The following is a 106,702-nucleotide window of genomic DNA, read 5'->3' as shown; positions in this document are numbered from 1 at the left end:
GTACTGCAGGTAAGGCCAAAATAGAGGTTAGTTCACCAAATAGATGGTGCTTTGGTTCTACCTAAAAATGGGTGGAATCTGAGCTATAAACACTTCCCAGGTAAGGCACTGGTGGATGGAATATTTTTTGTTCTGCTGTGTTTTCCAGTTAGCTTCTCATGGTGAGCCTCAACCTCAAGAGCAACCGAGTTCCACTCTTGAGCATGTGTATGTGAACTTTGTGTGGACCCAGGTAGGCCATGCCTGGCCAGCCGCTACCTGTCCTTGTGAACTATGTCAGGGAACAAGGGAATGAAGTGTGGAGAGGCCAACATCTCAGATCGCAGGCTTGTCCACAAGCTCCCAAGAGTTACCAATCACCATTTCAAGGTGGATCTGGAGTTGTAATCTTGATAATCCTTTGGCCAATTATATAATCCTTGGTCATGAATTTTGGACTTTGGTTTTAGCCACCTAAGGTAGGATAATTTTTTTTCCAATAAAGAGAGCAAAAGTAGTGGGAATTCTTTATTTTATAGGGGATATACAATGTTCTTGTGAAGATGGAGAGATAGGGAAATTCCTGCAAACCTAAGGGCTTAAGAAGGCAATTCAGAAGGCCAGTGTCTGGAACATTCTGACTTGAAGAAACATCTTTGTTCAAGGGTCAAGAAAGAACTGCTTAAAAACAACAACGACAACATAGGGCTTCGTCTTTCTCCTGGAACAAGAGAGGTGGAAATTGAAGGAAAAATACATGGCTAATTAAGTTGGAAGAAGAAGTAGATTTTCTTGGAAGAAAGGTTTATGGTCCTTGAAGACAGGCTAGACACATATGAAAGAAGCATGAGGTCTTAGAGGCCAGATGGGTATAAAAGGAAAAGGAGGTTTATGTGGGTACCCAAACATACATTGGGTTTGTAGCCAAACCTATGTTGGATACACCTGGGTGCGTGATATACCTGAGTATATCTAGATCTCACTGCTCTGAATACTTTTAAAGCAAAGTGAGCTTTGTCCAGGTATATTTAGATGAGCCCAACTTCGGGATTTACTGCAGCTCACTACACACACAGCTTTCTTCCTTTGTCAAGTTGTCTCCGCCAGTGATGTCAACTGAGGGTGAGAGGAAGATGGGCAATCATAACCAACAAACCCTTCCAATGAACATGTGTGAACACTGTACCTTGATTTGCAATTTCCAGAGCATGGGCACTTCCATTACACTGCGTCTTATGCCATTAAAAAACTAAGAATCAAACCAAATGAGGCATTTCGTACTTTTCTCCTAAGAAAAAGTTACAAAGTAACTCAACACTTACAAAGTAAGGATATTCGTTTACTCAAGGGAAGTTGTGAAAGAAATTAGTTGCACCTAAATGAGACAGTAAAAACTAAGTAAAATTGTAACTTGTGAGTTGTATATCATTATCAGTTGAAGGGCATGGCCTTAGAGAGCCATAGCAATGGAGACAGAACTCATTTCTAAACATGGGCTAGTGGTGACAGAGATGTATGCCTGTAAAAACAAAAATATTTTCTGGTTGGCCCTTTACAGATGAAGTTTGATGACCCTGGTGTAGGTTCAAATCATAGCTTTGCTACTTATTAGTATAAGCTTGGGTGAGTCATTTAACTTCCCTATGCCTCAGTTTCCTCATCTGTAAAATGGGGATGATAATAGTTATTATTGTTATTGTGAGGATCAAATACATCAATATTTGAAAAATGCTTTAGAACCATGCCTGGACCATAGTATACCCAGTACAACAAGTGTTTAAAAATTGGAGGAACTTAATCTTTTAAACTTGAATTTATCAAACAATAATTAAAGACTAAGTAAAATCATATATTAAAGAATAAGTATAAATAATTATTTCCATCTTATAAAAAATATTTATGAATAGAATAAGACTTTAAGGTTGAAACTGGATTAACAAAATCTAAGATTCTAAATTCAGAACTTCAATAAACTAAATATTAAGTAACTCTGTTAGTCCTTTTCCAGCACCAGAGTATGGGCCAGGTTCTGTGAAGAATTCTATGGCCTGGGAGATCAATGCTCTCCAAGGCTTGTAAGCAAAGTTTCTCTAAGACTGGGAGGCAGTGGTATATAATGGATAGGTATTTGGAGTTATGTCTGGATTGAATTTTGACTTCGTAGCTGTGTGATTTTGGTTAAGTCTCATCTGTGAAGTGGGATTAATAGTATCTATTTTATAGGGGTATTTTGAAGATTAAAAGCCCTAATGCACATTAAAACGTTTAGGGCAATGCCTGGATTTTAGTAAGCAGTTATAGCACCAGTTTTTTATCATTGTTACCATTCTCCTACCAGCTGCATACACAGTGAGTTACTGGTAATCAGTAACTAAACTGGCAGAGGGGAAGGTTATGTGTGTGTTATGGTTTGAATGATACTGGGAACTGGTTGCCTTGATTTTCTGACATTCTACTGCATCATATGCTTTCTGTTAAATTGCTCTCTTCAGGGATTCACTTTTCAATTAATTTTATTATTATTATTTTTAAGGACCCTATGCATACTAAGCAAGCATGCTACCACTGAGTTACACACCACCACTGCCGCCCCCATCCTCTTTTTAAAATTACACACTTTCCAGAGGGCATCCCTTCCTCCTATGCATGGTTTAGTTTGTTAGGTGCTAGATATCTGCTTTACAACGGCAGCCTGAGAACAGAGAATAGGCAAGGGCTGGGATCTGTGTCCTCAAGGGGAAAAGGGGTAGCGGGGTCAGGACCTCTGAAAGATGGTGAAAAGGTAACGAAAAAGAAATTTTGCACAATCTCAGGTCTGTCCTGCCATTCTGTTCCCCTGAGGTATCAGGCAGCTTCTCTGCTATCCCACGGGTGAGTTTACACAGCTGTGCCCCTCTGGTCCCCTGGGACCAGAAATCTGCGGGACAGCCAGGAAACAAGCCTGGCTCCGGGCGCCCCCTGCTGACCACTCGCCTCCTCTTCTGCACCCTAGACCAGGATGGTACTTTCGTCCTTTCGGCATGAACCGTCCTTTCTCATCTACCAGCAGCCCTGAGCACCTCCTGCCTCTCGTCATGACATCAGGACACCCTTGGACTTGGAGGCAGGCGAGATTTCAGGGTTCGTTTCCCTGTGACCTTGAGGTTTGACACCAGAGCTAATTCTGTGGCAGATGGTGGGGCCTGAGGCTTATTCCGAGATTAAAAGTCATTTCTTGCATCACGTTTGTGCTTTCTCAGTCTGGAGCAGTGGGAATAAGGCCACCACGGTGACGTTGACCAGCGGTGAGGGAGGAAGGAGAGAGGAGTGACTCACTGCACCTTCCCCATAGGTTAGTTACCAGCTTGAGGTCTCAGGATGCGCTGGGCCCTATTCTAGTCACCGGAATTTGTCATCATCCAGTGCTATTTTCTGCAGCACGCAGAGGTGGCAGAGGGGTTGGGGGCAGGCCTCTGTCACATGGGGGTACTTCGGAAGCAGGCAGGCCCAGAAGGCTGGGGAAGTCGCCGAAGTTGACCCTCTACAACTCCCCTTCTAGGGCCTTTCTCTAAAACCGAGGCCCAGAAAGGGCAGGGAATCCCCTTGGGTCACAACGCGCCCCTTCCTAGGAAGAGGCAGAATGTTCTGATTCCCCCCGAAGATCAGAAAGCCCTTCCTAGATCCATTCGTCTTTGAGTTTTCCATCAAACAAGTCCTAGAGTCCGTGATCCTCTTCAGCGCTCCCAGAGTTGACGCTCCGTGACTTCCCCTTTAAGGCGCTCTTCCCCTTTAAGACGCATGGCTCCTCCCATCACGCTGCGACGCAGACTTAAGGCCCCGCCCCTCCAAACAGCTTCCGCAGGGCCGCGACGGCCGCGCGGTCACGGCCCCTTTAAGCCTGAGCCCCGCCCCTGGCTCTCCGCCCCCTCCTCTCCCGTCTCCCTCTAGCCCGCGCCAGGTGCCCCTGCAGGTCGTGCGGCTCCGCGCGCCGCGGTGAGCGCCGGGCCCCGAGGGGTGTGAGGACAGCTTCCTGGTCTTCCCCCGCCCTTGTGGTGTCCTCGCGGGTTGCGGGGGCGCGGCTGGAGCTGCGACCCGGGCGGGGGAGACGGGGTGCTCCGAGCACGGGAGGGGTTGCCGGACCCGCCGAGCGGGGGAGGGGCCCAGGTGGCATAGGGGCGGGAATGGCCCCCCGCTGTGCTGCCGGACGATTAGGGGTGTGGGGGTCTGGCATTATGGTCCCGCGGCGTTCCCCCTCTCCCTTGCCCAGCTAATGCCCCGGTACAGCCCCGTTGCGGAATTGCCCCCCCTGGTCCCCCGGGGTCCGGGCCTCTCAGGGTGGGTAGCGGCTGCCTCCCGTCACGCCTCCTGGGACCGCAGTCGTGGAGGCTGCTGGAGAGGCCGAGGCGGAGAGCAGTGGCCTTTGAGAGGGGCGGCAGGAGGGCACCCGCCTCCCGACTCTTGGCAGAGGTGGTGGCCACAGCAAAAGGCACAGGGGTGGAGAGTGGCCAGCGGCCAACAACCTGAGACGGACATCTGCCCGCCTTCCCCATGTCCGGCCTGAGTTGTGGGTGGGGAAGGGTTTGGCTCCAGGACCTCAGTCCAAACCTCTGCCCATCAGAGAGCCGGCGGTCACCATGGCAATGCGGGAGCTGGTGGAGGCGGAATGCGGGGGTGCCAACCCGCTCATGAAGCTGGCCGGGCACTTCACCCAGGACAAGGCCCTTCGGCAGGAGGGATTGAGGCCCGGCCCCTGGCCCCCAGGAGCCCCAGCCTCTGAGGCGGTGAGTGTTCTTGAGGTGGAAAGCCCAAGCGGTGGTCTGGGGTGGAGGGTCCCACTGCACACTTTGGGATAACTGCTTTCCCTATTGTGTTGCGACTAATAGTAGTTACCCGCTAAGACTGTTTAGTGTATTAAGCATTGAACATCTTTCTATAGATGAAGGCAACCGTTTTTATAGATGAGGAAACAGGCTCAGAGAAATTTTGTGACTTGCTCAAGGTCACATAAATGGAAGAGCTGGAATTTTAGCCCATGCTTAGCTGAGTTGTGTGTCTGTGGTCTTCATCCCTGTACCATATTGTCTGCCTTTCTTTTGTCTTAGGTCTCTAAGCCTTTGGGTGTAGCTTCTGAAGATGAGGTAAATAAATATACCATTCTGTTTTGTTGTCTTTTTTGTTTGCCCATTGTATTTTTACTGTAAACTTGGCTCACCCGTATTTCGATTTTTTGACTTTCCTGATTGGGTTTCCTGAGATTTGGCTTAGCTCTCTTGCTTGTTTTTAAGTATTCTTTGAGTGTTTCCAATCTGCAGTTTTTGTGTTACCCTTTCCTTGTGTTTGACATGAGTGTCCCTCATCTGATGGGTGCTGTCTCTTGGTGGTTTCATTCCACTATTTCTCTTCTGTCAGTTGGTGGCTGAATTCCTCCAGGATCAGAATGCACCACTTGTATCCCGTGCCCCTCAGACCTTCAAGATGGATGACCTCCTGGCAGAGATGCAGGAGATTGAACAGTCAAACTTCCGCCAAGCACCCCAGAGAGGTGGGTCCAGAGTCTGGTGCTGGGGGAGGATCCCCGTTTTTCTGTGCAGATAGGGCCAAGGGGGTTCTGTATTTCGATGCTACTAGCATTGGGAAACAGATGCAGCAGGAAACAAAAGGAACAGAGGGTTTTCATGTGCACTCAGGGTTCCTTAAGCATGATTGTATGATGTGTATTTTTCTTAGTTTTCTCTCTCTGTCTCTCTCTTAAGCCCCTGGTGTGGCGGACTTGGCCTTGTCTGAGAACTGGGCCCAGGAGTTTCTTGCAGCTGGAGATGCTGTGGATGTAACTCAGGATTATAATGAGACTGACTGGTCCCAAGAATTCATCTCTGAGGTTACAGGTGAGGTTTGTCCTGGGAGAATCTAAAATGGTTCCTACGGTGCAGTCAAAAGTTCTACACTTTTACCCTAATTCATTTTAGGATAAAGAGTGCTTATGACTTTCAGCTGCTTATGACTTTTCTGGACCCTTGACTCTTTTCTGTAGGGCACTGAACCTGATTTCTCTTAGGTGGTAATTGGGATTGAAACTTACATTAAACAGAGAAAGGGATTTAAACTGGATAAGAGATTCTGGGGAGAGAGAGAGATGAAGAGAGAGAGAGAGAGAACATGAGACGTGAGGTTTTCTTCTTTGTTATCTGGAACTTTATTACTATAGTTTGGTGGAGAGGATCCACAGATTGGATGGATGGCAGTGTTGTCCAGGAAGAGAGAAATGGAATTCTGGCAGTAAGTCATCTTGAACAGGGTTGGAATTGTGGCATTCAAAGGCCTAAAGGATAAGGTCTTGATGATAACAGTAAGTTAATAATAATGTTTACTTCCCATGTTCTAGGCTTTGTGTTAGTGCTTTAAATGCATTGTCTGTTTAATCCCCTTGAGAACCCTTGAGGCTAGGAAACCCTATTCCTTTCTTGTAGATAAGAAAACTGAGTCTGAGAGGTTAAGTAATTTGCCCAAGGAGACACAGCCTTGTAAGTGGTGGAGCTGGGATTTGACTCCGGGTTTACAGGATGCCCGACTCTGAGAGCTTGCTTACCTGTTACGCTGTATGGCCAGGCCTGCAGCTTATGCTCTTTAGGGTCCGAGCCTAATTGTCCCTCTCTGAGAGTGTCCATGCTCACTGCATCCCTTGGGATTGTCTGATTATAGGCACAGGGGAAGGGCATTCTCTTCAGGTTTCCTCTCCTGGTTGTTCTGAAAGAGAAGCCCTATTAACCTTTTTCCAATGTAAGAAATTGATAACAATGAGAGGTACAAATGGGGAATGTTGCAGAGATTTTGGCCCCTCAAGGCGCTCACATCATCACAGTTCCTCAATTTTTCTGAAATGATTAATGGGACCTAGTTGGTTCCCCGCTACCCCTCTCACTGTTATTCTCCTAAAGGTAGGGCTTCCTCCGCCCACAAGAGAAAAACCCTAGACTCTAACATCTAAAATTCACCTTTAGTAAAAGCTGTTGGTCTCCTTTATCATGGCTCCCTTTCCCACCTTTAAGTTGGAGTTTCAGTAAGAACAATAGGTGTTTTTGGTTTTATGCATTTTATATTCTTAAACTTGGTTGAGTAACACAAGGTAAGTATTCCTCCCCATGAGATAGATAAGGAAACTGAGATTTGGAAAGTTTCATACTTGGTCCCAAATCATTCAGTAACAGAGACTGATGCTCAAACTCATGTCTGTCTGACTCTAGGCTCCTCCTTAAAGCATTACGCTGTCATTGAGAATCTTCTCTGTGAAATTGTCCCAACTGGAGAATCTGAGTTGTAACAAAGACCTTCCACCAGACCGAAACTCAGTTCTTCATACAAACCTTAGACTTAAGTGCTGTCTGTTATCACAGAGAGACTTTTGCTGTAATGTATGGGCATCAGTCAGTTTTGATAATTCAGAATAAAATCATCATTACTATAAGCATTGAGATTAATGAGATTTTTGTTACAATCACTTGAGTACTTGCAGCCAGTAAAAATTTCCTTAACCTGTAATGAAAAAGTACTTTAGAAAAACATGTTGGACCTGTCTTACCTGTTAAATTATCTTTGGAAGAGCTCTCTCTCCTTTGGTTTTGTACATGCTTTTGGAAAAGTGCCTGCTTCACAGAGGCAGGGATATGGGAAGCTGGAAAGGGGTGTTGAATTGTGTGGGGTCTGCCTTCATAAAAATATCCTATTGCAGTAGAATATTGCTTTGCATGTAGTGGACCTTCAGAATTTATTGAACGAATGAACTGAGATCTGGGAGAAAGAGCTGAATAAAGGAAATTGATTTTCTAGTTTAGTTGGCCCTTGGTATCCACAGGGAATTGGTTCCAGGACCTCCGTGGATACCAAAATCCACGGGTTCTCAAGTCCTTTGTATAAAATGGCGTAATATTTACGTACAACTTTCGCACACCCTCCCGTGCACTTTAAGTTATCTCAGGATTAATTATGATATCTAATACAATGTAAATGCTGTGTGAATAGTTGTAAGTACAGTGTACATGCTGTGTAGCCACCAGCATGTGACAAATTCAAGTTTTGGTTTTTGGAACTTTCTAGAATTCCCCCCCCCCCAAATATTTTTGATCGGTAATTGGTTGAATCTGTGGATGGGGAGCCCCCATGAATACAGAGGGCAGACTAATTCATTTTTTATTATCTTCATAGCATTAATGGCTGATATTATATTAATAATATAGGTTACCTATTGCTTTTTGGATAAGTAGACTTCAAGGTGAGAGAAGGTTATGTTCCTTAAATCTCCTTTATTTTAAAATCCCTGTTGTTGGGATTCTAGAATCTAGTTTAAAAGGAACTTTGAAGCTCAGTTTTTTTTTTTTGTTCTAATGTTGTATTTGGAAATAATTATAGTTTCAGAAGACGTTGCAAGAAATGTACAGAAAGATTCTGTGTATCTTTCCCTCTGTTTTCCCAGTGGTAACATTTTGCATGACTGTTAGTTACGTACAATATCAAAGTCAGGAGATTGCCATTGGTACAGTCCACAGAGCTTATTAGATGTCACCAGTTTTACATGCCCTTATTTGTGTGTTTTATCACACGTGTAGATTTGTGTAACCACCCCTGGAGTCAAGGTGTAGAATTATTCTATCACCACATGAAGCTCGTTTTTCAGTCTGACATATTTCTTGATGGAATTTCACCTCCGCCCCGTCTCCTGGGCCAAATAATTCTCTGTCGTATGATTGCTCAGCTCTAGGGATAAAAAACACGTCTTTAAGGGGTTTAAGTTCAGACCGCTTCAGCTCACACGGTGTGTGAGGTTCATACAATCATGAGGGGTAAACCAGCACTTTCTCAGGAGGAGCAGTGGTCAGTGGTAGCAGGTGACGGTTGGCGTGGATCTCCTCTGGATGGCAGAGGGACAGGCTATGGAATAAAAGGAGTGGCAGTCTCACTGTGATGTTTTCTGCTTTTGCACGGTTTGCCGTGAGCAGACAGCAGTGAGGAGGAGAGCTGCCGTCCGTTACTCTGTGCTCAGCTGCGCAGGCATTGTCTCATTTGGGCTTCACGAGAGTCCCTGTGACGTAGCTGTTACCATCTTTACTTCTCAGATAAGGAAATGGAAGTTACTTAGAGGGGTCGCTAACTTGTCTGACGACGCACAGTGGCTAAGCTGGGGAGCTGGGATCCGGGTGCAGGTGGGCTGACCCTGGAGCGCGCACTCTTGACCACCGCGTGGCTCAGCAGACATGGAAACTTCCAGGGGTAGAGGCAGGAAGTTCTGAGTTTTTGACTCTCGAGCTTAGGGCAGACGTGTGCCTGGATGGCATGAACACGTGGTGAGAAGCCGCGTGCGGTGGCCATTCTGAGTCAGACGCTTGGCTCTAACTCTGCTGGTCTCCGTGGCCGGGGGCAGCCCCTTCCCCCGAGCACGCCTTAGTTGCTTCAGCCTCACAGGTGTCCATGCGAATCGGATTTTCTGCAAGAATTTCTCAGAAACTATTGTGAGGGCCGAGTAGTTTTCTTTTAGTTGTTCTGGCTCCTGTGCTGGAGCAGGGTCCCAACACCAGAGAATCCCGTGTCTGGTGGCCAATATGGCCAAGTACCAAATACAGTTGTTTGCGGATGACTCACGTCTGGGGTATTTGTCCTAAACTACCTCTTGCCTGCTGTCAGGTACCTTTTTAGTTGCTTCTTGCCCTTGAGGGGAGTATTTCGCAGCAGCGCTGGTCTCTGCGATTCGGGGAGCGCTTGCGGCCAGAGTGTGCTTCCGCAGGACGCTCTAGTTGAGAGTAAGGAGTGGCTGGAGACTGAGGAGGGGACTCGTTATGTTTCAGCAGTGTGGGATAAAGGTATCAAGCATCTCCTTATTAGGTCTCGTACTCGAGCCAACAGTCTAGCTGGGGCAAAGGAAAGAGCAATGTTGCCTGTAGGAGCTAGTGAGGGACATCCGGATATAAATGTTGAGAGTCCTTGAAATTAAGTCCATGCTCAAAAAAAAATTGTCAACTGTATATTTTATTATATTAGCAATAAAGCACTTATTATTTATAATTAGGTGAACTCTGAGTCTTGATCCTTTTTTTTTCCCCTTCACATTTTGACATTATTGTCTTAGATGCTCTAGTTTGTTGAAATTATTCAGGCAGAGTCTCAGTTGAATGGAATAGAAAGCTCTGTTGTACATTAATAGTGAGGAGGTAGACCTGCCTTCTCGTGTTAAAAGCAATGACAGATCTTCTCACTGGGCACAAAGACAGGATGGCCATGTTGGTGTCTGGTTTGTAAGGACTGGTGCAGAGCAGAAGGAAGGAACACTGCAGGCCCGTCCTTCTCTACGTGCGCTCACTCCTTAGGGCCCCTTTAAATCCTTTAACTAATCTGTCTCATTGTTTTTTTTTTTTTTTCCTGGCCCAGCATAGTAAAGGGCAAAGTCCAGGAGGTTGGGAACGGTTCAGCACCCTCATTTGATACGTTTATTCTGATGTCTCAGCAGTGCCCTTTGTCACAAGAGTTTCTAAGACAGTTTCTAGAATTAGACTTAGAAACATCGCTCTTGAAACCAATCAAAAGTGACAGAAGTCAGAATTTATCCCTGGGGGGGTGGGGGCCTGTGCGAGTCTGGGAGGGAGGGAGCTGGAAATGCTCCGTACGGTGATCTGGGTGCTGGTGCTTTGAGTGTGCTCCTAGGTGGAAATTCGTGAAGCCGCATGCTTAAGTTTGGTACACTTTAAGTGCTTTCATGTTTGTTCGTGTTTGATGTTGTTACATCTCAATTAAAAAGTGAAAAAAAAATCCAGTGGGAAGAGTGAGCCCATGTATTTTAATTCTAGCCTAGCAACCTGCTTCTCAGTTCTCTTGGCAGGTATGTTGAGATGAAATGTGAGGCTCATGTGTCGGGAGGGTGTGAACTCTGTAGATGGAGACAGACCAGGCTGGTTAAGAACAAGCAGCCCCTGTGCCCCCGGGCTCCTTGCCAGTCTCCGCAGCACCTCGAGGAAGGTGGAGGCCCCGTGCCTGCTCTTTCTTAGCAGGGCTCTTGCATGTCAAATAAAAAGGTTTGGTCCTGACTTCCATCCTGAGCCTCTTTATTTGGTCTCCGGTTCCTGACTCAGTAAACTGCCCCGGGCCTCTTGGGCGTGGGTTATATGTTGAAAATCCAGTAGTAGTTTCTTTTGACCGGGGTCTCTGAGGGATTCCATAGGATTTCATCTGCTTTGACTTGGAAGTTAATGTTCTCCCTTCCCTGATCCTGCACCGATCTCCCCACTTCTTTGCTCCTTGCAGACCCTTTGTCTGTGTCCCCCGCCCGCTGGGCGGAGGAGTATCTGGAGCAGTCGGAGGAGAAGCTGTGGCTGGGAGAGCCCGAGGGAACGGCCGCCGCCGACCGCTGGTGAGTCCGGCACTTGTGGAGGGAGCATCACACAGTTTTCCCGGCCGCCCCAACCTCCTCTGTCCACAGCCTTAAACCAATTTGCAATCTGTTCATTTTCTACTTAAGGTTTCCACTTGTTATTATTACCCTTATTAATTTATATCTCAAATACACTGAGTCAAGAATCCTGACTATCCTACCGAAAGTTTGTAACTGTATCTCATGCACCCTGTTCTCTTTTTGATTTGGAGCTTGCTACTGTCTGTTCCTTCTCTCTGCAAAGATACGTTTGGGAAAGGGAGAGGAGCTAAAATCAAGTAGCTGGCGCGGGTGTAGACAGTCCCAGAGAACATTCCTTTGGAGAGAGTGGGTGTGTTAACCCCAAGGATGATGAGCAGTGTGTTTTGTCATGTTCCTGGATCATCTGCCACACCTGCCCAAATGTCCTTTAACGTCAGTTGCAATTTTTAGGTCCTCAACCAGAGAGCGGAGTAGTATCACCTTCTCTGTTCCCCAATGAGAACAGTAACTGCCCTGGGCCGGGAGTGGGGCGCAGCATGGGGAAGGTGGTGGCAGACTCATGTGTGAAATGCGTGTCCTTCTGTCCAGGTATGACGAATATCACCCCGAGGAGGACCTGCAGCACACAGCCAGTGACTTTGTGGCCAAGGTGGATGACCCCAAATTGGCTAACTCGGAGGTGAGCCGCATCCCGCTGGTGCCTGGCTCAGCAGAGCTGGTCTAGAAGCCAGGAGTCTTGCCTCTCTTACTCCAGTTTAGTTTAAAGAGAAAGAGATGAGCTCCTAGGTCCACTGCTTCCTGGCTGGAGAATAGGGACTTAGGACCCTGCCCCTTCCTTCCAGTATTCTTTCCCTCGTTCCTTGCCTACTGACCCTTTCTCTTTTCTGTTCCTTCACAAATCTTTAGAGCCAGAAATCCCTTTCTTTTTGCTTTCTGCTCTTTTCAGGGCCTTTAGCACATCTTGCCTGCAGCTAGAGATGGTCGGGGGAGGGGTAAGCGCAGGCTCCTCTGGGCATGGTTGAGAGGGCGCACCTGGAAGTCCTCTCCCAAGTGGCCCGTGTGTGTCTCTGTGCCCCAGTTCCTGAAATTCGTGCGGCAGATTGGCGAGGGCCAGGTGTCCCTGGAGTCCGGTGCAGGGTCGGGCCGAGCTCAGGCAGAGCAGTGGGCAGCAGAGTTTATTCAGCAGCAGGTAGGACATTGTCACCTCCCAGTCCCACCTCAGAGCCGGCTGGTGCTCTAGGCCATGGGTTCAGAGTTCAGTGGTCCCAGACGGGGAAGGGATTTTATTGCCAGCTCGTTTTGGTAGCATCCAGATCCTGAGTGGGTGGGAAAGAGACTCTGAGAATGCTCTTCTCAGAAGTGCCCAGGTTGGTGGTGCTGAGTGGGTATTCAGTTGGTGTTTAGTGGGTAGGACGTTGGTGGTGGTGGTATGACCATCCTTCTATGTCACAGGGTACATCAGATGCCTGGGTTGACCAGTTCACAAGACCAGTAAACACATCTGCCCTCGATATGGAATTTGAACGAGCCAAGTCAGCTATAGAGGTGAGAGCAGGTGGCGCGGGTGTAGACAGTCCCAGAGAACATTCCTTTGAAGAGAGTGGGTGTGTTAACCCCAAGGATGATGAGCATTGTATTCCGTAATGTTCCTGGATCATCTGGGTCAGAGTTGCTTGGAATGGGGTGGGTGCCTGTCAGAAATGCAAGCTTCTGGGCATCACAGACTGCTGAATCAGAATGTGGGGTTAGGATTATGAATCTGCATTTTAAAAAGGCTTTTCAGTGTGATCTTGAACACATCGAGATGCAAGAATGCCTTAGGGAATCGGTGTTGGTGGAGCTGAGGGGCAGGGTGGGGTGGTCACCACGGATCTTCTGTCTGGTTTCCCTTTCTTACAGTCTGATGTCGATTTCTGGGACAAGCTGCAGGCGGAGTTGGAGGAGATGGCGAAACGGGATGCTGAGGCCCACCCCTGGCTTTCTGACTATGATGACCTCGTGTCTGCTTCCTATGATAAGGTAGGAACCGGTTTTCAGACTGCAGAATTTCTTGCTTTATTGTCTCTCCTTTAATCCTGAATTTGAAGGGTACCCACTCTTAGGCAATTATTTTCTTGAGTCCCCCTTCCGTGGAAGGGGGGCTGCACCATTCCCTTGCTCCTGCCCTCCTCCGGGCACTGAGGGTGTGCTTCGCTCTTGGGATGTGAAGGTTAATAATAACGGACCACCCTTGTCAAATGACAGCAAAGGTGACATAATACCTAGGATGGAGGTTTGCACGCGATGATTTAAGAGCGCAAAGGAGCCCTGCTCGGAGGCTGGTTGAAGACATTTTAAGAAGCCTGTTAACTCCTCTGGTGGAGAGTGGTGGGCAGTAGACCATCTCTGCCCTCCATGTTAATACCTATTTACTTTTTCAACTCACAAGTTTATTTAAAGTTCTAATCTCTTCCTGTAGGTACTAACCACTTGCCCCAAATTTAGAGTATTTAAAAAGAATTACATTAAATAACTTAAATGTTAGGAAAATTTCCCAGTAGTTGGTGGTGAAAGATGGTTGAATTTTGCATATAATGTGTTCTGTTGACTTTAGAGGTGTATGTTACATTGGGGTACCACTGTGGAAAAAGTCTGCTTGTGGGTTGTAAGGTATTTGGGGATGTGGTTAATAATTGAGCTGCTGAATTGAAGCATGATGGGGGAGGGAGAGAGTTGTTTGGCTTTGAGAAACAGGAACTGGGGAGGTGAGTAGTGGTGTCTTTCTCAGCTCAGACCTGGCTGGGGCTGGAACCAGGGCCTGAGGTGTAGAGCAGGGTGCTGGAGGTAGCTCTTGCGAAGACAGAAGAGTGTAGCATTCAAGGTAACTGACAAAAGGCTAGGATTTGAAGGCCAATGAAAGTCTCAGTACTAGGGAAAATACGGCTTTATTATCCTAGCTTGCTCGCCTGGGAGCTGTCTTGTGATGGAAAAGAAGAGAGCTTACTTTTTGGGACCCTGCCCTCAGTTTTGCCAGAATAAGAGTTTCTTCTATAGAATTCTGATGAGGAAGAACTGAAGGAATTACTTGGAGATAATACTTTAATTTGTAATAAAAATTTGATAACTTGCATAGGCCTCATCAACTTACCACTTACGGCAAGTTACAAAGTTTAGGGAAAAAGTTCCGTGTTTCTGATAAATAGAGACGCAGCAGCGCTTCCACTTAGCATTTTTTACTTCCGTGTTAATGACACGATAAGTGGAATACATTTTTTAATCCCAAACTTAAAAACACAGTTACGTTTTTAGATTCTTGAACCCTATTTTGATAACATTGACACCTTGGGGGACTGCAGAATTAGAATTAGAAACATTTGCATTAATGCACATAATATACTCTGCTTTATTCCTAATAGTGAACATTTCAGATTTTATCTCGCTTCGTACTGTTATTGACTTGTATGTCAGTAGTCCTTGTTTTATTTTCAAATGTGGATCTGACACTGTCAGATGCATTCATGAGTCTCTGAATGTACTGTTTTTTATTGATAGTCCTTAAGTTTTCAAGACAACCTTTAGCTCAAGCAGGTGTTGTATACTGTTAGCATAAAAGAGAAGCTTCTGTGATATAACACACTCTGAGTGATCCTCTTTTTGCAGAAAGATCCTGTAAGATGTTTGAGCAGGCCGCACAGTGGCTCAGACCTCATGCCTGGCTTGGATTAGACTTTTTTGGATGCAACAGTGACCCAAGCTTATCCTGCCTCCTGTGGGTTGTTAAAGGTTCCTCCAGAGGGCTCTTTTTTCCAGTCCATGCAAATATTCTACTTTTGAAAAATTCCTCTCTGATCAGCAATTGATAAAATGTCAAAGAGGACAGGTAACACAGACAAGAGGACGAGCGGAGAACCCTGTGCTTACAGCAGGGTGGCGCTGACCTGTTGCGTTGTCCGTGAGGATAATACCGATCTATGAGCAGTATTTTAAGCTTTCTGTTAGGGTTCAGTCAGTGTTCCCGTTTGATCCTCTCTGCAGCTCTGAGAGGCAGGAATCGCTTTCATTAGGAAGTTGTGTTCCAGGTGGCAAAGATCTGTTTCCCACGGGGTAGCTTAGAATATGGATCGATGATGGATAGTAGTTGAGAGTGAATGCAGAAAGATTTATTTCTAACAGTCTGGGGTCGGGGTCAGCAAACTGCGGCCCACGGGTAAACCTGTTTTTTTATGGCCCATGCGCTGAGAGTGGTTTCAATGGTTGAAAAAAAGTGAAAACTCATAATTTGTGAAATGTGAAAATACGAAGCTCAAGTTTTAGTGTCCACAAATGAAGTTTTATTGGAACACAGCTATTGTTCACACATTGTCTGAGGCTGCTTTCTCACTGCAGTGGAGACACGTGGTTGTGACGAAACTCTTAATCCCTGCCCTTCACAGAAGACGCTTGCTGACCTGGGTCTAGGCCCATTTCTGCCTTCTGCGTTTTCATGCCCCAGGAACACTGCATGCTCTCAACATGAATGTACCTTCTATACGTTTATCCCAAGTCCGTCTCCTATATGTCTCGCTTCTTAAATCTCCATTGTGATGATTTTTTATTTGTCAGAAATAATTTGCACCTGATGACATCTAATGACTTAGAACTTTGCTGGCAAGATTTGAGCATTTCTGGTTCTTGAGCAGTTTCACAACAGTAGCGACAAAGGGCCTCACACGTGTCTTTGTTTCATAGTTTCATTCTGATTTGTCCTGAACCCCATTTGGAAAGGGCCCTGCCTTGTATTTTGCATCTTGTTTTCATTCTGATACATTGTTTTGTGTTGGTAACCATTACTTTCTAAAAAGGAGCATTTTATTTGCCTGTCCCAAGTCACACGCTTATTAGGGACCCATTTTATCTTAACACCTCGGCCTGCGTGGATTCCTGTGGACAGTCCTTTGCACACAGCGTCAGAACTCTTCCCTCAATGAGAAAGCCTCAGCTAGAAGAGAATGTGTCTTTCCCAAGCATTTTCTGACCTCGGAATTTTGGAATCTAGCTTTCATTTACTATCAGATACAGATTAATATTAATAACTTTTAAGAATGAAATTGGGGAATAAATTAAATTTTTCGAGGTGCTTGACCACACCGCTGTCCAGTCAGTGGGCACATGACTCTGAGCCAGGTAAGAGCTGCATTTGAGTGGCAGGGCCTCTGCCTCCAAATTGCATTTCCTTTATATGTTATCACACTATTACGAGATAACAAGAAAAGCCTTTTGAACAGCTAAAGAGAGCTTGTCTCATTACCATAGGCAGATCCTGTGAAGAAATGTGCCCTGTCCAGTGAGGAGAAGTCAAGGATGTGGAAATACAGGCTTATAAAGGCTTCCTAAAATAAGCTTAGTCTCCGCACGGATCAGAGCTCGCAGACTTGCCTGGCCCTCCGGTCACTGTGAACAGAGGGTAGCAGCGCGAGCGGATGCGGGGCAACTGAACTGTGCCGGTAGACGGGCTCCTTCATGACACGGACAATTTGCCAGCGTTTGTCCAGATACCTTTCTGGAGGCTTCGGCCTCTTCTCCACTTCTGTCTGGGTTGTCATCTCCATTCCTGCTGCCCCGCGGTGGCTCCCTCCTCCACGGGGTCTCACCTGGCTTCTCCTCCTTGTAGGGGTACCACTTTGAGGAGGAGAACCCGCTGCGCGACCACCCGCAGCCTTTCGAGGAAGGGCTGCGGCGCCTCCAGGAGGGCGACCTGCCCAACGCCGCGCTGCTGTTCGAGGCGGCTGTGCAGCAGGACCCGAAGCACGTGCAAGTGAGCGAGCGCCTCGTGTGCCGACTGCAGATCAGAGACCGCGCCCTGCGGCTCTGGGGGCCCAAGGGCAGTGCAGATGCATTAGGCCGAGTCACTGCCCGGGGCGGGGGTGTGAGAGTGAGGTGGCGAGTGGGGGGAGCCAGAGGGAGGCACGGTGGAAAGCTGCACCAGGGTGATGGGATCTGTCTCCTTCTCTCCAGGCCTGGCAGTATCTGGGGACCACCCAGGCAGAGAACGAGCAAGAGCTGTTAGCCATCAGCGCGCTGCGGAAGTGAGTGCACTGAAAGGTGGGGCCAGGTGGCCCCAGGGCTCTACTCACAGCCTTTAGAATGACAGAGCCTTGTCTTCTTTTTGGCCACTAACAGAAATGTTTTCTCATGATAAAACTCCAGGGTTTGGAATGAATTTGGAGAAACTGGCTCCATTTCTTCACCAGCTCATGGTTTTATTTGTGGGACCCGGGTTGGTTCGTTGGCTGCTGAAATTTGCCCTTTCTCAGATCTCTAACTTAATTCTTAACCCAGCTGTAGAGGGTCCCTCTACCTCTTAATTGAGGGGTTGGCAGGTGAGGCCCCCTCACTGCATTCTGAAGCTTGGGTTGCGTCCCGGGGTGCCGAGGGGTGTGATGTCACTGCAGAGGCCAGCTCTGCCCATCTCGGTCCAAACAGGTGCCTGGAGCTACAGCCTGATAACCGGACAGCACTGATGGCACTGGCTGTCAGCTTCACCAACGAGTCCCTGCAGCGACAGGCCTGTGAAACCCTGCGGGACTGGCTGCGCTACACGCCGGCCTACGCCCACCTGGTGGCGCCCAGTGCAGAAGGGGCCAGCGGGGCGGGACTGGGCCCCAGCAAGCGCATCCTGGGATCTCTGTTGTCCGAGTGAGTGTGAGGGGTTCCTGGGATGGCGAACGGTAACCTGGGTAGAAGGAGGACCTTCACTGTGGAAGTTTGGATGCACTGAGGCTCAGGGTCTAAAGGGGAGACTCGGGATTGGAAGGAAGGAGGGATGCTGGTAGATTGACGCACCTTGGGGATATGATTGACTAACTGAGTTATTTTGGAGGGCTAGGAATATAGACGTACCCATCCACTTGCTATTTTGCATTCATTCTTCCTCATCCAGCTCCCTGTTTCTCGAAGTGAAGGAGCTCTTCCTGGCAGCTGTGCGCCTGGACCCTTCATCCATTGACCCCGACGTGCAGTGTGGCCTGGGAGTCCTTTTCAACCTGAGTGGGGAGTATGACAAGGCGGTGGACTGCTTCACAGCTGCCCTCAGCGTTCGTCCCAACGTGAGCCCCAGAGGAGGAAGGGAAACGGGACCTGACTCTGTGCCTCCTGGAGGACCTTTGTTGGGACCCAGTGCTCCATGTGCTGACTGCCGTGGAGAACTGGGGAAAGGAGGGAGGGAGCCCAGGGTCACCTGGGCTTAGAGGGGTCTGCAGGGGGCTGGAGGCAGTCGCGTTGCGGCCACACAGTGAGCTGTTGAGGAGACAGGAGCGGGGTAGTAGCTTACACCAGCTACACAGGGGAGCTGGGGGAGATCGCGTGGCATTTGACCTGGGCCTGACTCCTGTTCCTCAGCCTCCTCCACCCTTGTCCTAGGACTACTTGCTGTGGAATAAGCTCGGGGCCACCCTGGCCAACGGAAACCAGAGCGAAGAGGCAGTGGCTGCGTACCGTCGGGCCCTGGAACTGCAGCCTGGCTACATCCGGTCCCGCTACAACCTGGGCATCAGCTGCATCAACCTGGGGGCCCACCGGTGAGAGCGCCTGCTGAGCAGTGAGCGCATGGACCAGTGGCCTCCTTCTCGGCCTGGGCCCCAGCTCCTCGGTCCCTGATCCTGCTGTTTGACTGGCCAGCCCCAACTCTCCCCGCCACCCCACCCCTCCACTCATGTTCTGCTCACCGGCTCTCATTCTCCTTCCTTGCAGGGAGGCTGTAGAGCACTTCTTGGAGGCCCTGAACATGCAGAGGAAAAGCCGGGGCCCTCGGGGCGAGGGGGGCGCCATGTCGGAGAACATCTGGAGCACGCTGCGCCTGGCCTTGTCCATGCTGGGCCAGAGCGACGCCTACGGGGCGGCCGACGCCCGGGACCTGCCCGCCCTCCTGGCCATGTTCGGCCTGGCCCAGTGACAGTGGGACGGGCTGCCCTGCGAGTGTCTGCTAGGAGGGGTCCCCGCTCTGGATGTGATTCCCTCTCCCCAAAAGGGCCTACCAAGGGGGTGGGCTGATGACCACAAGCGGTGCGGCCTCTCGGGCGCTGCCTCGATGTAGGGGCGGGCGGTGTTCTCGGTCCTGCATAATCGCAGGAGGATGCGCGGCGGGTCTCTGAGTCCCTTGGTGATTCGAGGGCTGCGCATCCGGCTACAGATCTCTCTGCTCATCATGCCTTTTCTGGTGCTGCTTTTTGGGTAGGACCCGGAGAGAGAGGGTAACTGTTGCCATCAGCTGCCGTTTCTGGTCGGGCCTGCCACCCGTCACGCCTGTCCTTTCCCCGCGCTTCCTGGGAGTTGGTACCGATGCAGCTGGCTTGGGCAGTGGTGTGCGGCGGGTCCTGTGGAGCGGCTCTGTGACGACTGGATCTGGGTGGGGTGTGTGAGGGGCTGGCTTGTTTGATTTAAATGTTGATTTGCTCAGCAGAGCTGAGTTTTGTAGGGGTGCTCGTAGTTCTGACACTCTCGGACCTCTCCCGGCTGTAGCTCGGATTCCCTGGATACGAGGCTGCACGCAGTGATGCTGGCCTCATTCCCGGGGAGCAGAGGGTCCTCAGGAGCTGAGGGGTCGGTGTGTGGGGTGGAGGGCGGCTCACTGTGGAATGAGTCCAGAGAGGACCAGGCGGGCTCAGGTCCAGGGCTCCGGTCTGGGCCCTGTGGTGGGAGCACAGAGCCCTTGGGCGAGGATGTCGTGAGGGCAGCCACCCCCCTCCCCTTAGAAGGACCTGCGGGTAGGACCTGAGCTCACTCTTCTGGAATGTTGCTTCAGAAATTGCCATCTTGCCAAATTCCTAGCAAAGAGGGGGTTCAGTGTTACCTTGAGCCTTTGCCGTGCTGTTGGGAATGTTTCTAAGGGAGAAGGTGGAAAACCCCTCCCTTCATCACCTCCACAAGGTGAAGACGGAGGGAGATGCGAGGGAGATGCGGGAGCAGTGGGGGTTCTGCTGGGGGGGCGCCCTCACCGCGGAGACGACTGAGGTGGCCGCTGAGCCTCTTGCCTTGTCTTCAGTAGCTAATGATCAGAGAGATTGTTTTTAAACTGCCATGGTCCCAAGGTTCCATCCTGAAATTTATTTTTCTTTGTATGAATATGTGTAAATGATTTAAAAATAAAACTGTAAAATATTTGTATGAAGAATAAATGGAACTGCCATGGGTATGAGTCCTGCTCCTGGGTGGGGAGTCCTGAGGTTGGGGCGGTGGGCGGTGGGCGGTGGGCGGGTGTTTGGAGGTTGGTATTCAACAGTTTTCTCTCTTTATCTTTCACATTCTCATCGGTGTATCGATTACTCATCCATCTGCCCTGTAATTATTCAGCACCTGATACATCGAGGACATGATCAAGATGGTCAAGGCCCCTGTGCTCCTGGGGCTGATGGTTTAGCAGCAGAGACAGGTGTTTAACAATCGTGCACTTCTCACACTGTGTTGCTTCTATGCAGGAAGATACGGGGTGCTGGGTAGTTGCCTGGTACTGTCTTTTTTGTTATGAATTATCCCATGGGAGGATTGTTGTAGTTTTTCAATACTTAGGGCTTCTAAAGGTTTTCATCTGGCTCTACCTGGTTTTATCAGGAACTCTGTCAAGAGCCATAGCACGAGAGGTCTCTCTCCTGGGGAGAATTTTAAAAATATAAACAAACTTTTGTATTTGGAGATGAATGTCCAGGGCCATGTTAGAATTGGGGAAAAAAAAGTATCTAAAAGAGAACTGGCTCAGTAAATTACCCAGACAGTGAAATATATTTTAGCTATTATTTATGGAACACTTTCCAGTGACAGTCAATGTTAGTAATTTAATGAGAAAGAAAAGGTTAGCAAACCTTACAGGTTAGCTCAAGAAGAAAATGCGTTGAGAAGAGACTAAGGAAATTCCCAGTGTGATAACCGTGTCAAGATTATGAGCAGTTCTCTCCGGCTTTAGCACACTTCTCTGTAATTTCCAAGTTTCCTTAGTGTGTGGGATGTTTTTGTAGAAAAGAAAACATCAGGGGAGGGGGCATCTGTTGTCCCCGCCGGGGTGACCTCGGGCTCTGAAGGGCGGGGGTGCAGGGCCCACGGGCCTGGGGATGGACTGGGCAGGCTGAGGCAGTTTCTAGTGTGGAAATGCAAGGAGGAAAAGAGTGGCGGAGTCAATGGCTTGGGATTGAGCTGACTTCTGGTTTAAGCAAAATCCCCAGGTCGATCCGCTTTGCCTGCACTGGGTGGCACGAAGGCTTCCAAGAGGCTGCTTGCACGGTCACTGTCGGGGCCCTCTTGAAGCCACGTCAGATTCAGCCAGTATTGATGGAGAACCTGTCACATGCCAGGTGCTGTCAGGTACCAGGGTTATAACCCACAGGGCAGACAAGGTCCCTGCGCTCATGGCTTATGCACCGGTTGAAGGAGAAACAAGACAAACAAGCAAATAAGAACATCTCAGTTACATGTGCTGTGAAGAAGTAAAATGCACCTTGCATTGAAGGGCAGAGCGGGGGCTTGTGGTGGGGGAGCATGAGACCATGCGGTCAGGAAAGGCCTTTGTTGTGAGGCCAAAGCCAGTGGACACACTTAATTCTGATGTCACTTGACCTAACTGTGGCATTTGATCCTAAGGCAGGTCTTCCATGCCTGGTTGTGCAGACGGTGCACTGCACAATTCTGGGGAGTGCTGTCAACATGGTCCATGTGAATGATGCCCCCCAGTGGTGCGCATGTGTGGTCTGGCTGCGTTCAGTGTCCTTGCATTGATGGCCATTCTCTCCTTTAAATCCTCTCCCCCGCTTCTCTTATTTTTTTCTCTCCTAAGATTTTACTTCTCTGTCTCCTTTAAGTGTCTTTTTGCCTATCTTTCCTTAAACCTGCTGTCCCTGGGTCTCCGTTCTTGTCTTTCTTTCCTTGCTTTGCAGGATTCTTTGGTGGCTTCGTACACACCTGTGGCTGTAACTACCATTTAAATGGTGATAACAGGCCAGATTAGATCTCCGCCCCCGGCCTTGGATGCCTTGCACACTGAACATTCTTTGTCCTCTACTTGGATGTTTCCCAGTCACCTTCAACCAATTCAAAACAGGAATTTCCTTCCAAAAATTGCTCCTCATTTTGCACTCCCTTGGAGATGTATCAGGAGAAAACAGTGGATAGGTCTGGCCGCCTCCTCCTTATTTTCCTGTGATACCCCCTTGTCACCCAGTCCTGCAGGATCTAACCCCTCAGTAAGGCCCACAAGGGTCCTCTGGTTTCTGTACTTCTGCTGTTACTTGCATTCAGGGGTTTGCCGTCTCTCTCGGGTTACCGTGAGAGCTTCTTTTTTTTTTTTTTTTTCTCATTTCATTCATTCTCAACCCCTCATCACTAAAACTGATGTACCTCCTTAGATGTGACATGCTGTCTCTTATCTGTGACTTCACACAGTTCGCACAACATATAAACACTCGGTCAATGCCTGTTGAATGAACTAGATGCAAGCTAGAAATGTGCGCTGAGAATCAGGACACGCCCAGAGAGCTGACCACCACTTGCAGATAAATGTTTTGATTCTTCCCTATTTGGAGAAGATGAATTGAAATCCTCGGTCACTGAGCCTTCTGCCTCCAAGGGAAAGTGCCCTGAGACAAAGCCAGGGGAAGGGTGCTTTCCTAGAAGGCTCTGCTAAAGGAGAGGCACGAGGGTAGCCTCCCCTTCAGTACAAAGCTGTGGAATGAGCCAGTGACCCTATTCAGCTGGTTTTCGTATGGAGCGGAGAACACAGCTCCTGGGAAGAGGGCTCTGCAGGGCTGGGGTGTGTGTCCTGCACAGAGGCTCCTCGGTGCCCAGGGCTCACGTGTCAGCAGTCGTGTGGTGTGACAAGTCTGCAGCGGTGGCTTTGGAGACTGCAGCTTGGCATCAAAGTGATTTGTGAGGGACCCTGGCGCCGGGAATCAGCAGAGCAGCATGACAGAGACAGCGACGGTGCAGGGGACCGTGCGTGCTGGAGCCGTGATTGCCTTGAGGCCACTGACATCCGACGGACTGCTTTCTGGTGCCTGGGGCGCTGCACTTGGTTGGTCCTGCTTTCATTTACACAGGCTGGGAGGAAAGAGGAGAGTATTGGAGCAGAACTCAACCATGGCCAACTGATGAGAGAGTCAGGAGGGAGCTCTGCAAACAGCACGCTGGCATGCGCACACACACGGATCCTCAAGAAAACGCCAGTAGAGCACAGGACTTCTTAGAACCAAGGAATATGATTTTCTAAGTAAAGATGCAATAGAGAAACAAAGTTGGAGCGGAAACCAGGGGACCCTGACCCGAAGGAAACTGGGGTGACTGTTAATAGACATGGCATCCCTAAGAGCGCGTGGTTGGTAGCCAATGAAAGACAGTATTGCAAAGGGCTGATGGCAGCTGTTCAATGGAAAATCACGGTCCCTCTCCCAGGCTCAAGGTCTTAGTTATCGATTGTAAGGGAGACTAGGTCCCTTTGAAAAGGAGCCATGCGATGCTATCACAAATATATTCAATAAATATATCTCCAAATCCTCTGTAAAGGGACCGACGACTATATATCAGTAATTGAATACTAGAGAAAAGAGAATATCCAAATTTTTAAGGGACCTAAAATGCCATCATGACCTTACTTGATCTACTGGGGGCTGAATGGAAGCCAGGATTGTGTGGCGTCCTGGCCCAAGTCCTTCGTGCCGTGGGTCTAGTGTGATGTTTCTTTCACTATTTAGCTTTTCCTGACTAATGCAAATCAGTTATCGTTTCTGAAACCATCGTCCCTGCTGGTTTCCCAGACTCAGACCTTACTTCCCAACTCTCCCTCACCCCCACGTCCCATCAGTGACTAAGCTGTACTAACTGAGCCTCTTATTCATTGTTTAACATGGTTAAGTCTGTAACACTCGCTACAAAGACTACATTTAGCTTAGCATGTAATTTATGAAGCACAATAATGAAATTCTTTCCAGCTTCAGAACGAGAATGTTATCAAGAACACTGAAACCCTGTGCTCCCCTCCGTTTTATCTCCCTGTCTTTTCTGAAGAAGTAACCATTATCCCGCTTTTTACAAAATTCCTCTGCTTCCCTAAACAATAGTGTGCTCATTTTCGAGTTTTCTGAAAATGATGCCATTCTGTTGTAGTTTTCTGGGATTTGCTTGTATTCATTTCACATTGTATTTCTGTTTCTGGCTTTCTATTTGGTTTCATTTATCTTTTGTCTGTCCCTGTGCCAATACCAGCTGCCTTAATAATCTAACTACGTCAGAAGCGTTTGTCTCCTTCTGAGGGAGTCCTCTCCCCCCGTTGATTCATGCTGAGTTAACAAAAATCCTGAGCCTTTGCTCTTACATATATTTATGTATGTACATATATATGAATATTATATATCTATATATGTATATATTTAAAGAATTTATTAAGTTCCGTGAGAAAGCCTATTGAAATATTAATTGGGATTGCATTTAATCTGTGGATGAATTTGGAGAGGAGGTAGCATCTTTATGATGATTATTCTGTTCCATGAAACTTGTATAAATATCTTTCAATTTATTTAAATCCTTATTATTGTTTTAATGGAAAGTTTTATATTGTTAGATTTGCTTCTAGGTACTTGTTTGCTATTATAAATTACATCTTTATTAAATTATACATTAAAATGGTTGTTTTTTGTATATGAAGATGCAATAGATTTTTTTTTGTATAATGATTTTATATCCAATTGCCAAATTCTCTTACAAATTCAGTAGGTTTAGTTAATCTGGTAATAGATTCTGAAGGATTTTCTACAATCGTAGTTAATTATAACATATAAAATCAGTGGTCTTTTTCTTTCTCTCCAATACTTGTAACTTCTATTGTATCTTTTTCTCATGCTGTGCAATCAATAACATCCAACACAATTTTGAATAAAAGAGTTTGTTCTCGCTTGTGTATGCAATGTTTCTAACTTTTTACTGGTAAAAAAATTTTTGCTGTAATTTTTTTGTAAAAACAATTTATCACTTTACAAAAGCTTCTGTTTTCCTTACTTGCTTTCTTTTATAAAAAATGTAATTATATTAAAAAACATGAACGTGTGTTGAATTTTTTAGAAATCTTCAGATAAATATAAATTACAACTAATTATTACAATCTGTTTTATTCCAAAGTTCTAGTCATTTTGAGATTTTAGAAATTATATTGAAGCTAACATCAATGAACAATACAATTACTGTTGATTTTCCAAATGTGTCAGAGAAACGTGGCATTTAAAATTTTACTCAGACTGAGTAAATGGGCTAACTTTGTAGTCTACGTAATTTGTGCTAATGAGGAAGACTAAGAAAACTATTTTATAAAGACATTAATTATTTAAATTACTAAATTTAAGTATTAATTAAAACTATTTAAACACCTGCATGAACACACATCTATATATACTTACATATTCTTAAATAATGGCAAAGGTAATGACTTACTGTATCTCTAAGGCAAGTATGAGTAATTTAGGAAGATTCGTGTAATCTAGGTTATAGGAAAGAAAAATCCGAAGTCTTGCATAAGCTACAATGCTACATTTGCATTTTTATTTTCTAATGTAGGAAAAATCAGGCAGAACGTATATAGAAATATTGTACGTCTAAAATTCATGTATCAATTTACTTTGATCCAAGTGAACTTGGATAAAAATTTTATTCTCACATTTATTTTTACCATCATAACTTCTTTTTTTTTGGTTTTAAGATCTTAGGACAGAAAGTTTTAAAATATCTTTCAATTTGTAATAATATATTTGAAAGGAATTTAGATCTGGATTTTTTTTTTGGAGGGGGTAATTAGGTTTATTTATTTATTTATTTTAAGAGGAGGTACTGGGGATTGAACCCAGGACCTTGTGTATGCTAGGCATGCACACCACTACTGACCTATACCCTCCCCCCAGTACCCCTATCTTGTTCTCTATATCTGTGATTCTATTTCTGTTTTCAATTTATCCATTTTTTTCCCTCTAGAAATATGTAACTGCTGTAGATGCTGCTGCTTTTTTTTTTTAATTGAAGTACCATCAGTTACAATGTGTCACTTTCTGGTGTACAGCACAATGTCCCAGTCATGCATATACATACATATATTCATTTTCAAAATTTTTTTCATTAAAGGTTATTTCAAGATGTTGAGCATAGTTCCCTGTGCTCTACAGCAGAAACTTTAAAAAAATCTATTTTTATATATAGTGGCTAACATTTGTAAATCTCAAACTCCCAAATTTATCCCTTCCCATCCCCTTTCCCCAGTAACCATAAGATTGTTTACTATGTCTGAGTCTGTTTCTGTTTTGTAGATGAGTTCATAGTGTCCTTTTTTAAATTTGTTTTCTTTTTTTCAGATTCCACATATGAGTGATAACATATGGTATTTTTCTTTCTCTTTCTGTCTTACTTCACTTAGAATGACAATCTCTAGGTCCATACATGTTGCTGCAAATGGCATTATTTCATTCTTTTTTGTGGCTGAATAGTATTCCATTGTATAAATATACCACAGCTTCTTTCTCTAGTTCAGATGCTGCTTCTGAATCAAAAGGCTGGAGTTCCCTTGGGGTCCTGAAATCATAGGTTTTCTATTCATTATTTTTCTTTTTTAAAATCTTTATTGTTCAGAGTATTTGCCATTTAAAAAAATTCAGTATCTTTCAGTGTTCTTAGGCATTCACGCAGGAAAACAGACTCTCAGTTGTTCAAACAATAGATGAAAATTATTAAAGTTTGGTCACATTAGCCATTACACGGCAGCCTTGTATTTCAAAGAAAAGAAAAGAAAAGAAATAGTTCAATGAGAGGAAAAAACCCCCATCTACAGTCTCAGGATAAAATCATCAAACAGCTTGTCCTAGGATTTCTAGCAAGTCACGCATTTATTCTACACTTTAAGGCAGTGGGTCCCTTGTCTTAAGGAAAGGCTGCCACCTAGAGCCATGCCTTTTGTTCTCTAAGCTTTATTCTGGTAAAAGGCTCCTAATAATCTGGGGACACATCCTCTGATCCTTGCTGGATGGCTTAATCTCAAATGTCACACGAAAATGAAACTGCCTCCAGCTCAGGCAATTTGTATCTAACTTGACAATGTTTTCAAATAATTTTGAAAATTTTCAAGAGGACAGAGTGTAAATACTCTTCCTTTGAATTTGACTACACAGGCTTCAAAAAATTTATGTGTGAACAACATTTGGCAGGTGCCACTATGCTGAAAAACGATTGCTACCATCACTATCACATATTTGAAGTTCTCTTACTCGCTGAAGGTTCTCAAAGCCAAAGTAATTCTACATTTTTTGGACCACATTAAAGGTAAGCACAAGTCAGACAGGCTCCAAACTCAAAAGATGTAATCACTTGGAGTCATTATCCTCTGACTTTCATCTCTTCTCAGTTGAATCAACCAGCTCAAGGCACTGGAGTTTAGTTTCAGTGAGAACCAATTAATTGCAATCTCTTTGTTTGAATAAATGGTCCGATAGAAGAAGAAAACATCATACGGAGATGATCCAGTAGGAGGAGGAACAGCTCTAGGGAGTCCAAATTATTTGCTCCCGCCAACTCCGGACCAACAGCAGATGGCGCCAAACGACCTTAGTAGCAACAGATCGCTCTGTTACCACCTCCTCGACCATCTTCGGATTCACACTCGTTTATACAGGATTGCTGGGAGTGATGGATGACAGCATAGACTCGGGAGTCAGACAGACTGGCTTTACAATACTGCATCTGTCCCCAGAACCTCCATTATAAACAAACAAACAAATACCGCATTTGCTAGCTGAGTGACCTTGGATGAGTTTTTAACTTGGTTTTTCTCTTTATAGCATAGGGATGTTAGTAAAAACTCTGTCTCATGGGATTGTTGTGAAAATTACATGAATTATCACATATAATCACAGGCAATATTTCCTTGTGCATATTAGCTTCCCAAGTGTTATTTGTTAATGGGTACACAATATAAAAAGAGATAGGTTGAGACATCAAAAGCATCAAATTTAGGAGGGAAATAAAAGTGTAAGTTTTTGTATTTGATTACAATTACATTGTTATCAGAATAAAATTGACCGTTATATATATAAGATGCTTTTTGTAAGCCTCATGGTGATCAAAAAGTAAAAACCCACAGTAGACACACAGAAGTTAAAGGGAAGGGAGTCAAAGCATACCGTTATCCAAAATGATCAGTTCACAAAGGAAGATCACAAAAGAGGAAGAAAGAAACAAGGGAACTAAAAACATAAAGCAAGAAACCAGTAGGATGATATTAGCAAAGCCTTTCCAGCCACTCTGCCTTCTAACCTTTGGAAAGCAGTGCAGGTCCATTGTCAAAAAGAACCCAAACTTCTTACAGTTGATCCTAAGTGTCTGCGAAATCCACAGGACGAAGCAAGCCAGTTATTAACTTTTCTATAAAATTGCATTTGTCTCTGCAGTCTTACTTGGGTGGGTGCCTAGATGTCCCTGTTTTTTTGATCCTCTTCCCTATTTCCTTTTTTTTTTAAACTTTTTTTATTGAGTTATAGTCATTTTACAATGTTGTGTCAAATTCCAGTGTAGAGCACAATTTTTCAGTTATACATGAACATACATACATTCATCGTCACATTCTCTTTTGCTGTGAGCCACCACAGGATCTTGTATATATTTCCGTGTGCTACGCAGTACAATCTTGTTTATTTATTCTACGTTTTGAAATCCCAGTCGCTTCCCACCATCCGTCCCCCTGGCAACCACAAGTTTGTATTCTATGTCTATGAGTCTGTTTCTGTTTTGTGTTTATGTTTTTTTGTTCTTTTTTTAGATTCCACATATGAGCGATCTCATATGGTATTTTTCTTTCTCTTTCTGGCTTACTACACTTAGAATGACATTCTCCAGTAACACCCATGTTGCTGCAAATGGCATTACGTTGTCGGTTTTTATGGCTGAATACTACTCCATTGTATAAATATACCACATCTTCTTTATTCAGTCATCTGTTGATGGACATTTGGGCTGTTTCCATGTCTTGGCTGTTGTAAATAGTGCTGCTATGAACATTGGGGTGCAGGTGTCATTTTGAAGTAGGGTTCCTTCTGGATATATGCCCAGGAGCGGGTCCCCTATTTCCTTTTGATTTCTTTCCTTCCATTCTCACAGTTAAGGCTGCATTCTGCTACTCTACCTGAGCTAATGTAGTTACATGTAGTAACAAGTTTGTTGATGAATATTTAACGTCACTTTTGAATGACTGATTTCTTTCCACTTCGGGACAGCTGCTATGAGTTACAGGTCGGGGAGGACCAGGCTTCCTGGGCCACCGAGCCTCCTGGGAATATAGCTCCCCCAAATCTGTTCGGCACACATGTACCCTGCCTTTGCATCCTGACCTTTCTGCTTCTCTTCTAACTGTTGAGTTGCCCTTAAGCATCCTTCAAGATCGGCTGAAGAGGGCTCTCCTTCGGCAAAGTGAAAGACAAATTAAGCTGTTTCTTTGTTTAAACGCAGAAACTCTTTCCGCACCTCATCTCCTTCCCTACGTCACAAAGCAGTGGCGCAGTTCTTTTTTAACAGCAAATTTTCTTCCTGTTATATTCCTGTGTGGTTTTAAGTGAAAAGCCACCAAATGATGTTCTATATAAAGATCTTGTCTCCTCTGTTGGTTTGATTAAGACTTAATAAGAAGCCACACGGTCTCCACCTGTTCGTATGTTGTGGTTGTTCTTGTGTATCTCCTGAGACAGAGATCTGCGGTGTTTGTGGTCACACGTTTCTTGCTGATAAGCTGCTTGTTTTTGAAAATCAAAATTTCCCTTATTAATTGCTGAAACCTTATTCCTTTGAAACAAAAATACCAGTTACCTAAATAATGTCCTCAAAAATACTATTTCACTTAAGATAATTTCTCTTAAGTGTCTAGCACAGCGCCACCCAGTCATTCAATAGACAGTAGTTGAGCATCTGTTAAGTTGTGGATGTTGTTAATAAAGACACTCTCCTTGAAACCTAGTTTGGGAGATTACGTGGCACATACAGAAATGAGTTAAAAATCTCAGGCACCCTGGTCGCAGTGCCTGGGAGGCAGAGTGGGGGAACAAAGAAGGTATGTAGGCACAGGTCTTACTCCAGTCTTGGGCCCGAGCAGGGTCTCAGCAGATGCCCGCAGCCTGCAGGGCTCTTAGCTGGCATGTCCAGGTGGGGACTCAGCGATAAGGAATAGAGAAGCTGTTCACAGACTTCTTAGCTCTTAGAGGGAAGAACACATTTTGCTGCATTCTCAGTGTTTCTGTCTGCAGGCAGGACTAAGCTGCACCAAAGCTCCACGTGCAACAGAACATCAGCGTGGAGAGTCAGGTACCCTGTACAGGTGCCATTTGGAACACACAGTTTCCAGGCAGGAAAGATTGGGACTAGAGAATCATACTTGGGCTTTTTCCTGCCTCCACTCAGAAGTGACGCGTGACACCCACTGACATTTCATTGGCCAGAACTAGTCTAGGAAAATAAGTAATCGATGAGTGTTACTGTCTATGTCACACCCTTCAATAAAACTTTGACAGTGATGCTGTCAGCTTTTCCTTGCCTTGGGGAAGCTTCTGAATTCAGATCTGTGCAGAAATTGAATGGGATCTGACCCTCCCCAGAGTGGAATTTGAAGACATTTTATATTTGATTCCTGTGGCTCGTGTGTCTCTGACTCCCTTACCTCCACTTCAGTCTGTGCTAAGTGTGGTTAGTCAGGTCTGTGTCTCCCGTGTTCCCCACCTCCCTTGTCCCCCAGTAGTTACTAACTGCAGGGTTATTTTCATCCTTTGTTAGTGCATTCATCTCATTAACTTATGCAGTATTTCTTGAGCTCTGACTATGTGCCTTTAGGGGGCCTAAAAGAGACACTGAAGAATGACACAGTCCTTGTTCTCAGTAAGCTTCCAGGAGACAGTAAGCAAGTTTGTGCAAATTAAATAGACAAAGCAGTAATTTTGAGCCATAGGAATCAGACAGAGCTTCACAGAGGTGACAGCTCTGTGTGTTTATAAACATGGGGGATTTGGGAATTGCCTGTCTGTAGTGGGCTTGCAATCATGTCCTGTAGAATTCAAATATGTAAAAATGTAGTATTCTCTATTTTATAACTGATTTCATCTTGCTCACTAGCAAGGGGTGTTCGTGTGGATTAAAAACTTTCATAAAGTTGACTCAGGCTCTTCCATTTAAAATGTGTTCATTCTTCAACTTAGCTTAGGTTCAGTGTGGTAAGTACTTTGTCAGTTCTAGGTTCAAAATCCCTGTTGTGTTTTGTTTTCCTCTTTCAGGAGGCATCTCTCGGTTTCTCCTCCCAAAGATGGTGTCTGGGTTGAGGGAAATTCTTACCACCCTCATGGCAGTGGGGAAGGGTCCTTGGTCTGTATGATTTCCACTTAATACCTACTTGTCTTTGATTTAGTCGCTTTGCCCTTTTGTGGCTTCTGGGCATCACGTGCTTGACCTGTGGAGAAATAAACCAGGCCAATTCAGTGCCAAGCTCTTTGCTAGATGTTGCCAGTCACAGACTGCAAAGGACCAAAGCGAGATGATGGTCTGGACCTCAGCCAGCTCATGATGTTGCTCTTTCATGCACTTGTGAAGAAGCTGGTCTTTGGTAAAGGAGAATTTACTAACCCCTGTACCCCCCACACAAGGAACTCAGATTGGTGAGGTGGATCTCCAGTGTTTTGGTGAAAGAAGTCAATTAATGATTTCCTTTTACTGTTGTACAGATCTTTTTTAATTCACAAGGGATGTTTCGTATCTTGGTCTCTATGTTTCTGATAGGTCCCGAGGAACTACCCCTCAAGCAAGGATGTTGAATTACTCACTTCCCCAGAAAAGAGATTATGACTTAACCTCTCAAACCTCCACTTTCTCATGGTAAATTGGGAATACTAATGCTACATTACAATATTGCTGTAACACATTGTACAGTGTTACAATCCACAAAGCCAATTGAGCAGTTATCCTCAGTAACAGAACAGAACTCTGTCTGCTGTTTACCCCTGCACTTGTCATTCAACAAAGAAGCTGCTGAACTAAAATTTTGTATGACAAAATTTTCTTCCTGTTACAGTCGTGTGTGGTTTTAATTCAAAAGGTGCCAAGTGATAAATATATAAACATCCTACCCACTTGGCCATATCTGATTAAGATCAGAGTATGAGGCTTCAAGGTCTTCACCTGTCAGTATGTCGTGGTCTGTCTTCTGTATCTTCAGATACACAAAGAAACTTGGAGCCTCTATGAATTTTGAGAACAGGCTGTATCAGCAGTGATCTGGGAATGGGGCTGTTTGCTTCTGGAAATTGGAATCTACTGCGTTCGTTGCAGAAACATGTTGCATTGAACCATTCACAGCTCATATCTTTAGTATTTAGGGCATCTTTCTCCACCCACCCCAGGAATCACAGGAATCTAGAATGTGAGATTAAATTCTGTTATGTCAAGCCTTGACTTGGGCTGGTCTTTTAAAACTAGTAATTTTCTTCTTGGGACCCCAAGATCCTATTTTTCAGGGCTAGAGTTGAATGATGATTCTTTCTCTTTATTTCTTGTAAGAACAATCTTGTTCTCTCTGGAAGCATCATCCAATGACTAGCTGAAAGGGATATTTCACATATAATGAAATGCAATAAAGGGAAAGGGATTAAGCATGTTTAAAAAGCCCTTTATTTAAAGCTATTGTGTCTATTTGTCTATGTACCTGTCTATCATCTGTCACCATCACTGTCAATCCATCATCATGTCTATCTAATCTATTTCTGTAGTGTCTATCTTTTATAGTTCAAACCATGAAACTCATGATGGTCTTCATTGAGAGACCATCTTAAGATGTTTAAATATGAAATAGATATTAATTGCGATCTTTAAAAAACACCAAGCAATTAAATTTTACTTGACTCCAGCATCCAGGAGTTTGTCATTCGCAGCTCTGCCACCTCGTGGCGATCCTATGAATTGCACACTTGCAAAGTGGAACCTCTGATGCCATTAGACAAGCAGCAGCCACATCCCATAGAAGCTGATGTCTTCACGGCTGGACAAGTCCACTGACACAGTGAGTGGAGTACATTTTGACCTTGAACTTCCTCTGGAAAAAGTAATTGTTTAAGTATTTGAAACTCATACGTCTAGAACCCACCAAAGACTATGTAAATGTTCACCTCTGTTTGAGCCGAGGGCCGAGCACACAGTGAGCCCGGAGGTTGGGGAAGTCAGCACACAGGAGTCTGCTTTGCCCGAAACACCCCCACCCTAGCCACGCCGGGACGAGGGAGTGACCGAGACCTGGGATGAAAGATGGGTTTCTTTTTTCTTTTCCTCCTTCAAGAAGGTTGAGTGATTCAGAGAATAGAAAGATTTCTAGACACCACATGTCAATATCGTAAAAAAATAATTTGGTATTTTTGCCATCTGACCAATGAAAAATTCCTTTTCTACAAATACAATAATAATTCCCATTCTGGATATCAATGACAAGTAAGTAATCTGATATGTGGACAAAATATACGGGAAAAGATTTTTAACGTAACATCAATTACATAAAAGCGAGGATGTAAGATTTTCCTTTCCATCTTCCTCCTTATCCTTATTCTTTGCTTTCTTTCCTTCTGATAACGGTTGATAAATTATTACCATTAAGGAAGTTAACTGTTAATATGTTCTTATTTTCAAAAGGATATAGGATATCTACCAACTGCAACTTTTCATAATATAATATAAATTTTAAATCAGAATACCATTTTTATTAATTTACAATGGGAGCTGCAACTGTCAGATGGGCTGGCTCTTACCTAAGTGTGACCAAAGCATCTTCTAACTCTAACTCCCAAGGGTGGAGGAGGGGATGGTATGAAATGATTGAAAACCTACTTAATGAACAGGGGAAGGTGGATATTTAGTTGTAAAGTTTAATGGCTTCAGGCTCTGCAAGCTGACAAACTCATCTTCCCAACAAAGATGCATGTACTTTCCAGTCCAATGGGACAATATCATATGATTTTCAGGAGAACCATCATACTGGCCAGTGAAGGCATTCTCTTTCAATAACGCTGCACAAGCAACTCCACTTTTTGCCTTTGGTAGCCCTGTTATGCGTCTGGAGTGAAATGTTAGAGCTGAGATTCCACTTAGGTGTCAGAGTGTAATAGATATGATGTTCTGAAACCTGACTACTAAACACAGAAATATATTAGACTTGGTTTGTGGCACTTGGCCCCTTTCAGCAGATTATTGCTATAAAAGGATCGTACTGTCAAAAGAGGAGGATTTTTGTGAAGGAGGATTCGGGCACCTTCCTTGCTGAGTGCTGAAGCCAGAGATTTTTCATCACGGTACCCAGTCCAGGGCAGGCAACCTCTGCCCAAAAGGAACTCCAATCCCCAGTCCCCTCAGAGAAACCTGAGGCTGGACGGCGAGGTTAGAAGCTGGCCTTGCAGGGAGAGCCAGCCTGCGGCCTGGCCTCCTCCGTCCCTATTCCCAGGCCTCCCAAAGCCAGGCCCCGGCCTATGAGAGGCTGCTGCAGCCCTGCCTGTGTGTCTCTGTTTCCTATAAACCAGCATCGCTCAAACCTTGACGTGCTTAAGAATAACCCTGAAAGTTTGTGACACAGACTCTGAGTTACTAGGCCTGGGTTTGGCCTGAGAACGTTCATTTCTAACGAGCTCCAGGGCAATGCGGATGCTGTGGGAGGAGCGTACTTCGAGGAGCCCTGGTCTAAGCTGCACCCTGACTGCCGCAGGAAACAGCAGGCCCCCATCACCCCCAGGCCCAGAGTTGCTCACTGGCTGTCCTCTCTGGGGAGGAAGACTTGGGAAGGGGCTGATGCAGGTTTTGAAACAGGCTGGGCTCCATTTGGGCAGGGAATTCCTGGTTCTGAGAAGGCAGGGGTGGTCTAGAAGGGGGAAGGCATGGACTCTGTGTGGGCATGCCGCTCCGCCCTGGACCCCTCTCCCTGCTTAAGGGGCTGGCTGGGCGACCTCTAATGTGCAGGGCCCAGGGCTGGAGCCTCTTGGACTGAGTCTATGGGAAGTTCCCCCTGGACATACTGCAATCACCGCATGGAGCCTGTGTTTTACAGGAAGAAAAATGGTAAAGCCAACTGGCTCAGGCCCCTGAGCCCCAGCCCGGCCCCTAGGGCAGGACTGCTGGACTGGGCAGCTGCAGAGAGGGAGGAGATCGGGTCTGAAAATACTCTGTAGACTGCACCCCCATCTCACCCGGGAGAGGGAGCATGTACTCCCGGGACATGTGAGTGCTGGACAGAGTGGCCCTACGAGCTGAGTAAGATTCCCGATGGGGAAACGTTATGTTCTGTCAAAGCCCCTTGTTCTCTTGAGCCCCTCTGTTCCCCAGGACCCAGTCTCCAGATCATTCTGAGAAGTGGGGAAGGGCCAACACTCTCACCTGCCCAACGTGGTGGTTCCCACCTCATCCCCTCCATGTTCACCTGTGATCTCCTGTGCTTCTGGTCCTCATTTTCTGCTGGCCTGATAATTATTCTTGTATTTCAAGCCTTCACGTGCTTCTCTGGCTATGAGCTCAGTCACAGGGATGAACAGTGCTTGATTCCACGCGCCAACCGATTCCCACAACCTGACCCTGAGACATCTCACAGTCTGCGGTGATCAGCCAGGACGATCGGGGGAGAGAAAGCCACACATGCTTGTTGATGCAGCTTTTCTATGCCAGCCCCGGTCCCGGGGGCCTGATTCTCAGGGACCTACAGAAGCATAAGGGCAAAGGACCGTGTTGCTCTTATAAGGAGATGTTGAAGAGTCAGAAGCTAATTGGTGAGATGAAGCCTCCGATAGCATCTGAAATGGTAAAATGAGCCTCTATTGGCTGTCAGGAGGGAGGATGTGAGGGGACGGGTCTATATAGACCTGTGTCAGTGGCCTGATGCCTCATCGCAGGGGTAACTGTGCAGCTGGGACTGTGCTGTTGATGACATGGCGGTCAAGATGGCTCTGAATGGATATCTCTTCCTTCAGGGACTCTGTTTTGTCCTCCTCAGCATCATGGTCGGGGGTCAAGGTAAGTGCCGTCCCCCTTTCCTGGGTCAACAGCAGGGGGTGGACACCTTGGTGAAGGGAGGGGTCCCTGGAGCTGTAGACCGAGTGTTCTTGACCGAGAAGGCACCACGCTGACTGTGCATATTAGTTCCTCTCCCGTGGAGGGTTGACTGGTCGTAGCAGCAGGTTATGCAGAGAAATGAATTTGGTCTGGACTGAGGTGGGTCAGTTTCAGTCCCCTCCACTGTCTCCCTTGTTTTCAGGGAGCATCTGCTGAGTCCCCGTGGGCCCCAGTGTGTGAAGGTCCAGCGAGTGACCTCTGCTGGGACTCCGGGCTGTTCCCCACACACTCCTGCTGTGTAGAGGACTGCCCCGTGGTATTTCCATGTTTTGTGCATTTGCGCTCCCTTAGGCTCTGTGCTTGTGCGTGTGTGTGTGTGTCTGTGTCTGTGTGTAGGGTGTGTGAGGTGTGTGAGAGGAACGGGACTGCCGAGAAGGGACTGAGTCAGTTGGTCTGTGAAACACCCGGTGCCCGCACGGTTGGGTGTCATGTCAGCTGCACGTACCCAGATCGTAGATAATCTCGCACCTGCCTGCCCCTCTCTGGTTCCTCTCCTTCACCCCCACGGCCTCCCCTCTGCTTGTTGAATGCCTGCCCAGCACTGGCTCTGGGAGGGGTCCTGCCTCCCAGCCTCACTTACTCCTTCCAGGGTCCCTTGTAGGTCAGAGGACCCTGCAGCCAATGGTGGGGACGTCTTGTTTATAGAGATTAGCTGATGCACAACCCCACTTATGTACAGTTCTCGAGTCCCTGCCTTGGTGCCCAGGGACTGTGTCCTGCTCTGCCTGACCGGTCCTTTCCACTCCCTGGGATCCATAGTGAGGCCTGTTAGGTGCATGTCCTCCCATGCCCTGTTTTTTGTCTCCTTGTGAGTGGGTTTCCACTGAGGGAGAGGACAGCAGGCATCCGGGTTAGTGCTGCTGAAAATCTCGTCTTCAGCCTGGAGGACGCAGCTCTTCCAGGTTTGGGTGTTGGAGCAGCTGAGACCACATACACACTTGTCTCCTCTCAGTGCTCATTGTCGTCCCCTTAAACCTCAGTTCTCTTGGTCCCATAATTCGGCTTCGGAAACCCCATCCCCCCAAGTCTGTGCTCCGGCAGTGTTGACCAGATGCTGGTGAAGATTACCCTCCTGATGGCTCTCGCGTGCAGAGGTGGGTTTTGGTCCCATGAAATGGGGGGAGATAATGAGCATTCTGATACCAAGTCCCCGCCTCTTCCTCGGAAAACTGCAGGCAGTTTCCGCAGCAGTTCCTTGAGGAGCAGGAACATTTCACTGAAGCCAGCATTGTGTTCATTGTCTTCGACACAACACTGTTCAGACTTATTCTACCAAAAATTTATTCTGCTGCTTCATATAACATGGACTTGCTCCTTGTGAGATGTCGTCCTCGTCTCTCTGAACATTGGATGATCTGAGGTGGGCGCACATGACAGGGGTCTCCACCTTGGAACCCACGATGGGCACTGGCAAAAAATTACCCCTCCAAGCACAATGTGCACCATTAGACACAATAACATTGACCCTCAACATTAGAGAATTCAGGATATATTATTTTGTAACTTGTCCCTAAAATCAATAATATATTTTACGCATTTTTCTCTGCCACTAGCTATTCTTTTAAACACTAATGCATTTTATTGTAGTATTACAAAAATGTAGGATATTACAGGGATAATATTGAAATTTTTAATTGCCTCCAATTATTATTTTATGAATGAAACTCAATATGCTCAACTAATCATGCTGTGCTGAGCATTTTTGTTTTGAATTTTTTTGCTATTGTGGCAAAATCTGCTCTGAACTTCCCTGTAGTTAAATGTAAGCACCATCCAAGAGTGTTTCTCTTAATCACATTCTAAGATTGGAATTACTGGTTTATAGGCTAGGAATACTTTCAAGGCTTTTGACCCAGAGACTAATGTCTGTGAGAAATGTTTGCACTGAATTTTATTAGCTCTATTCTGTATCAGAATGTTAGTTTCCACATACCTTTCCCAGCTTCGTCTTTTTATCAAGCTTTTGCACCTTGGTAGTTTTGCAGGCAAAAGCTGGCATATATTAGCCAATTTAATCCTTCATTTGTGAATGACTTGCTCATGACATTCGTCCTTTATAACTGGGGACGTTTGCCATTCTTGTCATGATTCCTATTGCGGCTCCTTCTACTATGACTGCTGCTGCCGCCGCCCCCCAGACCCCACACCGCATTCCCTCACGCGGGCTCATCTCAGCGCCCAGCAAGGCTACAAGGCAGAATATATGTATCTTGAAAAGCGGATCAGAAAACTGAGGGAAAGCAAAGTGAAACCCCTTGCCTAAGGTGAGACAGGCGGAAGCAGTAGAGGCAAGGTTTGAACCCAGGCAGTTTGGGTCCAGAGTCCTTGTCCCTGTGTACAGTTCCATCTTCTAGGCTGACACTGTTTCCTTCAGCTGATTGGTTTCATTTTACCTTTTCTCTGTTTTTAGATCCATGGAAGTTTCTAATATTAACCGTCTATAAAAATTTCCCTTTTATGTTTCTGCTTTCGAAGCTTCATTAAGAATATTCTTTTCCATTTCAATTTAAATAAATTATTGTTATCTGTTGTATAAATATATTTAAATATATTACAACACTAATAACTGTGTAAGTTATTTTATATAGGTTATGAAGTTATATCTAACTTTACTTTGTTTTTACTATGTAATTCCTGACTTATGTCTTTTTCTTTTCTCACTGATTTCAATGCCACATAAAGAAACATGCTAAATGACACAATGGCATTTTCCAATCCTGCTTTTTGGAATTTATTTAGACTTTCATTCCACAAGTGTTCACCGATTTACAGATTGCCTCATGGGGTATTGAATTCCTAGCCTTTGCAGTTCACTAGGTGCTGGGGCCCCAGTGGTGATGAGTGAAGCGCTCCCTGGCCTGTAAAGCTAGTGAGGCTGGGCCCCAAGACAAGAATTTGGAATAAACTCTGGCAAGTGCCATCAGCAGGGACACCAGCAGCGTTTCTGAATCTAGCTGGGAGAAGCCAAGAAGCCTTCCTTAAAGTACAATTTAAGCGGAGGCCATGCATTCTGGAAATGAAGTTGTTTACTATTTACAATGTATGGTATCGTTAATAGTGTCTAATATATAAACCCATGTTTGCACACATGTTTCCTATAGGTCACTTTTATACAACATGATTTATTTTAAATAGTTTATTTCAACAATCAAATGCTGAGGCATATACACTAAGCCCCCATAACTATTATTCTGTCATGTTTTCCTTGTATTTGCAAAACCTTTGTCCTATATGTATATATTTTCTATTTTACAGCTTTATTGAAATACAATTTGTATATAATATTCTGTAAGTTGCATAATGTGATGATTTGAAATAGATGTATATTATGGAATGATATCTATCATATCACAGAGCTAGCTTTTTGTGTGAATTATGAGAACCTTTAAGATTGACTTTATTAGTAACATTCAAGTATAGAAGCCCATATTATGAACCTTAGTCACGTGTACATTACATCCCCAGGACTTATTATGTTATAGGTAGAAGTTAGTGCCGTGTAACCACTTTCACCCATTTTCCCCTCCACCAACCCTGCCCAGGCACCACCCATATACTCTGTTTCTATGAGTTCAGCTTCTTTTGGATTCCACACACAGATAAGGGAGATCAAACAGTATTTGTTTTTCTCTGTCTTGCTTATTTCATTTAGCATAAGGCCCTCAAGGTCCATCCATGTTGTCCCAAAGGCACAATTTCCTTCATTTTTACATGTATATCCATACCACCTACGCCTGTGTATACCTGTATCTAAATCTACAGATATACCTAGAAATCTCTCTCTATACATCAAGTATTTACCACATTTTCTTTACTCTTATAAATTGTCAATGAGCACTTAGGTTGTTTCCATTTCTTGGCTATTGTGAATAATGCTGCCGACCATGGGGGAGCAGGTTTCTCTTCAAGATCATGATTTCATTTTTTAAGGTATATACCAGACGTGGAAGTTCTGGATCACATGGTCGTTCTATTTTTTATTTTTTGAGAAATGTCCATACTTTTTTCCACAGAGGCTGTACCAATTTATATTCTCACCAACAGTGTACAAATTTCCCCTTTTCTCCACATGCTTGCCAACCACTGTTATCTGTTGTCTTTTTGACAAGAGCCATTGTAAGAGGGGTGAGGTGATAGCTTGTGATTTTGATTTGCTTTTTCCTGATAGTGAAGTTGAGCATGTTTTCATGTACCTGTTGCCATTTGTTTATCTTCTTTGGGAAAAATGTGTATTTATATCTATTGCCCATTTTACAATGAGATTATTTGTGGTTTTGTGTCTGTGTGTGTGTGTTTTTGCCATTGATGAGTTTCTCATATATATCGGATATTAACCTCTCTCAGACATGTAATTTGTAAGTGGTTTTTTCCATTCCATAGGTTGTCTTTTTATTTTGTGGATAGTTCCTTTTGCTCCACAGGAATTGTTTAGTTTGATGTGGTCTCACTGTTTATTTTGATTGTGTTGCTTGTGCTTTAGGTGTCATATCCAAAAAATTATTGACAAGACCCACGTGAAGAAATTTTTTTCCCAAGAGTTTTATAGTTTCAGGTCTTACAAGGATTCGAGTCTTTAGTGCATTTTGAGTTAACTTCGGGAGTAGTGTAAGATAGGGGTTCCAGTTGCATTCTTTTGCACGTAAATATCAGTTTTTCCCAACGCCATTGATTAGAAAGACAACCTTTTTCCATTGAGTATTCTTGGCTTGCTAGTCAGACATTAGTTGACCATATATGCACGGGTTAATTTCTGAGCCCTCATTCTCTGCTGTTGGTCTGTGTGTCTATCTTCATATCATTGCTCCATGGTTTGATTACAATAGTCATGGCGTATAGTTAGGAATCACAAATCCAGCTTTGGTTTTTGTTGTTGTTGTTTTCTCAAACATTGCCTTGACTATGTGAGGTCTTTCGTGGTTTGCAATGAATTTTAGTACTTTTTTTCTATTTCTGTGAAAAAGCCATTGGTCTTAATAATTTTACAAGAGGTGAAAGATCTTATAAAAAGTATAAGACTGATGGAAGAAATTGAGGAAGACACAAATCAATGGAAAGCTATCCCATGTTCATGAATTAGAAGATTTAATATTGTTAAAATATGCATCCCACCCAAAGCCATCTGTAAGTTCAATGTAATTCTTATCAAGTATTTTATTGCTCTTGATATAATTTTAATGAGATTATCCTCTTAATTTTTTTCCAGTGTTTCACTGTTAATGTATAGAAGTGCAAATGGTTTCTGTATGTTGATTTTGTCTCATACGACTTTGCTTAATTTGTCTATATGTTCTAACAGTTTTTATCTTAGTTGGAGTGTGAAGGTTTTCTACATATACCATCATGTCATCTACAGAGAGAATGTTAATTCTTCCCTTTCAATCTGGATGTTTTTATTTCTTTTTTTGCTTAATTGCTCTGGCTGAGACTTCCAGTACTATAAGAATGGAGTAAGAATGGAATAAGAGTAGGCACACTTGTCTCATTTCTGATCTTAGAGGAAAAGCTTTCAACCTTTCGCCATTGAGTGTGATGTTAACTCTGAGCTTCTCATATATGGTTTATATTATGCTGAGGTCTTATACTTTTTTACCTAATTTTTTGAGAGGTTTTTAAATTTAATTATATTAAAATTTGTCAGATGTTTTCCCCTGCATCTATTGAGATGATCATGAATTTTATCTTTCATTCTATTAATATAGTGTATCTCATATATTGACTTGCATGCTTAACCATCCTTGCATCCTAAGAATTAATCTCATTTGATCATGGTGTTTAATCCTTTTAATGTGGTGTTGAATTCAGTTGGCTAAATTTGTTGAAAAATTTTGCATTTATATTCATCAAGGACATTGGCTTATAACTTTCTTTCCTTGGAGTGTCCTTACATGGCTATGGTCTCAGGTTAATGCTGGCCATGTAAAATGACTTTGGAAGTGTCCGTTCTTCAGTCTTTGGAATAGTTTACAAAGGATAAGTATTATTTCCTCTTAAATATTGGGTAGAATTCACCATGGAAACACCTATTCTTGGCCTTTTCTTTTCTTGGGAGATGTCTAAGCACTGATTCAATCTCTTTCCTCATTATTGAGCTCTTTCAGTTTGCTGAGGCCTCCCTTAGTCCCTTGTCATGCGGATCTCTCCACACACAGCTGACAACGTGTTAGCTGGCTTCATCAGAGCAAGAGAGAGAGCAAGATAGGGCAACAAGGGAGAAACCAGAGTCGTTTTAAAAGCTAATCTCTTAAGTGACAACTCTTTACTTTTGCCAGATCCCATTTCTTAGATACATGTTATGAGGTACAGTCAAGTGTAGGGGGTCACACAGGGACATGGATACCCAGAGGAAGGCATACGAGGGATGTTTTAGAGGCAGCTTATCACAGTCCTCTGTTCCTAAGCTAGATGAGAATGCCACCGATGGGACAGAGAAAGAGAGGGAACCTTTCTCCCTGGCCTCATGGGCCATGAGCTGTAACTGAGACAGGGGGTCTGGGCCCCTGGTGGTCTTGGGCATGTCTCCTAGGAGGGCAGCATCCAGAGTCCTCAGATGGCCTGTCCTCGATGGTGTCCCTGGAGCTGGGCTCTACAGGCTTGAGAGAAATAATTGAGTGCATCCCTTCCCAGCTTCGTGTTCAGTGATGCCACACTGGTAGCTTAGAAATGAGCACTGTGGGAATATTTGCACCATAGAAATTAACAAATCCTATAGACCAGGCATCTTTTTTCCCCTTAGAGAGCTCTTTTTAAAATATTTGTACCACCGCATTGTCTCCTAAAATCTCTCCTGTGTCTTGTGTTCTATGTCTGTGTCTCTCTTGCAGCTCTGGAGCTGAGGCTGATGGATGGAGGCCACCGCTGTGAGGGGAGAGTGGAAGTGAAGCACCATGGAATATGGGGCACCGTGAACGGTTACCTCTGGGGCTTGCAGGATGCAGCTGTGGTGTGCAGACAGCTGGGATGCGGAGATGCTGTTGATGCTCCCACAGGGTCGTATTTTGGACCAGGGGTTGGCCCCATTTGGCTTCTCAGTGTTTCCTGTGTAGGCACAGAATCAGCTCTCAGTGACTGTTCTCACAATCCTATTAGAGACTACAGTAAGGCCAGCTTTTCCCACAATTGGGATGCTGGAGCAGTCTGCTCAGGTAAGACCTGTCCAGTGTGGGAGGGGACCCCCAGCAGGAAGAACCTCAGTCTCATTCCCAGAATAACTGTGAGCCTTCAGAGCACACCTGGGTGAAAACTCCAGTAACACAGTGCTTTCTTGAGGATTAGGTGCTCAAGGCAGCATAAGGGCTACTTGGCCCTGGGCAGTAAAGGCCCCAGACCTATGGATCCCTGGGCCCTCAGGGCTCTGTCATGTGTCGTAAGTGGCAGGGAGCTGAGGTCAAATGTTTCACACAGGTACAACTGCTGAGCTGGACCTCTGTGTCTTAGTCCATCAAGGTAGCTGTTTTGTGTTCTTTTTTGAGATGGTTGATCAGGTGCAGGTACAAGAGAGGGGCAGCAAATACAGTTAATTGTACTCCCGGGTCCTAGAGGGACAGAGTCACCAGATTCCATAAGGTAGATACGTGCGGGAGGCGCCAAGTGGGCAGACTCAGCCAAACACGGGGGACCAAAAGAGAGAGTGAAGCCCTGTGAACATGTGACAATATTGGGCGTCAGGGTGGAGTTACACAGGCAAAAGGGGTGAAGGGATTTCACTGGTGCATCTGAGCATCACTAGGTCACAGTCAGGGGAGGGAAGACAGGGGATTTGTGGTGGGGGTTAGTCTTTGCTCATTGCTGCTCCTGGTCACCTGGGTGGGGTGCTCACATCCTGTTTGTGGGGATGTTGAGGCAGCAGGAAAATATGAAATTCTAGAATCTACAGTGCAGTAGCTGGAGCAAAGCAAGTATCAATGGCAGTGAGGCCAAGAGAACCGGAAGTGACTCAGAGAAGTGCTCAGTCCTGTCTAAGTGTGTCTGACCGGAGCCAAGGTGGAGGCAGTAAAGACAGCAGTGAACCTAGAGTGTGAATGGGTGGTCACAGAATTTTGAAGAGGTGTTGCTAGTTCTTATCACTATGGTTGATGAGATGTCCAAGACACGAATCCCATCAGAATAGCTGGACTGGAGAAAGATCTGATGAGATATCACAGTGAATTCCCTAATACATGTGGTTGGGTCCTAGAAAAGGACCATGTAATCTGATGGGTTGATGGGATGGGGGAGCCTGAAGAACATTTGCAATAAGCCCTTAGCAGCCAGTGCCGATCAGCTCTTTTGTGTTCTGTTGGGGACGATCATTGGAAAAGTGATCTTTCCCAGTCTCACTTTCAGCAGACCTTTGATAATACTAGTTGAGGTCCGTAAAAAAAAGTCATTTCCATTTTTTAAAGCTAGTTTATTGAGGTGTGATTGACATACAAAAAGGTCTTCATAGTTAATGAATACTGCCTGTTGAGTTGGAGGTAAGTATACATCATGGAACCTGTTACCACGATCGACGCCATAAACCTATTCATCATCTCAAAAGTTTTATTTGTTCCTCTTTATTATTGTTATTATTAAAAATTATTTTCAAGGGGCATTTGAGTTACAGTTTGGAATTTTAAAAGAAAACTTGTTTTTTTTTTTAACATTTTAAGTCACGTTCCTTACTGTGACAATATCCTATTCATGGTTTTAACTGCAAATAAGCTTGTGGAAAGTCTACAGGAGGCCCCAGAATGGAGTGTGTGATGTCGGAACTCTGTGTGATATGAGCTTCCAATGTTGTCATTTTAAGAAAATTGAGGCTCCTGCTATTAATTCCAGTTAAGATACCCTCAAAATTATAAAGAGTGGGAAAGTGCGCTGACATTTAAATGTTGATTAGGAGTTTTACTCCCTGACTACCATGGCTCTAACTTAGGCTCTCCCATTTTTAGGAAATGTTTCAATTTTCTTCTATTAATCTCTATGTCACCAGTTTCTTCCCTCTAGTCTGTATTTTCTATATTTTCAGAACGTGTTTTAGTGGCGTGAAGGAAAGTCACAGTGGTGGCGACGTGGCGGAGACAGGAATAGAATAGCATGCCTTTTCAATATTCTAATTGAAATGGAACTTTTGGAATTTCTTTCTCTCGGTTTTAGGAATGGGGTATGGAAGAGAAATTTCAGCTTGTGTAGAGGATTGTTGGAAGTGAAGTGCTGTGTTCAGGAGAAATCCCTTGGTAGAAACCATGACCTGAGAAGAAAGTTGAGGATCTTGTATGAAATAAGGAGGTGACTTCAGGGGCTCAGGAGGGATTCTTGGGAGGGACTTCACAGCTTGGGAAGGACTGCAGTATTGAAGTGCAAACTGTTGAGGGGATGAAGATGCAACTGACTGCAGAGGGGGGAGGTCGAGGATCAGGCTCCTTGCTCCCTCGTGTGCTCACCCCAGCCTCTGCTTTACGCCCCTTCCTGCTCCCATTTCTCCCGTCCCCTCTTCCTTATCTTGATGTGGGAGTGGCTTCTGAGCTCTCTAATAGCTGGCATTGGAAGGTTGCATTTTTTGTTTGTTCTTTTTTTTTTTTTTGTGGGAAGTATTTTCAATATGGATTCTATTTCTTTAACAAATACAGGACTCCTTAAGGTTTTCCACTTTTTGTTATCAGATTTTGTTGAGTTGTGTTTTTCAAGTAATTAGTTTTCATGGACTCAGCCCATTTTACATACATTTTTCAAATTAGGATAAAATTTGTTCCTATCTCATCTCCCAATGGCATTCTTTATAGAAATAGGAAAAACAATCCTAAAACATGTTGATTAATTTTCATGCATACATGAATTTTCCTGTTTTCTTATCTTTATTGATTTTGAGTTTCATTTCATTGTCATCATGAAAGATACTTGGGGTAATTTTGATCCTGAATTTAAGACTTGTTTGTAACCTAGCACGTCACCTCTCCTGGAAAATATTCCATTGGTACCTGAGAAGAATGTATATTATTCTGTAGATAGGAATACAGAATTAGTCCAATGATGGTATTAAAATCAATTCCTATCACCCTTTAGCATTTTCTAAGACTCCTGTCTCAGAAGAAAAACCTCTAATAGGAAGTGATCTGCAAACTCAGTGGTCTAGTCAACTCCCACTGAGAACTCACGCTCTTTCAGGTTCCTTGACAAACCCTGGAAGTTCAAGAGAGGCGGCTAGGACCATCCTCTCTCTTTATGACTATCTGAGCTTTCTTAACTCATCTCCTTTTCCATTTAGGTCACTTAAGAAATTCTTGCAATTTGTTTTGCCATCAAGAATTCTCAGAAAAACAAAACGTGATGCCATAAAAATGAACTAGTTATAGTGTCTATTATTTCTTCTCTTGAGTGATCACCTGTCTACAGGTTGGCTTGCGTTCATGGATCCAGCCCTTGGGATTTTCCCCTAACCTAAGTCACTTGAGGATTAGCTCCTGGGAGAGAAAACGGATAAGAATATTAACCCCACAAGTCTCAGGAAAGCTTTCTAACTTTGTCTGGATGATGGGTCTCTACTCTCACAGCCCAGGTCCCTGTTCGTTGGTTCTGTTGTTCCTATCTCTGTACTCAAGTCTGAGTGCCCACATATCAAGCTCTGTAGGCCTCAGGCCCTAAATGAGAAATTCGCTTCTCCAACCAACGCTAACATGTACGCCCCGGGTCCTCAGCCACTCCAGATGATTTGTGTTGGGCCCTGTAGTTTCCAGGTCCCTAGATAAGGAATTCATGTTTCTAATGAACCTCAGAGTATACATTGTTGGGATTCAGCCATTCCAAACCGGCCCTGCAATCCTTCTGGATTTCTCTTCAGAAACTTGCTCATGAAAATGCAATTATGATAATAACCATCAAATTCTCTCTCTGTACACTACTGTTGCAAAATAAAAGCTTTCACGCCATTGCCCGTGACATGTGGTTTCAGCTGCCAGGCCGGGACCATGAGCACTCACTGAGTTTGTCATTGTTGCTTCCACTTAGGATTTGTGCGTCTGGCTGGAGGAGACAGACCCTGCTCAGGGCGAGTGGAAGTGCATCCTGGGGAACACTGGATTCCGGTGTCTGACGGGAACTTTACCTTCCTCGCAGCCCAGGTCATCTGTGCAGAGCTGGGCTGTGACAAGGCTGTGTCTGTCCTGGGACATGTGCCCTTCAGAGAGTCAGGTGGTCAGATCTGGGCTGAGGAGTTCAGGTGTACCGGGGAGGAGCCTGAGCTCTGGTCCTGCCCCAGGGTGCCCTGTCCAGGAGGAACCTGCTGCCACAGTGGAGCTGTTCAAGTTGTCTGTTCAGGTGAGATGCGGATCAGGACTCTAACCTCCCTGCACACCCTGGTCAGGTGAGGAAAACATGAGATTTTGCTGAGATCCTATCTTTTCTACCAGCATACTCAGAAGTGCGGCTCATGAACAATGGCACATCTCAGTGTGAGGGACAAGTGCAGATGAATATTTCTGGAGGATGGAGAGCGCTCTGTGCCTCCCACTGGACCATGGCCAATGCCCATGTTGTCTGTCGTCAACTTGGCTATGGAGTGGCCACCTCCACCCCCAGAGGAACATACTATGTTGAAGGAAGCAATCCGATCTGGAAAGCCCGATTTCACTGCTCGGGGGCTGAGTCCTTCTTGTGGAATTGCCCTGTGACTGCCATGGGTGCTCCTGACTGTGCCCACGGAAACACAGCCTCTGTGATCTGCTCAGGTGAGAGAGAGGGAGGGGCTGACTGGTACTCAGGATGCTCCTTGTGGAAAATGTCCCCAAGAGCGGAGAATGAGGGAAAAATGGCTTCAAAAGTTAGATATTTGATGGCAAAATAGTTCTTCTCATTGTACAATCATTTTCCAGGTCAGGGCAGGAAGTGTTAAGAGAAATAATGCTTTTAAAAATCAAAATCATTACTTAATTACATATAATCATGGAGAACAATGTGTGAGCAATAAGTGTATTTCTCAGTCGGGGCTTTTTCCCCCTCTGAACCATTTGAAAATTACTATGCACATCAGGTCCCTTTACTAAGTACCTTAGCATGTATTTCTTAAGTACAAAGACATTCATTCAAATTCAGGAAATTTTAATTTTACACAGTATTGTGAACTATTTGCTTCGAAATACATCTGCACCTGAAGCTGTCAGCTTTTTTCAGTTGTTGTTATTGTAGAAAGGTTTAAATTACAAGTTCAATATTTTTAATGAAATCAGGATTATCTATTGGTTCTTGTGTCATTATTTCAAGTGCTGTTTTTCAAAAAAATTTTCCACTTTAGCTAAATATGCAAAAGTCTTGGCAAAAGTGGAGTGACATCAGCATAGTAGTGTAAAATTCCCCTCCTTTTTGTGAATACTGGGGTACAGTTATTTTTTTAAATTAGAGTTTCCTCTGGATATATGCAAGAGTGGGATGGCTGGATCATAGAGTATGTTTATTTTCAGTTTTTAAAGGAATCTCCTTACGGTTATCCACAATGGCTGCACCAAACTACACTGCGACCAACAGTGTAGGAGGGTTCCCTTTTCTCCACGCCCTCCCCAGCATTACTCCATTGTGGACTTACTTAATGATGGTCATTCTGACTGGTGTGAGGTGATACCTTACTGTAGTTTTGATTTGCATTTCTCTGATAATTAGCAATAGGGAGCATTTTTTCATATGCCTATTGGCCATGTGTATGTCTTCCTTGGAGAATTGCTTGTTAAGATCTTCTGCCCATGTTTGGATTGGGTTGCTTTTTTTTTTTTTGTTATTAAGTTTTACGAGCTTGTATATTCTGGCAAATAAGCCCTTGTGAGTCACATCATGTTTAAATATTTTCTCCCATTTCAGAGGTTGTCTTTTTGTTCTGTTTATAGTTTCCTTTGCTTCACAAAAGCTTGTAAGTTTAATTAGATCCCACTTGTTTATTTTTGCTTTTATTTCCATTGCCTTGGTAGACTACCCTAGGAGAACATTGTTATGATTTATGTCAGATAATGTTTTGCCTATGTTTTCTTCTAGGAGTTCTATAATGTCTTGTCTTATGCTTAAGTCTTTAAGCCATTTTGAGTTGATTTTTGTGTATGGTGTGAGGAAGTGTTCATTACATGCAGCTGTGCAGCTTTCCCAGCACCACTTACTAAATAGCCTGTCTTTTCTCCATTGAATATTCTTGCCTCCTTTGTCAAAGATTAATTGATTGAAGGTGTGTGGGTTTATTTCTGGGCTCTCTGTTCTGTTCCATTGATCCATATGTCTGTTTTTGTGCCAATACCACACTGTTTTGATTATTGTATTTCTGTAGTAGTACTTGAAGTGTGGGCGGTTCATTCTTTCAGCCTTGTTCTTTTTCTTCAGTATTACTTCGGCAATTCCGGGTCTTTTGTAATTCTATATAAGTTTTAGAGTTATTTGTCCTAGTTCTGTGAAAAATGTTCTGGGTCACTTGATAGGGATAGCATTAAATCTGTAGATTGTGTTAGGTAATATGCCCATTTTAACAGTATTAATTCTTCTAATCCAAGAGCATGAGATATCTTTCCAATTCTTTAAGTCATCTTTAATTTCCTTAATCAATGTTTTGTAGTTCTCCATGTATAAGTCTTGAGAATAGGTGAAGAATTTATAACACAAAAAATAAGAAAAGAAATACCCCATTTAAAAGTGGGCAAAAAGTAAGAAAAACAGTTCCCAAGAAATGCTATAAAATGACCAATAAGTAAATTAAAAGATACTCAGCATCATTAGATATTAAGGAAATTCAAATTATAGTGTGAGGAGATATTGCTTAACAAATGAGAATGGCTAGAGTTAAAGGGGCGGACAGTCCCCAGTTTGGGCAAGGATGTGCACTAACTAGACCTCTAGTACATTGCTGATGATCATGTGAAAGAAAACAACCCCCTTGGAAAATGAATACTTTTTTTTAAAAAGGGTAAACGTATACTTACTGAGTTGCCCAGCAATTCTACTACACCCATAAGAGATGAAAACGTATACCCACAAAAAATTTAGGCAAGAAAGCTCATGGCATCTTTATTCACAGGAGCCAAAAATTATAAACCACTCAATTTTTATTAACAGAAGAATGGAAAACAAAGAATAGCAAAATCAAACAATAGAAGACTTTTTAACCAAAAGAACAAACTACTGATAGCTAGACACATAAATCTCAAAACACGCTGAGTGAAGGAAGCCATGCGAAAAGGACTACATACTGTATAATTTTTTTAAATTCTAGAAAATGTAGACCATGTCTATTAGATAGAAGACAGATGAGTATTTGCCTGGGTCTGGCTCTGTGGGGGCTTCTATTGGTTGCAAAAGGCATATAGGAATTTTGGGATCATCCCTTATATCCCATATTTTAATTGTGGTTAGTTACACTGGTAGTTACAATGATCAATACTCATGAAAATGGCCTCTTAAAATAAGCGCATTTTATTGCATGAAAACTGTTCATTATAGTTGATTTTATTACTTGTCTCTTGTTTGTTTCTAGCTTAATTCTAGTCTAGCCAAAAAATAATTTTTAATGAGTTTGGCTGTTTGAAAATTTTTGGATCTCATTTTCTGTGTGACATATGATTGGCCTCAGTAAATGACCTGTGAGTACTTGGAATGAGGTGTATTCTGTGGGCTTGACGTGCATGTTTGTTAAGTCACACCATTCAAATATCCTAAATATTTATTGTCTGGTTTTGCTGGTTTGCTGTATCAGTTACTGAGACTGGTAGAAGGTGTTTTCTGGTAACTATTGCTGCAGAACAAGTTACTACAAAGTCTAGTCACTTAAAGCAACTTTTACTTCACATAACACAGATCGCTATTTTTCCTCTGGTTTCCACTCACATTTTCCTCACTTGCTTTAATTCTCATTGACAGCATTGCCCAGATCCATCGGGTCTCTCCTAACAATCTCCTCTACCCCGTTTAGCTTCTGCCTATTACTTTGTTCCAAAAGCAATGTCCCATGTTTCAGATGTCACCCCACATTTGGGCTATTATAGATAAGGGTGCTAAGAACATGCATGTGCAAGACCTTTTGAAGACAGACGTTTCTTTGTCTTCAGTAAATACTTAGAAATAAGGAAAGTTTAAGTATTCTGCATAACAAAATTTGTCCCCGAACTTAGCAGTTTAAAACTCCTTTTTGTTTTTGCTGCTGATTTCCTGTGTAAGGAATTTGGGAAGGGCTCAGATTGGCAGTTCTGTCTTGGGGTCTCATGAGGTTTCAGTCAGGTATCAGCTGGGGCTGAAGTCATCTGAAGACCCAGGATGGTTCATGAACATGCCTGGCTGCTGGATGTTCAGCTGGGCTGCTACCTGGAGACCCAAACATGACAGTCTCTCCAAGACAAGAGTCTCAACAGGGTAGACTTTCACTAAAGCAAAAGTCCCAAGTGATTCACAAGAGGCTGCATGACTTTTCTGACCAAGTGCTGAAAGTTAAGCAGTGTTTCCTACAACTTCTCAGTGGACATAACATCCAAGATTTTGTGGATTTTTCAAAACCAGCAAGGTGTACAAAATGGCTGATTGTGGATTTTAAATTTCTACCTTTAGTTCTGTCAGTTGTGGCTTTTTGTATCTAGGACTTAATATACATGAATGCTAGACCTTTTGGGCATCTGTATGTACGTTTTTATAGTTTCCAGTTTTGGTTTTCTGTGCTTTGTTCTGTGTATTTCCTTCTGATACTACATTTTGCTACGTCTATCTTTTGCTGATTTAATGGGCTGTTACACTCATCCTCTGAGTTCTTATTTCAAATATCAACTTTTCCAGTTCTAGAATTTTTGATTCTTTATCATTTCTCTACCAGAATACTATCTTGTTTCATTCTTTGAATATTTCATTCATGGTAATTCAAACTCCAGTCACTCCAAAGCTGAATGTCCTGTAAATTTCTTTCTAATGCCTGTTTATTTCCCTTATGAATTTTGGTCAGATTTGTTCTTTTTTATGACTGGGTATTTCTTGTTTTTTCACTGTGTGTTTTTTTTTTTTTTTTAAATCTTTCATCATTCAGATTTGCTCAGAACATCACAGTAGGCACGAAGGGAAAAATAACTGCATTTGTTCAATGCAATCTGTCCGAAGTTTATTATAATATATGAAACCATAACATAAGCTCCTAAGGAAGGAAAAAGCACTCAGAAATTAATTTTGCTATTAAGGTTCAAGATTAAGACCAACAACATCCAAGTCAACCACGTATAAGGTTTAAGTTCAAAGTGCGTTTTCATTCCAGTGAGTTTACAGAAATGCTGGAGTGAGGTGTATGATTTGAAAGTCAAATCCTTAAAGGTTTGTGTGCTAGTATTTGAATAAAATGGAAAATGTCAGCATAGTTTCAGTGGCTTTCAATTTCTTGTTTGATCTCGGAAATGTACGGATGATCTTTGCTGTGGGCTACTTCCGTGATGGCGATGGCCTCCTTCAGGGCTCTCTCTCCTGCAGCTCTGTTCTCCAGGCCCAGGTACAGTCTTCCCAGCTTCAGCCACATGGAGGCCACACTGAGGGAGCACAGAGGGTAATGTTTACTGTAGGGCTGGATGATTTTCTGTCTGTACTGCAGGGCTCCCTCCCAGTCCTGCATGTACAGGCAGACGCCCGTGGCCTGGTACATCGTGTGCAGCATGTACACATCACTGTCCTCGAACATGCAGCTCATCTTCTCCTGGCTGAGCTCGCAGATCTCCAGCAGCTCACTAGGGAATTTGTAGTGCTTGGCCCTCCGGAACTCCTCTATGACATTTCGTGCATATCTTACCATGTCACGGATGGCTTCTGCCTTTGGGGGGGTCGCTGAGCTTCTGGATTTCCACCTTGGCCTTATCCTTGTCTTTGGTGGTGCACTTCCAGCACCCACAGGTAAAGAAGTAAGAATCTCTCAGCCGGTCGTTCCTATCCTCCGTCGGGTGCAGCAGGTCAATGTAGCTGGAAAAACCTCCTCTCCCGGGTGGATTTCCTGGACAGCTTTGACTTCTTACAGGGTCCCCTTGTAGGTCACAATGACATTCGGGCAACAACTATGATTCATCAGTGCCACATCAGGAAATATTGCTGATCCCAAATGAGACTGTTCTTCATCTTCAATTGTGAAGCCATTACTGTTAACCTGTGCAGAGTACAGCCAGGCTGTCATTGTCAGGAAATTCCAGGTGCTTGGAGAGCAGCAGTGTCACTCTGAATCAAATCCCTCTTCTCGTCTAATTTATGCAGATATGATTCAAACTCCTTCACGGCTAACAATTTCTCTGAAGGTGTTCTCTCTGGGTAGATTTTCTGTTTGGCCAGAATCGTTGCAGTGAGCCTTATAGTCTCTGAGGGATTCCAGTTTCCCCCACAAACAACCGTGGGAGAACATTCCAGCTTGTACATGGAACAGTCTTCTTTCTGACACTCCACATTGCAGTAAAATGCCTGCCTGCGTCTTCCACATTTGGACAATCCTTCTTCCCTGGCGAAGCAGAACTCGCAGTGGTCGGCCCGCTCGTTGCCCGTGAGCACGTCGGCGTAGGCCGGGCAGAAGAAGAGCAAGTCCCCCACCTGGAAGGGCTGCAGGGCCCGCAGCCCCCGGCCCTTGGCCGGGCTGCACAAGCGCTCCAGAGCGCCATCGCCCTCGGCCCGCATGCTGGCGGCGGGGCTGGCGCAGAGCGGGCCGGGCTGAAGGAGCCGGAGCTCCCCGCGAGCTCTCATTGGAGAAGCGTCACCCAGAGCCGCGGGGGGGCGGCGTGGGGAGCCGTCCGGTGGCCTTGGCGGCTGCCACCGCTCCCCGGAAGGGACGGCGGCCCCTCCTGGTCCTCGCGCCATGACTGGGTATTTTTGATTGACAGATATTATAGATGGAAAATTGCAGAACTTCTTCAGACAGGATCTTATTTTGCTGCCTCCAGGCACCTGATTTAGGGAGTGGATTACCTCATTTAAAAGAAAGTGAAGTAGTTGCAGCCGGGCATCCGTCCCTGTGAGGAACAGTCTATTTCCGGTTCACTCTTCCTTCTGTGATGCAAGTGTTCCGGAACAGGGCTCCTCCTCTTTGCTGGACCCTGAATGACGCTTTGTGCTCCCCGAGCTCTGAGAGTCTGCAGAGTCTCTGATGAGCTTCTCAGAGACTCACCTTTTACAGGTCAATTGACAAAGGCCTCAGAAGAGGTGGCTCACCTCTGCCTTCCACATCGGAGAGCATGGGTCCAAATGCTCTCACCGCCTTGGGAGCTCTCAGCACTGCCCCAAATATTGATACTTTCTCGGTTTTGTAAACTCATTCTTCGTGAAATGCTCGGCTTAAAACAGAAATTCTGGCACCGTCAGAAGCAGAACGCTCCATAGAGAAGGTGACCTCTAAATAGGGTAACTTCACTGCTGTGTTACAGCTTTCATCTCAGGCCTGATCAGCAGGTCATTATTTGGTTTAATTCAATTTCCTGTTCTTCAACCCGCTGATCATTGCTGTCCTGCAGGAAACCAGACCCAGGTGCTGCCCCAGTGCAACGACTCCGTGTCTGAACCGGGAGGCTCTGCAGCCTCCGAGGGGAGCCCGGCCAACTGCTCAGGTGGGGGTCCCGCAGGCCTAGAGCCCCTCCCTCCCCTGTGGAAAGGCCCCCACTGGCACGAGCCTCTCCCCGCAGACAGCAGGCGGCTCCGCCTGGCGGACGGGGGCGGCCGCTGCGCAGGCAGAGTGGAGATCCTCCACCAGGGCTCCTGGGGCACCATCTGTGATGACGGCTGGGACCTGGCCGATGCCCACGTGGTGTGCAGACAGCTGGGCTGCGGACAAGCCGTGGATGCCTCGGCCTTGGCTCGCTTCGGGGCGGGATCCGGGCCCATCTGGCTGGACGAGCTGAACTGCACGGGGAAGGAGCCGCACGTGTGGAGGTGCCCTTCGCGGGGCTGGGGGCGGCACGACTGCAGGCACAAGGAGGACGCGGGGGTCGTCTGCTCAGGTCTGCGCGGCGCTGGGCCGCGGGCGGGGGGCCGGGGGCGCGGGCCCTGGGGGTCGGGGGTCTGAGCCCTGAGGGAGAGCTGCTGGCAGGGCCAGAGGAGGAAGCCCCTTCCCTGGAGCCCGTCTTTCCAGCGGGTGAGACCAGGTGCTCTCTCGTCCTCCTGCAGCGGCTGAGGGGCTGGGCCTTCCTGCTCAGCAGCATCTCCTGGCAGAGCCGTTTCTCACAGTTTCCACGTGAAAGCAGGGCTCACTCTTCAGTTCCCTTTGGTAGGAAAGTCTGGAGATCCTCCTGGTATTGTAATGTCACCACGTACTGAGTAGTTAAAAAAATCAGGAGTGTATTATTTCACTGTTGTGCAGGTTAGACTTCTGACAGGGGTCATGGTGGGCTGACGCCAAGGTGTCCACAGGGCTGCACCCTTTCTGGAAGCCCTGGGGAGGGATTCCTTTCCCCCGTCTTTCCGAGTCCCTAAAGACGGTGTGCACTCCTTGGCTCAGAGCTCTCTTTCTTTTTCTTCAGACAGATAACATTGCCTCCCCCTGACTCTTTTTCCTGAGTCACATTCCCCTCTGACTGAAGCTGAGAAGGTTACCCATTTGTGAGGATAGTGGGTCTAAGGATGTGATTAGACTGGGCTCTCGTGGTTAATCTACAATACTCCAGGTGACTTTCACCACCCCAAGGTTTGTACGTTAATTACATCTGTAAAGTCCCTTTTGCCAGGTGAGGTAACATATTGACAGGTTTCAGGGATTGGATGTAGAGATTTGTGGGTTCATTATTCCATCCATCCCCATAATATCCACATCCCCTTCACATCCCCTTCTAGAGGTTTTGTCAGGAGGAGAATTCAACTTCCGCTCCCTGCAGGGGGCCTAGGTTGGTCTTCCTCTCTGTTCATATTCCATTCCATCCTTGTGGTAGAGCTGGAAAGAGAGACACAAATGGACAAAGTCAACTTAAAGTTAAACACATCTCAGTCTTGTCACCTCATGGGTGTCTACTCAGCTGGGTCAGAGGTTAATGTTCACAATTTCTGGGAGAGAGGAACACTCAGGTCGTTGAGTGGAGTGTCAACTGTGCCCTGTCTCCCCCTTTTAATTTTAGAGTTCCTGGCTCTCAGGATGGTGAGCAAGGACCAGGAGTGTGCCGGGTGGCTGGAAGTCTTCTACAACGGGACCTGGGGTAGTGTCTGCCGCAGCCCCATGGAAGACATCACCTTGTCCATCGTCTGCAGCCAGCTTGGCTGTGGGGACAGGGGAATCTTGAACACTTCTGTTGCCTTTAGGGAAGGTTCTAGACCCCGGTGGGTGGATGGAATCCTGTGTCAGAAAACTGATACCTCTCTCTGGCAGTGTCCTTCTGACCCTTGGAAATACAGTTCGTGTTCTCCTAAGGAGGAAGCCTACATCTCGTGTGCAGGTGACTCGCTGTCTGTCGCTATGTGTCTGACCCCACCTTGTAGGGTGTTCCTAGTGAGACTTTATATTTTTAAATGTAAGTGATGGGTTTAAGTTGAGGGTACAAAATGTGTGTGCATGCATGCATGTGTGTTCTGTATTAGTTGTGGAAGGTGGGGTGTGATATATAACTGAACAGTGAAGGTAATTTCAACTAATGTGTCAGCAGTATGTATTATGAAGCCTGTGTTTTCCCTTCTCATTTGCACTGAGCTAGATAATCTTGTCTTGAAGATAAGTTCCCCCAAAGCTGTCCCTGATCCAGTGCTTCCCCATTGTTTGTTTCTGTAGGAATTAGATCCAAGAGCTGTCCAAGTGCTGCCCCTTGCACAGGTATGTCAGCCTCTCCCACTGCCCCTGTGGCTCCCAGGGGCTCCTGCCTCACCACCAAGGGCAGTAACAGGAGGGGCTGCTGTCCTTGCAGACAAAGAGAAGCTCCGACTCCGGGGAGGAGGCTCCCAGTGCTCAGGGCGCGTGGAGGTTTGGCACAGCGGCTCCTGGGGCACAGTGTGTGATGACTCCTGGAGCCTGGCAGAGGCCGAGGTGGTGTGTCAGCAGCTGGGCTGTGGCCACGCCCTGGAAGCCCTGGGAAGTGCAGCGTTTGGCCCTGGGAACGGGAGCATCTGGCTGGACGAGGTGCAGTGCAGGGGCAGCGAGCCCTCCCTGTGGGCCTGTGCTGCGGAGTCCTGGGGGCAGAACGACTGCAAGCACGAGGAGGACGCCGGGGTGAGGTGCTCTAGTGAGTGGAGCAGCGTGGGTTCCGCTCCGGTTGAGGAGGGGCAGTGATGGGACAATGGGCTGGGCTGCGGTAGGATGCAGAGTTTGTGTCCAGAAAGCACCCTGATGCTGTAGCTCTGGATGTAGTACAGGGGGGCTGGGGGGACTCAACATGGATGTTGTGGTAACTGAGGGGTGATTTCAGGGCTCAGGAAGGATACGTGGGCTGCCCTGCATTCTGCCCAGTCCCTGGGCTCCAAACCCCTCTTTTTCTCTCCAGGCGAAAGGACTGCTTTGCCCCCCGCTACAGCAGGTACTGTGCCATGGTCCCTGGGCGGGGAGAACATTCCGATTCCTGGGACCTGTTCTGTGGTCTCTGCCGGAATCAGCCAGCTCAGGAGAGGACAGGTCCTGAGGAACCTCTGGCTGGTGGCGGGGAAGCAGGGCACTTTCCCAGGGAACCTGCCTTGGTTCACAGTGCCAGAAGTTTCTCATGTCCCCATGGGCCAGGGGAGGCTGGTTCCTGTGCTGCAGAATCCAAGGTTTTATTACTTTCCCGTGACTGTTGCTCTTCAAAAGTAAGATGCCAGTCCCAGGACTTGTGTGATGCTCTGGTCTCGTGAAGCCCAAGGAGAGGAGTTAATTGTGAGCCTGGTGCTCAGAGGCTGTTTCAGAGGGAAACTCCTTGGTCATATCCAGCTCTCCCTGGGCCACACCAGCAGGAGTGGAGTTGAATTATCTCAGGAGAAGACCTGGGGCAGCCGAGTCACAGTCAGTCCGGTTACGTCTGAGGATGGGACTTGACTGTGTGGAGCTCTCTGGAAACACTGGCCTCGGAAGTGTCTCTGTGCCCATGTCCTTCTCCAAACACTCTTGCTTTTTCCTCCTTAGGGACCAGGCCAGGCTTCAATCCGATCCCTGGCATCTTCTCCCTGCCTGGGATCCTCTGCCTCATCCTGGGCGCCCTCCTCTTCCTGGTCCTCGTCATCCTGGTGACTCAGCTGCTCAGTTGGAGAGCGGAGCGCAGAGGTGGGTGCAGTGGGTAGAGGGCAACATGGGAAGTGTGTGGAGGCGGGAAGCGGGGTCAGGTGACACAAGGGGAAAAGTGGGCAAGGTCTCTTTTCTTACCCCTATCCGTCTGCAAAACTCCTTCTGCTCCATGTGAAACCCTAAGGGCTGAATACACAAAGATTCTTAGGTCTGAGGTGTGGACACTCATAAGTCATGGCTCTTATGTGAGACAAGAAAGAGTGGAGGCTGAGCTGGATCCAGGGGAGGGCAGAAGGTGCAGACGGGCATGGTGTGTGAGGTGTGAGATACACAGAAGTGCTGGCAGCCATGAGGGTCTCCCCACGTGTGCGTGGCGGGGAGATGAAGGAGTAGCCTGTTGGCTCAGGGCGTCTAGGGAGGCATGTGTGACCTGCTGGTGGTTTTCTCAGCCTTATCCAGGGTCAAAGGCGCTGTCGATGAGGTTGTGTACGAGGAGATTGATTACCTTGTAACGACGAATGAGGATCTGCTGCGCAGCTCAGGTGTGTGACTTTGTTAGCCCTCCCGGGACCCCTGGTTGTCAGCCACCCACTGGCTGTGAGCCATCTTCCCAGCGCACACATTCCCCACATCTGCCCCAGGCTCACAGAGGCAGCCCCTCCAAAGGCCACAGGACGGGCCTCTCAGAGCCCCTGAGCACTCTGTGCCTCCCCAACCCTGTGGGCACCATGACGGCCCCAGCATGCCTTCTCAGCCTTAGCAGTGGTCCAGTGGGTGTGGGAAGGATTGTTCTGTTCTTTGTGATGTTTATCTCCACATTAGTGTTCCTGTCAGATGACTCAGTATCTCAACTGCCCTATTACACCGGGGATGCTGAGGAGGACAGTGACCATAAATCCACTCCAGGTAGTAGAGGTGGACGTGCCTTGGCTGGGGAGAGGGGGCGGGTGATGTTCCCTCACAGAGATGAGACCCAGTGGGAACAGGCTTCCTCTGACTGGGATTGGCGGGAACACTTGTCTCCTGAGGGGTCCACGCTCCCCCACTTCTGGGGCGGTTGTGTGCTGCCTCATGTTGGGGCTGGGCTCTGTGTGTCCAGAATCACCCTCACTCAGTCACAGCCTGCAATTGTTTTGAAAATTAACAGTATGAAAGCATAATTCATCAAAAGATTTTAGTAATGCTCATTGGCATAAGAATTTCTTTGAGATATGTGGTTTAATAAGAAATATTGAGATAATGGTATAATTTTTTGTTTCATGGGCACATCAAAATAAAATATGGCCTTAGAAAACCTGCTGAGACAAGGAGTGACTTGTGCCTCCATGGAACAGTTCAGAAACTCTGGTTCAGAAGAGATTTCAGGTGTTTCCCAGGACAACCCATTTATGGTGGTTTCCCTCGACCCCCTTGTCTGCCCTTAGAGCCCCCAGATCAGAGGACTGAGGTCACTAGTGAGGGTTATGATGATGCTGAAGAGGTACCACTGCCTGAGGCTCCCCCTGCCTCTCAGATGAGCGAGGGGGAGGTGCCCCCAGAGGAGGAGACTGGGATGAGGGCCTCGCAGACAGGTGAGCGGGTCAGCTGATCTCCTGTAGTGTTTGCTCTGTGTCCGGGAAAGGGTGAATCTGAGCTCCTCAATGCCCATCCTTCCTGGAGATTCCAAATTTGCATGAGGTCCTATGTTTGATAACATCACCTCGAACATACACCTCTCTGTAATGCCGACAGACTCCTTGGGAGGGAGAAATCAGTCTTTATCCTTGGTATTTATGTCTCCATAATGAGTGGCATAAATTTGTCACTTTATCCTTGATGTGTCTGCCTTAAGACTTGTAGATTAATTGAGGATTTTTACCCAATTATTAAAGGGGAGTAACTGTTGTGATAACATCTCTGTGCTGTCTCATACATGCCAGGTAGTGAGAGATTTAGAAAGCATATTGCAGAATTGGGATTTGTGAGGCATTTTGATCATTTCAGATGCACTGTGAACACATGTTAGCACTACTCTGCACAACATCTGTGCTGTATGGAGGCCTTAAATATGAAAGACATGGTGGTGGATCATAGACTTAGAATTTGTGACAGCTAAGGGCGAATCAGCTCCAGACATGTCAGTGGTCAGGAGAAGGCACTCATTCTCCAGAACAGAGTATTTCTCCATCTGAGGGCCCATGTGGTTCTTGGGGAGGGGAAACTGGTGATGCTTGCTATGATTGTATTTGTGGGCGTTTGGGAACACAGGTGAAGGCAACTAAGAGCACATTTGGATTGTCAATGCGGAACAGACATTTTTCTAGTCTTCTGTCTCCCTCTCATTATGACTTCAGACCTGTCAGTTGGGAAATAAGAAAATTTCAGATACTTTTTATGTGTCTCATCGTTCTTAGGCCATCTGGTTGCTGAGTGTGTAAGCCAGGAAACAGGTCTTCCCACAGCTCCTGTGTTTGACCATAGTTCTCCTGGGATTCAGGCATTCCCAGATAAGCTGAGGCTGCAGCCCACATAGGCTGGATCCTGATAGGAGATCCCAGATATTTCCTTATTGTAATGAATATGAAGTAGCCTGATCCTCCCTGAGTGAACTGGGTCCCCAGGGATCTTATGTCATCACCACTTACTTGACTTGCTTCTGCCACAGGGCATAGCCCAGTGTCCCTTTGTCACAGTTCTAATCAAACTTGTCTTTACTATTTCAGACTCTTCTCTGAACTTTCCTAGAGAGGCAGCTGATCCTGGGAAAGGAGAAGAGAGCCCCTGGCTGGATCAGTGGGAAAAGGGGGACCCTGGGTATGATGACGTGGAACTGAGTGTCCCTGGAACACCCAGCGTGGCTTTCCCATGATGCTGTGTTAATATGAGATGAGGGCTCCGACATTCTAACTGCCTGTATTTCAGTAGAGCTGTGTTGACCTATCATTGCATTATAGGGAAACTGCTCAGAGTATGTATTCTGAATAAAGTATTTTTCCCCTCTGTTGGTAATTTAACGTTTCTTGTCAAGTGGCCTTAGAGGATTGGTCCTCAAAGGAAATAGAAGGTGAGTGAATTGACCTGTTTTCTCAGCTCCCCCAAAGACCAATGAGGCATGACTCTGCCCAGGCCCTGAAATGCTCCGGGTCTCTCTTACTCAGACAAGGACTCTAAACTTGGTGCACACTCACACCCTCACCCTAATAAAATGAACTCATGGAAAATACCCAGTCCTGACCATTCATGTGCGCTTGTGGGCACTTACATTATCAGGCACTAATGCCAATGATTAGATGAGTCTAATATGTAGGTCCTACAATTTAGATTAAAAGAAGCCATTTTAACTTGGGATTTATCAGTTTTTACACTTTGTTAGTCATGTTGGTAGAAGACTTATGCCATTAACTTCCATTGTCTGGTCAGCCACTGTCCATAAATCAGTCCAGGTTTATTTGTTATTACGGATTTTAATTGAGGGGCTAATTACTGACAAAATATGTTTATTTTTAATTTTTTAAATTTTATTGATTTCTTTTGGGTAAACAACGTTTATTCTAGGAAGAACAACTCATTGAGGGATAAAAGTTAAAACAGTACATATATGTGCTGTTCATTGTTTCTAAGAACAGTTTAGAGCTTTAGCTTTTTTAGATGTACATAGTTATCAAAGTAATAAAGCCAACCACAAAGTAAGAATCAACAGAATGCAGGAATCCAGTCATAAAAGACAATCGAATGTTCTTGCACATAGACAAGATGCTTTTAGATTAAAAAACCCTTGGGTATCTTCCATCTACTGAATCCCAGCAGAATGTTTCACAGTCAGTCTGCTTGAGGTTAACGATGCCTTGAAATCCAGAACAGGGATTCAGCCAGTTTTCAGACCTGTTGCTAAATCTTTCCTTGCCAGAGACATGGATTTAGGTCAATGATACTAAAAGAAATAAGAACTATATTATGGAGTTGAATGAACACAATCAATTGGTTTTCATTTTTTGTTTTGAGTTTTTATCATATTTACATACGAATTTTATTAAAGAGTCAAAAGCTGAATATGGCTTCTTCCCAAAAACACATGTCTTCACTTCTGCATTCCGTGAACACTCACCCAGGTATTTCAAATATTTAAAAAGTCTTTTTTTAAATTTTCTGATATCTTCCTTAATATATTAATATACTATGTTATTGTTTTTTCTGTCTTAATCAGTTACTTTTTGCCTATCCACGATGGAAATTGAGGATTTAGCTACTTTCATTCTATGCTCACCTTCTCTAACTCCCAGTAGCTTTTCTGCCTGCAAAATTAAGCCTTTCCCATATTCCCAGTCTCCTAATCTAGTTATCATTTTGGTAGATGAAAAGCTATCATTTACATCCTTATAAATATACACTGTTCCTAGTTGATTTTATGTATTACATGATAAATACTTTTTCTTGTCCTGCACAATGATTAAATTTATCAGATTAAATTATTTTGTTTTGCATTTCATTAGTTGATATTTTTAAGACTACTTTCCCCCCCAAATCTGTGTTAATTCTTTAAATTGCTTTACAAATTATTCGGATACTTGTATGTTCTATCAATTTGACTTCTTCACGAAATCTGTCTCAGGATGTCCTACAATATCATGCAGAGTTGTCATTCTGAGATTCTTCTATGCTGGTTCATCAAAAGTCCTGATCAGGCACTCAGGTTGCAGTGCCTGGGAGGTAAAGTTGGGGAATAAAGGAGGTATGTAAATATAAGCCTTACCCAATCTTGGGACCCAGCAGGGTCTCCGCAGGTGCCAGCACCCTCAGGGGCCTTAGCTAACATGCCCAGGTAGGGAAGGAAAAGAGAATCTGTTCTCAGACTTATTGATGTTAAAGGGAAGTGCTGTATTTTCAGTGTTTCAGTCTGCAGGCAGGACTAAGCTGTGAGCAACCAAACAAGCATGTGTAATTATTAACTTCCCCTGTAAAGGGATTACGTAACCTTTCAAACCTCCACTTTCTCATGGTAAGCTGGAAGTAATAATGGTACGTGACAATATTGAAGTAACATACTGTATGGTTTTACAATCCATAAAGCCAGTTAAGCAATTATCCTAAGCTAAAGAACAGAATTCTTTCTGCTCTCCACTCCTGCACGTCTCATCCAACATAGCAGGTGCTGAACTAAAATTTTTGTAAAAAGAAAATCTCTTCCTGTTGCAGTCGTGTGTGGTTTTAATTAAAAAGGTGCCAGATGATAAATATACAAACATCCTGCTCACTTGGCCATATCTGATTCAGAGCAGAGCACGAGGGTTCACGTTCTTCACCCATCAGTATGTCGGGGTCTGTGTTCTGCATCTTTGGATACACAAAGAAACTTGCAGCACCTATAAATGTTTAGAAGGAGCTGTCTCAGCACTTCTCTGGCAACGGAGGTGTGTTTGTTTCTGGAAATTGGAATCTACTGCATTCACTGAAGAATTGTATTGTATTGAACCATTCATAGCTCATGTCTTTAGATGGTAATGTAATTTATATCATTGTAATGAATGATGTAACGTGCATTGTGGTCAGTCTTCATCTGTTGAATACTGTTCTCAAACATTTCTTATTCATTGAGATGATTTGTGCAAAACACCTAGAGGAGTGTCACTCATTCATTCATGCAGTCAAGACATAGTTTGGGATTTTTAAATCTCCAGGCACTGAGGACATAGAGGTGAATTAGACAGAGAATTTCTACCAAGAACATTCATGCTTATAAAGCAAAGTTGGCAAGTAAACAACTGAGTTCGTGACAGGGTCACAGACGGTAAAGTAGCATTTTAAGAGCAGTAGATGCGGGCACCAAGGAGGGGTCAGGTGTACACGGCTCACAGCCCTGAGTGGCACCAGTCACCGTCACTGCGCTGTGGTTCCCGGAGGACTTCTGACAGGCTCAGCCACAGCCTGAGGTAACAGAATTTAATCTCACACTGTAGATTCCTGTGATTCTGGGGGTGGGTGGAGAAAGATGCCCTAAACATGTTCTCTGTTATGACTACTACGCACTACTGCTAGTGAGCACTTACATTACCCGGTACTGGCGCCAACTCATTTAATCCTCACCCAGATTCTATTACCCAGCCATGATCATAACCCTCATTTTGATGATGAAGCAAGCATTCGGAGAGTTTAAGAGAACTGTTCAAGGTCACACACATGGTGTGTGGCTGAGCTGAGGGTCAAGACAAGGCCGTCTGTCTCTGGAGTCTGTTCTCTTGATGTTGCACTGCGCTCTCTCAGGTTCAGCGTGGACCCAGCTGGGATGTTGTCCTCTCTAAACTGTCCTCCTTGTCAAATCTCTGCTGGGATTGTACACTGATGTCTCTTTTTGTGTCAGAGAAGACTTACCTTTATCAGAGTGTCAGTTCATCCTCGCTCACCCTGCCCCCTATAGGGGTATAGGTTTCAGCTTGGACACAGTACAGCAGCCCTGAGTGGAGCCTCCCTGTCCAGCCCATCCCCCGCCCCACACGACGGGGTCTCGATCGCATAACAGTGTCATATGTGTGAGATGTCCATCCTGAGGAAAGTGAACTGTGTGTAACCGGTTATACTAAATGCATCCCCACGTCACCCTGTGGGAAGGGAGGACTGGTCTCCAGCAAGCACCACCTGCGTTCCAGGTTTCTGGCAGAATGATTTCTTTTGATGGTGTCAAGTCCAAAACTGGGTGAGAAGTGGTAAATCTGGGCCCCAGAGGGAGTACTGCATCAACTCAACTGACTGAGCAGACCCTGATCCTACTCCAGCACCTGAGATTAAATACTGGGTCTGATATTTGTCATCAGTCATTATCATTAATGTGTTAAGCGTAGAGACAGGAAGGAGGTAGGGCTCCTGTACAGCCAAGGGCTTGGGAGGGAGAGGAGCAGACGACAAGAGAGTGATTCTTGGAAAGTTCATGGGTAAATACTAGAATATTTAGAGGGTGAGATGCATGTGCTCAATTGTTTTTTCTCCCTTTTACTTTACCCGAGTCTCAAGGAGAAGGAATGGGCACGGGAGGGAGACAGCCGCTGTGTCTGCTGACCTGAATGAGGCGGGTCCCTTAGTGGGGACGTGAGGAGGCTGTGGTCTGACTTGCGGCTGCCCTCCGTGTTGGTCCCACGGAGCATCAGGTGTGGGATGGGGAAGGCACGGAGTGTGTCTGAGCTGTGGTGGGGACTCTGGGGTGGGGGTGTCACAGAACGCTTCCTCCCCATGTGTGTGTGCAGAGATGTTGAGAGCTCGGGGGAGGGGCCCTGAGGGTGGGTTTGGGTGGACTGCAGGGGAGCATCATGGGAACACTGAGCCTGAGGGAGTGTGAAGAATGGGGTAGCATGTTCGTGATCTTGAATTTTGTCACTAAGCTGCATCCCCTTACTGCCCTTCCCAGTCTTGATACTCATCCCAGGGCTACTTTCTGGGGAGCCTGTGGGAGCTTCTCTGATCAATGGAGAATAGAACAAGGCAGCCATGGCTAAGCTGGGCATAAGCCCCTTGCGCTTTTGTTTTCCCCTTAACTCATCTGGGCTTTCATCCTTACCTCCACCTTGACCCGAGAAAGAGGTGGTGTCACTGATGGGTTCAGGAAGCATCTACCTCCCTCTTCTATTTCACATGCCTCTCCTTTGTCCCCCAGCCTGCAGGGAGCCTGTAGTAAAAGACTTTCTACTTCCCCTTTCTATCCAGGCCATTTCCCTTACATTATATTTTGCATCTTCTTTAGCTGTGGTGCACAATACAGCTGTGTTCTGAGTCCTGCCAAACCAAACTCTGCATATATAAAGGGGAGGAAGAGCTGAGGTTTAGAAAACCTTACCCTTTGAAAGGTGTTGATTTTCTTCTTGGGGCCCCAAATCCTAATTTTCAGGGCTAGAGGTGAATGATGAGTGCTTCTTCCTCTTTATTTCATGTGCAAACTGTCTGTTTTTCATAAACGTAATTTGGTGACTGATGGAAAGAGATGTTTCACATAAAATGAAATTCAATAGAAACAAAGGGATTTAGCATATTTTAAAAGCCCCATATATACTGCTGTTCTTTGTTTCTTACTTTTTTCTAAGTATGTATGTATGTATATATGTATCCTTCTGTCTGTCTATCTATCTATCTATCTATCTATCTATCTATCTATCTATCTATCTATCTATCTATGTAACCACCATCCCCATCATCATTAATCTATCATCCCATCTATTTCTGTAGTGTCTACCTATATTTTTATTTTTATTAGTTTTATAGTTCAAACAATGAAACTCTGACATCTTCATCAACAGATCATTCTAAGATGTTCAATTATAAAAGACATATAAATTGTGATCTTAAAAAAAAAGCAAGCAATTAAGTTTTACTTGACTACTTTAGCTTCCAGGAATTTGTCACTTCCAGCTCTGCCACATTGTGTTGTTCCTATAAACTTCACACTTGCAAAGTGGAACCTCTGATACTATTAGACAAGCAGCATCCACTTAGAAACTGAAACCTTCACACTTCGAACAAATCACCTGGAACAGTAAGTGGATTACCATCTGATGTTGTACTTTCTTCATAAGAACGAGTCATGTAAGTACTTGGAACTCAGACGTCTAGAGTCCACCAAGGACTATGTAAAGATTCCATGTCTACTTGAGCTGAGGTTGGCGGTGAGCCCTGGGAAAGGGCAGGGGCAGAGGGTGGGGGGAGTCAGCACACAAGAGTCTTCTTTGCCTGAAACACTCCCCACTCCAGCCACTCCTCGACGAGAAAGTGACCTAGACCTGGGGTGGGATGAAAAATAGGCTTCTTTTCCCTTTTCCGCCTGCAAGAAGTTTGAGTGATTCAGAGAATAGAAAGATTTTCAGACACTACAAGGCACTATGGTAAAGAATGTAGTATTTTTGCAATTTGACCAATGAGAAATTCCCCTTCTGCAAGTGTAATAATAGTAATTGCCTCTCTGGATGTCAATTACAAGTAAATCATCTAAGAAGGGGACAAAATTTATGTGAAAACATTTTTATGGTATGAATTAAACAAAAATGAAGATACAGCATGTTCTCTTTGAGTTTCCTCCTTATCCTCATTCATTTCTTCCCTTCTCTCTGATATTGACGTATAAATTGTTACCAATCGTATAAATTGTTACCAATAAGGAGGGTAACTGTTTCAATGTTCTTTTCATAAGGATGTGGAATATCGACTGACTGCAACTTTTGATAAAACAATTTAAATTTTAAATCCCAATACCATTTTTACAATCTACACTGGGAGCTGCAACTGTCACATGGGCTGGCTCTTACCTAAATTTGACTAAAGCATCTTCTAACTGTAATGTCCAAGGACGGAGAAGGGGATGGTATGAATTGATTAAAACCTACTTAATGAACAGGGGAAGTTGGATAGTTAGTGGGAAGGTTTAATAGCTTCAAGCTCCGCCAGCTGATAAACTCGTCTTCCCAACAAAGATACATGTCCCTTCGATTCCAACGAGATAATATTCTGTGCCACCAGGAGACCAGACTGTCCTGTTGGCCAGTAAGAGAACTGTCTGGCTTAACAATCCCTGCTTGGGCAATTCCACTGTTTGTCTTTATTAGCGCTTTTATGCTTCTGGAGTAAAATATTAAAACTGAATTTCCACCAAGACATTGAATTATAGCAGCTAAGACATTCTGTAGCCTGACAACTAAATACAGAAAATATTAGACTTTGTTCCATGGCAGTTGGCCCCTTTGCAGCAGATTATGGCTATTGAAGGGATCATACTGTCAAGAGAAGAGGGTTTTTGTGAAGGAGGATTTGGGCACCTTTCCTGCTGAGTGTTGAAGCCGGAGACTTTTCCTCATGCTACCCAGTCTGAGGCAGGTGACCTCTACCCAGAAGGTGCCTGTGAGCAGGTGCTGCAACCCAGCCTGTGTGTCCTTGTTCCCTATGTACCAGCACCGCTCAAACGTTGACATGCTTAAGAATAACTAGGAAAATCTGTGACACACAGATGCTATTCACTAGGCCTGGGTGTGGCCTGAGAATTTTTCCTGTAACGAGCTCCCGGGTAAAGCGGATGCTGCTTGTGGGTGGACCGTAATTTGAGAAGCCCTGATCTCAACTGCAACCCCACTTCCACAGCAAACAGTAGGCCCTTGGTCACCCTCAGGACCAAGACTGATCACTCACTGTCCACCCTGGAGAGGACGTGTTGGAGGAGGCTGATGTAGGTCTTGAAACAGGCTGGGCTCCTTTAGGGCAAGGAATTCCTGGTTCTGAGAAGGCAGAGGCGGTCTAGAAAGGGGTTGGCATGGACTTGGTCTGGGTGGACATGTCTGATCTGCTCACGGACTCTTCCACTCCTTGTCCTCTAAAATAGAGTGGCCAGGGTGACAGGGGCCTCTCTGGACTGAGTGAAAGGGGAGTTCCACCTGGACAGTTTCTAATTACTGCACTGAGCGTGTGTTTTATGACTAAAAGTGACCTTGGGACTGTTTATTATTTAGTAGTTCGAAGTCCTAGGGTCTACCATGAGGCAGGGAAACGTTTCCTTCTGAAAAACTTGTACGAGATGAGTGGAATAAAAACAGTTTGCATTAGTTCACGAGCTGTGTTTGTTCAACATCCCATTTGTCTTCCATGGTTGACTAATCTCCTTTCTTAATGACATGGCATTTACCAGGATTCATTCAACTTTTCTTGGTTCACCATTACATAACTGTGATATTGTGAATTATAAGAAGTATATTTGGGTCATTGAAATGACCCCTAAATTCCTCTTGTACATATTTGACCTTTGTTCCTAGTTCCTGGCTCACAGCGCCCCAAGCCCCTGGAATTTCCTTAGTGTTGGCCGTGATGAAAGTGTCTTCCGTGTTGTAAATGAGACGACTTTGGGAGACAGCTAAGAATGGGTCTGCCTGACAGTAGATCCAGCCAGGGCAAGTGGTTAGAGGTGTGGGGCTTCCACCTCTCCCTCCCCTCCCATCCCCCCACCTCTGATGACAGGAGCAGGGCTGGAAGTGGAATCAATCACCAGTGGCCAATAATGAATCAATTGCACCCACGTAATGAAGGACTGGGTTCAGAGAACTTTAGGGTTGGTGACCATGTGTGGGTGCTGGGGGAGTGGTGTGCTGGGAGTGGGTGTGGAAGCTCAGTGCCTTTTCCCCAGACCTGCCTTAGGTACCTTGCATCTCTTCCATCTGGCTGCTCCTGAGTTATGCCCTTTTGTAATGAACCAGTGATGTAGTAAGGCAAATGTTTCCCTGAGCTCTGACAGAGAACTTCCTAGTTTCCCTTTGATGCCTGTCAAGTGGATGAATGGACAGTTTCCCCTAGTAGTGCACCTGAGACCAAAGTTGGTATCAGTGAATCAGTTTGACTGAGTTCATTCCACTGTTACTCTGCAAGTTACAGAGAGGTAGTGTTTGCAATTTTTCTTCCATCCAATTATCTTTTTGTTTTCATGGACAGATTCTACAGCCTTATCTTCTATGGTACTTCTGTTAACCTGAGAGTTTCACGTGCTTTCTCCTCAGTCAGGCTGTTACTAGCTGGAACTTCCTGATTACCTCCTGTTACTGCATCAGAGCATTGGTCTCTGGGACATCCCGAATCTCAGCAAAACATGAAAGTAGTAGGATCACTACCAAGGTAGAATCACTTCTTGTGGCATTTTACACCAGGACCCTGAAGAAGATGGTAGCTTCACTGTCCGTCTTGCTCAGGTTCACCTTTCCCAGTGAGTTCCTCAATAGCAGCTTAGTTCTTCTAAACCCTAGACTCGCTGAGGGCTGGTTCTAGGTATTTATAGCCCAGTCCACTCAAATACATCTCTCGATCATCTTATCTGCAATTCTTTCTCCAATTCTTAGTGCATTCTACCTCAAGTAGAGCAAGGTATTGAAGGGAGAAGAGGTGTTGATGAGTTGAAGGATAGGGAAGGTCAAAATAAGAGCAAGGACTAGAAAAATAGAATTCCAATATGTAAAAATTCACAAAGTACATAGTTTCCAGGAGCAACAGGACCGAGGGAGAGGCCGTGGGTGTGAGTTGATTTTATCGATTTTCCTGGTCAACTGTAAGTCACTCCTCAGGTATCAGTTTAGATATTCCTTCCAAAAAGCAGCTTCCCTTGTGTGGGTTCAACCTCTTGGCCGTCCCTCCTCCGTATCAGCTTCTTGTTACTCACTGTGGTTTTCCTTCCTACTTTTTCACATATACTGTTAAATAAATAAATGTAGTCCATATATACATATGTTTGTTTATGTGTATATTTGTATAACGTCTCACTCCCAGCTAGACTGTGAGCACCGTGACATCAGGGATAGGGCTCCCTTGCTCACTGCTTTATCCCCAGCCCACGGCAGTGCTTATGTGCAGTGGTGGAGAGTAGATGCTTAGCAAATGCTAGCTGACGGTGTGTCATGGGCTGCACCAGTAACTTGCAACTTTTACCTAAGTGAGCATACGTAGCATGTGAGCACTTTTTATTTCCACCTCCCCTTGCTCCTTTCTGTGGTGTGACTGACAGTAAAAGCATTAAAAATGAAAAGAGAATGAGTACATGTATTAGGGAGAGCAAAGGTAAGATAGATTTGGGGTTAAATTTCATGTTACATCAAGCTATGAATAAGGAGACATTCCAAAAGAGGGGATGGGTGGGTGCTGGAAAAAAATTGTACAGGAGCGTCAGCCAAATAGCTCTGGCCCCTGAGCCCCAGCCCGGCCCTCAGGGCAGGACTGCTGGCCTGGGCAGCTGCAGAGAGGGGAGGAGATCGGATCTGAAAATACTCTGTAGACTGCACCCCCCTCTCACCCTGGAGAGGGAGCGTGTACCCCCGGGGACATGTGAGTGCTGGACAGAGTGGCCCTACGAGCTGAGTAAGATCCCCGATGGGGAAACGTTATGTTCTGTCAAAGCCCCTTGTTCTCTTGAACCCCTCTGTTCCCCAGGACCCAGTCTCCAGATCATTCTGAGAAGTGGGGAAGGACCAACACCCTCACCTGCCCAACGTGGTGGTTCCACCTCATCCCCTGCATGTTCACCTGTGATCTCCTGTGCTCCTGGTCCTCATTTTCTGCTGGCCTGATAATTATTCTTGTATTTCAAGCCTTCGTGTGCTTCTCTGGCTATGAGCTCAGTCACAGGGACAAACAGTGGTTAATTCTGCAGGCAACTGATCCCTGCACCCTGACCCCGGGACGTCTCACATCCGCGGCAATCCGCCAGGATGATCGGGCTGGAGAAAGGCACTCTTGCTTGTTGATGCAGCTTTTGTAAACCAGTTCCGGTCCCCGGTGCTGGTTCTCAGGGACCTACAGAAGCATAAGGGCAAAGGACCCTGTTGCTCTTATAAGGAGATGTTGAAGAGTCAGAAGCTAATTGGTGTTCGAGCTTCAGACAGTGGCAGATGAAGCCTCCGATAGCATCTGAAATGGTAAAATGAGCCTCTATTGGCTGTCAGGAGGGAGGATGTGAGGGGACGGGTCTATATAGACCTGTGTCAGTGCCCTGATGCCTCCTCGCAGGGGTATTTTGCAGCTGGGACTGTGCTGTTGATGACATGGCGGTCAAGATGGCTCTGAATGGATATCTCTTCCTTCAGGGACTCTGTTTTGTCCTCCTCAGCATCGTGGTCGGGGGTCAAGGTAAGTGCCGTCCCCCTTTCCTGGGTCAACAGCAGGGGGTGGACACCTTGGTGAAGGGAGGGGTCCCTGGAGCTGTAGACCGAGTGTTCTTGACCGAGAAGGCACCACGCTGACTGTGCATATTGGTTCCTCTCCCGTGGAGGGTTGACTGGTCGTAGCAGCAGGTTATGCAGAGAAATGAATTTGGTCTGGACTGAGGTGGGTCAGTTTCAGTCCCCTCCACTGTCTCCCTTGTTTTCAGGGAGCATCTGCTGAGTCCCCGTGGGCCCCAGTGTGTGAAGGTCCAGCGAGTGACCTCTGCTGGGACTCCGGGCTGTTCCCCACACACTCCTGCTCTGTAGGGGACTGCCCCGTGGGATTTCCATGTTTTGTGCATTTGCGCTCCCTTAGGCTCTGTGCTTGTGCGTGTGTGTGTGTGTCTGTGTCTGTGTGTAGGGTGTGTGAGGTGTGTGAGAGGAACGGGGCTGCCGAGAAGGGACTGAGTCAGTTGGTCTGTGAAACACCCGGTGCCCGCACGGTTGGGTGTCATGTCAGCTGCACGTACCCAGATCGTAGATAATCTCGCACCTGCCTGCCCCTCTCTGGTTCCTCTCCTTCACCCCCACGGCCTCCCCTCTGCTTGTAGAGTGCCTGCCTAGCACTGGCTTTGGGAGGGGTCCTGCCTCCCAGCCTCACTTACTCCTCCCAGTGTCCCTTGTAGGTCAGAGGACCCTGCAGCCAAGAGTGGGGACGTCTTGTTTATAGTGATTAGCTGACGCTCAGCACCACTTATATACAGGTTCTCGAGTCCCTGCCCCGGTGCCCGGGGACTGTTTTCTGCTATGCTGGACTGGTCCTTTCCACTCCCTAGGATCCGTTGTGAGGCCTTTAGGTGCATTTTCTCCCGTGCCCTCTTTTTTCTCTCCTTGTAAGTGGGTTTCCACTGAGGGAGAGGACAGCAGGCATCCGGGTTAGTGCTGCTGAAAATCTGGTTCTTAGCTTTTAGGACACAGCTCTTCCAGGTTTGGGTGCTGGAACAGCTGAGACCACATACACACCTGTCTCCTCTCAGTGCTCATTATTGTACCCTAAGACCTCAGTCTCTCGGTCCCATAATTCTCCTTGGGAAACCCCATCCCCTCAAGTCTCTGCTCCGCCAGTGTTGACCAGATGCTGGTGAAGATTACCCTCCTGATGGCTCTCGCGTGCAGAGGTGGGTTTTGGTCCCATGAAATGGGGGGAGATAATGAGCATTCTGATACCAAGTCCCCGCCTCTTCCTCGGAAAACTGTAGGCAGTTTCCTCAGCAGTTCCTTGAGGAGCAGGAACATTTCACTGAAGCCAGCAGTGTGTTTGTTTTCTTCGAAACACCATTCAGATTTATTCTACCAAAAATTTATTCTTCAGCTTCATACAGCAGTGGACTTGCTCCTTGTGAGATGGTTGTCCTCGTCTCTCTGAACGTTGGATGATCTGAGGTGGGCACACATTACAGGAGTCTCCACCTTGAAATCCACGATGGGCATTGGCAAAAAATTACCCCTCAGCACAATGTGCAACACTAGACCCAATAACATTGACCCACAACATTAAATAATTCAGGATATATTATTTTGTAACTTGTTTGTATAATGAATAATATATTTTAGACATTTTTCTATGCCACTAACTATTCCCTTATAAACACTAAAACATTTTATTGTAATATTACAAAAATATAGGATATTATAGGGATAATATTGAAATTTTTAATTGTCTCCAATTATTATTTTGTGACTGAAACTCAATATGCTCAGCTAATCATGCTGTGCTGAGCATTTTTGTTTTCCATGTTTTTGCTATTATGGAGAAAGCTGCTCTGAACTTCCCTGTAGTTAAATGTAAGCACCACCTACGAGTGTTTCTCTTAATCACATTCTAAGATTGGAATTACTGGTTTATAGGCTAGGAATACTTTTAAGGCTTTTGACCCAGAGACTAATGCCTGTGAGAAATGTTTGCACTGAATTTTATTAGCTCTATTCTGTATCAGAATGTTAGTTTCCACGTACCTTTCCCAACATTGTCTTTTTATCACGTTTTTACATCTTTGGTAGTTTTGCAGGCAAAAGCTGGCATATATTAGCCAATTTAATCCTTCATTTGTGAATGACTTGCTGATGACATTTGTCCTTTTTAACTGGGGATGTTTGTCATTTCTGTCATGATTTCTATTGTGGCTCCTTCTACCATGACTGCTGCTGCCACCGACCCCCCAGACCCCACATCGCATTCCCTCTCGTGGGCTCATTTGCAAGCCTACAAGGCAGAATATATTTATTTCAAAAAGCAGATCAGAAAACTGAGGGAAAGCAAAGTGAAACCCCTTGCCTAAGGTGAGACAGGCGGAAGCAGCAGAGGCAAGGTTTGAACCCAGGCAGTTTGGGTCCAGAGTCCTTGTCCCTGTGAACAGTTCCATTTGTTAAGCTGACAATGTTTCCCTCAGCTGATTGGTTTCATTTTACCTTTTCTCTGTTTTCAGATCCATGGAAGTTTCTAATATTAACCATCTATAAAATTTCCCTTTTATGTTTCTGCTTTCGAAGCGACATTAAAAATATTCTTTTCCATTTCAAGTTTGAATAAATGATTGTATGTATTTTATAAATATATTTAAATATATTACAACACTAATAACTGTGAAAGTTATTTTATATAGGTATGAATTTATTTGTAATTTTACTTTGTTTTTTACTATATAATTCCTGAGTTTTGTCTTTTTGTTTTCTCACTGATTTCAATGCTGCATAAAGAAACATGGTAAATGACACCACTGCATTTTCCATACCTGCTTTTTGGAATTTATTTAGACTTTCATTCCACAAATGTTTATTGATTTACAGATAGCCTCGTAGGGTATTGAATTCATACCGTTTGCAGTTCACTAGGTGCTGGGGCCCCAGTGGTGATGAGTGAAGCGCTCCCTGGCCTGTAAAGCTAGTGAGGCTGGGCACCAAGACAAGAATTTATAATAAACTCTGACAAGTGCCATCAGCAGGGACACCAGCAGCATTTCTGAATCTAGCTGGGAGAAGCCGAGAAGGCTTCCTTAAAGAAGTACAATTTAAGCGGAGGCCATGCATTCTGGAAATGAAGTTGTTTACTATTTACAATGTATGGTATCGTTAATAGTGTCTAATATATAAACCCATGTTTGCACACATGTTTCCTATAGGCCACTTTTATATAACATGATTTATTTTAAATAGTTTATTTCAACAATCAAATGCTGAGGCATATACACTAAGCCTCCATAACTATTATTCTGTCATGTTTTCCTTGTATTTGCAAAACCTTTGTCCTATATGTATATATTTTCTATTTTACAGCTTTATTGAAATACAATTTGTATATAATATTGTGTAAGTTGCATAATGTGATGATTTGAAATAGATGTATATTATGGAATGATATCTATCATATCACAGAGCTAGCTTTTTGTGTGAATTATGAGAACCTTTAAGATTGACTTTATTAGTAACATTCAAGTATAGAAGTCCGTATTATGAACCTTAGTCACGTGTACATTACATCCCCAGAACTTACTTATGTTATAGGTAGAAGTTAGTGCCGTGTAACCACTTTCACCCATTTTCCCCTCCACCAACCCTGCCCAGGCACCACCCATATACTCTGTTTCTATGAGTTCAGCTTCTTTTGGATTCCACACGCAGATAAGGGAGATCAAACAGTATTTGTTTTTCTCTGTCTTGCTTATTTCATTTAGCATAAGGCCCTCAAGGTCCATCCATGTTGTCCCAAAGGCACAATTTCCTTCATTTTTACATGTATATCCATACCACCTACGCCTGTGTATACATGTATCTAAATCTACAGATATACCTAGAAATCTCTCTCTATACATCAAGTATTTACCACATTTTCTTCATCCTTATAATTGTCAATGAGCACTTAGGTTGTTTCCATTTCTTGGCTGTTGTGAATAATGCTGCCGATCATGGGAGTGCAGGTATCTCTTCAAGACCATGCTTTTATTTTTTAAGGTATATACCAGACGTGGAAGTTCTGGATCACGTAGTCGTTCTATTTTTTATTTTTTGAGGAATGTCCTTACTTTTTTCTACAGAAGATGTACCAATTTATATTCTCACCAACAGTGTACAAATTTCACCTTTTCTCTGAATCCTTCTCACCAACAGTGTACAAATTTCCCCTTTTCTCCACATGCTTGCCAACCACTGTTATCTGTTGTCTTTTTGACAAGAGCCATTGTAAGAGGGGTGAGGTGATAGCTCGTGGTTTTGATTTGCTTTTTCCTGATAGTGATGTTGAGCATGTTTTCATGTACCTGTTGCCATTTGTTTATCTTCTTTGGGAAAAATGTGTATTTATATCCTTTGCCTATTTTAAAATCAGATTATTTGTGTCTGTGTGTGTGTTTTTGCAGTTGACTCACGAGTTTCTCATATATATTGGATATTAACCTCTCTCAGACATGTAATTTGTAAATAGTTTTTTCCATTCCGTAGGTTGTCTTTTTATTTTGTGGATAGTTCCTTTTGCTCCACAGGAATTGTTTAGTTTGATGTGGTCTCACTGTTTATTTTGATTGTGTTGCTTGTGCTTTAGGTGTCATATCCAAAAAATTATTGACAAGACCCACGTGAAGAAATTTTTTTCCCAAGAGTTTTATAGTTTCAGGTCTTACAAGGATTCGAGTCTTTAGTGCATTTTGAGTTAACTTCGGGAGTAGTGTAAGATAGGGGTTCCAGTTGCATTCTTTTGCACGTAAATATCAGTTTTTCCCAACGCCATTGATTAGAAAGACAACCTTTTTCCATTGAGTATTCTTGGCTTGCTAGTCAGACATTAGTTGACCATATATGCACGGGTTAATTTCTGAGCCCTCATTCTCTGCTGTTGGTCTGTGTGGCTATTTTCATATCTTTGCTCCATGGTTTGATTACTATAGTCATGGCGTATAGTTAGGAATCACAAATCCAGCTTGGTTTTTGTTGTTGTTGTTTTCTCAAACATTGCCTTGACTGTGAGGTCTTTCGTGTTTCACAATGAAGTTTAGTATTTTTCTTCTATTTCTGTGAAAAAGCCATTGGTCTTGATAAGAATTACATTGAACTTACAGATGGCTTTGGGTCGGATGCACATTTTAACAATATTAAATCTTCTAATTCATGAACATGGGATAGTTTTCCATTGATTTGTGTCTTCCTCAATTTCTTTCATCAGTCTTATACTTTTTATAAGATCTTTCACCTGTTGTAAAATTATTAAGTATTTTATTGCTCTTGATATAATTTTAATGAGATTATCCTCTTAATTTTTTCCCAATGTTTCACTGTTAATGTATAGAAGTGAAAATGGTTTCTGTACATTGATTTTGTCTCGTACGACTTTGCTTAATTTGTTTATTTGTTCTAACAGTTTTTTACCTTGGTTGGAGTGTTAAGGTTTTTTACATATATAGCATCATGTCATGTACACAGACAATGTTAATCCTTCCCTTTCAGTTTGGATGCTTTTATTTCTTTTTTAGCTTAATTGCTCTGGCTGGGACTTCCAGTACTATAAGAATGGAATAAGAGTAGACACACTTGTCTCATTTCTGATCTTAGAGGAAAAGCTTTCAACCTTTCATCATTGAGTGTCATATTAACTCTGAGCTTCTCATATATGGTCTGTATTATGCTGAGGAATATTCTTTCTATATCTAAGGTTTTAAGAGGTTATTAAATTTAAGGATATTAAAATTTGTCAGATTTTTTTCCTGCTTCTAGTGAAATGATCATGATTTTTATCTTTCATTCTGTTAATATAGTGTATCTCATATATTGACTTGCATGTTTAAGCATCCTTGCATCCTAAAGATTAATCTCATCTGATCATGGTGTTTAGTCCTTTTAATGTGTGTTGAATTCAGTTGGCTATATTTGTTGAGAATGTTTGCATTTATATTCATCAAGGTCATTGGCTTATAACTTTCTTTCCTTGGAGTGTCCTTACATGGCTGTGGTCTCAGGTTAATGCTGGCCATGTAAAATGACTTTGGAAGTGTCCGTTCTTCAGTCTTTTGGAATAGTTTAGAAAGGATAAGCATTATTTCCTCTTAAATATTTGGTAGAATACACCAATGGAAACATCTGTTTTTGGCCTTTCCTTTGGGAGATGTTTAAGTACTGATTCAATCTCTTTTCTCAGTATTGATGTTTTTCAGTATGCTGAGGCCTCCCTCAGTCCCTTGTCATGCAGGTCTCTCCACACACAGCTGACAACATGGCAGCTGGCTTCATCAGAGCAAGGGAGAGCAAGATAGGGCAACAAGGGAGAAACCAGAGTCGACTTAAAAGCTAATCTCTTAAGTGACAACTCTTTACTTTTGCCAAATCCCATTTGTTAGATGCATGTTATGAGGTACAGTCACGTGTAGGGGGTCACACAGGGACATGGGTACCCAGAGGAAGGCTTCTTAGGGACGTTTTAGAGGCTGCTTATCACAGTCCTCTGTTCCTAAGCTACATGAGAATGCCACGGATGGGACAGAGAAAGAGAGGGAAGCTTTCTCCCTGGCATCATGGGCTGTGAGCTGTAACTGAGACAGGGGGTCTGGGCCCCTGGTGGTCTTGGGCATGTCTCCTGGGAGGGCAGCATCCAGAGTCCTCTGAAAGCCTGTCCTCAGTGGTGTCCCTGGAGCTGGGCTCTACAGGCTTGAGAGAAATAATTGAGTGTATCCCTTCCCAGCCCTGTGTCCAGTGATGCCACACTGGTAGCTTAGAAATGAGCACTGTGGGAATATTTGCACCATAGAAATTAACAAATCCTATAGACCAGGCATTTTTTTTCCCTCAGAGAGCTCTTTTTAAAATATTTGTACCACCGCATTGTCTCCTAAAATCTCTCCTATGTCTTGTGCTCTGTGTCTGTGTCTCTCTTGCAGCTCTGGAGCTGAGGCTGATGGATGGAAGCCACCGCTGCGAGGGGAGAGTGGAAGTGAAGCACCAAGGAAGATGGGGCACCGTGAGCCAGTACCTCTGGGACTTGCAGGATGCAGCTGTGGTGTGCAGACAGCTGGGATGTGGAGATGTTTTTCAGGCTCCCATAGCATCGTATTTTGGACCAGGGGTTGGCCCCATTTGGCTTTTGAATGTTTCCTGTGAAGGGACAGAGTCAGCTCTCTATGACTGTTCTAAAAATCCTATTAAAGACTACACTAGTGATGGCTGGTCCCATAATTGGGAAGCTGGAGCAGTCTGCTCAGGTAAGACCTGATCAGTGTGGGAGGGAACCCCCAGCAGGAAGAGCCTCAGTCTCATTCCCAGAATAACTGTGAGCCTTCAGAGCACACCTGGGTGAAGACTCCAGTAACACAGTGCTTTCTTGAGGATTAGGTGCTCAAGGCAGCATAAGGGCTGTTTGGCCCTGGGCAGTAAAGGCCCCAGACCTATGGGTCCCTGGGCCCTCAGCGCTCTGTGATGTGTTTCAAGAGGCAGAGTGCTGAGGTTAAATGTTTCACACAGGTACAACTGCTGAGCTGGACCTCTGTGACTTAGTTCCATCATGGGAGCTGTTTTGTGTTCGTTTATGAGATGGTCGGTCAGGTGCAGGTACAAGAGAGGGGCGACAAACACAGTTAATTTTACTCCTGGGTCCTAGAGGGACAGAGTCACCACGCGCCATAAGGGAGATACGTTGGGGATATGCCAAGGGAGCAGACTCAGCCAAGCACGGGGAGCCAAAAGAGAGAGTGAAGACCTGTGAACATGTGACAATATTGGGCGTCAGGGTGGAGTTACACAGGCAAAAGGGGTGAAGGGATTTCACTGGTGCATCTGAGCATCACTAGGTCACAGTCAGGGGAGGGAAGACAGGGGATTTGTGGTGGGGGTTAGTCCTTGCTCATTGCTGCTCCTGGTCACCTGGGTGGGGTGCTCACATCAGGTTTGTGGGGATTTTGAGGCAGCAGGAAAATATAAAGTTCTAAAATCTACAGTGCAGTAGCTGGAGGAAAGCAAGTATTAATGGCAGTGAGGACAAGAGAACTGGAAAGTGACTCATAAGAAGTGCTCTGTCCTGTCTAAATGTGTCTGACCAGAGCCAAGGTGGAGGAAGTAAAGACAGCAGTGAACCTAGAGTGTGAGTGGGTGGTCAGAGAATTTACCAGAGATGTGTCCAGTTGGTATTACAAAGATGGATGAGATGTCCAAGACATAAATCCCATGAGAACACCTGGAATGGAGGAAGAGATCAGATATCATAGTGAATTCCCTAATGCTTGCGGTTGGGTCCTAGAAGAGGACCAGCTAATCTGAAGGGATGATGGGATGGGGGAGCCCGAAGGACATTTGCAATAAGCCCTTAGCAGCCAGTGCTAATCAGCTCTTTTGTGTTCTGTCGGGGACGATCATCAGAAAAGGGATCTTTTCCAGCCTCACTTTCCGTAGACCTTTGATAATACTCATTTAGGGTCCTAAGAAAATAATGACTTTCATTTTGAAGCTAGTTTATTGAGGTGTGATTGACATACAGAAAGCTGCACCTATTTAATGTTTACAACAACTGCTAGGTTATCAAGAGAAATGACTAGGACCTCCCCTTCTCTCTCCTGTGGCTCTCTGAGCTTTCTCAACACAACTTAACAGATTCATCTTCTTATCGTTTTGAGTCACCTAAGAAATTCATGGGAATGTTTTGTCTCCAAAAATTATCAAAAAATAAAACTTGATGCAATAAAAGTGGATTGGTTACAATGTGTGTATTTTTTCTCTTGAGCCATCATCTATCTGCAGGTCAACTTGCACTCATGGATCCAGCCCTCGGGATTTTCTCTACCTAAGTCACTGGAGGATTGGCTCTTTGGAGAGAAATCTGATCAGACTATCAATCCCATAAGACTCAGGATGGTTTTCTAACTTTGTCTGGATGATGGGTCTCTACTGTCACAGCCCAGGTCCCTGTGGGTTGATTCTATTCTTCATATCTCTGTACTCAAATTTGAGTGTGCAGAAGTTTATGTATTACTGATGTGGGATCTGTAGGCCCAACGATCTTAAATTAGAAATTCACTTCTCCGACCAATGCTCTGAAATGTATGTTCCTGGTATTCAGTCATTCTGGATGACCTGTCCTGAGCCCTGTAGTTTCTAGATCCCTAGATAAGGGATTCACATTTCTAACCAATCTCATTATATATGTTCTTGGGATTCAGCCATTCCAAATGACCTCTGCAAATTCTTCTGGATTTCTCTACAGCAACTGTCTTGTGAAATGCGGTTATAACACTAAATGACAAATTCCCTCTCCATGCTCCGCCTTTGGAGAAAAAAAGTTTTGCTTCCACGCCATTGCCTGTGACATGTTATTTGCCAATTGCCAAGAAGATCATGAACACTTACTGGGTTTATTTGCTTGTTTCTCTTAGGATTTGTGCATCTGGTTGGAGGGCATGGACCCTGCTCAGGACAAGTAGAAGTGCATTCTGGAAAAGAGTGGACTCCAGTGTCTGATGGGAACTTTACATTCCTCGCAGCCCAGGTCATCTGTGCAGAGCTGGGCTGTGGCAAGGCTGTGTCTGTCCTGGGACACGTGCCCTTCAGAGAGTCAGATGGTCGAGTCTGGGAGGAAGAGTTCGCATGTACCGGGGAGGAGCCTGAGCTCTGGTCCTGCCCCAGGGTGCCCTGTCCAGGAGGAACCTGCCGCCACAGTGGAGCTGTTCAAGTTGTCTGTTCAGGTGAGATGCGGATCAGGACTCTAACCTCCCTGCACACCCTGGTCAGGTAAGAAAAACATGAGATTTTGCTGAGCTCCTGTCTTTTCTACCAGCATACACAGAAGTGCGGCTCATGAACAATGGCACGTCTCAGTGTGAGGGACAAGTGCAGATGCATATTTCTGGAGGATGGAGAGCGCTCTGTGCATCCCACTGGACCATGGCCAACGCCCATGTTGTCTGTCGTCAGCTCGGCTGTGGAGTCGCCACCTCCACCCCCAGAGGAACATACTTTGTTGAAGGAAGCGATCCGATCTGGAAAGCCCGATTTCACTGCTCGGGGGCTGAGTCCTTCTTGTGGAATTGCCCTGTGACTGCCCTGGGTGCTCCTGACTGTGCCCACGGAAACACAGCCTCTGTGATCTGCTCAGGTAAGAGAGAGGGAGGGGCTGACTGGTACTCAGGATGCTCCTTGTGGAAAATGTCCCCAAGAGCAGAGAATGAGGGAAAATGGCTTCAAAAGTTAAATATTTCATGATGAAATATGTTTTTCCTCATCATTTATTCATTTTTTGAAATGAGGTCGAGAAGCATTAAGGGGAATAATATTTTTAAAATAAACATAGGTATTTAAGTATAATCATAGAGAACAATGGATATGCATTCAGTGTACACCACAGTGAAGAGTTTTTTTCCAGTTCTGAATCATTTGAGAATTAGTATACACATCAGATTCCTCTACTAGGTACCTCAGCATATATTTCTTAAGTATAAAGATATTCATTAAAATATAGGAAATTTCAATCTCATGCAATATTATTAAGTGTTTAGCTTGAAATACATCTGAGATTAAGGTTGGTTGCTTTTTGTGTTTTTATAGTAGAAAGATTAAATTATAAATTCAATATTTTTAATAAATCAAGATTATTTAGATTTTCTGTTCATTCTGGTGTCATTTCCTGTGGTGCTATTCAAAGAATTTCTCCACTTTTTGCTAAATGTTGAAAGGTTTTGGCAAAGGGGAAGTGACACCAGCATCATGGTGGTGTAAGATGTGCCTCCTTTTTGCCCTTCTTTTTACCAACGAATTAACCATACGTCCATGATTAAAAGTGCCTCTGTGAAAGTTGTGGGATGCAATATCTTATAACAAGAAACAGTTGGATGGTCAACAGGCAACATGCAGAACAGGAGAAAATATGTGTAAAAGCTATATAAGATCAGGGATTAATACCCAAAATATATTAAAAAAAAAGCTCTACAACTCAATAGCAGAAACCCAAACAATCTGTCTGAAATTGAGCAGAGGAACTGATTAAAGATTTTCCAAATAAGACATTCAAATGGCCAACAGATGCATGAAGGGTGCTCCACATCACCAGTCATCAGGGAGATGCAAACCATAACCATAATGAGATGTTACCTTATAGCGTTTAGAGAGACTATCATCCAGAAGACGAGATACACACGCAGGTGAGGAAATGTGCACAAGTGAAGCCTGTGCTCTCTTGGTGGGAATGTAAATTGGTTCAACCACTACGGAAAACAGTATGGAGTTTCCTCCAAAATTAAAAAATAGAGCATTCCTAATTCTGGGTGTGGACTTCAGGAAATGAATATAGGATATTGAAAATATGGCTGCACTCCCATGTCCATTGCAGCAGTATTGACAATAGCCAAGATACACAAACAAGTCACGTGTCCTTCAACACATAAACGAATAAAGAACATGTGATACACACACACACACACACACACACACACAGACACACACACAGAGTAACATTATGCAACCACGAGAAAGAGGAGACTTCTGCCATTGGTGACAACATGGATGGACCTTGATGGCATTGTGTTTAGTAAGGTAGATTATACGGAGAAGGAAGAACATTGTGTATCATTTTTATGTGGAATCTTAAAAAGCCTTACTTGTAAAAACAGAGAGTAGAATGGTGGTCACCATGGACTGGGAGGTGGGGGAATAAGGATTTGTTTGAGGGTACAGAATTAGAAGATGAATAGATTCTGGTGATCTAAGGTGTAGTATAGTGATTGTAGTCAACAATACTGAATTATAAACTTCAAAATGGCTAAAAGAGTAGCTGTTAAATGTTCTCATTGTGAAAAAGAAAGCATAATTATGTGATGTGACAGAGGTATTAGCCAAAGCTACACTGGTAATAGTATTAAAATATATAAACGTATCAAATTAAAAATATGCTCTGGGGAAAAAAAACCAAAAGCCCTGGCAAAAGATTATTCATAATATCCCCTTAACCTCTTTTTAATGTGTATATGTAGTGTAGTGACAGATCTTTTTTGTTTCTTTTCTTCCTTTTTGGAGGGGTAATTAGGTTTTAATGTATTTCTTAACTATTTATTTTTATTCTGGAAATACTGGGGATTGAACCCAGGACCCCGTTCATGCTACGCATGTGCTCTACCGCTGAGCTATACCCTCCCTCCCTTTGTTTTCTTTTCCCCCTTGTTGAATGATGAATTTTATGTCTTTTCAGAAAAATGAGGCTTAAATGATTTTTTCTGTGTCTTTGCCTTATATTTGACTGATTTTTATAATTATATCTATTATTGGTCTACTTTCTATGGGTCAGATTTGATGTGCATTGTCTTTGTTTATAGTTACTTTTTTTTCACTTTTTTTATTGAAGTGCAGTCAATTACAATGTGTCACTTTCTGGTGTACAGCACAATGTCCCAGTCGTGCACATACATACATGTATCCGTTTTCATATTTTTTTCATTAGAGGTTATTACACGATATTGAACAGAGTTCCCTGTGCTATACTGGAGAAATTTTTTTAATACCTGGGTATGTTTGATTGACATACATTGTAGATGAAAAATTGTAGAACTTCTTCAGACAGGTCTTACTTGCTGCCTCCAGGCACCTGATTTAGGGAGTGGATGACCTCATTTAAAAGAAAGTGAAGTAGTTAGAGCCGGCATCTGTCCCTGTGAGGAACAGTCTATATCCGGTTCACTCTTGTTCTGTGACGCAAGTGTTCCCGTTAACAGGGCTCCTCCTCTTTGCTAGACCCTGAATGACGCTTTGTGCTCCCCGAGCTCTGTGAGTCTGCAGAGTCTCTGATGAGCTTCTCAGAGACTCACCTTTTACATGTCAATTGACAAAGGCCTCAGAAGAGGTGGCTCACCTCTGCCTTCCACATCGGAGAGCATGGGTCCAAATACTCTCACCGCCTTGGGAGCTCTCAGCACTGCCCCAAATATTGATACTTTCTCGGTTTTGTAAACTCATTCTTCGTGAAATGCTTGGCTTAAAACAGAAATTCTGGCACCGTCAGAAGCAGAACGCTCCATAGAGAAGGTGAACTCTAAATAGGGTAACTTCACTGCTGTGTTACAGCTTTCATCTCAGACCTGATCAGCAGGTCATTATTTGGTTTAATTCAATTTCCTGTTCTTCAACCCGCTGATCATTGCTGTCCTGCAGGAAACCAGACCCAGGTGCTGCCCCAGTGCAACGACTCCGTGTCTGAACCGGGAGGCTCTGCAGCCTCAGAGGGGAGCCCGGCCAACTGCTCAGGTGGGGGTCCCGCAGGCCTAGAAGCCCTCCCTCCCCTGTGGAAAGGCCCCCACTGGCACGAGCCTCTCCCCGCAGACAGCAGGCGGCTCCGCCTGGCGGACGGGGGCGGCCGCTGCGCAGGCAGAGTGGAGATCCTCCACCAGGGCTCCTGGGGCACCATCTGTGATGACGGCTGGGACCTGGCCGATGCCCACGTGGTGTGCAGACAGCTGGGCTGCGGACAAGCCGTGGATGCCTCGGCCTTGGCTCGCTTCGGGGCGGGATCCGGGCCCATCTGGCTGGACGAGCTGAACTGCACGGGGAAGGAGCCGCACGTGTGGAGGTGCCCTTCGCGGGGCTGGGGGCGGCACGACTGCAGGCACAAGGAGGACGCGGGGGTCGTCTGCTCAGGTCTGCGCGGCGCTGGGCCGCGGGCGGGGGGCCGGGGGCGCGGGCCCTGGGGGTCGGGGGTCTGAGCCCTGAGGGAGAGCTGCTGGCAGGGCCAGAGGAGGAAGCCCCTTCCCTGGAGCCCGTCTTTCCAGCGGGTGAGACCAGGTGCTCTCTCGTCCTCCTGCAGCGGCTGAGGGGCTGGGCCTTCCTGCTCAGCAGCATCTCCTGGCAGAGCCGTTTCTTACAGTTTCCACGTGAAAGCAGGGCTCACTCTTCAGTTCCCACTGGTAGGAAAGTCTGGAGATCCTACTGACATCATAATGTCACCACGTATTGAGTAGTTAAAAAAATCAGGAGTGTATTATTTCACCGTTGTGCAGGTTAGACTTCTGACAGGGGTCATGGTGGGCTGACGTCACGGTGTCCACAGGGCTGCATTCTACCTGGAGCCTTTGGGGAGAATTCCTCAGCCTTTTCTAGTTTCTAAAGGCGGCATGAATTCCTTGGCTCAGAGCTCCTTCTCTTTTTCTTCAGACAGACAACCTTGTCTCCACCGATCATTCTTCCATGTCTCATCTCCCTCTAATCACAGTCAGGGAAAGGATTTCAATTTTAAGGATAGTGGATGGGAAAGTGCCATTAGACTGGGCTCACATGTTAATCCACAATATCCCATCTTAATCTGACCATCCCATGGCCCCTGACTTAATCATATGCGTAAAATCCCTTTTGCCAGATAAGGTAGCATTTTCACAGGTTCCAGGGACTGGGATGCGGACGTTTCTGGGGGGTCCACCCTTCTGCCTGCCTCCCTACTATCCACATCCCTTTCACATCCTCTTCCCAGGGTTTTTCAGGAAGTAGGATTCAGCTCCCCCTCCCTGCAGGGTGCCCGGATGAGTGTTCCTCTCAGTTCATTTTCCATCACATCATTGCGGTAGAAATAGAGAGACAGACAGAAATGCACTAACTCAGGTAAAAGGGAGACCAATTTCAGTCTTGTCACCTAGTGAGTATCTCCTCAGCATGGTCAGTGATGACTGTTCACAATTTTAGGGAGAGAGGAACACCCAGATCTTTGAATGGAGTGTCAACTGTGCCCTGTCTCCCCCTTTCAATTTTAGAGTTCCTGGCCCTGAGGATGGTGAGCGAGGACCAGGAGTGTGCCGGGTGGCTGGAAGTCTTCTACAACGGGACCTGGGGCAGTGTCTGCCGCAGCCCCATGGATGACTTCACCTTGTCCATCGTCTGCAGCCAGCTTGGCTGTGGGGACAGGGGACAATTGGACACTTCTGTTGCCTTAAGGGAAGGTTCTAGACCCCGGTGGGTAGATTTAATCCAGTGTCGGAGAACTGATACCTCTCTCTGGGAGTGTCCTTCTGACCCTTGGACATACAATTCCTGTTCTCCAAAGGAGGAAGCTTACGTCTCTTGTGCAGGTAACTTACTGCCTGTTTCTATGTCCCACCAGTTTTTGTAGGATGTTGCTAATGAGATTTTATATTTTCAAATCTAAGTGATGACTTTAAGTTGCATGTACAAAATGAAGTGTGGATAAAGATTATCTAATCCATAGTGTTTGAAAGGATAAAGTAAAAAAAAACCTACGCTGACAGCAGTTTATGTGAAACATACCAGGGAGATTGGGCTGAATTGTGGGAAGCATAAATAAAACTCAGACTTTCCAAGCAACTGTTAAGTAACTAGGAGTAGTTATTGATAAGCCCAATACCTTAACGTAGGTAGGGACAGAGCAGAGAATCAGTCCTGATTGCTCTGTCTCTTAAACGCTGGGTGTTTGACTCTGAATTGCATCTACACCAGCTAGACTGACTCTCAAGACGGTTTGCTGGTAGATTGCAATTGAGTGTCTTGTAGGTAAAAATCTACATTCCAGGCAAGAGTACAGAGAAGAGAAAAGACATAGTCACTGTTCTCATGACACTTATAATCCAGTATGGAAATCTCCCATTAGACAGGAATTTCAAGAGTCATGAAGAATGAGAAAGTGCTATGGAAGTGTGTGATTGGGGCAAAAGTAGAAATCATGCTTACCTGGAGAACTGAAGGATGAGTAAGGGTTTCTTAAAGGAAGAAGTGGAGAGATGTTTTTGGTCCATGTAAGTCCTGCTGTGGGAGGAAACATGGTGTCTTAGAGGTACTGAGAAAATTGCATCCTGGCCAGAGCAGAAAGAGGGTGAGAGGCTGTGCTGCAGGATTCCGGTGGAGTGATGAGCAGAGCCAGACACCTCTGGGAGTCAGGACCCAAGAAAACCATCCCGTTAAAGAGGAATTTGTTTATCCTCTTGGCTGGGACGTCATGTAGAACCTCTGAGAGGTCATTGGGCTCAAGTTGCCATATCTTCCTGCTTGAATTTATCTCTTCTAAGACGCCCTCAGAATCCCAGTGTCCTTGGCTGAACCTTCATCCTCTGGGCTTTTCTTCCACTACCGTGCACTCATCTGTCCGCCTCATCTTACTCACCCACAGTGTTCTGCAGAGTTTGTTGGAATTTGGATCCCATCATCCTCAAATTCCCTTATAGCCTCAGTGGTCCCTTCTCTCTCATGTTCTGATCAAAACCTGATTTTTCTCCTGAAAACACTGATTTTTGTATTGACTGGAGGCTGTGTGTTTCTCTTTTCACACACTTTTGTCTGGAGTGCGACTTGGAGTAGGGAGCTCCTTGTCCCGAGGTGAATTTCAACAATTCCTCTCCTGTTTCTTCTCAACCTGCAGCTCATCCAGCAGCTAGAGCACCAGGCTCACCAGGTTCTTCATCGACGTCTTATTCCTGGAACCATTAGTAGTTACTCGACACCCTTAAACAGAACTGAGACAAATCTCCACCTCATTGTTTGTTGTTTTTATTCTTACTGGGTTGCACCTCCTGTGTTCAGCCCTTATGTCTTAGACGTTCTCAGGGCTCAGTGTCAGACGCTTTACTCGTTTTTATCTATACTCCCTCCCTACGGCCCATGCCCTAAACGATATGTGTACACTGAAAAGTCTCAGATATACGCCTCTGCAACTGACGTCGGCCTTTATCTCCAAACTCATATATTCCATGGCTACCTGACATCTCCAGCTGAATATCAATAGACCACTCAGATTTAGTCCAGAACAGAATGTTGATTCTACCTTAGCAACATCTGCTGCTAACTTTCCTCCACTATTATTCTCCCCTCTAAAGTTAATGTCACTACCGTTACTCAGTTCCTTAAGCTCAATGTACAGGAGTCAACCTTTATCTCTCCTGTTCCCTCACCCTCTGCTTTCAGTGTAGCAGCACGTTCTGTTGGCTCTATCTTCAAATATATCCTTAGTCCTTGTGTTCCTCTATGTTCACTATCATCTTGGTCTGGGAAAGATGATCTCTGTCCGGATTATTCCAACAGTTTCTGGCAGTCATGTAGGTCCATTCTTCCCCTTCCTTAATATATTCTTTCTCTGTCAGGTAGAGAGCGATTTTTAAAATGACTTTGTATCCTGTTTCTTGCCAGTAAGCCCCCAGAAGCTTCCTACTCAACTCAAGATCAAACTCCAATTTTTTCTAGTGTTTGACAAAAGCCTACAATGTCTGTCCCCTACCAAGCACTCAGTCCTCCTCTGCTCTTAACTCTTCCTTCAGTCGATGTGCATATTGACCTTCTTTGTGTCCACAAAATAGGCAGAATGGGCAGTAAGGGAAGGTGTCGCCATCCTTTAACGCCTCAGTATCCTCTTACCAGACAGTTGGTGTGTCCATCTTACGACCTCGCACCAGCTGTTCTGTCTGCTTTGCTTGCCTGTCAACTTCTCATCATTCACTTGTCACTTTCAATATCGTCTCCTTGCTGAGGCCCTTATATCCACCTAACTGCTGTTACCTCTCCCTAGACTCTTTAGGACATACCCCTGACACTCCGTGGTTATCCCTGAGCACACGGATTGCTTTTCTCAGTCCCTCTTGTAGGGTTCCAATTCCTCTGCCCAAATTTGCGTTTTACAGCACATTTTAATGCTTTTCATAGTTTATTACTATGTGAAATGACCTTTTTCATATTTATTATCCATCTCTCTTATTTTTTTGTAAAATACCATGGCCCCAAGGACTTTGACTGACTGACTGTGGTATTCATCACTGTGTTTTCAGTGCTGTGACAGTACCTGGCATTACAGTAGATAATAAACAGTCATTGAATGAATGAATAACCGTTTTTATTGTGTGGTCCAAACTAAAAGTATTTTCATGAGGGTGTAATTAAAACTAATTGAAAGGTTTTTAGGCTGTGAGTTAAATTAAGCAGTATTGCGTTAAGAAAGTATCTCTTGAGTACAGTATAAATTAAGGGTTATTGCAGGAGAAATGCAGATTGTATAATGGTGACTTGGGATATCTTGCAGGAGTCAAGGGTGACTGCTAGAAGGGTGGTAGTGCCTGTTCTTAATACAGGAAATGCAGAAACTCATGGAAAGGATCCCATGGATTCAGTTTTGGGTACATTACATTCCAAGTAGATGAGACGCTTAAGTGGAGATGTCATTAGGCATTTAGAACTATGGTATTTCAGTTTTGAAAGGAAATCCAGTTGGGAGACATAAATTTGGGAGTTATCATAGAGGTGTTTAGATAGGGATAGATGAGATCATTGGCAAAATAAACCCTTTAAGACAGAATCCAATGAACACTAACTTTTGAAAGCTAGGTAGTACAGTGCATGAACTGGCAGGGAGTCCAGTGAAGAGCAGAGGAAAACTAACCCAGGCAATGCTGTGTTTGGATGTCAGCTTCAAAAACATTTTCAAGGAAAGTGGGTGGTCATACGTGTTAAGTTCTACTGTGGCAGTAAGTAAATGAGAACGGAAAAGTGCCCAGTAGATTTAGCTCTTTGTTTGTCCTTGAATGTCCTAATGAGAACACTTTTGAGAGTGGGAGTGGAAATCAAAAATAAAAGTATAGAAAATAAGGTAACGGTGAAAAATACACACAACTTCTTTGAGAAATAGTGAAGCGCAAAGAATGAAAAGTAAAATGCAGGAGTGTTGTATCCAATGTTGGGAGTAAATTTGTTTTAATTACCAGGTTGATCAATTCATTGATGCACCGTAGGGTGAACCTCCTTTAAAAGGGATGCTGGCACATTTCATCATCTAAGTGCATTGTGTCCAAGTGCAAAGCAACTGGAAACTGTGTCAGAGGGAGTCTGTAATCAGACCAGTTAGCATGAATTCCAGAGTAGGTGTAGACGGATTATTGACCTCAGGCTTTGAAGGACTTTCCCACAGAAGAGGGAGGAGACTTGCCAGAGCTTCTCCGGAGGCAGGACCCTGATGATGGATGGAGGTTAGAAATCTGTGCTCTTCCTCGGTACAAGTAGCCTAAAGGAATGTCACCCCTGTGATGATCCCCAAGGAAAAGAACAATACTGCCAGATGAAAGAAGACTGGGGGCATGAAGGGATGGCCAGGCCTTATGTCCCCTTTTGCCTGCCTCTGTGTCTCTTCCCTGCAGCGGGCAGACTTCCTCCTGCTAGACTTGTGCCATGCTTGGCACTATGGATGTTATGTCCTTTGCACTAGTTTGTTTTATGCTGAGAGAGAGACCAGGTCCTTTCTCTGTCACCTAAATTACAAAGACATTCCTAGCTTATTGTAAATAGAGAAGACATATAAAACATAAAAAGATAAATGAATCACATCTCATGAGCTCTTGTCCATCTATATCCTCCTGATGCAAACAAGATGAATGGACTGATATATGCTATTCCTCAAATTCCTCCACCTTCATATAAACATATGTAAACTCATATGCCCATAAAAGAGTTCATGTTGAACTTGTATTATTATTTATTTTTACAAGGTTGGAGTTATATTATCCACATTATTGTTCAATTTGCTTTTTATCACTTGAATCTCATGGATATTCCTCCAGGTAGCGCTAACTCATTTGTAAAGCAATGGCTTAATATCTCATTCATGAGAGGTTGGTACTCCAGTTCATAGGACCATTTGCCCATTTATTGGCAATTTGATTGCTTTTAACTTTCCCCCCTCTACAAATAATTCTGTAGTAAGGATTTCTGTACATGTATCGCTATACGCCATTCAGTTTGCTACTTAAGCTTACTGCAAATGTTGATATTATTTGATCAAAGGATACATATATATATATATATACACATATATACACACACAGACACATGTCCATGTACACATGTGCATAGATAGAAACACAGACAAATTTTAATAGATATTGTCCAATGACTTTCTAGGACCAATCACTTCCAGTTGTCTTCATATCTAGATAGGAAATGCTGGGATTTCTCTATAACTTGACTATTAACTTAGGCCAAACCATATGGAAATGCCAAGACCAATAAGCTTACAAGAACCCGCAAGTCTCATCCTGAGACACTTGCAGGTGGAAGTGGGGATGACAAGTGCTTTGCTTCTGGATTCTTTCTCCTTCCTTCCTTCCTTCCTTTCTTCCTTTCTTCCTTCCTTCCCTCCTTCCTTGCTTCCCTTCATCCTTTCCTTTCTTCCTTCTTTTGCAGTTTCTCAGTGTTTTCCGTTTGTTCAACATTTTGTCCCCCATCGTTTGTCTCTGTGTCTCCTCTTTGTCTCCATCTTTCTCTTCCGCACACCACACATACACACAGCTCATTCAGGTATATCCTGGATGATATGCTGGGAGTTGTCTGAAATTCACAGCAGAGCTGGAGGATGGTAATAGATATTTCAAAGGTAGAACCTCCCTCCCTTCCTTGCCTCTCTTTCCTCATCTCTTTTTCTGGTTCCTGTGGAAGGTTGAAGGGATGTTAAACTCTAAGACCTTATATGGATGATAATTTCCTAAAGTCATAAGTGATGGATTGAGAGGTAGTGAGTTCTCCCATCCTGAAAGTGAACAAATCCCCCAGAACAGGTCTTGCCATGGTTTCTGAACATGTCTCCTTGCTTTGGGTAGAGGAGGTCTGATGGGGTGACATGGAAAGGATAAGACAATTCTGACATTTTATGGCAAATACCGTGTATATGTGTGTGTTCTTGCATTGTTTTGAATTTATATCTATTTCCTTCGTCTTCTATACTTTCATGTAGTTTTTTGGTCCTTTGTTTTGTCTCTGTGTCCTCTTAGCACAGTGTTTCTCAGTGTGTTTATCTGAGTCTCATTGATACTCCCTAGCTATTTGTCTACTTATCTGTCTTTCCTTAAAAAAAGAAAAACTATCTTTTCCTTCTTTAAAAAAAGTGTCCTCTCCCTGTATTAATCTCTTTGCCTGTCCATATGTCATCCTGAAAAGCAGATAAGAAAAGTTCAGAGTCTGTTATATAATTTCCCTCTAAAATGTATAAATGTATTATTGAATGTAAACTAATCTGTGATTCTGGACTCATTATTTTTTAAAATATCTCTTCTCTGTTACCACAAACCATCGATATTAATTTGTATTTCCTTTATTATCTTACTGATGAGCAAGAATTTAAAGGAATTACATGCCACTGGACTTTATTTATCTATTTGTTCACTCAGTAAACATCAAGCCTCTATCACAGTCGTTAGAGAAGGTTCTCCACACGTACGTGAATGAGTGCGTACGCAGTGCAGGGCACGGTCCTACCAGCAGACACACAAGGTGAACAAGATATGAAGGTTCTTCTTAAAGGGGGGCTTTCATTTAGGGATTTGCGTAAGTTTGTGTAGATGTCTGTGTTTATGTTTGTTGTGGGGTGTGGAGATTGATAAACAACAGATAAAGTCATTTCAGCTGGTGATGAGATCCAGTGAATGTCTCAGCCCAGTAGACGATGAAGCCTGTGTTTTGACTCGTCCTTGGACTGAGCCAAGGACGCTGGATAATCTTGTTCGGGGACGGGAACACCCCCAGCTGTCCCTGATCCAGTGCGTCCCCATTGTTTGTTTCTGCAGGAATTAGATCCAAGAGCTGTCCAAGTGCTGCCCCCTGCACAGGTACGCCAGCCTCTCCCACTGCCCCTGTGGCTCCCAGGGGCTCCTGCCTCCCCACCATGGGCAGAAACAGGAGGGGCTGCTGTCCTTGCAGACAAAGAGAAGCTCCGACTTCGGGGAGGAGTCTCCCAGTGCTCAGGGCGCGTGGAGGTTTGGCACAGCGGCTCCTGGGGCACAGTGTGTGATGACTCCTGGAGCCTGGCAGAGGCCGAGGTGGTGTGTCAGCAGCTGGGCTGTGGCCACGCCCTGGAAGCCCTGGGAAGTGCAGCGTTTGGCCCTGGGAACGGGAGCATCTGGCTGGACGAGGTGCAGTGCAGGGGCAGCGAGCCCTCCCTGTGGGCCTGTGCTGCGGAGCCCTGGGGGCAGAACGACTGCAAGCACGAGGAGGACGCCGGGGTGAGGTGCTCTGGTGAGTGGAGCAGCGTGGGGTCCGCTCCGGTTGAGGAGGGGCAGCGACGGGACAATGGGCTGGGCTGCGGTAGGATGCAGAGTTTGTGCCCAGAAAGCACCCTGATGCTGTAGCTCTGGATGTAGGACAGGGGGGCTGGGGGGACGCAACATGGATGTTGTGGTAACTGAGGGGTGATTTCAAGGCTCAGGAAGGAAACGTGGGCTGCCCTGCATTCTGCCCAGTCCCTGGGCTCCAAACCCCTCTTTTTCTCTCCAGGCGAAAGGACTGCTTTGCCCCCCGCTACAGCAGGTACAGTGCCACGGTCCCCGGCGGGGAGAGCATTCCGATTCCTGGGACCTGTTCTGTGGTCTCTGCCAGAATCAGCCAGCTCAGGAGAGGACAGGTCCTGAGGAACCTCTGGCTGGTGGCGGGGAAGCAGGGCACTTTCCCAGGGAACCTGCCTTGGTTCACAGTGCCAGAAGTTTCTCATGTCCCCACGGGCCAAGGGAGGCTGGTTCCTGTGCTGCAGAATCCAAGGTTTTATTACTTTCCCGTGACTGTTGCTCTTCAAAAGTAAGATGCCAGTCCCTGGGCTTGTTTGATGCTCTGGTCTCGTGAAGCCCAAGGAGAGGAGTTGTGAGCCCAGTTCTCAGAGGCTGTCTTAGTGGAAGCTCCCTGATCATCTGCAGCTCTCCCTTGGGCCACACCAGCAGGAGTGGAGTTGAATTATCTCAGGAGAAGACCTGGGGAAGCCGAGTCACAGTCAGTCTGGTTAAGTCTGAGGATGGGACTTGACTGTGTGGAGCTCTCTGGAAACGCTGACTTTGGAAGGTTCTCTGTGCCCATGTCTTTCTCCGAACGCTCTTGCTTTTTCCCCCCTTAGGGACCAGACCACGCTCCAATCCGATCCCTGGCATCTTCTCCCTGCCTGGGATCCTCTGCCTCATCCTGGGCGCCCTCCTCTTCCTGGTCCTCGTCATCCTGGTGACTCAGCTGCTCAGTTGGAGAGCGGAGCGCAGAGGTGGGTGCAGTGGTTAGAGGGCAACATGGTAAGTGTGTGGAGGCGGGAAGCGGGGTCAGGTGACACAAGGGGAAAAGTGGGCAAGGTCTCTGTTCTTACCCCTATTCGTCTGCAAAACTCCTGCTCCATGTGAAACCCTAAGGGCTGAATACACAGGTTCTTAGGACTGAGGTATGGACACTCATCAGTCATGGCTCTTATGTGAGACAAGGAAGAGTGGAGGCTGAGCTGTGGATCCAGGGCCAGGGGAGGGCAGAAGGTGCAGACATACATGGTGTGTGAGGTGTGAGATACACAGAGGTGCTGGCAGCCCTGAGGGTCTCCCAACGTGTGTGCGGCGGGGAGATGAAGGACTAGCCTGTTGGCTCAGGGTGTCTGGGGAGGCATGTCTGACCTGCTGGAGGTTTTCTCAGCCTTATCCAGGGTCAAAGGCGCTGTCCATGAGGCTGTGTACGAGGAGATTGATTACCTTGCAACGACAAAGGAGGATCTGCTGCGCAGCTCGGGTGTGTGTCTCTGTTTGCCCTCCCGGGACCCCTGGTTGTCAGCCACCCACTGGCTGTGAGCCATCTTCCCAGGCACGCATTCCCCACATCTGCCCCAGGCTCACCAGAGGCAGCCCCTCCAAAGGCCACAGGATGGGCCTCCCAGAGCCCCTGTGCACTCTGTGCCTCCCCAGCCCTGTGGGCGCCATGACGTCCCCAGCATCCCTTCTCAGCCTTAGCACTGGTCCGGTGGGTGTGGGAAGGATTGTTGTGTTGTTTGTGATTTTTTTCTCCACATTAGGGTTCCTGTCAGATGACTCAGTGTCTCAACTGCCCTATTACACCGAGGAAGGTGCGGAGGACAGTGACCATAAATCCACTCCAGGTAGTAGATGTGGACGTGCCTTGGCTGGGTAGAGGGGGCGGGTGACGTCCCCTCACAGAGATGAGACCCAGTGGGAACAGGCTTCCTCTGACTGGGATTGGCGGGAGCTGTTGTCTCCTGAGGGGTCCACGCTCCCCCCATTCTGGGGCTGTTGTGCGATGCCTCACGTTGGGGCTGGGCTCTGTGTCCAGAATCACCCTCACTCAGTGACAGCCTGCATATGTTGTTTTGAGAAATAACAGCATGAAAGCATAATTCATCAAAAGATTTTAGTAATGCTCATTGGCATAAGAATTTCTTTGAGATCTGTAGTTTTAATAAGAAGTATTGAGCTAATGGTATAACTTTTTGTTTCGTGGACACTTCAAAATAAAATATGGCCTTAGAAAACCTGCTGAGACAAGGAGTGATTTGTGCCTCCATGGAGCAGTTCAGAAACTCTGGTTCAGAAGAGATTTCAGGTGTTTCCCAGGACAACCCATTTATGTTGGTTTCCCTTGACCCCCTTGTCTGCCCTTAGAGCCCCCGGATCAGAGGACCGAGGCCCCTGGTGAGGGTTATGATGATGCTGAAGAGGTACCACTGCCTGAGGCTCCCCCTGCCTCTCGGATGAGCGAGGGGGAGGTGCCCCCAGAGGAGGAGACTGGGATGAGGGCCTCGCAGACAGGTGAGTGGGTCAGCTGATCTCCTGTAGTGTTTGCTCTGTGTCCGGGAAAGGGTGAATCTGAGCTCCTCAATGCCCAGCCTTCCTGGAGATTCCAAATTTGCATGAGCTCCTACGTTTGATAGCATCACCTCGAACATACGCCTCTCTGTAATGCCGTCAGGCTCCTTGGGAGGGAGGAATCAGTCTTTATTCTTGGCATTTATGTCTCCATAAGGAGTGGCATAAATTTGTCACTTTATCCTTGATGTGCCTGCCTTAAGACTTGTAGATTAATTGAGCATATTTACCCAATTATTAAAGGGGAGTAACTGTTGTGATAACATCTCTGTGCTGTCTCATACATGCCAGGTAGTGAGAGATTTAGAAAGCGTATTGCAGAATTGGGATTTGTGAGGGATTTTGATCATTTCAGATGCACTGTGAACACATGTTAGCACTACTCTGCACAACGTCTGTGCTGTATGGAGGCCTTAAAGATTAAAGACATGGTGGTGGATCATAGACTTAGAATTTGTGACAGGTAAGGGCGAATCAGCTCCAGACATGTCAGTGGTCAGGAGAAGGCACTCATTCTCCAGAACAGAGTATTTCTCCATGTGAGGGCCCATGTGGTTCTTGGGGAGGGGAAACTGGTGATGCATGCTATGATTGTATTTGTGGGCGTTTGGGAACACAGGTGAAGGCAACTAAGAGCACATTTGGATTGTCAATGCGGAACAGACATTTTTCTAGTCTTCTGTCTCCCTCTCATTATGACTTCAGACCTGTCAGTTGGGAAATAAGAAAATTTCAGATTCCTTTTTATGTGTGCCACCATTCTTGGGCCATGTGCTTGCTGAGTGTGTAAGCCAGGAAACAGGTCTTCCCACAGCTCCTGTGTTTGACCATAGTTCTCCTGGGATTCAGGCATTCCCAGATAAGCTGAGGCCGCAGACCCACATAGGCTGGATCCTGATAGGAGAGCCCTGATATTTCCTGCCTGTAATGAATATGAAGTAGCCTGAGCCTCCCTGAGTGAACTGGGTCCCCAGGGATCTTATGTCATCACCACTTACTTGACTTGCTTCTGCCACAGGGCATAGCCCAGTGTCCCTTTCTCAGAGTTCTAATCAAACTTGTCTTTACTATTTCAGACCCTGCTCTGAACTTTCCTAGAGAGGCAGCTGATCCTGGGAAAGGAGAAGAGAGCCCCTGGCTGGATCAGTGGGAAAAGGGGGACCCTGGGTATGATGACGTGGAACTGAGTGTCCCTGGAACACCCAGCGTGGCTTTCCTATGATGCTGTGTTAATATGAGATGAGGGCTCCGACATTCTAACTGCCTGTATTTCAGTAGAGCTGTGTTGACCTATCATTGCTTTATAAGGAAACTGCTCAGAGTATGTATTCTGAATAAAGTTATTTTCCCCTCTGTTGGTAATTTAATGTTTCTTGTCAAGTGGCCTTAGAGGATTGGTCCTCAAAGGAAATAGAAGGTGAGTGAATTGACCTGTTCTCTCACCTCCCCCAAAGGCCAATGAGGCATGACTCTGCCCAGGCCCTGAAATGCTCCGGGTCTCTCTTACTCAGACAAGGACTCTAAACTTGGTTCACACTCACACCCTCACCCTAATAAAATGAACTGATGAAGAATACCAAGTCCTGACCATTCATGTGTGCTCGTGAGCACTTACATTATCAGGCACTAATGCCAATGATTAGATGAGTCTAATCATGTAGGTCCTACAATTTAGATTAAAAGAAGCCATTTTAACTTGGGATTTATCAGTTTTTACACTTTGTTGGTCATGTTGGTAGAAGACTTATGCCATTAAGTTCCATTGTCTGGTCAATCACAGTCCAAAAATCAATCCAGGTTTATTTGTTATTATTTGTTTTTATTGAGGGGCTATTTACCGACAAAAAATGTTTACTTTTTTTTAATGTTATTGATTTATTTGTTGGGTAAACAACGTTTATTCTAGGAAGAGCAACTCATTGAGAGATAAAAGTTAAAATTTACATATATGTGCTGTTCATTGTTTCTAAGAACAGTTTAGACCTTTAGCTTTTTAGACGTACATAGTTATCAAAGGAATAAAGCTAACCACAAAGTTAGAATCAACAGAATGCAGGAATCCAATTACAAAAGGACAATCAAATGTGCTTGCACATAGACAAGATGTTTTTAGATTAAAAAATCCTTGGGTATCTTCCATCTACTGAATCCCAGCAGAATGTTTCGCAGGCCGTCTGCTTGAGGTTAACGATGCCTTGAAATCCAGAACAGGGATTCAGCCAGTTTTCAGACCTGTTGCTAATTCTTTCCTTGCCAGAGACGTGGATTTAGGTCAATGATACTAAAAGAAATAAGAACTATATTACGGAGCTGAATGGACACAAGCAATTGGTTTTCATTTTTTGTTTTGAGTTTTTGTCATATTTACAAACGAATTGTATTAAAGAGTCAAAAGCTGAATATGGCTTCTTCCCAAAAACACAGGTCTTCACGTCTGCATTCCCTGAACACTCACCCAGGCACGTCAAACATTTAAAAATCTGTTTTGTTGATTTTCTGATATCTTCCTTAATATATTAATATACTATGTTATTGTTTTTTCTGTCTTAATCAGTTCCTTTTTGCCTATCTACTATGGAAAGGGAGGATTTAACAACTTTCATTCTACGCTCACCTTAAGTCCCAGTTCCTTCTCTGCTTGCAAAATTAAGGCTTTCCCATATTCCCAGTCTCCTAATCTAGGTACAATTTTGGTAGATTAATACCTATCATTTACATCCTTATAATTATACACGCTGTTCCTAGCTGACTTTATGCAATATAGGATGAATACTTTTCCTTGTTCTGCACGATGATTACATTTATCAGATTAAATTATATTGTTTTGCATTTGATTAGTTGATATTTTTAAGACTACTTTTCCCCCCAAATCTGTGTTAATTCTTTAAATTGCTTTACAAATTATTCAGATACTTATATGTTCTATCAATTTGCCTTTTTCACAAAATCTGTCTCAGGATGTCCTACAATATCATGCAGAGTTGTCATTCTGAGATCCTTTTATGCTGGTTCATCAAAAGTCCTGATCAGGCACTCAGGTAGCAGTGCCTGGGAGGTAAAGTTGGGGAATACAGGAGGTATGTAAATATAAGCCTTACCCAGTCTTGGGCCCCAGCAGGGTCTCAGCAGATGCCAGCAGCCTGCAGGGCCTTAGTTAACATGCCCAGGTAGGGAAGGAAAAGAGAATGTGTTTGCAGACTTTTTGAAGTTAAAGGGAAGTGCTGTATTTTCAGTGTTTCAGTCTGCAGGCAGGACTAAGCTGCGAGCATCCAAACAAGCATGTGTAATTATTAACTTCCCGTGAAAAGTGATTATTTAACCTCTCAAACCTCCACTTTCTCATGGTAAGCTGGGATTAGTAATGGTACGTTACAATATTGAAGTAACATACTGTATTGTTTCAGACTCCATAAAGCCAGTTAGCAGTTATCCTAAGCTAAAGAACAGAATAATTTCTGCTCTCCACTCCTGCACGTCTCATCCAACATAGCAGGTGCTGAACTAAAATTTTTTGTAAAAAAAATCTCTTCCTGTTACAGTCGTGTGTGGTTTTAACTGAAAAGGTGCCAAATGATAAATATACAAACATCCTGCTCACTTGGCCATATCTGATTAAGACCAGAGCACGAGGCTTCACGATGTTCACCCGTCAGTATGTTGGGGTCTGTCTTCTGCATCGTTGGATACACAAAGAAACTTGGAGCATCTATAAATTTTCAGAGCAAGCTGTCTCAGCACTGCTCTGGCAATGGGGCTGTGTTTGTTTCTGCAAATTGGAATCTGCTGCATTCACTTCATAATTGTATTGTATTGAACCATTCATAGCTCATGTCTTAAACTGTATTGTAATTTATATCATTGTAATGAATGATGTAATGTGCATTGTGATCAGTCTTCATCCATTGAATAATGTTCTCAAACATTTCTTCTTCATTGAGATGATTTGTGCAAAACTCCTAGAGGACTGTCACTCATTCATTCATTCATTCAGCGAAGACATAGTTTGGGATTTTTAAATCTCCAGGCACTGAGGACATAGAGGTGAATAAGACAGAATTTCTACCAAGAACATTCATGCTTATAAAGCAAAGTTGGCAAGTAAACTACTGAGTTTGTGACAGGGTCACCGACGGTAAGGTGGCGTGCACGAGCAGTAGAATGCAGGTACCAAGGAGGGGTCAGGTGTACACGGCTCACAGCCCTGGGTGGCACGAGGTACCGTCACAGCACTGTGGTTCCCAGTAGAGTTCTGACAGGTGCAGCCAAAGCCTGAGGTAACAGAATTTAATCTCACACTCTAGATTCCTGTGATTCTGGGGCTTGATGGAGAAAGATGCCCTAAACAGGTTGTCTATTATGATTTTTACATACTATTACTAGGGGGCAATTTCATTATCAGGTACTATCGCTAACTCATTTAAATCTCACCCAGAATCTATTATCCAGTCATGATCATAACCGTCATTTTGTTGATGAAGCAAGCACTCAGAGAGTTTAAGAGACTTGTTGAAGGTCACACACATAGAGTGTGGCAGAGCTGAGGGAAGAAAGGCAGTCTGTCTCCCGAGTCTGTTCTCTTGATGCTGTACTGCATTGTACTTAAATTCAATGTGGACCCAGCTGGGATGTTGTGCTGTCTGAAACTGTCCTGCTTGTCAAATCTCTGCTGAGATTATACACTGATGTTCCCTTTTGTGTCTAGGAAGACTTACCTTTATCAGAGGATCAGTTCATCCATGCTTACCCTGCACCCCAAGCTCTGGGGTATAGGTGTCAGCTTGGCCACAATATGGCAGCCCTGAGTGGAGCCTTTCCTGTCCAGCCCATCCCCCGCCCCCTTGACAGGGTTTCGATCTCATAACAGTGTCATATGTGTGAGATGTGCATCCTGAGGAAAGTTAAACGACGTGTAAGTGGTTATACTAAATACATCCCCATGTCACCCTGTGGGAAGGGAGGACTGGTCCCCAGCAAGCATTACCTGCATTCTAAGGGTCTGGCCGAATGATTTCTGGTGATGGTGTCAAGTCCAAACCTGGGTAAACAATGGTTAATCTGGGCCCCAGAGGGAGTACTGCATCAACTCAACTGACTGAGCAGATCCTGATCCTGCTCCAGCACCTGAGACTAAATGGTGGGTCTGATATTTGTCAACAGTCATTATCATTAATGTGTTAAGCGTAGAGACAGGAAGGAGGTAGGGCTCCTGTACAGCCAAGGGCTTGGGAGAGACAGGAGCAGACGACAAGAGAATGATTCTTGGAAAGTTCATGGGTAAATACTAGAATATTTAGAGGGTGAGATGCACGTGCTCAATTGTCTTTTCTCCCTTTTACTTTACCCGAGTGTGAAGGAGAAGGAATGGGCATGGCAGGGAGACAGCTGCTGTGTCTGCTGACCTGAATGAGGTGGGTCCCTTTACTGGGGATGTGAAGAGGCTGGGGACTGACTTGCGGCTGCCCTCCGTGTTGGTCCCACGGAGCATCAGGTGTGGGATGGGGAAGGCACGGAGTGTGTCTGAGCTGTGGTGGGGACTCTGGGGCAGGGGTGGCACAGAACGCTTCCTCCCCATGTGTGTGCAGAGATGTTGAGAGCTCGGGGGAGGGGCCCTGAGGGTGGGTTTGGGTGGACTGCAGGGGAGCATCATGGGAACACTGAGCCTGAGGGAGTGTGAAGAATGGGGTAGCATGTTCCTGATCTTGAATTTTGTCACTAACCTGCATCCCCTTACTGCCCTTCCCAGTCTCGATACTCATCCCAGGGCTACTTTCTGGGGAGCCTGTGGGAGCTTCTCTGATCAATGGAGAATAGAACAAGGCAGCCATGGCTAAGCTGGGCATAAGGCCCTTGCGCTTTTGTTTTCCCCTTAACTCATCTGGGCTTTCATCTTACCACTACCTTGACCTGAGAAAGAGGTGGTGTCACTGATGGGTTCAGGAAGCATCTACCTCCCTCTTCTATTTCACATGCCTCTCCTTTGTCCCCCAGCCTGCAGGGAGCCTCTAGTAAAAGACTTTCTACTTCCCCTTTCTATCCAAGACATTTCCCTTAAATTATATTTTGCATCTTCATTAGCTGTGGTGCACAATACAGCTGTGTTCTGAGTCCTGCCAAACCAAACTCTGCATATATAAAGGGGAGAAAGAGCTGAGGTTTAGAAAACCTTACCCTTTGAAAGGTGATTTTCTTCTTGGGGCCCCAAATCCTAATTTTCAGGGCTAGAGGTGAATGATGAGTGCTTCTTCCTCTTTATTTCATGTGCAAACTGTCTCTTTTTCATAAACGTAATTTGGTGACTGATGGAAAGAGATGTTTCACATAAAATGAAATTGAATAAAAACAAAGGGATTTAGCATATTTTAAAAGCCCCATATATACAGCTATTCTATCAATCTCTCTCTCTCTCTATCTATCTATCATCTATGTATCTATGTATCTAGTGTATCACCATCACCATTAATCTATTATCACATCTATCTATTTCTGTAGTGTCTAGCTATATTTCTATTTTTATTAGTTTTATAGTTCAAACAATGAAACTCTGACATCTTCAGCAACAGATCATTCTAAGATGTTCAATTATAAAAGAAATATAAATTGTGATCTTTGAAAAAAAACAAGCAATTAAGTTTTACTTGACTACTTAGCTTCCAGGAATTTGTCACTCCCAGCTCTGCCACCTTGCGTCGTTGCTATAAACTTCACACTTGCAAAGTGGAACCTCTGATACAATTAGACAAGCAGCATCCACGTAGAACCTGAAACCTTCACACTCTGGACAAATCCACTGAAGCAGTGAGTGGATTACAATCTATGTTGGACTTTCTTCGTAAGAATGAATCATGTAAGTACTTGGAACTCAGACGTCTAGAGTCTAGCAAGGACTATGTAAAGATTCCATGTCTACTTGAGCTGATGGCTGGTGGTGAGCCCTGGGAAAGGGCAGGGGCAGAGGGTGGGGGGAGTCAGCACTCAAGAATCTCTTTGCCTGAAACACTCCCCACTCCAGCCACTCCTGGACGAGAAAGTGACCTAGAACTGGGGTCGGATGAAAAGTACGTTTCTTTCCATTTTCCTCCTGCAAGAAGGTTGAGTGATTCAGAGAAGATTAGAAAGATTTTCAGACACTACAAGGCACTGTGGTAAAGAATTTAATATTTTTGCCATTTGACCAATGACAAATTCCTCTTCTGCAAATGTAATACAAGTAATTCCCTCTCTGGATATCAATTACAAGTACATCATCTAAAAAGGGCAGAAATCTTTTGTGAAAACATTTTATGGTAATAAATTAAATAAAAATGAAGATACAGCATGTTCTCTTTGACTTTCCTCCTTATCCTCATTCATTTCTTCCTTTGTCTCTGATACTGATGAATAAATTGTTACCAATAAGGAGGCTAACTGTTCCGATGTTCTTATTTTCATAAGGATGCGGAATATTGACTGACTGCAACTTTTGATAAAACAATTAAAATTTTAAATCCCAATACCATTTTCAAAGTTTACACTGGGAGCTGCAACTGTCAGGTGGGCTGACTCTTACCTAAATTTGACCAAAGAGTCTTCTAACTGTAATGTCCAAGGGTTGAGCAGGGGATGATATGAAATGATTGAAAACCTACTTAATGAACAGGGGAAGTTGAATAGTTAGTCGGAATGTTTAATAGCTTTAGGCTCTGCCAGCTGATAAACCCATCTTCCCAAGAATGTTGCACATCCCTTCGATTCCAATGAGATAATATTCTGTGCCACCATGAGACCAGACTGTCCTGTTGGTCAGCAAGACAACTCTCTGGCTTAACAATCCCTGCTTGGGCAGTTCCACTGTTTGTCTTTATTAGCTCTTTTATGTTTTTGGAGTAAAATATTAAAAATGAATTTCCACTGAGACATTGAATTATAGCAGATATGAAATTCTGAAGCCTGACAATAAATACAGAAATGTATTAGACTTGGTTCCATGGCATTTGGCCCCTTTGCAGCAGATTATGCCTGTTAAAGGGATCGTACTGTCAAGAGAAGAGGGTTTTTGTGAAAGAGGATTCGGGCATCTTTTTGCTGAGTGTTGAAGCCGAAGACTTTCCCTCATGCTACCCAGTCTGAGGCAGGTGATCTCTGCCCAGAAGGTGCCTGTGAGCAGGTGCTGCAACCCAACCCATGTGTCCTTGTTCCCTATACACCAGCACCGCTCAAACGTTGACATGCTTAAGAATAACTAGGAAAGTCTGTGACACACAGATGCTATTCACTAGGCCTGGGTATGGCCTGGGAATTTTTCCTGTAATGAGCTCCCGGGTAAAGCGGATGCTGCGTGTGGGTGGACTGTACTTTGAGAAGCCCTGGTCTCAAGTGCATCCCCACTTCCACAGCAAACAGCAGGCCCTCGGTCACCCTCAGGACCAAGACTGATCACTCACTGTCCACTCTGGAGACGACGTGTTGGGAGGAGGCTGATGCAGGTCTCGAAACAAGCTGGGCTCCTTTAGGGCAAGGTATTCCTGTTCTGAGAAGGCAGAGGTGGTCTAGAGGGCGATGGCATGGACTTTGCCTGGGTGGACATGTCCGATCTGCTCACAGACTCTTCCACTGCTTGGGAGGCTGTCTGTGGGACAGCCAGAATATTGTTGTCTAAAATGAGGGCCCAGGCTAACAGGGGCCTTTCTGGACGAGTGAAAGGGGAGTTCCACCTGGACACTTTCTAATTACTGCACTGAGCGTGTGTTTTGTGACTAAAAGTGACCTTGGGACTGTTTACTATTTAGTAGTTCAAAGTCCTAGGATCTACCATGAGGCAGGGAAACGTTTCCTTCTCAAAAACTTGTACAAGATGAGTGGAGTAAAAACAGTTTGCATTAGTTCACAAGTTCACGAGTTGTGTTTGTTCAACATCCCATTTGTCTTCCATGGTTGACTAATCTCCTTTCTTAATGACATGGCGTTTACCAGGATTCATTCAACTTCTCTTGGTCCACCATTACATAACTGTGATATCGTGATTTATAAACACTATAGTTTGGTCATTGAACTGACCCAAAAATCTCTCTTGTACATATTTGACCTTTGTTCCTAGTTCCTGGCTCACAGCGCCCCAAGTCCCTGGAATTTCCTTAGTGTTGGGCGTGATGAAAGTGTCTTCCGTGTTATAAATGAGATGACTTTGGGAAACAGCTAAGAATGGGTCTGCCTGACAGTAGATCCAGCCAGGGCAAGTGGTTAGAGGTGTGGGGCTTCCACCTCTCCCTCCCCTCCCCTGCCCCCGCCTCTGATGACAGGAGCAGGGCTGGAAGTTGAATCAATCACCAGTGGCCAATAATGAATCAATGATGCCTATGTAATGATGCACTGGGTTCAGAGAACTTTAGGGTTGGTGACCATGTGTGGGTGCTGGGGGAGTGGTGTGCTGGGAGTGGGTGTGGAAGCTCAGCGCCTTTTCCTCAGACCTGCCTTAGGTACCTTGCATCTCTTCCATCTGGCTGCTCCTGAGTTATGCCCTTTTGTAATGAACCAGTGATGTAGTAAGGCAAATGTTTCCCTGAGCTCTGACAGAGAACTTCCCAGTTTCCCTTTGATGCCTGCCAAGTGGATGAAGGGACACTTTCCCCTAGTAGTGCACCTGAGACCAGAGTTGTTATCAGTGAATCAGTCTGACTGAGTTCATTTCACTGTTAGTCTGCATGTTACAGAGAGGTAGTGTTTGCAATTTTTCTACCATCCAATTATCTTTTTGTTTTTCATGGACAGATTCTACAGCCTTATCTTCTATAGTACTTCTGTTAACCTGAGAGTTTCACGTGTTTTCTCCTTAGTTCAGGCTCTTTCTAGCTGGAACTTCCTGACACTTCCCTCCTGTTACTGCATCAGAGCATTGGTCTCTGGGACATCCCGAATCTCAGCAAAACATGAAAATGGTAGGATCACTACCAAAATAGGATCACTCCTTGAAGCATTTTACACCAGGACCCTGAAGAAG

The 106,702-nt window shown here is 45.0% G+C and overlaps 2 protein-coding genes and 1 pseudogene across 8 annotated transcripts; 2 read left to right on the top strand and 1 right to left on the bottom strand.

The window, feature by feature from the left end:
* The first annotated feature begins 3,819 nt into the window (after positions 1 to 3,819).
* Positions 3,820 to 20,466, top strand: PEX5 (peroxisomal biogenesis factor 5). 6 transcript variants are annotated; one of them, XM_015244953.3, is made up of 16 exons: positions 3,820 to 3,951; positions 4,577 to 4,739; positions 5,061 to 5,096; positions 5,368 to 5,500; positions 5,712 to 5,843; positions 11,242 to 11,347; positions 11,939 to 12,029; positions 12,429 to 12,539; positions 12,803 to 12,895; positions 13,250 to 13,369; positions 16,980 to 17,123; positions 17,324 to 17,394; positions 17,792 to 18,004; positions 18,249 to 18,414; positions 18,728 to 18,885; positions 19,058 to 20,466. In XM_015244953.3, exons 2-16 carry the CDS (start codon positions 4,593 to 4,595, stop codon positions 19,257 to 19,259), a joined length of 1,923 nt encoding a protein of 640 aa, XP_015100439.1. In that variant the 5' UTR covers positions 3,820 to 3,951; positions 4,577 to 4,592; the 3' UTR covers positions 19,260 to 20,466. The 6 variants fall into 6 exon arrangements, with proteins under 6 accessions (XP_015100439.1, XP_006210956.1, XP_072810329.1 ...); XM_072954228.1 differs by lacking the exon at positions 3,820 to 3,951 and adding an exon at positions 3,972 to 4,122; XM_006210894.4 differs by lacking the exon at positions 12,429 to 12,539.
* A 15,831-nt stretch (positions 20,467 to 36,297) lies between these two features.
* On the top strand, positions 36,298 to 98,087 carry LOC116277830 (antigen WC1.1-like). Of its 2 annotated transcripts, XM_072954623.1 has the most exons (20): positions 36,298 to 36,370; positions 43,291 to 43,611; positions 47,435 to 47,743; positions 47,836 to 48,153; positions 54,892 to 54,984; positions 55,060 to 55,374; positions 56,482 to 56,796; positions 57,259 to 57,573; positions 81,550 to 81,858; positions 81,951 to 82,268; positions 85,310 to 85,402; positions 85,478 to 85,792; positions 86,896 to 87,210; positions 93,685 to 93,726; positions 93,818 to 94,132; positions 94,391 to 94,423; positions 94,998 to 95,135; positions 95,549 to 95,643; positions 96,528 to 96,672; positions 97,806 to 98,087. In XM_072954623.1, the coding sequence occupies exons 1-20, from the start codon at positions 36,298 to 36,300 to the stop codon at positions 97,949 to 97,951; spliced, it is 4,323 nt and encodes a 1,440-aa protein (XP_072810724.1). In that variant the 3' UTR covers positions 97,952 to 98,087. The 2 variants fall into 2 exon arrangements, with proteins under 2 accessions (XP_072810724.1, XP_072810725.1); XM_072954624.1 differs by lacking the exons at positions 81,550 to 81,858; positions 81,951 to 82,268; positions 85,310 to 85,402; ... (7 more) ...; positions 96,528 to 96,672; positions 97,806 to 98,087 and adding exons at positions 57,126 to 57,167; positions 57,832 to 57,864; positions 58,443 to 58,580; ... (1 more) ...; positions 59,968 to 60,112; positions 61,244 to 61,525.
* Positions 52,779 to 54,061, bottom strand: LOC102536115 (N-lysine methyltransferase SMYD2 pseudogene; annotated as a pseudogene).
* Positions 98,088 to 106,702: the final 8,615 nt, after the last annotated feature.

This window comes from Vicugna pacos, chromosome 34 (assembly GCF_048564905.1).
Source record: "Vicugna pacos chromosome 34, VicPac4, whole genome shotgun sequence".
NCBI lineage: Eukaryota > Metazoa > Chordata > Mammalia > Artiodactyla > Camelidae > Vicugna > Vicugna pacos.
This window is presented reverse-complemented; position numbering and strand designations above follow the sequence as displayed.

Excerpts from the sequence above, each read along its gene's own strand:
- PEX5 (XM_015244953.3), top strand. The coding sequence starts at position 4,593 with ATGGCAATGCGGGAGCTGGTGGAGGCGGAATGCGGGGGTGCCAACCCG. Across the intron at positions 12,030-12,428 it reads CCAAATTGGCTAACTCGGAG|TTCCTGAAATTCGTGCGGCA; the intron begins GTGAGCCGCATC and ends TCTGTGCCCCAG. Across the intron at positions 12,540-12,802 it reads CAGAGTTTATTCAGCAGCAG|GGTACATCAGATGCCTGGGT; the intron begins GTAGGACATTGT and ends TCTATGTCACAG.
- LOC116277830 (XM_072954623.1), top strand. The coding sequence starts at position 36,298 with ATGGCTCTGAATGGATATCTCTTCCTTCAGGGACTCTGTTTTGTCCTC. Across the intron at positions 54,985-55,059 it reads GAGCCCGGCCAACTGCTCAG|ACAGCAGGCGGCTCCGCCTG; the intron begins GTGGGGGTCCCG and ends CTCTCCCCGCAG. Across the intron at positions 85,793-86,895 it reads CGCGGGGGTCGTCTGCTCAG|AGTTCCTGGCCCTGAGGATG; the intron begins GTCTGCGCGGCG and ends TTTCAATTTTAG.